Genomic DNA, 144179 nt, shown 5'->3' on the forward strand with positions numbered 1-144179 from the left:
AAGGGTGCTCGCTTCCCCAGTGAGAGGCATGAACTGGAAGAAAGGAGCTGGGAGACCTTTAGCCCCTATTAGCAGTCTGGTCCCTCAGATGGCACAGGGTCCTTGGACTACCCCTGCACTGCTAAACACAGTGAGACCACAGAAGATGCTCGACCTTTTGACCACTGGGGATAGGCTGCCCATGTCCACCCTACACTTGGCTCTACATCTCTTCCAGCTGCCCCGTGGCTTTCCCATGACCCCAGCTCACAGCTGCTGTCTGAAGTGATGCTGTTGCCTTGCTGTGAAGCAGAACTTTGGCTTCCCAAGGGCCATGGCATGGTACAGGGAGGCTGTCCAACAGTGGCCAGTCTTCTGGGACAGTAGTGGAGGCCATGTTTGGTGGAGGTAGTGCTGGAGGATACTGGAAACATTAAATAGTATGGGTGACCTCCAGCCTGGAACCTAGAACCTCTTATTTACTAGGTAAGCGACTCTTAACCAAAGTCTTAGGTTTAGCCTGACTTTTTTTTTGAGCTGTCACCTTGTGTTCATGGAAAACCTGCTGTTTAAGAGGACTGCTTTGTGAAATTGCATCAAGGACAGATTTTTACTGTTTGTCATTGGATTGTATTTCAGTACTAAATCATATCAACTCCAGAAAGATCTAAGGAAAAATGAAAAAAGTTGCTGCTGTCATCCCAAATTTTGTTTGCAGTTCTTTACATTAAAGCTCTGATTCTGCAAGAATTTTGAAGTTGATCTTGTTCTTATCTGTTCTAGGTTTCAGGAACATATTGTTAGGTACTAAATCATATCTTGGTTTTGCATGTAGTATGTTTATGTATTGTAAAATCATCTGGTCTAAATGGTGTTCCTAGGGAAGCATATCAGCACTTCAAAAAATAAGATTATAATTTTCACTGTAGCCATTCTGCATTTTGTTGCTATTTGCATGTGTTAACATTATGTATTTAAAAATGTTTAAAGGACACAAAGTTTAGAAAATCAAGTAAAACATAATTTCTTTCTGGCAGTAATCTGTGCAATTTTAACTAGCTTCCTTTGGATTTATGCACTGTGATCAGTCTTTAATTAAAAGAACACACACATTTTTTGTTCTTGTCAATGAACTTCTTCTACTGGAACTCTTTCAAGTCAGACCCCTGGCATGGAAGCATGTTTCATATAGATGGTCCATTAATGAACTCAGTATTTGATTTTACCCTTGTCTTCAAGGAGCATCCAATACTGATTCATTTCACGTTGTGCAGGACTGATGTAATGCAGAATTATTTGTTTCCTTATGACCATTTCTTTAATGTTCATCATTAGCGTACTCAGCTGTTTCACAAGGAGTGATGAACTTCTTGCCATACTTGTTTGTTGCAATGAAGAGTATTATTAGTCCCATTTTTCAGATAATAAACTGAAGCAGACAAATATGAATAACAACTTTAGCTACAAATTTTGGACACTGAGTAAAAAAACAATAGACAAGTATTCTTCAGATTTTATTAGTTCACAGTACAGCCCTCCCTGATGTCAGGGGTGGGTGTGAAAACCCCACACTTCTGCAAGACCACCAGAGTCTTCTGCTCAAGCTGATGCCCAGCTAAGGGGCTGAGGAAGGATGCTTTGGGGAATGGCTTTGTGAGGTTAGCTAGCTATAAGGTCTAGAAGGGAGACCCATGCCTTTCCTTTACCAACCACAGGGAGTGATCCCATTGATGCAACCACATTGTGTAAAATCTATCTTAGTTTCGTGTCTGTCTTCTGGCACAGCACAGCTGGGAAAGGCAATTGTAGAAACAGTCTGGGCTTAGCCTCCTTTATCCTGGGGTCAGAAAGAAAATAGGCTTAGCATGGACAGAATCCTTGGAAATGCTATTTATCAACTGCTACTCAGCATATGCAATCAGATATTTTCTCATTTATTTATAACTTGTCTATATTTGTGCATTATGCCCATCCATACACATAGATGCACAACAAAAGACTTGCACATCACACAAAGACTATTCAAGGCTAAATTCATTTCCTTGCCTCAAGACATCATACTGCCAGAAATTATTTACAAAACTGTTGAAGTAATCACTGGTAAATAGCATGATTGGCAAATAACATATTTTCTGCTGATTTTATTATTGAAAACAACTGGACAATTGATGCTAACACTCTTTTGGAAATCAGATTTGGAACATTTCAGCCCCAACAGTTAAATTCTGGAAGAGTTTTTAACAACTGAAATGAAGGGTTTCTACTGGGAAGAGTTTAACAGCATTAACTCCAAAGAGCCTTCACCATTCAGTCTGTGATTGCTTCTCCCAAATTGTGAGTTGCAAATCACCTCCACCCCTAATTCTTGCCAGAGTTACAGTCCCTGGGAAGAAGGGGAAGTTTTAATTTTTTTACTTGGATCATGGGGGTAGAGAGGCTGAGTAGCTCTAGCATATAGTATTTGTATGAAGAGGTTGAGTAGCTCTAGCATATAGTATTTGTATGAAGACCCCACTGAAAAAAGCATTTATGGAAGTATTTGAGGACAAATTAAGAAGCAGAAATTATTTGTATGTATAAGGTACACAATGCCTGTAATGAAATTTTTTAGTTTATTAATCTTTCTGGAAAGAGTAGGAATAGTGTTATCTGTTATTTGCATAGCTGATAACTTCCAGCTATAGAATCAGTGTGTTTACAGTTTTGGTTTGATTTGGTTTTAGGCATATGAATTTAATGTGAGAAAGACACAGACTTATGTTAACCTGAGTCCTGTCACAAATAAAAAAACCCAGTGTGTACTTGTCAGGGCAAACAAGTTATAAAGACTGTGTACAAAGGAATATGTATCATTGTGATACAAATGGTTTAGAGGTCTTTTTTACTTTGCTCATAGAAATACCAGGTGCAACAATGCCATTACTTTTTTAATAAGGTTATCATTCTGGTGGTCTGGGCTTAAAAAGAAAACCAAAGGGCCTCACCTTTGAAAGTGTTTCTTTAGCTTCAGTTAAAGGCAATACTTTGTAGAATCCATGCAGGAACTATTTTAACAGCATGGGGTTAAAATGGGCTTATTTTTTCCATCTTTGGGAATTGTCAGTCATTTTCTACCTGTTTTATTTCACAGTCACATTCCAGTTACAACAGGTCCATAAAAGCTGGAAAATGCAGCATGGAAGACATTATTGAGGTATTTATTAGAATATTTGGTGTGTGTATTTGGGAGGGGGTGAGGAAGAGCATCATCAAGGAAGTGTTTTCCTTACACTTGCAGGACATGAGCCAGTGAACTTCTTGTGAGTGGGAGGTTTATACCAGTACATTGCAGAGAACAGATTTTCACTATGAGCACAGTCATCCCCCAACTGCAGGTGTCAGGGGACAATAGAAAAGCCAGAGTTTTGTGATTGATTATGCAAAATTGATTGGACATATCATAAGAGTCAACATCCTGAGTCATGTTTTACCAGTGTGGTGGTAAAATTACTGATATTTAAGAGTATTGATAGTTGAGAGTTCTGGCTAAGAAGTTCATCCTAAGTAAAAGAACAGTCCTTTCAACTAGGAGCTTGCAGTCTGTTTGTTTCCCCTCCCCACTGCTAATTGAAGGCAATACAGGATATACCTGATGGTATCAGCTCCACATCCTTACCTTATTTACTGTGTGAGTCCTTCTTGGAGCCATGGCAGCCAGCAAGCTACTGAAGAAGTCTGTCCTCCTGTTGGAGATGGATACCTGAATTTGTTAACACCACAATGACCTTTTTTCTCAACTCTTTTATTTTTTTTTTTTTTTATTCCATGACACAGCCTCTATTAGAATGATTACAGGCTGCAATCACTGAGCAGAGCCTATGGGAACAGTGAGGGTGATACTGTCCACATGTTATCTCACTGTGATCACAGTTAATAAAGCTCCTGTCTGACCTGTTCCAAACTGTACTTGTGTTATTACACACTTGGATTGTCCAGATCTCCCACTCCAACCTGTAGCCCCAAACTTTGATTGTAACAAATTTTTTTTATGATAGAAAAATAAGAAAATCACTTGTATATTAAAAAGAAAAATCTGCTTTGTTTTCCCCTTTTCTTCTCCAGTTTTAAATCTTTTAGAGGTCTTTGCATGGCATTCCAGTAATCTTTATCTTCAAAAATTCAAGCAGCTTTTTTAGCCCAAAGGAACAACTTTTAAAGGTACTATTTTTCTTAGCAAGACCACATCCGCTCTGAACAGAAACATATTACTTGGAATTTATAATGTCATATTGTTTCTCTGAGTTATCATAATGAATCCACATTAGTTTATTATTACTTACACTCAGCCCCAACACATTATATAAATGGTGCTGGGTAGCTTGTGTATCTGAATACCAAAGTCTACCCCACTGTTTCTGTTGTCCTGTCCCGTGTTGCTTAAGATATTAATTGCTGCTGCTCCTGGAGTAGTGCTGTTGTCACTCTATATGTACCTAAAATTGCACAACGGCATCTACTCAGACAGTATGGAACAGGCTACATTTAGATTTGTAGATATTATCACTTATGATTAAAATATTTGTAGTCTCAAGGTACAAGCCATAAACATAAGAGTTTATATTCATGCTTACCAACATAAAAAAAACCCATCCTTTGTTCTTTAAATCGAAAGGTCTTAGTTTAAAATAAGTACACTTTTCTTTAAAAATGCTATTTATATTCATGGCAAAGACAGACTGTTCTAAGGCCTAATTTTACTCTTACTATTCTCAGATGTTAATGAGTTCAAAAGTGCATTTGGCCTAATAAATCTTCACATTGTATAAGTCTCTCAGAAAAGAGGGTTTGTTTGGTGTGTTGTGGTTTGTTGGTTTTTTTTAAACTTTGGAGCTTTTTCAGTTTCTGCTGCATTGGTTGAAGCTTTTCTGAATTACTTCCAGTGGAATTTTTAATTGTGAGTTGCAAACACAATATTTTCTTCATTTATGTTATTTCAGCTAAAGCTGATAGACTGAGTTAAAAAGGCAGAAAAAGGCATTTCTGTCTTACAGTTTACAAACAAACTCCCAAATGGACAAAAAATAATCAGTTGAATCTGAAAATTAAAGAATATATAGACATATTTGTGACAATATTCTTGCATGTATGCCTGCTTTTCAGAAGTGCCTCAGCATCTTAATGGGGCTGATTTTGATGGGGAAAAAGCAGCTGGCCTACTGCAGTAATTCTGAAATCCCACAAGGTAATGTACTGCTTTATTAGGCAGGAAATACCTTTAGAAGTGAGGCCCATTTTGACCAGAAGCAATATGTTATTTCACTAACTGCAATTAATATTTCTTTTGCATAATAATGTAATTTTAAAATACAAAACATAGTCTAAAAGCTTCATTTTTATGAAACAGCAGTAAGGGGTCATTTATTTTACCTGTAGAAGCAATTTTAACAGGCTCTTTTCATGTATTCTTAAAGTTTTAGTTCTATCTTTGATCTGAATACTGCTTATAAAAATCTTATGACAAAATAATCACCAGGAAGTGTGTCCATCACTATTACCTGACATAAATAGATACATATACACATACATCTATATATGTGTACAACTAATCATCTAAATAAATGTACATGGGACAGATCAAAAATATGTAAACAGGTTAAAAATACTTAGTTCAACATAGCATAACACAATGTAACTATAACAAAAATTGAAAATGAACATGCCAACCAATGAAAATGAAACCTTGTGGTCTGCTTTGACCAGAAAGCTGGAGCTGCTGTAGAATGCTGCCCAAGCAGGGCTGGAGCCCAGCTGTGCAGCCAGCGAGCCAGGACACTGCCAGTTGCATCCCCCTGGGCACAGGGAGCACAGCCTGTCATGGGGAAGGGCCTGGGTGGTCTGCATGATACACAGGCCTGTTGAATAACAAACCAATTTTCACCTCCTAGCTTCAAAAGGGACTTTCTTTTTAGTAAATTGCTCAGGGTTATTTTTAATATTTTATTCTTAGTGACATCTTTTGGGGGGCACAGAAAGGTAAAAATCAAGAGACATTTACTATTTGTACAAATACTCCATGCTTATTGCTCATAAGGAGCAATTTAAAATGATACATCATTATTCTATAAATCAGATATAGACAGACAACTTTCTGGACTCCTTCCAATGTACAGCGAGACATGCACCAAAATATCAGAGTGTAATTACTTTCATTATGTATTCCAATTAATCTGAAAACAACTGAGTCTGTAAAGATTGCATCCTGCTAATTTTTTCTCACATAAACCCCAATATTATTTATAGAATTGGTTGTCCTCTGTTTACTTAATTAAAATATGGACTAATCAGGCACTGCTTTTCCAGAAATAGTTCTTGACTATGATAATTTGCTATCTTCTGAAATTTTCTTTATTTAGCCAAAACACAAGTGCATATTTTACTTCATGTCAATACTTTAAACTTATGCCTTGGAACCAATGATTTAACTAAAAAAACCTAAACAAGAAAGCCATTTTAATATGTATCTGAAGGTATATTCTTTTGTGTGAACCCCTGTTGTGATATTCCACAGATGTTTTGTTGTTTGAGCACAGTTCTTTTCCAATAAGCGTTATCAATTTTTTTTATTTTGAAGATTATTTTATAATGACTTCATCTTCACCTTTGACATTGCTTTAATCAGAAAAAGGATACGTGGCTGTTGCAGGCATATAACTGTTTCTGACCCTGTATTGTCAATGATTTAGACATTCTTCTTTGTCTTTCAAAAGCAATGACTTTTCTGTCTTTATTACTTGTTTCAAAACCTGCTTCTTTCTTCCTTTAAAATGGAGATTCATTTTTGCCTATTTGGAGTTCTCCATAAAGGGGAAAGAAATTACATGAATCTTAAAATGTTGTAAGATATTAAAATGTTAGCTAAGAATATACTATTAATGTAGCATATTTTAATAAAAAGCCTTTAGCTCTCATAAAGGATTGGAAAGTTAAAGGAAGAAGCTCGATTGCACTTCCCTGTATAATATGTTGTAAGTGATGGAAGAGAAGTGTATAGCAAAACCTGAGCTCTGGGATGATCAGATCAGGCCAAGAACTTTCTCCACCCTTGGGGCAGTTGAGAAGGTGAGGTACAGACTTGATGACAGCTGGTGCAGAGTGCAGGCTTGAGCCAGCCCTGCTTTGGTAGGTGGGCTCTTCCTGGGCAAGTGGTACCTGCATGGACAAGATCACTGAAAATGTGGATGTCTTGCCTTGGTGGCCAATGTGCCATAGAGCTCTTCTGTGGAGGGAGGAAGGATACAGCTTTTGCCTACTCCTAACCCCCCAGCTTCCCAAACACTGAATTAATTAATTATGCCTGTAATCCTCTCCTCCTCTGTCAGTTTCAGTCTTTTCTTCTGACCTTGTTCCTCTCTCTTGGCCCCTTCTTCACTGGCACCATGCTTCATTCAGTGCTTAATTATTCCACTGCACTTTATGTTCCCTAGTTTGAAGCCCCTGTTCTTTGTTTTGTCATATTCTGGTAATGCAAATAATCCTCTTCCTCTGAAGGTATTTGTATTCTATGATCCTGTCTCCCCTGAGCCTTCTCTTTGGCAGACTGCAGAAACAGAGTTTTGTCTGTCTAACCTAAGTCACTTGATACCTTTGAATGATGTTTTCTCTGTATGTGTTTTCTGTACTTTCATGGCACTTCCAAGCTGTGGGGAGCAGAATATACCCAAAAGAAGTTCCCAGCGCACTTACCTACATAAAGCATGCAATATCCCGTACTATTTTTACAAAAGAACAGTGTACCATCACTCATCCCTCCTGAACTTTTACTGCAGCTCTTCATGTGAAGCAAAGTACGAAGGAAAAGGGGCATCCATTAATCTATCAGCAATTTGTCAGTTTAAAATCTCTGCCCAGTCTAAAATCTGTAAGTCTGTGATTCACCCTGCAAGGTGTTACTGAGACAATTACTGTTTAGAGATCTTTTGGCTGTGCCTTGTCTGAACTGCACTGGCTGAACACATTGATTCTAATGAAGTTATTTGTGGCTTGCATTGACTGATTTAGAGTCTTTGTCTTTCCTAAATCTTTTCTTACAGGTGTAAAGTTGATAGAGAGTTGTGATTCGTGGCAGTAAGGATACGTTGGAGAAGATAACAACCAGAAGTTGTAAGGCTCCTTCATGTCCTGGATCCTTGTCAGCAAGGCACAGTGTAATAATGTACAGAATGAGTTAATTGAAGAAGCTATGGAAGTACAGTGATCAGAAAATGTGCAATGGTCTCTGATGTACAAAGGTACTGTCTGCAAGCACTGATGCCTCAGCTGGTTTTCCTCCATTATCTTGTCTGCTATTTATTTTTGACCCTGATGATTTAATCAGTGCCACGTGGATTGAATGCTTCAGGTACCTGGAGCTCATGGAGGGCTACAACACCAGGTGCAAGAGGCTCATGGTAATGACTGCCATTCAGCTCTTTGTAATCTGGTTTTATTGGAAATTATTTGTTGCAGATAGATATCTCGAATCATTAATCATTTTAAATCCCTTTTGTCCAAGGTATCTTGCATCCACTAGTAACGATTCCAAAAGTTAAGAATAAAACCTATGCCAAAAAATACTTTTTTTTCTGCATGTCTCATTGTTTAGTGAGTATTTCTAGAAAAAATAAAAGTAAACTTAGGACAATGCTTTTCTAGAATATTTGTTTATCTCAGTACCTCCTCTTTTTGCTTTAAGGTCATAAGTGATAATTGCACCCCTAATCAGGTTACGTCTTGGCTGATATCTAGACCACATCTAAAACTGGTTTCATTTTACTATGAAAAATTGTTTGAAATGAGGCTACGGATGCTTTAATACCAGGGCCACAAAATGAGCTATCAATAAACTTCTATCATTTAAAAAAGCTAAGTGATGCTGAGATTTATTAAATACCAAATATAATTTCACTGCTACTGAATACCATAGCCCCATTCTGTTGCATTAAAAACAAAGGAGAAAATATTAAAAAAATTGCTTTATGCATTCAGAAATCTCATAGAGCCCAAATAATAACTCTGGTCTTTACTTGGTAGTACACAAAAGATCTACCTTGTGCCACAAGATTTCCCAAAAACTTCCTGCTACTAATAATGTTTAATGGCTTCAGTGGAAAGAAAGTTACTTTCTCCTGCTGTTTTTGCAAAGTCCAAACCAAAGAACTTCATCAAAACTATGTTGTGCTTTCCAGCACAAATGATGATATTTTGTAGGCTTCTCCATAAGAGGTAATCAGCATGGATGGATCTTTCCAAGTCCTTACAGGAAAGACAACTTGAGAATCCAACAATGTGTAGTAGACATAGTACAATAAGTTGTGATTAATCATCTGACAAGGAATGCCAACAGGCAAATACACTGGAAGAGACCATTGGGCTGTAACACAAGTCCTCGGGGGACAGGTAGGGAAAAAATGAAGGGAGTGCAACAGGTAAATTCATATTTGTGAAACGAACCTCTTCCAAGCCTTGGTCTTGTGTCATAAAGCAGTTCAGGATGTCCACAATTGCCTCACAAGCTTTGTGCAGGCTCTGCCCAGAAATGTGCTCAGTGTGAAGAAGATACTCTAAAATATAAATACTAATAATTATTCTCAGTCCCTCTCTTCTAAAATTATAGGTGTTTCTAACTGAATAGAGTTGAAACAGTCTTTACATGCTGGTCTAAATAAATTCAGGTTTACTATGGAAAAATATGAAGTCGCTTTTCCTTATGTACAAGACTTCATGGATTCCAAGACAATGGTATGAAATTCCACATTCTCTTCCAAATTCCATTCTTCTAATTTCAACACATTAATTTATTAGAACATGTTGCAATCATTTTTCTTTCCTATCCTCCCCCTGGAGGAGGGGGCCAAATAAGAAAACTCATGCAACCGAAGTTTGTGGTTAAATGTATTTTTTTTTGACATGACATTTATTAATGATTTTCCCCCAGTCCTTCACTTTGAAGATATTTTTTTCCTTAAGATTTCTGACAAGAGGTAAATGCAAAAGGTGGCTGAGCAGAGTTACTCCCCAGGATCTGGAAGCTGTAGACTGCCTTTCCTGCTAGAGCTGAGCCCAGGGCCAGCACACTGCCAGTCAGTTGGGTGCTGTCTGGCACCACACTGCAATCCCAGATCAGGGTGTCCATGGAGAGAAAGCACTTCTGCTTTTTGTGCTTTTTGGGGTTTTCTCTTTTTTTGCTACATGGTCCAAAACCATTACATAAAAAAAAAAAAATTCCAAAAACATATTTAAAATTTTCTATCTTTAAATATTAAACATTAGGTTTTGGTGAGCTGAATTACCACAAATTTTGTGGATTTTTTCAACCCATTTCATATGCAAGAAGATAGAAACTTGCATCTGATGTCAGCCTTGAACAGGTTGCTTGGTGCAACAGGAAAACTTTGAAAATGTCTCTAGTCACAAATCTCAAGAATGCAAAAGACAATCCCATCAACCTGCATCTGTGATGTAACAGTCCACTCTTATTTGCTAAATAATATGTTTTATAGAAGCTAATCCAATGCACACAACAATAAGACCATGAAAGGAAAGAAACAAAAGAAGTATGGTATGAAATGTGTGCTGGGCAGTTTTATGAGCAGTGGGAAAATGTGAAAAGAAAGTACAATTTTATATTCTGTGCATTCCAGTTCTTAAAAGCAATCTGAGCAAAACGTCTACTATTAGCTGCCCTATAAAGACGAATGGCAAATGGGTGGGTAAAATATGTGAAAGGAACAATAGTCTAAAAGCTAATTCAAAAATATAAAATTGCCTGAGCAAAATTACTGAAGTGATTTATTCCTAGCCTGTGAATAACTTAAGGCTTACTTGTTTCCCTATTCTAAAAATGCTTGGGTAGGAAAGTTGAAACAGGAAGCTCCTGTATGCTTTTCTCTCCAGGGTGAGGTTTGCCATTCAAAGATGGTAGGTAGCTCTCAAGTCTGAGCAGGGACAGGTTATATCTGGAGATGCATCCTTCCTTGCACAGGCCTCAGACCCCCACCACAGCTTAAAAGTCAGCACCCCCTCTTTATACGAGGAAGAACTACTGCTGTCCCCAAAAGCATCCTGGAGAGGGTCTTTGTGCCAGAATATGTGCTGTACTGTCTCGCCCACAGCAGGGGTGTTTGGGGTGACTGAGAAGCCAAAGGTTCATGGTGCCACAGCTTCCCTCAGTGCTGGTCCATCAACCTGATTTGCTGGATCTCTGCTTTGTCTCATCAGAGCAGAGGACAGCATCTCCTGCCTTAGCAGGAGACTCCAGTAGCAAGAAACACTGCTTTAACTGAAAGTAGCAATTAAACTCAATAATGGCAATGCTACATAGCAGGACATCAAGTTTAATAGCTCAAAAGTTAGGACAGTAAGCATCACTCACAAAAAAAGCACGCATCAAATGCATTTCTTGGAAAAACTGAAGCAATTAATCTAAAATTACCAGGATAGAAAAAATTAATTAAATCTATAGAACTGAGTGAAAGGCACTATTGTCACTACTGTCATAGTATCATAGGCTCATTGCATAATTCAGGGTGAAAAGGATCTCAGAAGGTCACCAGGCCAGCCTCCTGCTCAAAGCAGAGTCACCTTGAGACCAGACCAGGTTGCTCAGGTATATGCCCATTTGGGTCCTGAAGACCTCCAGAGATGGAGACTGTGCAGCCTCTCTAGGCAGCCTCTTCCACAGTGTGCTGGGGAAAACATGATCCCTTTCAACTAACCTGAGTGTCTCTTATTTCAAATTATATCCCTTGTCTCTTGCTCTCCTGCCATGTACGACTATGAGGAACCTAGACCTCTCCTCTTCCTAAGAACCCCCCAGAGGTGCTCCTGGGTCCTCCCATAGCTTTGTCTCTTCCAGGCTTGAAGCAGTCCAGCTGGAGAAGGATTGTTGTTCTCGGATGTCCCAGCCAGCTATCCAGCACTGTTAGCAGTATGGGGGCACTGTCCCAATCTCCGTGGTTCAGGACAGCACCTGAGGCAAATGCTCTGTGCTATGACAGCAGCGTGACCTTGTGGTAGGACGTGGCTTGGCTTGTGGCTACAGTCAGCAGAAAAAGAGAGCGCTCTCCAGCTGTGGTGAATCCAGATTTATTGAGTCCCAAGGGAAACCGACAACCAAAAGGAAAGAGAGAGGGATTGCAACAGTTTATAAGGAGGGAGGGACACAGGGGAGGAGTCAGTCCTTGGATGAATAGGGTTTCAGAGGGGAGTGGGATACAAAAGATTGACTTAGGGAGAACACCAATGGGGATAACTTGAGGGTGGGGCCCCGGTCCCTGAGCCAATCACTTGACGCTGAAGCTGGAAGTTCCTAGAGAGAAGGGTGGGAGCACTGAGTGACAGACAGGGCACTGGGGAGGGATTTGAGAAAGGGTACATTAGTCTCCAAGGCAACTGGGGAGGAGTTGGGATGACTGGCAGCACAAGGGAGGGAGGGGAGAACCATGGCAGAACCATTGCATGATAGGGGGAACAGAACAGTCCAACTTATACAGACACAACACAACACAGGCTGACCAAGCTGGTTCCTTCATTCTGTCATCAAAGGGAAAATGGTCCACCCCCCACCCAGCCTAGGGGCCTCTGCTGAACTCAATCCAGTTTGCCCATGTTCTTCTTTATTCAGTATCTAGAAAATCCCTTCCCTTAACTTACTGACCAATGCAGCCCAGGAGAGTTCACAGTCATCTTCTCCTTCAGAGAAGTGCAGAAGTGCACTCCAAGAGGACTCACTGAATGATTTCCTGAGGAAACAATAGTAGGCTGAGCAGTCTGCAGTTCCCTGGGTAGGTTTTTGTGCCCTTTTGAAGAGGAATGAAACACTTTATGTCAAAGGAAGAGAGTAGAGGGAATAAAATAGAAGATTGGACCATTTTAAGCTCTGTCTTACAGCTTTTCAGCTTACAGATTTTCAGCTAGGTCAGAAAGAATCAGAAAGAACCCTGAAAGATCTATGAATTGTCTTCTGGAATGTGAGAAGGACTAATTAGGTCAAATTATGATTCTGCTACAAAATGCTAAATCTTTTAGTGATCAGTGTAGGGTGCCTAGGGTTTGGGTATTAGAAAGAATATAAATGAAGGGTTCTCCTGTGTAGAACACTATCTGGTACCCCAGGACACCATCTCATCTTCAGCAGTCATTGAGTTTGGACTGCTGGGACTCTCAATTCCACCTAAACCACTCTGGTAAACAGTCCTGGTAATCCCATTGTTTACAAACTCACTAAATTCCTTTATAGCTCATTATAACTTTGGTAGCAATAAATTGCATCATTAAATTCTCTGTTATGTTGGAAAAAATGCTTCCTTGTGTTTGACTTAAGCACAGAGTTGAGGCTGTCCCCTAGCTCTTGTGTACCAGGAAACAATGGGAAACATACAATTCCCCGTTCACCTTCTTTCCACGGTGTACAGTTCTCTTAGATCCCATCAAAGCTGCTCTTGAGCATTTTCTTTCCTGATGAACTTCCTTTGGGATACATTTCATATGTCCATCTGTCTCTCATCTCCTTCCCATGTGTCTCTCCCACAAACACCAGTTTGAGAACTGTTTACAAAACAGTCCACAGATCTCCTGGCAGACTCTTAAGCAAAACACAGCCTCTAGCCAAAGTCTGTGTTTTGGAAACTGTTTTTCTTAAGTAAGTATAGTTTCATTTTTATTTTATTATCTCCATTTGCTAAATGTGGTTAGCTGGCATTTTACAACAGCTATATTTCATCAGCTGGAAAGAGAGGAGAGACTCTTGTGCTGTATTTGGAAATGGGAGTGAAACATGTCAGGAATGGCCTTCACCAAGGTCTTTCAATTTTTTTGTATTCAGAGGGCTCCCCACATCCCATGTCAAGGCGACTGCCCCATGGAGGCCATTGCTGCCACTCAGGAATTCAGGTGGGAGGCTTTGGAGGAGGACTTGGAGATTGGAAGTGAGAGGCAGGACAAGGATGTTGGGGTGTGAGTGCCTGCGCACAGCGCCTGCTGGCATCTGCCCTCTGGGCATCCTACGGTGCCTGCTCACAGTCCTGGCTGCCTCATTCCCTCAGGAACTGGAATCATGCTTTTCACACCAGCACCTTTACCTTTGCCTGGGGCTGGGTGCAGCACCTTTGCTGTGCTAGCACTGGGTGCAACACTTCCTCTGTATCAGTGCTCCTGCAGAGCACAAGACAGTCTTAAAAAAATATTACTCTTGGTGCAGTCGATATTTTGGTTTTAGTGACCTTAGAATTAATAGTGATATAAAACAGTGCTGGAAAATTATTTCTTGCTGTGAAGGGAGAGTTTCAGCACACTGAGGTGATGAAGCAACTTGTCCTGGACTGACTGTACGCACAACTCCATGCACTGTTCTATGAGGCTTTAGTGTCCATCATGTGGCAGAGAACCTCTTTTCCATTGTTTTTATCATATGGAACTGTAAAGTTGCATTTTATCCTTTTATTAGCAAGCCAGGTCCACCAATAATTTTAATTCTGCAGGGAGAACTTACTTTAGGGGTAACTTTTCTAGTCATTCAGTTCAGAGGAATGCACATGTTGTCCCTACAAAGCAAACTCCTTTCTCTGTGTCTCATCCTGTCTCTGATAAACACAAAACCCACCAACTAGAGACATTATTCTAAATAGAGATGGGAAAGGCCGATGTATTGTTTTTTCCTTACAGTGACCAATAATGGTTATCAAGTATAAAAAAGAATAACAAGGCAAAGTTACTGATTCTGTCCTGGGTGACATTTGATTTTAGTTTAGGCTTTGGCAAACGTAGAGCATTTTCTTTAAGTTTACTGTATTTTATGTGTATCTAACTTATTTCTCAGGTTTGAGTTTGAGCAGAAGTGTGGGCCTTCAAGACATGTTTGTGGTTTGTGGGTGGACAATGGGGAACTTCCTCAGATAAAGCCTCTGAATTTTCTGTTTCAGGAGTCATACACTCTTTAACATTTCCTTATTATGTAGTTTAGTGCAGTAAGGGTGGGGCTGCTCAGCCTGGAGAAGAAAAGGTTGTGGGGAGACCTCATCTCAACCTCCCAGTATCTATATCCAGGGGGCCTGCAGGGAAGCTGGAGAGGAGCACTTCATCAGGAACTGCAGTGACAGGACAGGGGAGTAAAGGGGACAAATTGAAAGACGTTAGGTTTAGATTAGATGTTAGAAAGAAACTCTTTACTGTGAGGGTGGTGAGACACTGGAACAGGTTGTCCAGAGAAGCTGTGGATGTCCCATCCCTGGAAGTGTTCAGGGACATGTTGGATGGGCTTTGAGCAATCTGGTCTAGTAGGAAGTGCCGGGCCCATGGTGGTGGAGTTCAAACAAGATAATTATTGAGGTCCCTTCCAACTCAAACCATTCCAAGATTCTATGATTCTATATCAATGCTCCAGCACTTGTGTTTTCTCTTCCACAAATAAAGCCTTTTGTTTTCTAGCAGCTCCATTGCTGTGACAAGCCACACAGATAGTGTCTGGATCTAGAAAATTGATACTTTTCTATTTTCCTGTCACAGTAAAAGGAGCCAGCTGAAGGTACTTAATAAAGTTGATGTGCATTTTGTTTGGCAGTAGTGCCAATACTTTGAAGATCTTTCACTTTTTTTTTTTTAATTCAGCCATTTAATACATTGTATAAGTTTTCTTTAATACCGTTATGTGCTAGAACTTTTCTTCTTTTCTTATCCAGACTTCTCTTCTAATGGCCACAAGCCTTAATTGTGTAAAGAGAAGAGAAGGTCATAACACATCTGTTTAGCCAGTGCAGATAGCATACAGAAGATAAGAGCATTTACCTATGGCTTACTCCAGTGCAATCTCTTAACAGACTGTGCTGAAAATATGCAGACAGGCAATCTGCATAAGGTTTCTGTGTGTGCTCTGGACAGTATTTCTGACTAGATCCTCAGCTAATTTAGATCAGCATGCATATGCTGACTCTAAAATTATTTCAGTTTTGTGCAGTGAACATGTTTATCTCAAATTTAAACAAAGTTTAAAGATGGCCAAACATCACAAGCTCTATTAACCAAGAACCCATTTATTCCTACTTGAGTGACAGAAATTTTAAAGCTGGTTAAAACTGTTATGCAGCCAAATGGTTTTCATTGGGCAAACTTAAAAACCTGATTCAGAAAAGCTTCCAGTATATATTCAGTCTCTTTGCTACTCAGTAAAAAGAATTAATACACTACAGAAAAGTTCACAAGTTTTAAGAAAAAAAAAATTCATATTAACTCGACAGAATTCATATGGGGGAAAAAGAAAAAGTAGAATTTGATTTAAAATAAATTTTCATGTGTCCCATAAAATTACAAACCTACCAGTGAAAGAAACAGACAAATATTTAAAATGTGCTTTCTGCAGGCAGTGTTTCAGATTATGATACTTTGTTTCAAAATTTATCAGTTTGAAGTTACAATTCCTATGCACTCTTACTCTTTGAAGTAGTTCTATTTTGCTACATTATGATGAACACTAATAGGATTACCATGGGTATTTTGAAAAATGTTCTCTATAGATGTCTGTATTCCATTGTGTGTATTGTTACATCAGGTTAAATTCTGTTAAATCCTATCTCATAACTCTACGGGTGATCTTATTTTCATTTATGATTAAAAATTATTGATGGTTTCTATTTTCAAAATTTTTCAAGAGATAAATTTATAAACCTTAGTTCATATACATATTCATCTCTAGTACTAGGGTTATAATTCATTAACTAGAAATAAATAATATACACATTTATTTTGTATACTGTCTAATTACACTTACTTTATACAATCTAAATTACTTATGCTAATTTTTTTTCTCTGAGATATACATAACATTTATTTTCCACTTTGGTTAGTTTTATTTAGCAAGTAACTATGACAGATTTTATTTATTCACACCTCTGTTTTTCAGTGAGGGTATTTTCCTCTCAAAACTACACTTAGACATTTTTTCATGTGTAGCTGTAGATGTACTTGTATTGCTGGATAAATCAGAAAAGTTGAGGTATTGTCCTTCATCAATGTTCTTGGTGGGCATACTTTATTTTTAAAGGACTTGTGGAAAATGTGGATATAATTTAAGGAAAGAGTCAGTTTAGGACTTAGACTTTGTTAGACATTGAAAAGAGTTTGAGGAAACTACAGTACTTAATCAAAGTGCTTGAAGATCCTATTTCCTAAAGTATGAGAAAAGAAAGAAATCAATATTTTATTAAATACGCTCTTAACCACAAAGGTTTACATCATCAAGCATGAGTTTCTGAACAAGGGAAAGGTTAAAAAAAAGCAGAAATTCCCCTGCTTTACGTCCCCATGGAGGACCTGGGCGAATTCCTGCCTCCATGGTGAACATTTCAGTGTCCCCTGTGGCATGGTGGGAACTGGAGGAAGCAGAGCCCCCACAGCCAGTGCCACTGACATTGCTGTGCCACTGCCACAGTCCCTCTGCCCTGTCCTCCTGCCCCTGCCCGGCTTCTGCTCTCTCTCCTGCTCTGGGAGCAAGTAATAGAGGGTCCATAAAGAAAACTGAGCTTGTGCCTCTCTCCAGTAAGGATTATCTCTGTATTTTTCCAGTCTCTGCAAAGGTTGAAGTTGAAACATTGTGTTTAAGCCCACATGAGTACAGGACAGTTGAATATTTAGCTGGCTCTATTTTCTTTCAAGAAGGACAGAATAGAATCTGATGCATTTCTATGTGATTGCAGTATCTGGAAATACATCTTTCTTTCCTGCATGGAGCTGTTGTATACCCATTCTGAAGTACATGGAAGAAGATTTCTGCTTCTTTTTAATTCTTCTTCTGACATTTTTCATAGTCTTACTGTTTCTGGAAAGTCTCCAATATGGAAACTGCTAATTCACAAATTTTTGTTGTGTGTTGTTAAATTTTTAGTTTTTGGCAGTTCTGAAGAATCAATCTTCAATCAACAGCCTAGACATTTTCCCCAATGCCTATATTCAGACTGTTAAAATATTCTATATTTATATATAAATATATATTTATATCACATATGCTATTATCAAACATAATTCAGTTCTGCAGGGTCTTTCTGAGGTCATCTGCTGTGGAAAGTTCACAGTTCTGATCAATCTGTTAGATCTACAAGTCTTTCAGTGTTTTCTACCCTTTGTCATAGTTTTCTATTTCACAGTGAGTTATTAGGACCCTTTTACGCCTTGCCCCTTAAGCAATGCCCTAGGCTCCCTGTGCTTGTGCTAAAGCTAACTCTGGATGCTTAACCTCAGCAAGGGCACATGCTTCCTTGAGATTCACACACAACAGGCCAGCAAGAATGCTCTCTTTCTACTTTGACACCATGCTGTTAGAGGGTTAAGAAACTATTTATTTGACTTATCTTCCATTACACACAGGGATTCTCCAAGATCCATATATCTCTCAGCTCTCTGTTTGAATCATTCACTCTGCACAGCCTTCCCAGCAGTTCCCTGCCTCTCCAGTCACATGTTGTATGGTTTTAGCTCCTTTTAGTTTTCTGTTTGTTCTCTCAATCTCTAGTTTCCCCTAAAGGTTGGAACACCTTTATGATGTTCCCACCCACACCCTGCTCCTGAGATCTGGCTGCAGTGCCTCAGTGTTCCATGGTTAAAACTCCCCCAGGTACCCCATGATGCTTTTGTCCACATGCCTGTGACGACAAGCCAGTTCTGACATTGATAGAATTGCAAAAATGAATAACCAGCAACTTCTCCACACCACGCCTCATTTCACTCCCCTTAAATATCTTTTTGCACATAGTGAGTTCTGCTGGTTTAATATTTCCCCATTTGGAAGATATTCCCACTTCTGGACCATCCCCACTGTGTTTCTCCTACACCTGTACCATTTCTGTGATGATTTTTTAAATAGCTGGACCTGAACTGTCACCAGTAAGGGTAATTTCACCTCATCTACATAACACATAATTTCTGGTTTTACTGTTATTCCTTTCTTACATATTGACACAGTCAATAGGCTGGCTCTCTGCAATCACTTGGCAGAGCACAGGGGAGCAGAGAGACCAATGCCGTCCAAATGTTTGTTCCCTGTGATCATGGTTAATAAAGCTCCCCTCTGACCTGTCCTACGTTATACTTATGTTATGAAGCACTTGGTATCCCCAGATATGACACTTGACAAAACTATGTGTCTTTCTGATTGCTATTAACAGTGAACTGAGTGCTTCCCACAGACCTACCAGCAGTGACTCCTCGTTCCTTCTTCTGTATGGTGATAGACAGTTTAAAATCCATTAATTTATATATGCCTAGTTAAAAGTGTTTGCCTCCATATTCATTATTTTACATTTATTGCCATTGAATTTTTGTCTGTTATTTTACATCCTGTATATCCAGAGCCTTGGATCAGACTAAATGTAGGAAAACATCATCTGAGCCAGGTACTATGTGATCCCATTATAGGCAGCAGAGAGAAAGAGGCATCTCCAGGGCCATAATTCCTCCAAGTCTAATGTATATATCCCAAACAGACCAGGGGAATCCAGCCCGTTTCTCTCCACTGAGTACAAAATGAGCCTCAGGTGCTTCTTTGTTTCTCTAACAGCTATGCTGTGCTTAGGTAAAATAAATCCCACCTGTTGTGAGCTGTCTCTTTTCACATTGCAGGCAGCCTTTGTTTATATTGCCCTAAACTATTTTGTATCATCTACAAACACTGCTATGCTGCTATTCGCTTTTCTCAGATGATTTTTGTGTGAATGGGACAGGCACACAAGTCCACAGATGCTGGTGGGACTGCTCTGGAAATGTCCCTTTAAAGAAACCCAAGAAAGCCCCCATGACAATTTGTTCCTACCCTTTCTTGCCAACTGTAAGAGCTTTATCTATTTAACATTCTTTTGGGAAGGATGTTCTCAAAACCGCTTCAGAAACACAAGCATGCTTCTTTAACAGCATAATCTTGCTCTCACTAACTATTTCCAAGGAGCTCAGTGGATTTATGATGTAAGATTTACTCCCTACGGAAGTTCTAGGCTTTATTGTAAGTTTTCCTAAGTCGGTGTTCCTAGGTCAGCATTACACATCTATAGGTGTTTGGACCTTTTCTAATTTTGTTTTCAAAACTGAGTTCACATCTACCTGTTAAGGGGAGGGCTGAGCAGTTTTAGCTGTTCTTCTACAACTCTGGGGAAATACCTTAGGGTTCTGCTGATTCATTACTACCCATTTTATTGTTCTGTTCTAAGTAGTCCCGTACTATATTTGAGCTGCTCCTATTTGCTGTCATTAGGAAAGCCTATACAGTGGGACTGTCCCTGAGTTCTTCTTTGTGGTCACAATCCCACCTAGCTTTCCTCTTTCTGGAAACTCCACTGGCCCTATTGATTCCCTGATTGCCCACAGCAAGTTTGAGAGAGATTTCACTACATCTTTTGGTTCTTTTCGCAAATTGTCTTCAAAATGTTTTTCAGACCTGACTCCTTATGATCTTACCTTTTGCTTACCAGAACACAATCTACACCTACTTCCTGGAGATTTGTCTTTGATGTTGTTAATATTGATAAATTTTTTTTTTTTTGTTCTGTTTTGTAGAAAAAAACAGTATTCCAATAATAGTGGATTAGATTAAGTGAAGCTATGACCTATATTAGGCACATATCTGATTATTATGGTGAAAATGTAGTTTGCCTATTTCTGCTCATGGTTGGTAGTTTTGGTAACAAGAAAGAGAGTATATCCCATTAGTCTGGGATGGCCCAAGGTGGGCAGCAGAGGTATTTGTTCTTTGGTACCCATCCTTTTCATGGCATTTTTAGAATGCTCTCTGCTTCATTAAAAAAAGAAGAAACACCTTCCATTTTAAAATTAATTGAGTTAATATTGTCTTCACGAGAGAGGAGATTCCTCAGAGGAAGGTCAATAACATAATTAGCAAAATATAATTAAGACGGGGGTGCTGAAGAACAAGAATCAAGTCACTGGCTAGATGCTTCCCTTAGTACAACTGGTAGGTTGCTTCTGTCCTTTGGCTAGGCTTGTGAAAAAGACAGAATTTAACAAGAAAAAAAAGCTCTTGGGTCTGAATATCTGGCCCTTGAAATCGTACTACGATTTGCAACTCAATTTTTTGCAACTTTGCATCGTGAGCAAGAAAAAAAGACATCTTTTATGTTCCTAATTTGAAAAGTTAATTTTATGTCACATATTAATTTGTAATATTCCGTGGTTTCCATTTGCCGTTTCATGTATATTTGCAGACATGAGCCTGACTGAAGCCTGAAACAAGGCCACTAGTATGGCCTACCAATGCAGTCCATACTCTCAATTACATTATCTTAATGAATACTCAGATCTCTGGGACATTTTATAGAAATAAAAACTAATTTTAAATAATAGCCATATTTGAAAGTTTGAACTTTTGTTTGTGACAGTTTGTAAAGAGGAGAATCAAGAATTATCCAGTAAATTACTGTCAATGAGTTATTGTCCTTGCTCTGTTGATAATCATGGGAACAGAAGAATTTCTGTAGTTTAGCAGACGTCTCCTGCGATGAGTCTGTTACCAGTTCTTGCACAGTGATCAATTCCTTATGTTTCAAAGGCATATTATGTAGTAACCCACACAAAGGAACAGTTTTTAATCTCTGGAAACTACTGCTTGATTTAGAGCCTGAAACATGGCAGTGAAAGTCCCAAGTGTTTCAACTCATCTTTTCCTAAAATTACTCCTGTGAATACCTGAAATGCCAAGACCTGGTTCTACCTGCACACGATGAGTTTGGTTCTGTTCTTAGTTTTTAAAGAAGAGGTAATGGGATTTCATGCGTTTACTTGGCTTCTTCAGAAAAAAATGCATCTTTATTTATCTCTTTGACAGATCCTGGAAAGGCAGGAGTTTCCCCACACAGCTTTATGGGGGCAAAGTAACCACAGCATTAACAGAGGGAATGAAATCTGTCTTACCTCCTCATTTTTTCAAACTCCAGACTTTTTTCCATCAGAGCACAAGATGCAGCTGGCTTCTCATTGCTGCTAACTGGATTAAGACTAATTTTACATACAGGAATGCAATTTTCCAATTGCTAAGCACTATTATCTTTCAGCAGGTTTGTTTTTATTAACAAGGGGAAATCTATGTGTATTTTTTATTGTTTTTAACCCTTTTTCTTTGTATGATCCAATTCTCACCTGGGTATATAATTCCAGAAAGACTGTAAAGTCCAGTAATTCAGTCACCCAGAGTGCATCTTTAGGTGTTTAAATGCTCTAAATATGCTTTCCTGAAGTTCATTGATTAACACAGGGCTCCAGATTTTATTTAGTGGCCAGTGATTGTTTCTATAAATATATTTTTGGTCATGGCTTTAATTCTTTTGGAAACCTTACTTAGGCATGGATGATGGATGGACCATTACAAGTCATTCACTGTGGCAAAGGTTAATCAGACAAATCTTCTCATTAACCTGAATCTGATTCTCTTTTTTATTATTGAAAGACAATTTACATTTTCACAGTGAGGTTAAGGAGTGAGTTATTATGTTAGAAAATATGTCTATTTATTGAACATGCGCAGTTTATATGAGAGTTTTTAGAATATGGAATATATTGTGCAAAAGCGTTTTGTATTGCTATTCAATCAGAAAAAAACCCACAGTACACTTAAATGAACAGAAGACTGTTTTTTCCAGTGTACAAGTGCATAAAAATGACCTTGATAGCTCTTTTCTTTTTTTTTCTATTTCTGTGTTCCTATATTGTGTTTTTTTTTTCATTCTGCCAATACTTTTTTCATTGTTTTATATTGATGTTTCATTTTCATTGGGCTGCTTATTTGCTTAAATACATGATTTTCCACTCCCTTCAGTGGTGATCTCCATATTACTTTGTCTAGCCTTTTCCCATTCTTGCACATAGCCCTAGGAACCTTATAGGTGGCACAATGTTGTCTCCAAGTAGTATGTTCACATTTTTGAAACAGATCTAAACATGGTGAGTTTTATTTCTCAGACTAATGGGTAAACCCCTATTTATTTATCTTATTTGGCAAACATACTATGCCAATATGCCATGAGGAGTGGTATGTAGACTGCAGGCCAACTCATTCCTTCTGTCATTCAAAAATGACATACTTATTTATACAATTTTGGATTATGTATGGCAGTGTGCTACATGTATGCCTCCATCTATATGAGGGAGAGGTAAAGACACCGAGTCCTCTTTTTTTGCAGTCATTGGACTTTCCCTTAAGATTCACATTGAGAAATCTGGAAGCAGTAGGATTTCCTAACACATCCTACACACTTATGTGGATGTTAAACAGCAATTAAATACTTAAAATCTTGTTTCTGTTGCTAGCTGACCCTGGCAGAATCATAAGTCTCTAGGCATCTACATTTCTGCCAGAAAAATCCTTAATTTTTTGAATGGTATGTTGGGAACATGACCAACACCATCTCGTTGCTGAGAGTCACTAGGTGTTCTCATATATCAGCTAAACATAGTAATTTCTTCTGTTAGATCAATGTTTTGATTTCTTCTCCGATCAATGTTTTATATCAAAAAACTGAAAAATCTTGAGAGCAGAAACTGTAATGACATAGTCTTCCATGCTTTCTCCAAGTGACTAGGTTAGAGTAATTCTCTGACTTGCTAGCTCAACAGATATGCAATCATTTAAGTAAAACTGGAAAATTAACCTGAAGAAACTGGAGAATGACATACAGATATATGTTTCTGGCCACAACAAGATTTAGGTTAAAACTGCCTTGGCAGAGGTGAATGGGCAAGGCTCCCACAGACCTGGATGGTTGTCCTCATTGCTCCTAGAGAGCAAGGAAACCAAGAAGGTTACATCAGCAACTTCCTGGGGCTGAGGGAGAAAAGGTTTTCCCCCACAGCTCAGTGCCAGCTAGATGAGAGAGTTCTGTATTCCTTCTGGTGGCTTTCCCAGATCCTGTTCAGAGACATGTGGATGTCCCCACATACACAACAGGGAGCCTAGGTATATAACTCAGGGCTGGATGTTTCTATGTGCGATAAGATATTGGATTCATCCCATGTAAGAGTCAGCCTGAATTATTGCTCGGAATTCTCCGTTAACTTCAGAGGAGCTCTGTAAGGCCTTTGTTTCTGGCTAAGGTTCCCAAAGTTAGCGGGATGAAGCTGGCTGAAAGTGTCAGAAGTTCAGAATTGCGACACTTGATATTGCAACTTCTAAAGGCTTTTGTGGAATGACCTGGTGGGGAAATTTTTGGTTAGGTAAATGCAGTGATATTTTACGATTGACTTTAATAGCTCTGGAAGTAATTTAAAGAATTTTGTAAAATAGCTAATGCCACTACTCTAGAAGTAGGTATTAACTGCCTTTGGTCCAATAATATTGAGGGATCAGAGCCATTCCTCCTAGGTCTTGCTGTAATGAAAGATGGGGTTTTAACCATTCTTTAAAAGCAGTGAATCATTTCAATTCTTTCTCTCCTGAAAGCTCTTTCTATCAAATGTATTTTGATAGAGTTAGAATCATGTCCCTGTTTTCTTACTAAATGTTCCTATTTATATGTTAAAAAAGCTGGCAGGTTTGCAAGTACTGAAAAAAAACCTCAAGGGGACAGCATTTTTTAAATGGAATGGTATTCAAAGTGAGAATTCATGAATATGCCTTTGGCTGGCTATGACTGCAATTCTTAGAGAGATCTGTGACACTCTCATTCAGCAGAGTCCAGCTGGGAACTGGCATGTTGTGTCTGTGTAGCCCTTTGCTCTCTGCATCCGTAGAGAAGGAGGTCAGTCCCAAGCCCCGTGGAGGGGGAGGACATGGGAGCTCTGGTGCAGCTTGGGGAGGGGCTGTGGTTATAGCTGGAGAGTAGAATCCCTGCAGGGGGTCATGAAACCTGGATCACTGGGCTACTGTCAGCCTTTTATTTGGTTCTTGATGAAGAAACTGCGGACTGGGGAAACCTTCCTGAGCTCAGTACTAACACACACATCACTAGAAATCTGTTTTGGCATTTGCTGGTTTCCTCTCTTTGACCACTGACTCTACAGAATAGAAATTACCATATTGTGCTGTGCATCCTTAATACAGAAAGCAATTATAGTCACTGCCAAGTCAAAAACATCTGCCTGAGGGAAGATCTTGCTGGTCCAGGCCATGAAGCTGTTGCTGTGAGGTTATTCCAGCACTAACCATTTATGGTTATTCCAGCACTGTTCTGTTATGTGGCTCAGTTCACTTCTTCTGATGGTGCTTCCATCTCACTCTTTTTCTACATTCCCATAAACTGTGGGATGAAAAAGGCCTTAGGAGCTGAGAGGGTCTGGAAGAACTACTGTCAGCTGCCACAGATTAGATAAAGTGCTGTGAGGGCTAGAGGGAGGTAGGAAAGATGGCATGAATCAAGATACTGGTCTAAATTATTTTGCCTGATTGAAAGTCACTAAAGCCTAACAACATACACAAAGATAAATCATTATTGTACTTAATGGGCAGTCGGTTGTATTGCATCAGGTTTCCTTTATGTTACAGAGTAGTTGGACAAAGCAGAGTCTTGCCATACCAACATCATCTAAAAGCCAGGAAATATTTCTGTATATAGAGATGGAGGGACCACAGCTGCTTGATTCAGAGAACGAATTAAAAAAGTAAATGTATGAATAGAGTCAATATGGAATGGAAGATGCACAAAAAAATAAATGTTTAGAAAATCAAGGTCTCCTATTTATTCTTGAGCATAATGCCAAAACAAGGTAATTTGAAAGGGAAGTGAAAAGCAGCATATCCTGAGTGGTATTTTATTAATTTATGGTATTGATTGGCTCATCAAAATGAAGGATTTAGTAAAAATAAAAGCAAGGAGAAATCTCTGTATGGATAATGAGACGATCTAAAACCTGTTAGACAGCACTGGATGACACAAGCCATGGGAACAAAAGGCAGGGCCTTAATTAATTGGCAGTAGATTTCTTGTCCCTTCATTTTGGCAGCAATCTAAACAGGAGTTTCAGATGGCCAGATCATTTCTCTGGTCACGTGTTGCCATGCTGTACAGTCAAGCTTAGACACGACTTTGCTAAAATGCTCAGAAAGGCTTTTGTGTATCCACATTTCCAGCTAAAATATGTTTAACATTACTTCAATTGCATGTGCCATGGACAGCCTGGTGTCAGCCACAGTTGCTTTTCACAGCCTAAGCAGCATTAAGGAACGTGAATTTGACAAGAAACAGCTGAAGAGGAGTACACTCATTCCTAAGGTAACTCCACTGACCTTTTGCTAGAGCTGATCCAAAGTTCAGTTTAGCCTTGACCTCTTTTGCTGTAGTTTGCAAGTTGTGTGCCTGGAGAACTGCATCTACTTCTGCTCTTCTATCCATCTTTGTTCAAGGTGATAACAAAAGAAGTAAAAAAGGTTCAGGGAATGGTGACAAACATAATTGGAGCACAGGAAAACTCTCATATGAAGGGAAGTTGATAAGGTTGGAGGGGTTTCTCTTAGAGATAAGACAAATCAAAAGGAGGCCAACAAAAAGAAATCTAGAAGGACTCATCCATGTACCCCTTGTGACCCATTAAAAGCCCTTTAGAGGTCAACAGCCGTGGAATTGAACTAAACTGCTGCTACCTGCCGCTCCCTGCCAGCTGGATGTGAAGTTGGGCTCTCTGCCTTGTGTCTTTTGGGGTATAAAAGCTAAAAATCATCCATATGATATAGGGAAGGAGCAGCTGTTGTCCCTGTTTCCCACACAAAGAAAATAGGGGGAGTCACAGAAAATCTGGGAGTATTCCAAGTAAAAGGAAAGGAAGATACCTTTCAATGTGGTACACAAATATCCATGGAACCAGGCAATTAATAGTGTTTGAACTTATTGTGGTTTGTTACAAGACTTTTCTGGCTTATAAGAGATGCTGGTGAAGCTGAGTGCAGCTGTGCAGCCTAGGGGATGCTGCATGCTCCATGGATGGAAAGGGGATACACAAAGACTGGCAGTGAGCACGCTTCCCAGGAAAAGGCAAGGCTGAGGTGTCTGAGGCTTCAGCCACCCTGGAGAGTCAGCTGCCTGAGTCCAGTCATTATCCTGCATCATCTGAGCCAAGAGAGTCAGCCCAGCTTGTGAATGTAGCCTGTGGTCAGTGTGGACAGCAGCACTCACAGAGGGATGAAACTGGGTCAGAGCAAACACAGTTTCTCACGCATTTGCAGTAGACAGGCAGCAGAAACAAGCAATCAGTTACCATGGTTCAGCTGGTGTTTACTAACTCGGGGGTGATGGTGAAATATCACAAGACCAAGTCCTAAAAGCATGCCACCTCGTACCTCTGTATTTCACAGGCAGCAACCATTGTAACCATCTCTGAGGAGTCACCAAACAAGTTCCCTAAGCAGCTGATGATAGTGCTGTACTTTCTCAGCAAATTCAATTTCATGGCAGTGTACTTTATTTGATGAGTATTTCTTTTTTTGCTTCAGGGCTTCAGCAGCAGTGTGGATGGAGACTGCCATGCCCTTGCTTCCTACCATGTGGTTCACTCACAGCACACCTGGGTTTGTACCCCAGCAAGCCCCAGAAATTGTATAAATGCATCTTTTGTGCCTGGGCTGGGTACTCTGGCATGTTCCTCACTGCCCAACAAAGACCTACAGACTTGGCTGTCATTTGGGAAATGGGAGGGATCAAGACAGTTTCAGGGACATTGCGGGACCAAGCCCCAGAGATGACAGCGGATCCCTGCTCCCGAGCCTGGTGAGAGATCTGAGTCTCTGGGGCTCTTCTTTCTAACTTCTCCATCTTCCTTAGAGAGTCTTTCAATTCCAGTTTATTCTTCACTTGATATGAAGGGATTTACACTGATCACTCTTGTTAATAACTGTTAATGGGAATTTTATTCTTGAATCTCCTGTGTTTGGAAGTATAATTTTGTTTTCAGAGCAAATTTAAATTTGTAAGTGTTCATGGGAAGAAAAAGTTATCAGACCACCCTCTGCACTTCCTAGCTGATGTTATACAGCCTTCTCTGATTAGCTTTTAAAAACTATTTTTAGCTTAAATATGTAGCATAGAGACCTAGACACAAAGCTTGATGGTGCTTATCACTTCAAATACACTATCAACAACCTCCTCCCAAAAGGAACAGATTGTAGGTGTGTAAGGGACTCCCTTTTTTCTTCCTGCAGAGAGTCTTCACTTTTGATATCAAAAAGCTTGGCTGCAGTGAGTCCCCCAGCTGCTTCAGCCTGACTCCAGAGATGGCTGAGGCTGCAGGTGAGCTCCCTGCAAAAACTGGGGCAACCCCAAGTTCAAAGTGAAGCAGCTGGAGCTGGATGGGATGCATTCCACAGACACTTCTCCATTTTTAAAAATTCCCTTTGCTCTATTATATTATAATATTTCTCTTTTACTTCTCATTTTTTCTGACCCAATTAATGTCTTTGCACTTGAAATGGTTTATACAATTGTTAGGATTTGAGGAGAGATAGCAGAGTAATGCTGTAAAAGCTGGGAGGTTTTATTCTGTAGCCCTCTGTAAGTGCCCCTCTTTGTACTCCCAGAGGCCTTTGGACATGGTAACTTTACTTAGGGAGTTTATCTAAGGAATTGAGGTTGTCATACAGATCTTAGTTTGTGGGGATGGTTGGGTGGATTTGGGATGCTTATGTGAAATTGAGTATATATATGAGGGTAAAAATAATAGTAGAATAAAAGAATATGTAAAGTAATAGCATTTCAGATGCCCAGGCAAAAGTAACAGGTTTGTGTGTCCTAAAGCACATAGGATGAGCTTTCTGGTGACTAGGTGTAGGAATGCTTACTTATGCCTTAAATACCACATTGCATTTTGCTTTTTCTTTCCTTTTTTTTTTTTAATGCATGTGAAAATAATTTGAGAAGTCAGCTCTAAAAATAATAGTGCTGTGCAGCAACTGCAGTATTTTTTCAGGTGAGGTTTGAAATCTAGTGTTTGTGTATATAGTTAAGAACATATAAGTTCTTCCATCCCAGTCTCTCACATCTGTTGAGCTGATGTCTTGTATATTTGCTCTTTTCTAGGATAAAATGACTTGCTTTTAGGTTGAGCAAAAGTTTCTCAAGGACCTCAAGTAGGAAAATGGTAGGAAATATGGCATAATCATCTTTTTTTCTTGTGAAATTTTCCCAATTTGAGAGGTTCTGAAGCTACTCTTCAGAATATGGATGCAAAGGTTAAATTATAAAGGTTTCTGGCAAATTATTTTTATAATGGATTTAGAAAACTGCCCTGCATTGCTGCAAGTGAGGAGGGATAGGTATTTACCATTTCTGCCATAACAGCCAATCTCTAGAAATGGGTCTGGCCATTTCATCTTCCTTATTCTGATAGAAGAAGGAAGACAAGTGTAACAATCTGTATTTCATTAACATTCAAAGTTGGATGAGTTTTCATGGTAATAGGCTTTTAATGATTTTGCATGGGAGAATGTTTAATGAAAGCGGAAACAGCTGTTAAGTTCAAACATAGGAAAAATAATTTAATATAAGTCATGTAGCATGGCAGCATATTGAAATTTTTATTGTAACTTGTGCTGCCTCAGTTGTGAAGTGCCCTCATCTTTATTCCATTCCATATACAGTTTAGTACTCAGCTGAAAGACTGTTAGTGACTGTTTATTTTTAAAACCTTCACTAACAGCATTATTTTGCAGCCCATTTTCAAACTAGGATGCATTTTAGGAATAGACCCTTTTTTAGGTCGCATCATATAGGTCTCTATTCCAGAGGGCAAAAATAAGATGCTTAAATGACTTAATTTTTGCCTCAGTGGATGCTTGTACAGGCCACATTGAGCCATCAGCTGATGGGTGTGGATGCTGTGGTGGGCAGGTGGTTGTGTCTGCTCCCTCTGAGCAGCCTCCATGGAGACTCTGCTGGGGAGGGATTTCTCACACACACCTGCAGCCACCAGCAACAGCTGCCCCACTGTCCTTAGCTCTGCATCACTGGGGAACACATTGATGGATGACAGCACATTTTCCTCTGATCTAGAGACATTTCTGAACCTTACTAAAGCTGCCTTTTGCTTCAGCCAAGGGACAACTAAATTCAGTTAAAAGGAAGAACCTAAAATCAGAAGTGCTATAGATAAATGAGTACAGAAAAAAATAATTCAGTTGCTGCCTTGCTCTTGTTCACCCAGTCTTTTGAAATTGTAGTGAAACTCCACACCACTTTCAGGTGAAGAGCAGAGCTGTGACTTACAGACAGCTTTACACAAGGAGGGATTGCTCTCCTAATCCATCAGCCAGCTGAACTGCATTGCATTTAGCCAGTAAAAGGTGGATATTGGAGGAAAGAGCCAATTAAATTACCATTACCTAGGCCTAGAGAGATATTCCTGAAGAAACAGATCACAAAGGTGTGAAAGAGCAACCAAGTCTCTCCTCAGGTCCTAGTTTTTTGGGTTTGGAAAACAGACAGCAGTGGTGCCTGTGTCTGGGTGAGTCATGCAGCTTAGAACAAGGACTTTTAAAATCTTCTTATCCATTGGAGAGAGACACGTGTGCTACACCTGCTGTGTGTTACGTGCGAGCTGTAAATCAGATGCTGTAGAGGCCTTTTCCACAACTGAACCCCCAAAATGCCTCCTGATAGGCAGGGTCAGACCCAAGGGCAGAGGAGAGGCAGCCTCTGCCCTGGGACAGCCTGCAGCAAGTGGCTCTCCCCTCAGCCACCCCTTCCCCAGCCCTGGCAGTAAACGGGCCTGGCCACTCTCCGGTGCTGTGTTTGGTTTTGTGCGATTCCCATGCCGCGCAGGCCGGGTGAGGCAGGGGCTGCTGCACAGCTCAGCGAAGGCTCTGGGAGGGAGAGCAGGAGCCAGGCTGGGCATGGGCTGGCAGTGCCTTCCCACCTCACCAAGTTTTGGTCCTGGGATCCCCCTGGGATCCCCCATGGATCGCCCTGGTCTGAGCCCTCAGACCGGCTCAGCCTCACCTGGCTCCCCTCAGGGATCCTTTAGCTCATTACCCTAGCAGAAGATGAATAAAGCAGTTGTATTGCCTTCTTTTTTATCTGCAGGAAAAAAAAAAAGAAAAAACTAGCCAAAAACTTGAATTCTGGTTTGGGGACTGGCTTTACAATGAAGAAAATGGGTTTTAATATAAATCCAGCCTTTGCAAAGCAATGCAAACCAGTACTTAATTTCATGCAGTATCTGTACATCTCCTTTTATTTGTAAGCTAAACTATCATTCACGAGTGGAAGCTAAAGATCAGAAAATATTGCATACATTTGTAAATGGTGTAAATAACTAAGTGATTTTTTTTTTTCAAATTACAAGATTCCTTGTGAATTGTCCTTTTCCCTAATTTAAAATCCTGGAAATTTGTTCAGCTAAATTTGGTATGTTCCTAAGATCCAGATCCAAAAATGCTCAGATGTCTTAGCTGAAAATTCCTCTAACACTTAAATTGACAATGATGAATCTTAAAATCCAGCTAGCATCTATGTAGCTTTTTTTACTAATCAATTCAAAAGTGATGGAACTTTACCACCCTTCTACAAGTTACACTACACATACAAGGCACTGCTCAGGTTTTCATCAAGCCTCCCAGCAAGGATAAAACACACTTCTTGACAGCTACAGACCACTGAAAATCAGCCTTAAAGTGAAATAGAAACAATAATAAAATTGACTTTTTTGACAACTAAAATTTTTAGTCCTAGCCAGGATCAGCTTTTGGATTGCAAATGGTCTCAAAACATATATCAGTGTCACTAAGTGGACAGGGTCACATAAAAACTTGATTCTTAAAAAATTTCCATCAAATTGCATGACAAAACAACGAAAAGTTAGGTCTCAGCTGTTATCTGCTCTATTTTGTGGACTTAGATGTGTGTTAGCAGCAGTATTTATAAAATGTTAATTTTCACACTGTGAGATCTATAGGTTAGTACGGCTTTTTTCACATTGACACACTTTCTAAGGAGTTAATCACTTTAACTTTTTTTTTTGTCTCTTAAACCTATTATTCTAAATTGAAGCTGTTAAGAAAAAATATTCATTTTTTTATGAACACACAGAAATCCTTACAGAAAGGCTCCTGACTAAAGTGAGGTGTTTCTGGTCCAAGCTAGGAGGAAGAGTGAGGAGAGGAGGAGGGGAAAGAGGAGAGCAGGAGGGAACATTTCCCTTCTTTCTTTCACTGTTGGGGAATGTCCCAGGCCCCTCCCTGGGATTCTGAAATCTTTGACTGAAGTCAAGCTTCCCTGGTTTCAAACTTGGCAGGAGTGTGCCCAGATGCTGGATGGTAGCTGGAATAAGAATTAACTGGGAAGGACTCACTGAGTTACTTCTAATGAAATAATTTTGTACCATAATTTTAGATAATTAGACATTGGCATAGAACCTCAGTCTACTTTCCCCAAAGCCCTGGTGAAAAAGCTTTACTCCAGCCTTTTCCAGACTTTTAAATATGTTTGTGGAAAGCTTCCCAAGGTCTTGGGTTTTCCTTTGGTTGCAAAATATGTAAGTTTGGACTCTTAGAAGCTATCTGGGGAGGAAAAATATTTCCTATTCAGCTCTTGTAACAAAACAAAAGAAAAAAGAAAAAAAGACCTTTTTCTTTTTTACTTAATTATAAAGGTTGCTAAGAGATAGATACTTCATTCCTTAAAATTGCTTTTTCATGGAACAGTACAAATGTTAGCAGACAAAGCAAGCTGGTCTTGCTGTATTGTAAGGTGTTGCAGAGAACAGGCCAATAAATAGATTGAAAAACAGAAATGGTGGGAAATGCTTGCTATGAAATTAATTAGGTATTTAAATAGGAGGAGCTGATTTCTGTAAAAGCAAGAGGATTTCTGTAAAACCAAGAGTGCCTTTTAATCTTTCATAGTGGTTCAGAGATTCAGTCCTTGAGTGAAGAAGTCCTAGAGGACAGCTCTAATGTGTTGGCAAGCAAAAAACATGGAGCAGTGAATAAGAAGGCAGTATCTGCTTTATAAATACATAGAGACAGCTTCACCTCTATAATGTATTCATCATGAAGCATTAAAAGCACTTTGGCCCCATGTCTTGAGGAACATTAAAGTGTTACTGTTACTGCAGTGCATTGCCTGTCCTGCTTAATGTTACTGCACACTCAGGGTATCTTTTGGGCTTGTAATGGTGGTGTGTTGCAGGGTATTTCTTTCTATTTAAATAATCATGGCCCTAATTTTCAGAGAGTGTCAATATGTCTGGCTGAAATGGAATCAATGTTACCAAGCTCCTTTATACTACCTAAGGAGCTTGGTCCCGTGTGCTTAAAAATAACCTAATGAGGGAAGGACCAGTCTGTCTACTGAGAGGTTTCGTGACCTACTTCTGCAGCTCTCCTGCTCTTCTGGGAAAGATCTGCTGGGCTTCTGGTTCTTCATCTCCTTGGTCTCCCCCAAATCACTCACAAAAGCAAATTCCACGAGAGAGAGAGAGAGAGAGAGAGAGAGAGACAGCTGCTTCTTCATATATGAATAATACAAAGCCCTATAAATGATTAATAAAAGCTAGCAGTGACTTTGAATGATGGTGTAGTAATTCACACTAAGCTGTTTAGATGGTTCCCAGCCTTCATCCTGGCAGTGCACGAGGCACCTGGGATGAATGATTATCCTGTCATGCAGACTGTTGTTTCCAGTTGCTTAAATTGAACTCTGCACATATTGGACAGCATCATGCAGCTGATTATGGCCCACCACATGGATGGTCATAGTCAGAATTATTAACTTTTTAAATTGCTCAAAGATGCATCTGTGGAAATGGTGTCAGCCACAGACAGCTTCATCCTTTGACATGCTGGAACCTAGAGCTGGACCAAACAAACATCTAAACTTGATCATATTTCATTTAATCACATGTGCAGACAGTCTGGTGAATCCTGTGGAGTGCCTAGTACAGAGCAAAGTCCTGTTGCTCCTCTGGTGGTGGATATGTTAATGTTATCATTCTCCAGCTGTTCACTCCATGGGAAGTCATTGCACTCTCTGCTGTGCCTCTCTGAGCTCTCCATGGTGATTACGTTTGTGTGAGATCTATCCCTAAAAAGGGGATAACAATTTTTTAAAAAGCCTTGCAAAAATGAAATTGTATTTAAAACTAACAAACAAAAAAACCCAAAAGTGAGAAGCTGGGTGTTAACTGAGTAGCTGGGAGCTGAGTAAGAGAAGCTGTCCATGGGAGATAGAGAAGAGGAGCAGAAATCCAACCCTGTCTGGTCACCTGCAGACAACTCAGCTTACATCCACCACATCCCAATGTCAATCAAAACAGAAAGATGACATGTGAGAGGTGCCAATTTTTCTCTGTTAATTACAAAGGGATCCTGAGGTGGCTTGGTAAAGTATAGATGTCTACCCTCCAGAGCCCTAAAACTCAAGGAGGTGAGGCTTACCTTTTAAATCCCTGTATTCCCTGTTCTCTGCAGTGTTCTCTTAGGCTGCCAGTACACAGAAGAGTAAAAGGCCACAGCATAACTAACAAACTGTTGATCAAATAAATGTGCTAAAATGCTGTAGTGGAGAAGTGGCTGCTGATGCAGAGTTTGTAGGGGTGTAAAATCTCCACAGACACCTTGTCTCTGACTATGGCCTGCAAAGGGGAGGTGGAAAACCTGGTTGGATTATCCCAGATAGAAGGAAAAACACCAAAGTATTTAGATCAACAAGTGAGGCTTCCCTCCTCTTCAGGGGAAAAAACAGGGCCCCAGAAGGAGTTTGGTGCCTTTGTGCTGGTTTCTGAGTGAAGCAAACCTTTGAGGGGAAACAATGCTAATAGAGTCATCGCTTTGGCACATGAGTCCTGCTAGAAAGGAAGCCTGTTAATCCCCTCTATAGCCTCTCTATTTATACCCTCAGGCTGCACATAAACTGGCCAAGTACAGGAACAAAAGCTGACTAGAAAAATCACTCCTGTGATTGTTACTCTCATGAGCCATTATCCCCTTTATTAAGGACCAGGCTCAGAACAACCTCTCTTAAGGACAATGTTTGTGTAGAAATGTGATTATTATGCTGATTTAGGTGAAACTTGGCCCTCTAGCAGCCTCTCCCTCTGCCCTCCCTGCCCATTTTCCTTATTGTGCTCTTAAGTGGTGGTGCCATCACCAGACTGGAGGAATGCTCGGACCCCAGCCCTACCCCTTGCCTCTTCCGGAGATCGGTACCAACCTACAAGGTAAGTTTGTCTTCCCAGCCATTACTTAAAGACATTTGGTTATAGAAGTTTTGCAGTAAAAAGAAAAAAAAAAGGATTATGAATTTGTGTGTTGTTTTAGAGGTGGGATCTTCTATAGAAGGACAAAGTGTGGAACTGTTCACCAGATTACTGGTGTCCTTTCTGATATTTTTTTACTTATGATAATATAGAAATCAGTGTTTGTGATATTTATTTTTTTCTTTAGTATATCTGAAGCTCGTTAATATCTGGGATTATCCTCTCTGCAGTTTTTACTTAAGAATAAAAATCCTCCCCAATTTTTCAGTCACATGTTTCACTGTGACAGAATGGAGATGCATCTTCTCAACCTGGACGGCAATAGAGCCCAGGTTTGTTTGTGTCAGTCAAATTACAAGAGGAAAAAGATGGCTCTTCTGATCTTCCTGCAAAGAACATTTCCAGAGGCTTTTGAAGAAACTCATCCTTAATTGAAATGCACTTGACTGAGAAGATACTTTGAAAATATAGAGTGCAAACAACTCCTCCAGTGGTTTTGTTGGAGGAAAGGGAGCAGGAGGGATTCATCATACTTGGCTATACCGAGCATGGAACGTCTTCTTTGGAAAACTGTCTGCATCAAGAATAGCTGTGTTGCAGCTTATATTCCTGCAATGAAAATTGTTAAAAAGATCAGGTTAGACTTATCTGTGAAAATTTTACAAATTTTGACTAAATGTAACATTTCCATTAATGTATTGCCAGTATGATTGAGGATAATTCATTAGGTTAACATGGACTTAAGGGGCCTATGACGTGAATAATGGAGATTCTTGACGTAGAGCAGTAAATATCTTTTTCAGACTATGTGCTTACAGTTTGCTAGCCCTTCCAGTATTGGGCAATCAAAAATTTTATCTGCAGGATACCCTGACTTTTGAAGTCACAATCCTATTTAAGGCCAGACAACAGGAATAAATGAAATGAAATGTAATGAAATGAAATGAAATGTAAAGAGCCATGCATTATTTTGTGGGATTGTTTGTACTCTATAAGCTATTTGTGAAATGAAATTAAGTTACTCTAATAATGGTTTAATTAGATAGTCCAGATGAGACTGTTGGTATTTAAAGACAAGGAATGGGTATATTTAAAGAGATGAAACTCCTGTCACACTGGAAAGATAAAGAAAAAAAAAAAGGATGATAAGATAGAGTGGTGTTTAGGCTTATGTCTGAGGCTGACTGGAGCTAGATGTTGGATTTAGATGTGGTGGTTTCTGGATTCTTATGAGCTTTCTGCTGCTGAGGGTGCACCAGAGTGGGGCAGAGAAGTTCCCTCATGTTGTTGGGACCATAAGCTGCAAAGTACAAGTATAGTCAGTCCTCCTTCTTTTGAAGACCAAGTAAAAACCAGAAGCAACAAGAGAAATCAAAGGTTTGGGAAATTTTGCACAAATGTGACTCATTATGGGATATGTAAGTGGTCAAATTGGGTGTCTCTAATTTTTGCAAAAGCCAGACAAATAAGAGGATGTTTATTAGGTCATATGTACAAATCAGTCACTTCTGCAGCTGGAGGGAAGGAAAACCTTTCTGGTTCAGAACTGAGGTTTGGGCACACTTATATCTTATTCCTGGGTGAAGAAGAGGGAACTGGGAGACCTTTTGGCCACCATGCTGAATACACATGGGCTTGGCTGTCTGAACCTACAGATCATCTCTTGCACATTTAATCAGGAATAATCTCGGAAGGTGCTGCACAAAGCCCCCAGCACCCATGTAGGACCTCCGGTAGCAAATATGAGAGAACAACCACTGGGAATGTCCTGACTCATTATTCTAAGAATTTCTTTTTCTATTAAAATATCTATTTAAATATTTCATAAGTTTTTATTTTCATGAGAATTCAACTTTAATTGAAGAGGGATATCTGAAAAAAGAAGTGGTATTCCTGAGCCAGATGTTTGCCAGCATTAGTAGTGACTTTTTGAGAAGCCAGTCATGAGACCAGGGCTTGCTCTGTCACAGGTCCTTCAGTATTCTCCTGGCCAAGCCTTGGTAGATGTTCATCTTCCTCAGAGGGCGTGATTTTGGTCTCCTTCCACTTTCCTTCTGGCCTCGCCGATGCATTTTGAAGATGCATATTCACAAGTTAAGACATCACAAATTGCTTTCTCCTGCTCTAGCACAAACAGGATTTAATATTAATATTTTTTACTTAACAGTGTAAGTTGTGTTTAATCTAAGACCTGTTAAATTTAATACTGATAAATTGAGCACTTTCTTAATGTATGTTCACATTCATTGAACATTCATACATTCAGTCACATTTATAATCTATTATATATGTGCAGTATAGATGTGATGCATTGGCTTTGTAAACAACAACAAAAAAAAGACAAGAATAAAAAAAGCATTTTCAAGCCAAGTAACTATTCTGTGAAATAATGGAACTCTGAGAGCTGCAGTTCATTCCATGGGCTCAGCTGATCTAAAATATCATAAACCCTGACAGGGCTTGATCCCCCAGGTTTGACTCTGTGTTCCTTCAGCTCTTGCTCTGGTTCTGGTGGTGTTTGGATCTGTAATGAATCAGGTTGACTCACTTATCCAGAATAAAATTGAAGAGATAAAAATGGGGTAATTTTGACTTGGGTTAATGAGTTCAATCATCTTCACAAAGGGCCTGGGGAATGCTGTGCATAGTGAAGGTTGATGGAGAGGGAGAATGATGACTCTTTGGTAGTAGAGATCTGTTAGACCTCCTTAGCTGCCTCTTCCACCTCCCCAGCCAGAACACCAGGATCTACAAGACTTCAAAGCACTCCAAGTGGGTCTTGCTGTCCTACCCTGCTCTGCAGTGACATGGTGCCCTGTTCTTTCTGTGTACCACCAGCTGTGCCCACTGGCCCTGTGATGAGCTGGTAGAAGAATATTCAGTATTTGTATGATTTTAGTTAGGTCTCTCCCAGTTTTGCATCTTGAGCTGATTCTTCAGGATGTCAAGTAAACACAAGTGATAGGTGAAAAATGATCAGGAAAGCATGGGGACACAGGATGTGATTGAGCTCTGACAGGGGTGGTTTAGATTACTTGAAGCTGTAGGCTTCACTGCTACAACAACCTGTTTTCTGCATTTTTGTTTCCCCTTTGCTTGGGTGGATTTGAGAGGCACAGTTAAATTTTCTGAAACTGACTGATTTTTCATCTGCACAAAGCCATATGTATACAAGGGACCTAACTCTGATGTCTGGGTTGCAAAACTCTCTTTGTACCCACAAGATACTGAGAGCAGGCTACAAGAAATTGAATCTATCTCAAGAACAAAGGTACATTAATAATTTTAATAAGATTGTACGCAGACATGACAATTTAAACCCAAATCGCCAACTCATATTTGCTCATCAAAAATATCTGCAGCTGGTCTAAAGAATTTGATGAGGTACAGAAATCAGCAAATAATTTGTCATAGACTCTGACAAGACAAAATCAGATTGCAAGAAATAGATGGACCTGTATTTCCAGGCTGATCCATGTGTCAAGTATAGCGTTATGGAAAAGTTCCAGCTCTGTTCCCATATGTACCATAGATCTTCCTTTCACTGCTTGCTACTTTGGGCACACCTCTTGTAGTCAGGTCTCTGTACTTGACTGAGTTTGTGGTGTGGGTGTGAACTATGCACACCTTCTGTGTGCCTGGGACTGCTAAAGGCCATTGGAGAACTAGAGCAGACATTGTCTGTGATTTAGCAGTAAAACCTGTTTTCATTAGGTCTCAGGTACTGAAGACAGCCCAAATCCTCCAGTACTGGAGCTTTCAATAAGACATTGTTTGTTCTGCTGCACTGTCAATAAGATGTCATTACTTCAACTGCAAGATAAGAAAGGATTTGTTAATGGCTCCTCTTGGGGGATGGTGACATTTTTTCCCCTCATAGATCACTGGGGAAAAAATACAGGAGCAGGCTGACAAGGAAAAAAAATCAGTTTAGCACTTTTTTATTTTCTTTTGTTTTTCAATTTTTTAAAAAAAAATATCTATGCTTCTCAGTAAAAGCTGTAAGTTATGAAAAACACAAATTCAGCCTTTTTCTTTTATTTGTAGTCATGTGCAAAACCAGTGATATAATGTTAAATGTTCACGTGCCTATACTTTTCAAGAGATTAAAAGAAATACTTTAGCATATTTTAAAAAGAAAGCTGCTGTGAGCTGTAACAGGTCTATAATCTTTCATTAATCTGGAGGTACAGTACTCCAGGAGAGGCAGATCAGTTTTTGCCTTTCCCAGGTCCAAGTAAGTAGTTATTAATTAACAGCAGATATGGCAAGAAGTTTTCAGTCCTTGCTTTGGCATAGCTGTCAGTGCTGTAACCCGGGGGCTGCATGGCTGGGCAGGGGGCTGCTGCTGCCCTTGCCCTGAGACCTCTGCCTCTGGCCAAGACCTCCTGCAAGTACCCTTGTCTGGTGTCACCTCTGTCCCAGGCTGCATGGCTGGCTCCTTCACGTTGCTGCATGAAATTCCCACATTGTCCTGGGGCTTTGGGAGTCCAGGTGACATTCTGGCAGTCTCTGATAGAACAATGACATATTTTTTGCAAAACCACATTTAGGACAATGATAAAGGGCCCGATCCTGTGAGTTTTTAGCCATCTGTATAGTCTTCTATATAGTTAAAGATGCGAGCACACAGACAGCATGTCTGAACTTGGAAAATTCATTTGGCTTCAGGTGAAGCCTGAGCTCAAAGCACAATAGCTCCACCTGAATAGGGATATTCAGAGGACACAGAGCAGGTGCCAAGACCAGACCTGCTTGTTTGCAGCTGCGCAGGGGATTCTTAAAGGCACAAGCCTGCCCATTCATCTGTGTAACCAGCTCAGGCAGGCAGGCAGGTCCCTCTTTTTAAAACTCATTAAAATAACTATGGGATGAGGAGCCTATTTGGCTGTGCTTTGGTAGAGTTTTTGGGCCAGAGGCTGCCCTGCAACTGGGCTACCTCTCCCACCATCTCATCTCTACTTCCCACCCTGTGTGACCCCCTGTGGCCACAGCCACCGTGCCAGCACAGCCACCGTGCCAGCACAGCCACCGTGCCAGCACAGCCATCCATGCAGCCGCACTCCCCTGCCCGGTGCACAGCTGCACAAACACGGGGCTTGGCAGGAGGCAGCTCCAGGGCAGCAGGGAGAAGGCAGAGCCCCTGCCTCCTTATGCTGGCATGGCTGCCAAAATATTTTCACAGGACAAGTAATCTTAACCCCTGTCAGCCTGGGTACTCTGAGCTCCATAAAACTCAAGAACACAACAAACCCCAAGCACCCTAGTGCTCAGTGGAGGGGATGGATATTGAGGGCTGAATGCCAGGCTGGGGGTGTCAGTCACAATTTCCATTGGCTTTCCTGGCTCCAGCAAGCGAAGATCTGCAGTGCCCATCCAGAGAGGCTCACAAGTTACTGCTCACTCGGAGCAGCCAGACCGGTTTAGAGCATGACTGCATGACTGAGCACAGTATGGCTGTAACAGGACACCAACTGGGATCCCAGAGAATGGGAGGTAAGGCAACAGCTGCAGGGGGCTGTGGATCCCAGCACAGCTTACTTAGGCACTTGTGGGCATCATAGTTTCTCAAAAAGCTGAGAAATTATGTGAGAGACTTACACAGATACTATACAAATACCTAACATCCCCTGCCCTGATATTATGTTAATGCTATCAGAGTTGGTTGTAATTTCTCTTGTAGCACAATTTAAGATATGATTTTCTCCCCCACCTTGTTCTCCCCCCAGCTCCCTCTTCATATGCTAGAGGTGGCTTTTTGGTGTCCTGGCCTGTGCATGCTGCACTGTGGAATGCAGTGGGATTTTCTCCTTGGTCTGTGTTGTGTACTTTTTCTTCTTTTTCTTTCTCTTCAGCATTTAGGATATTACCATAGCCTACATATTTTTAGAGAAGAGTATATCTTGATACAATTAATACAATTCCTGATTCATTAACTATAAGGTTAATCTCAGCAATTAGCATTGTTTTTACAGGATGTATCAGAGAATGCAGCAGAAATTGTAGAAAGCAATTTTAAAAGACTCTTGTTTTGAGGCACTTCCAGCTTGTAAATAAACCCCACTTTCTTCAACTTTCCTAAAAATAATTTTTTACTATTATCAGGCTATTAAAACACATTATTTTCTTATGAGGAAAATACTGCTCCAAGCTGTGTTGAGATTATTTATTACTAACTACATCCATATCTTTTCAGTGTTTTGCATACCTGCTGCTGATCCATGCTTCAGGTCCACAAAAATGCAAATAAAATAAAACTTGCAGCTGCTATCACTTGCTCCCCTGTATTGGAAAAGCAGCCTTATGTAACAGACTGGAAATGACAGGTAGGCATACCAGAGAAAAATCTAGACTTGGTGTGAATTGCTCATACCTTTGCTGACATCTCTGGTGATGTGCAGGCAGAGCACAATAACAGGGTTGGGTGTTCCAGGTGGGGCAGAACACAGTGTGCTTTCATCTGGTATAGATTGACTATCCAAAATCAGTGCACTTCATCTTTTCTATGACAGAAAGAATTACATTCTAACATTACCAGAAATAAAATCCTATGCTTTGACTATTTATATTAAGTAGAAAAATAAGTAAAGGCTGTTGTTTGAACAATTTAAAATGTGTAAGTCAATTCAAAACTGCACAATCCTCACATGAATTTGGGCTATGATGATACTTTATCTTTCTGCTTGTAGGACAATAATCCTTTTATGCTTTATTCTAAAGTTTCTGCTGTTCTTACTCTGACAAAGCCACATTGAAGCAAGAATGGCAGGGCAATGTGGGAACTGGCATGGGTAAGACACATAGCCCTTAGTCAGCAGAAACCAGGTTGGAAGTCGCGGTACTTCTGCTTCTACAACTGTCATAAAGCTGCTGGAAGCAGATCCTGAGAATCTCTGTGTGAAATAAAACCAACACACTGCAGTGCAAAGAAGATATCAATTTAAAATTACCCTCTAACCTTTCTGTTCTCTACGTCTTAGGAAAGGATTTCCCAGAAGCAGAGAGCAGGACCCAGAGCAGAAGAGAACTGATGGCTGGATGGCAGGGAGAGAGAGACAGAGTGGGTTGCCTGGAGGTGGGAGCATCTCAGAATTGATCCAGATGAAGAAATAAATGATGACTCTGAAACATAACACAAGGTTTATCATGACAGGAGTGAAAGGTTATAAAGACCTAAACTGTTTATTTGTATGAGAACATAATGGTTCTTGTCATCGATATGGTGTTGGAAGGAATGACTTCCATCTAGGGGATGCAGAAAAACCCAGAAGATAAATTTCAGCACTAGTAACACTTTAATGGAATAAGATTGAAAAGGAGGATGAATATGGAAATTAAGACAGGGATGACACTTTAAAAATTTAAGTGTAGCATTTGGCAGCAGCAGTATCATTCAAGGAAAAACAAACAACACTAATCAACATCAGATGTATTGATATTTTAAAATAGACTTTATTTAATGACAATAAATATAAAGAAATCTTAATATTCAGAAACTAATTGCAAACATTCTTAGAAAAAATAAAAAATACACTCTTACATTCTGAATTTTATTGACATACACAGAGTCTAAAACAGTGGTGATAGTCTGTAATTTATGTTGCTTGGTAAGGCAATGAAATGGTCACTGGTTCAAATTCACCCTGACTTCAATAGATCTGTACAAAGTAGAAGTCTGGTCTACGTATCAAGTGTAGAAAAAAGTAAAATGGATTCAGAGTTTAAAACAAATGCTGATTTTTCCTTCAAGCAGGTCTTTAATTAAAGACAAAGGCTAGGAAAAAAAAAATACAAATACTCATATGCTGGCAACTGGCCCCCAGCATTTTTTTCCTTAAGCCTCCGCAGAGCTACCGGCATGCAAGCAGAGCACATTTCAGCAGCTGGAGGTAGAGGCTTCAGAAACTGCACAGCTTAAATCAAACTATTAAAATGCAATTATTAGGCACGTGTGGTTTCCCTCTTCTTTCTCTGATTCAGAACTCTGCTGTGAATAACACTGAGCACATGGCAAACTGAACTGAGCTCCTGATGTAATGTCTTCTGAAATGAAATGTTACAGCTACATTAGCAAGGAGCATGGCATTTCAGAAGCAAATCACTCAAGGAAAAAGTTAATGTTGGCTAGGTGATGCCCATGCAGAGCTCACCACTCTCCTCAGCCCAGCTCTGGTTTCAGCAGACTAAGGGCCTGTCAGTGACCATTAAGTGCATATCTAAAAGCTGCCTTCTGGGTCAGTTTGAACCAAAAGGAACTCAGTCCATGTGTGCCCAGACTAATCTGTGATGCCTCCCAGAAAATGGAGACAAATGGATGACCGGTTTCCAAAGCACATTTGTCATCTGAACAAAAAAGGTTACACAGAAACACACTCAGGGCTGATTAGGATTTTATTATGGGAGGAGCCCAAGCCACTGGCACATAGGCTTTGCTGATGTAGCAGGTTATTTAATTGTAATTTTAAAGGCAGGAACATAAACTCTTTATGACACTGAGAGCTAACTCTCCCTTTAGGAAATGATGACAAATGATGTAGGAAGAAACAACTTGGAGACTCCCCAGGTATCAAACAGGGAGCATGAGTCTAGGCACTTCTGAAAATCAGCCTTAAGCTCTGCCACTGCTCACAGTATGACAATTAGTTTGTTTCCTAGTCTCTTTAACTCTCAAAGAGCTTCCTTAAGACCAAATAATTACCTGAAATGGTCCATTTTGTGCTGCATTTCCCCCCCCTTTATCACAGGATGCCTCCTTACCTGCCCTCTAACACCACATCTGAAAGGTATTTAAGGCACACTGATACTGTGATCACTGATGAGGGAATAAAAATGGCATCTCTCATCTGAACACAACTGCAAATGAGAAAGGTCCAGTTGAAAGCGAAAATCAAAAGCTCCAAGTATGAAAGGAGCCCACTGTCCTTTCTAAACCAACTCATTTTACACAGGGAAATCCTGACTACTTCACTAAAATTGTTCCTTGAATAAAGTTTTTGGACAAAACTTTGTTTTAACTGAAAGTTAAAACAATATTATGCAGTGACAGGACAAGAGGCAGAAACTGAAACACTTTTTCACTGTGAGGATGACTGAGCAGTGGAACAGGTGGCCCAGAGAGGTTGTAGAGTCTCCATCCCTGGAAATATTCAAAAGAAGAGAAGACCAGCCTGGCTGAACAGGGAGCTTTGGCTGGAACTCAGGTAAAAAAGGAAGAGTTGATGACCTTTGGAAGAATGGCCAGGCAGCACAGGAAGACTAAAGCTATGAGGTTTTGCAGGAAGAAAATTAGAAGGGACAAAGCCCCACTAGAACTTAATCTGGCTACTGCTGCAAAAGACAATATAATGTTTCTATAAACATATTAACAACAAAAGGAGGGCTAAGAAGACTCTCAATCCTTTATTGGATGTGGTGGAAAACACACAGACAAAAATGAGGAAAAGGCTGAGGTACGCAATGCCGTTTTTGCCTCAGTCTTTAGTAGTAAGACCAGTTGTTCTCTGAGAGCCCAGCCCCCTGGGATGGGAGGAGACAGGGGCAGGGAACAGAATGAAACCCTCATGATCCAGGGGGAAACATTCAGTGACCTACTACACCACTTAGACAGACACAAGTCCCTTGTGGTGAATGGGTGCTGATCTGCTCACAGCTTGGGCAGACCTCCTGCTGGATAGATAAAAACCTGGCTGGATGGCTGGGCTCAGAGAGTGGTATTTAAAAGACATGTAGATGTGGCACTCAGGGACATGGTTTGGTTGTGGACATGGCTGTGTCAGGTTAATGGTTAGGCTTGACAATCTTAAAGGTCTTTTCCAGTCTGAATGATCTTATGATTCTATAGGGTTTGCTTCAAAAGACAGGCTTGAGTTACATGGCACTGAGTATTGGAGATTTTGCTGCAAAGTTCATAGGTTTAATTCCTTCTGATTATTGACTGGATAAAATGCATCTTCCAAATGCTATTTAATTTCTGTAAATGGACTTCATACTTAAAAAGTTATATGAATAATCTGCCTGAAAATTCTACATATCTATTGCATTTAAGAAGAGTACAAAATTACACACATAATCACCTGGTTTATAGAGCACAGGCATATTTTTCTTTTTTTAAAAGGTTTTGGTTTTCATGATTTATATAAATTTGTTCATTAAAGCTGTTAAAAGAGAAAGCAAGTTAATAATCTGCAATATCATTTCTTCAGGCACAAAATAGCCTTCCACATACATGCCTAATCTGTAATTCCCTAATTCCCAGTTTGCAGCTGGAGCCAAAATAAGCGGGGAGATCGGCAGCCTGATTTGAAGATGACTGATGGCTGTAGCACATGCCTCCACACCTCTGACATCCTTCCATATTATTCAAAGCTTCACAGCATGGTTAAGGCCTATAAAATGGTTTATTCCAATCTCCAATTCCAACAGATTCATAGTCTTGTCAGAATTCACTTTATCACGCAATGTTGTATCAAAATGTTCAGCTGCACATTCGTCCTATGTCAAAACCTCAGGGAAGAGCACGTTCTGGCGTGACAGAAATGCAAAAGACAGCCCTCCACAAATATTGATTTAGTATGTGAAAAGACTTTTAACACTTATTGCTTTTACAGGTAGGAGACCTTCAGGGCTATGAGCATTTAGCTCAGAATGGGCGAGTGAACTAATGAAAGTACATTGACTGGGGAAAGATAAAATGCCTGAGTTTTCTACTCACTTGGCGTGCTATAAGGTCAGTTTGTATGCATTGATTTCAAAGGCAATTCTCCTGTTTACACAGAGATTGATGAACAGGATGGGCTTACAGTCCTGTTGCTTCTTGTGATCCAAGTCCAGGATTAATTGAAATGTCTTGTTATCCATTTAAGTCTCAGTATGCATAGCTAATTCAGAGTAGCAAACAACCATGCTTAGTATGTCAACTCCAATGGCTTAACAGTGGGATTTTGACTTGTATTTTCTTTCTTTTTCCTTCATGTTTTGGCTTTTCCTCTTCATTTTATAGCCGAGGTCTGTATTAGCAAGCAATCAAAACTCCTTCATTGGATGCGATGATATATAGCAAATCATTCTTGTTCTTAAGGTTTATTCAAGTTAGACTAGTTATCTAGTAGCTGATGCCTAAGAAAAGTAGAAAGCAGCCTAGGCGTTTGGGAATTAATCTGCATCTTCTTAAGAGGATAAATAATTTTCGCTTTTTTCTTTTTTTTTCTTTTTTTAATATGTTCTAAAAAGCTGTTAAAACAATGATAACTCTTATCTGCATTGCAGTGGTTGCATCTGTCCAAGGGAAACTGGTAAATGAGCATGTAAGAGTTGCAAGAAACAATGTTTAGTAAATCCAAAGTGCTTGATAGCTTTTGGTAATATCTGGACAGATATTAGCTGTCCAAGTACTGTTATTCCATATGAAAAAGTACTTATTCATCTTTAGGTTGGAAAGTGCTGTCTGCTCTTTTGATGATTTTTTCAGCTATTTTGCCCATGGTTTTTTTCACACCTTTGAGATCATTCTCGTGTAATAGTTTCTGTGTGAGGTACTTCTCTCGTTTGACCTTGCTCTTGGTCTTCTCCGATACATCCGGAATTACATATGAAATGATAAACTTCACAAAGTATATGACATGCTGGGAAAGGTGAAAATGAAAAAATGTCAGTCAGGCTCAACAGGACATTATTATCATTCTAAATGAAATGTCACTTTTTGTCTTAAGACACTGAGCTGATTCAGTGCCAGTATCTAACACTGTAGAAAAAGATTTTAAAAAGACATGACTAATAAGGTAGAATAATTATCTGATAAACAAGAATTTCTGATTTTCCAATCCTGATTTGGGCAAGGACTTCTATGCATGCTTTGGGGAAACCCTGGTACGCAGCGCTTCCCTCCTGCATGGAAGCACTTTTTACAGTTTCCTATAAGATGTTTTACGTTTGTTCAAATGACTCTGGGGCAATTACTTTTCTGTGATACAGGAAATCTGCTCTAACCAGTTTCTGATGACTTCAGTAGTCCCTGTATCAGGACCTAAACACATTTTATAATTAAATAATACTCAATATTTCTCTCTCTTCATCTTGGACTGATTTCCATCTTTCATAAGCCCAGGCTGTAGCTGCAGAGGAAGGAGCAATTGTTTTTTGATGATCATCCAGAGATCATCACTTCTTACAGGGACTGTCTTTATAGACTTCACTCTGCCATGTATTGTACCTGCATTATGTACATGCATTACAAACAGGTATCATGCACATGCATTCAGGATACTGTGTGCAAACTTCTTCTAAGTACATGTATTCTATTTCTGCCACTAAAAATTATTCTACAGTTCTTGAGAAAAGAAGCTGCAGCTCTGTGGGGCAATCTTCAGCTGATGTCATGATTTCAGGGAATTATTTTTCCAGTGTTGCTACTCCTAATTTAAATCTCCCAAGTTCTTGCTCATGCTAGCACAGATCACAGCTCTGATAGCTGTGCCTGGACCGAAAGCCTCTGAAGGATTTTCCACAGGGAGGGAAGAGACTAAATAGGCAATGCTCAAACCCCCATACACGGACCTCCATGACGATGATGAAAGCCAGCTTGGCTGCAATGACATGCCAGTAGTAGATGTTGTGCTCGTATTGGTGCTGGTGACCAGGAGGGTAGCGGAGATCCCGGTATCTGAAAGCAAACAGGAAAGTCAGGAGCTGATCTCTGGGATCTCTGCAGTACGGCGCTGCGGCCAGAGGATGGAGCACGACATGGCCCTGCTTAATGTGTCCTGGAACAGTCAGCTCTGGAACTACTGTGATGGGTAAAACCATATCTGAAACATAAGCTATATTTGGCTGAAACGTCGGGTTTTTTGCCATTTTATTAAGAATTACTGATAAAAATTGTAAGGTGCTTTTTTGGAAAACTATCAGCTAGGAGAAAGCCAAATTAAAAAAAAAGAATTTTCTGAGTAGTACTTACGGGTGAATACTTCCATTCCATTCTGCCATTCAAAATAAGCTGGGTTTTCCTGCATTTTAATGTTTCTTAAGGGATATTGTTTACTGAATTAGATGGCTCAGATATAAACCCCACTATTTTTGCAATTGGAAAATGACAAATACTTATTTGACACTTGCCTGCATGTTGTTTGTTTCCCAAGCCAAGGGGAAGAAGGCTTGCTTTCATTCTTGAAGTCTGCTATGTTGAAGACAGAGAGTGTGCTGTTTATATACCCCTCCATAGTGTGAGTGCTGTGGCTCCCGTAAGGAGGGACCGAAAAGGACCAGTAATAAACCAGACGAGGAATCATGTCAGATGTAAAAGCAATGATCAAAGCCTGCATTTCAGACACAGAAGACAAAAAAGCAGAGCAGCATTAAAGAAATAAGCTTTAAAATGCATTCCTTTGCCATATACTTATCATCTCAAAAGTTAGCATAGGAGCTAAAAATAGAAAATATGTTATTTTCCCGTCAGTGGTTGTTCATTCTGTAAATGAGCATGTAGTCTCTCATGGGCACAAAACAATCCCTTTCTGGCATGTGTACTCTGTACAGTTCCTAAATTCTGCTAGCTCTGCTGAATGTCTTAAAACAGCTATACTATAAAACGTGCATTCACGTGCATGCAGAGAAGATCAGCAAATGTGCTTCTTATGAGTACTAATGAGATGCTTGAAGAAATTCTGCCTGATGAAATTAATGGAAACAACAGAAGATTTTTTCAGTAATAGAGAATTAAATGTCACCAGGTTCTCCAATGTTTGAGTAAAGGAATTAAATAAATTAGATATATAACTGATCCATCTCTGATCCTAGAAACCTCCCACCCCTTCTGAGGTGCTAGCCAGCCCAAATTCATCTTGGTACTTGTTGCCTCCTACTACAGCGTAGTACATGTGGAAACTACTCTTGATGCCAAGATAATTTTTTTTAGTAGCAGCTGCACGGTGCTGTTTTACATGACGTGACCATTTGTTTTTATCTTGCTCCCAAGAGAGTCCCTGTCCTACTCAGTCTGCTAGTCACAAACTGGGTAGGAAATATGATCTGTGGGTTTGTTGTGGGAAGTCTTTTCTAAACTCATGAGCTTCCCAAAACATCCTATTCTGGAGGACAGGTTAACTATGTTTAATCCAATTTCCTCCCCTGCTACTTCAAGTTCAAAAGGTTTCCCTGTGAGGAAGACTTTCCACTGGCAAGATCTGCAGCTGAGTATTTAGCAAGAGGCTGCCCAGCCAACTCATGACAACAGGCGTCTCTGGTGCCCAGCACCTGGGAAGGAGTGACCAGCTGCACTCCAGCACCCCAAGAGAAGTGTTTTGTCCCATACCAGGATAAAAATACCCACTTGACAACATGGATGGAAAGAACCAGGGCAGAGACATGGAAGAGAAAGATGTGAAGTAGGGATCTGATGAGATCAGGCGGAAGGAGTTTTAGGCACAGATGTATAAAAGAGGCAGAAAAAACTACAGGAAAATCATAGGACAGAGTTAGGAGCAAAGTCAAGCAATAATGGGTAACAGAGGAGCACAAAAACTGGTTCATATCTGTTTCCTATTCCCCATCACTAAGATCTGTATTTCCTTATTTTGACGACATGGGACAAAAAAAAATCCATTTTTGTGCAGCATTTCCAGCCAGACAATCCCAGCCTGAGGAGGTATTTGTAACAGTTGCAGAAAAAGGGAAGGGGAGAGAGGAGAAAGGGTGAAAAATAAAAGTGGATAACTCTTCTACAGTTCCTTGGACAATGTTTTGGTGGCAGTGCTAGCTAAATCAACATCCTGCATCTGCCTCTTGCAGTTGACTTGTGCTCTGTGCTGGCTTGGGCAGTCCTGGCCCCATTCAGCAGATCAGATGAAGATGCTGATCTGACTGGGAATCACCACTGAATCCTTTCCCTGGTCTGATTCATCATGTGTTTATACAGCACTGGTGCCAGCACAATGCAAGAGGCAGGACCAAGGGGGAAAGACAGCAAAGGGAAAGAGCAGGGAATTGAAAATGGGGCAAGACCCACCCTACCTCAAGTAGCACCACTGCCAAATGATGAATAATATCCTAGTGTCTGACCTTTTGAGTTGGCTTACTTTGAAGAACCTGAGAAGCTAAACTGTAGTTAAGATAAAAGTTGCAGAAACAATCTTTCTGAGACTGTGGCCTAAGATCTGTATTTAGTTCTCCAGAATATTGTTACAAGTGAATTCAGCTGAGAGAAAGTTTGGCTGATAAGAAATAAAATAAGGCATCCTAGGTCTAAAACTCATTGAAAATTTTCAAGGATAAGGTGTTTTTCTTGTACTGCACTTTGGCTTAAATCAAATGTAGTTGGCATGCACTTTTAAAAACTGTTTTTAAGCATTACATGCCAGTGTGAAATGAAGTGAAAATTATGTGTTGTTTATATTTACATGCTGAGTAGGAGTTTTTGACTGACAAGAAGTATATATTACTGTGTCTTGCAGCTGCAGGGAGACGACCTCACAGCTAAATTACTCTGTTTTTAACTCTGAAGTAGAGTTAAAAGTAGAGTACAAGTAGAGTATCTGTAGTCTGAATTACAAGCATAGAAAGTTTTTGTTAAATAAACTTTGTTTCTGTTCATTAGCTCATCTAGTCAGACCATAAATGAATTAATATCAACTTAACAGTAAGGCAAAAAAATTTCTTCTCCCTTTGGACCAAATGAGTTTGATGCTGCTTCTTTGTATCAGAAAGACGCTGGAATATGGTATTTACAGAGCTTAATATTTGATCTTACTGAATCTTTTTTGCAAGGCCCCAGGTCTCTCATCATCCTAAATCTGAGCCTTGTCTCACTCTCCTCCCTCTCTCAGAATGATCTCCAGATGTGCTCCGGAGAGCTTCAAGGACAGAAATACGAGAACTAATCCTACGGCATCCTCTCAAAGGAAAAACTTTTTTCCTCTTGAATTATGGGCTGCATTTCAGACTATTGCACTGGAGAACTACAAACAAACAGCACATTCTTTGCTTCCCAAGTCTTACTGCACACAGTTTTCCATTTATACCATAACTAATTAAAATCAGTCTTCAAATCAACAACAGATGCAACAGCAAGTCCAGTGCCTCACGGCAATTCTCAAAACTGGTAGCTTTGTGCAAAAGTTGATTGCAAGCACTAGCAGTTGCTACAAAGGTAACATGCATGAAGGAGAAGATGCACCAAGGGGAAGATGTTACACTATCCAGGTATAATTAGCTGTAACAAGTCATGTAGAAGAGAAGAAACACGTTCTGCGTACTAAGGTAAAATCAAGGCAGGGTTGTTAAAGACTGGTGACTTGGATCAGTTCCTGGATGTCAAACAAGGAAAGAAACACACTTAAAGGAGGAAAACAGCTTCTAGCATTTGCTCAAGCACATGGCTTCATGGCCCACACTTCATTAGCAATAAATACCAATCTCTTTGAGGTCCTCACAACACGTGCAGCAGGGCTGCTGGAACGTGACAGTCTCTGGAGCTGAGCCCCTCGCACGCGACAGGCCCCGGAGGTGAGCAGCTGATGCCCTGCTTGCACACTGACATCACCTGCAGAAAGCATTCCTGACACATTCCTGACAGAAGCCTACACATGGCCAAGTCAGCATGAGGTCACCAAAACCACTGTAACTCTGCCCTGAATACCATGAGAACTGTGATAAGACACAATATTTTAAAGTAATCTTAAGATACATGTTCAATTTCTAGTTTCATATTGGTATTACAAGATCCAGCTGGATTGACTAGGAATACAGTTATCCAATAGCATAACATATTTGGATCTCTCTGAAAACAGAAGAAAACAGCGACCTTGTTGAGAAAGGCTATTCCCCATGGATAGTCTGAGGTGTTAATTGTGCCTGCAGAAGAAACCAGTGGCCATTATTCCTTTAAAAAAGGCCAACAGGAAGAATTTTCTGTAAGTTAATACATACTAGGTCCTGTTTAGTATCCCACAAATAGTCCACAGTGATAAATAATAATGGCTTATTTTTCTTCCCACAACGCAGCCTACAAATAAAATATTGGTGAATTGGTACAAAAACCATGAAACATCTAAATTTCATTGTTAGAAGTATATTAATCAGAATTTTTTCTTAATAATTTCAAGAAACTCTTGAAAAACTCTCTTAAAATTCAGTTTATTGTGTACTTAAAAAATTAAGTACAACTGAAGAACAGATTAGAATCCAAATTCTCAGAAAATTCATTCTGATACGCAATTTTGAACACATGTGGTATTTTTAGGCACACAAGAAAGAAGCTGAATTTCTATTTTCAGAAGGTGTGCCTTAAGGATCATTCCAGTTGCACTGCCACACACAGCATTCCCACATTTTGGATGTAGCACCTGCAGAGAAGGCATTTTCTCTTTTGCAGCTGCTGGCACCGTACTTACATTGGTGACCACGGCCAGAATGGCTATGCCCTGCAGGATGGGCTGCCAGGCTCCAATGTCCTGTGCCTTCTGTGGCACCATGCGCCTGAACTGCGTTGTCAGCTTCCACGCATCCAGCCGGATTTCCAGCATGTTGTTAATGAGAGCCAGGAGAGGAGCCAGGGGGAACGACGCCACAAACAGGGTGACAAAGCCAAACTGTATAACTGTGAAAAGGAGAGGTTACATGCATTGGTGAGGCTTTAATTTCCTGGAGATAAGCTAGTGCAGGCATGTATAGTTTTTATACTCCAAATTCAGGTGGAAGAAACAAGAAAGTGTAGCTCGATTCTTCGTGACTCTTTTGGATGAGAAAATAGTAGCACAACAGTACTGGAGAAACCTGCTAGGTGAAGGCGACAGGAAAATATTACAAATCACAACACTGCATGAGGAACTATTCTGGGTATTAGAATATCCATTTCTTTCTGACATCTTTATCATGAAGACCTGGAAATCTCATGACTATCTGTCCCCATACTGAACTGGAAGGCCCAAACCAACAATCATCATACTGGTATCTGGGTACTGCCTTAAGCACACTGGCAATGCTGTCACAGAATGGATGGTGGCAACAAACCAGCCATGGCCTGCCAGCTCCCAGGTTACCAGCAATGAGTCCTGGTGACTGCAGAGCTCCAGCAGAGCAGTGTGACACAGGGCTCTGCTGTGCAGCACCAGAACGTGACAGGGGTCTGCCCTCTGAATGCATTTCTCACAGGATTAGGCAAGGAAGCAGCAGTACTCCTCCTTGTACAATCACATGCTGATTCCTAGTTATAAAATGGATTAAGGCTTAGCTGCTTAGTAAAAGCTTGTAAAACCATCTGTAATGGCTCAATCAAAACTTGTCTCAGAAAACATTAATGTCTCCTCTGCCCACCATATTCCACATTGCTTGTGTGAAGATTTTCTTTAGAGCATGTTTGTATCCAGCAGTGTTAGTGAATCCAGACTAAACTGTTCCTTACCCATTTCAAGATACTCATAAAATAGTCCAAGTTTTCCAATGGGTTGGAGGTGGTAGTCATGCTCCCAACGGGGAACAACTTTTTCTGATCTAGCAGCTGCAGAATATCTTCCAATTAGATTCTTGACCAAACTATCAGACAGGAAGAAAAGGAACACTAACATTGGTAAAAGAACCTTAGAAGTCCAGTAAATGCAAAAAAAAAAAAATGGCATTTCTGCTTTTACATTTCTGCTGAAGATTTAAACAACAGATTTATTTATTTATGAATTATTCAAAACTTTCTTCCTAAGAAAGGCAACTTTTGTTGCCTTACCCTTCGAGTGGGTTTTTACAAGCCATAAATAAGTGTAAATATACCTGAATCACAGTGATTTATATCTACTAAATGAGTTTAAATAGTAACTTATACATGACTTTTAAAATCTTGATGTATAACAACAAATCATTCCAATAAATATTAAGCAAGTCTTCAGTTTAATATTGTCATAGCTTTTACTACCTCAGTTTTGAATATTCAACCTGAAACACATCGAGTTTGATGTGCAGAGGAAGGAAGAATTTCTGATTAGAATTAAAATAATTTAAAACAACAGAGACAGGAGCCCAGACTACCAGACCAAAAAAGACTCTGAAGACAAGTCTTATTCTTTCAGAACACAATATGCAGTTACCAAACTCAGTGACCAAATGCCTGAAGGCATCAAGCAAAACAGTATTTTTCAACTATGAAAGAGCAGATTACTTAATAGTTTGAACTTACGGAACAAGCACTTCCTGAATGTTGTTCCAGATAGCTTTCCCTCCCACTATGATGGCAAGCTGGGTTGTGAGCTCCAGGAGACATCCACCTGGATCACACTGAAGGTTGGGAGAGACAGGAAAATTTTTTTGAGGTTGGGTAACTTTTCAAGCATGCATGAAACATTTAAAATTATGCATCCCTGATTAATTATAAAAACATGACTGAAAGCATCTGAAGGAGACTATCTAGGCAAACTTTTCCAGTAAGGTATTCAAAAGCCAAATCCAGGCCACATATGGTAGGTTGACAGAATACCAGTGGAAGAGTGAAATACCAGGTGAAGTCATGCAGCTCTGTGCTATCACCAGGTCAGGGTCACCCAGCAAAACAGGAATGCTTCCACTGATATCCTCTGCTTTCTGTGTGCCCAGTCACAGATTGTAGGATCATGGTAAAATACAGTTTTCTGGGTATGTGCAATACATTTCTAAGCCCAACTGGTCTTGTGCCATACTCTTTCATGCTAGGGGTTAATAAGGAGGTAATTACCTTGTGAGGCAGTCACTCTTAAACCCTAAGGTTAAATATGTACAACTATGTTTTACTTTATACACTCCAAACTGCAGCACAATACCTGGACTAATTATACATTCTACATTCTCACCTCTTCATTGCGATACTTTCCCAGCCAATAAACTGGGCTTCCAGGGTGACCCACAAATTTACCCTTAAAGAAGGCTATGTAGAAGCATGAAGAATAGTAGTTGACAAACTGGAACAAGAACATCTTTGTAGTCAGACTGTTTTCATAATCAGTCTGTGTCCTTGGAAGTTCTGCAATGAAAAAAAAGTAAATAAATTTTAAAAACCCCAACCCAATCTTCAAGTAACCTACAAACTGTTCCAGAGCCTCAGCTGCAAAGTATCTGTAAGCCTCATATTCCTTTATATGACTGAGAGCATTACCATTTAGATTGTACCTAATCCCCATGTATACTGTAACCATTATATAATTCTAAAACTGTATGGGTTGTAAAAAGAAGAGAACTTGTTCCCTGACAATAAAGAAAGAGAAGAAGCAAAAATTCTAATAACTCAGAGGAAGAAAAAGCACCCAAATCCAACGGACTCGACAAAGATGCAAATGTAACACTTTGAACTGATGAAACAGTATTAAGTGAAAACACCAAACTACTTCATGCATCTAAAGTAAAATAGCTACTTTGATGTTGATGGCTGGGATATAGAGAATAATATTGTTGTTACTGTTTATCTGTTTAAGAACATCAGAGTGGTATGCAGCTTTGGAATGGTGATCTTAGTTCAATCATTTACAAGAAAATAGCTATTTTCCCCATAAACAAAAGCTAATATAATTGAACGTGTTATGCCTTACTGATCTGTTTTCATAAAGCTTGGTTGTTGTAGTAATTTTCTTTGTTTTGTATGTTTCACAAGCACAAAACTGTAAACAATCGATCTTTCATGCTGCCTATGTAAGAACTTTTCAGGCAAAGAGCTGAATGTCATATTTCTCTGATATTGAGAAAATCTATATTGGAAAATTTCTAGGAGGTATCGTGTGATTTTGTGGGAAAATTCTGAAAGATGTGGTACAGGTGTTCACCTACTGTAATACCTACTACACATATAAATGCTATTTTTTCTAGCTATTTTACCCCATGTTTCCACCTGAGGTAGAGTAGCAGCATACCAAAGTCAGTGATCAGGATTGCCACTTTTTCGTAGACGATGTTGAGAATCATAATGACAACAAAGCTGATGAGGGAGGCGGTCACTGACGTGGCCGTCTGCGGAGTCAGGTACTTGCGGAGGGCCTCCGTTCCATTGACGTGCTGCGACAACTTTGAGGAGAACGCCAGGAAAACTGAGAGCCTGTAGACAATGATTCCAACAACTGAAGCAACAATCAAAAGGATCTGCCAAGGGAATGCAAGAAAATATGTTCATATTCAACCACTGGCGTTAGGAAAAAGTGAGTTCAAAACGCTTTTTATGATAGGCAAAAGGAAAGCAATTTTGTGCCTGTCATGCCATTGCAAGAGGATGATCAAATAAGATACAAAGCAATAAATAGAGAACCCATGAAAGAAGCATTTTTTTCATGTAACATAGTAAATCTGCAGGAAAGAAAAGAGATGGTTTGTTTTATGACTAAGAACAAGGGTTTTTACTGATGTAAGCCAATATAACAAGAAGTGTAATCAAATCTTGCACCTAGAGGCATGTGATGGGAGAAAACTCTTCATATTGGACAACTGGCAGGATGGCAAATGTACTAGTGGGTCTACATTGATTATGAAGGGGGCTGCACCTTCTCTTCCACATGATACTATTACAGACTAAAGACCCCCTCAAAGGAAAAGAAAAAATTTAAGCCAAGTCGTGTAGTCTGCAGGAATTGCAGTAATGATCCAGGCACCCCATCTTGCTTGCCATCCCCTCTTTCTGTGTCTCTTCCTGCTTTTATTTTTTGCTAGTTCTCTAGCTATTGTTCAGTTTAAGGCCCACAGGCTATGTATCTTTTTTTCACTATCTCAGCAAATTGCCATGAACTACCTTCCCTGACCCAGCACACAGTAACTGTGCAGTAACACAAGTGACAAACCCAGAACAAATCTCTTCCCTGCAACACAGAGTCTGCCCTATTTAAATCCAACTGCAAATGGGTATTTCTTCCTTTGTGTTTCAAATGTGTCAATGCTGAGGCTCTCCTGGGCTGCCAGACACCACTCTATCTCCTCTCTGCATCTTTTCACTGAGAATGAGGTCTTTTCCAGCTGCTATTTGTGCTACAGATGAGGAGCATGCTAAAACACAGAGCTTTTCAAGGCGATCTCTCTAGGCCTGCTCATTGTGCTATATATTGTGTCATGGTTGACTGGACTGCTTTCAAGGTTTAGTTTTAATTAAAGTAGCAGCTCTGGAAGATTAAAGAGCTCCCAGCTTTGCTCTGTTAAGTGAAACACAAAACCTGAAAGAGGTCATGGACTGTGAGACACAATATGGAAGAACACAGCTGGAACAAATCAGACAGAAACTAGCAAGGAGAGCATATAAACCAAAGTCTTCCCCTTACTGCCCCCCTAAAAGCAAAGGCATTTATCTTAAAATAATGAAGGAAAAATCAATGGACCACCTTCACAAGCATAACTCACAAGCTACAGCTGCAGGATATTTTGATACTGTATGCTAATGACTACTGGGTGACTACAGCTACCTTCTCCATGTGGGTCCATACCTTATGGGCTTGATTTATGCATGAGATGGAAATCCAGCTGGACCTGCTCCATTCTCATTTTTTGTTCAGTTCAGGAGGACAGTTACTAGAAAAGTGAATTTATGAGGGGAAAGGATAAGAGAAGAACTTTACCCAGAAGAAGATGGCACTTGTACAAAAAGTCATCCGCACACACTTCCCACATGCAGTGTATGGCACATGTTCTTCTTGCTGTAAAAGATTAGGAAACAGATCAAGGAAGCACACAATCCTCTTTAATATTTTTGTGTGCTCCAATTGAACTCTTTATTATACTGAGGGAAGAAAAAAAGGAAAAAAGTACCTTTTTTTGTTTCCTGGAAACTCAACATTTATTCACAATTTCAGAAGTCTTGCCTGATTACAGGTGTCTTTTTTGTTGCCCCTTCTAAGACAAAAATGACTCCCATAGAGGTAGAGGGTTCTCAGATCTTATTGACTTCAGCCATTACAGAGTACATACTCCTTTTGAATGGACCCATCCTTCTTGGCTGATCATGGCATCCAAAGTCGTTATCTTTCAAACTTCAATGGCTAAATTTAGCAGGCACTAAAAATTTTGGTCCTTGATCTCTGTATTTCTCAGTGTATTCCATATGAACAATGGGATGGCTTCCCCAAGGAAAATGACTACCTCAATGTGGTACTGTGAAAATTCACTGAGTCTTTAATGAATCTCTGAGGATCAAAATAAAATATTTTAGCATACTCTTCACTCTTTGAACTGTCTGGAAGGAACTTTCTAGCTATGACTTTATATATTCAAGGTGGCATAGGTTTATAAGCTTTTTGATAGCACAAGATATAAAAAGAAGATCTGTATAGGATAGTTTCAACTATGGCAGTTAATTTTGAAACTTTTCAAGTGCCCTCTAATAAACATTACTATAACGTGGATGGAATGTGAAAGCAGTGCAAATGATTAGACAAAAGACAGAGTAATCTATTGACAGAGAATAATAAAAAGTGAAACTGAACTTGAGTAAGCTGCCAAAACTAAAGCTACTGAAATGTATAATAAATAGAAATCTAAACTAAGATCCTCATAAATATGAATCCTCTATCATTGAAATGAGGCTTATCCTTGTCTCTGCAAATTTGTTGTTATTAATCATAATTTCATCCATATGCACTTAGCAACAATAGCTATTTATACATGTTTCAAACAGAAACATCTTCAGTTAAAAAATATTCCTGGCATAATGTACAATAATGCATTGTTTCCCTTTATTCACCTTTTTTTTCCTGATGCATTCCTAGGTAAAGATAGCAAATGCTCTGTGATCTTGGCCTCTGGCAGCAACAATTAACAATTTCTTGGGGGATTTAATAAAGTAGACTTAGTCTTCTAAGCTGGGGATGATGCCTACTTCTGTTTATTTAAGACAGAGGAACCTCAGCAGTTCAATGTCCTCAAACAGGCAACTACTTTAAAGTGCTTTCAGTTAGATTTCAATTCCCTCTCCCTGCATCTGTACTTTATCAAGTCACTGTTTTCAGAGCAGCTTATCAATTTGAGGCACTGCTGATTTATAAAGCTCCAGTCCTGAGTCACCATTTTCACAGTGTCAGCTCACAGCATGCCTACACCAGTTGTCAAAATATTCCTTACCTGTGTGATTTCATTCATCACTACGTGAGTGCAGCGAGCTTCATATTCAGGGCGAACTTGCTCCTCTTGCTCTAAGTACTCAACTGTGTCCCATTCATACTCCAGCTCAGCCTGCCGTCGCTTCCAAAACTCCAAAAAAAAGGTAACTATCCAAAGGATAGACAAAATGAGCAATACCATGTGAGTACTGGATACTGTTTGCCCCCTCTGGGCTATAACACATGGCTCAGTATTCCATACAGCTTTTCACAGACATGGAATAAAACCTTTATTGGCTAATGCAATGGGTGAAAACAACTGGATCTACTCCTATATGCAATTATGATTTTGGATGTATATATACTTTAATATGAGAAACCTGAGGTAAATGATGGTGTAACCACATGCTAGAGAATGTATATACTTTATCTATGTATTTTCTTTCTGCCTAAGGCCAAAATATGAGTACTTTGGATTTTATATTACAGACTGCTTTGAAAAAGTTTAACATGGGATACTTAAGAAACTAATTTGTTTGGATACGTGAAGACAAAATGCTGGAAAATGCAGATTTCTAGAAAAATTAAACTCAGTATGCGAAAAGTTGTCACAGGGAAGAGCTCATGCTCATTCACGCTGCAATTTTTGCATAGACAAGTTATCAATTTGCAGGCTACAAAACCAATGTTTGTTCAGGTAAAATTGCTTAAATACAGCTGTCTTTCCTGCTCTGCTAGCACAAACCTGAAGAGACTGCAGCTCTTTCATATGGCATGGAGCTTAGAAACTCCCTGGGCTGGGCCAGCTGTTTTCCTGGACTGTGCTCCTGCAGCTGGAAGTGCTGAGGGATCAGGTACCCAGATGCCTAAGTGATAACAGTTAAACATGAATCCAGCCAAACTCATGACCTTGTCCCAGGACATTACACAGGCAGATCTGGCAGCAGAGGCAATGACAAACCCAGATGGGAAGGCTGGGAGGAGCTCAGGATGCTGGGTGTCAGAACCATGCTCCCTGGCACACACCTGGATGCTTCATTCTTGAAGAGGGTGCAGTCTCAGATTAAATGAGTGGTGTGGCTCTGCAGCACTGTTTCCAGGAGGAGTAGTACCCAATCACTCCACTTTCATTACTCTCATTGTCTGTAAGTAATTAATCCTACAATTTGGGGTTTTTTTTACTAGTTTGGCCCCTCATTCTGAATGATGAAACCTCAGCGGCATGCAGTTACAAGTCCAAACATTAAAGGTTATGTCTAAAATCAGGTGTGGTTGAAAAATCCCCAACTGAAACATTTAAAAGCCAGGAAAATCCATGGGCCGGGCTGTGAGATGACCTTGGCATCTGCAAATGCAAAACTCCAGAAAACCCTGCTCCCCTGATTCCTCAGGGGCCGCTTTCACAAGGACTTCCCCACCCCTTCATGCTTGGAAGCAGCAAGGACACTGCAAGCAGAGGACCAGAGGATCTCATCTGCTTTCTCTTGCAGAGCAAGGACATTAGTCTTCCATAAAACTTTAATTGCTGCCCAGCCCAAATCACAGGAATCTACAGGCAACACTGATTTGTTCCAGCTGCAAATTCAGCTGCTGCTGGAGAGCCCAGAAGTGCAGGGACTCCTTCTGTGATGGTAGCCTTATATGTTAACTGGGACAGAAGGGCACATAACACAGGGACAACTCTCCCAGCCCCCTATTAGCTGTGTTGTGTCTTTCAGAGCAGGAAAGGAGCTCCTCCTGGATTTGCCATTTTCCTTTTATTTTTGAAGCAAGACTGTTTCAACAGTGGAAACACATGACATTTCAGAATCAGGAGATCAAAGCAGTCATTTCATGTCATTTTGACTGGTGTCCCCTTTTGTGTGTTCCCCAACACTGCCCTTCAGGCTGGCCCAGGTATTCTGCCTCTGAAGCTGTGTCACCAAGGTCTGACAAGAAGTGCCTCCATTAGAGAACATTTCTGGGCTTAACTGACCTTGCTTAGGGAGGGGATCCAGGAATGGCAGCAAGTGAAGTGGAAGCTGCCTCTTGCTCATGACCTCTGCCAATCTAGTCTTACCAGAAAAGGGAGAATTGGCAGAGCATCAATGTATAAAAAGGGCCAACTCCTGAGGCCAAATTCCCTGGTGTTTTATAGTGCTTTAAGATTTTTGAAGGGAATACACACAAGAAAATATGCTCTTATTAGAAGTGTATTGATGCTAATGATGCAATAATATATCTAAGAGTCTAGTATTAATTTTAATTGTTTTGGACAAGGAGGTCTAAAAAAGTAATAGAGTAAGATGAAAATTACAGCTGGAATTACACCAGGACCATGGGTCATTTGGATGCAGTACAATTTTGGCTGAATTTCTGTAATATAATTCACCTCTTTATATAGTGGACTTACAACAAGAATACTAATAGACCTTGCAGCCATCTCTATAACCATGAAGCTTAACTTTGTAATTATTGCTTCTGGAACCATTCTTCAAAACAGGAAGCACAATTTTAATTAAAAACCAAATTGCCAATAAATTAACTCTTGACGTGATGGGAGAAGATTACATTAGTATCAAACTTCTAATAACTTTTAATTTAGTGAATTCCCTGCTGGTATTTTGACTTCAGCATATGTTTAGGAAAAAAACTTCCTTTTGAAGTTATACATTTCATCTTACATTTCTTTAAAGAGTTATTTTGAAGCACTTTAGGTCATCATAAGGAAATAAAAATACAATATGTTTTCCAAAGAAAGCAAATTTTGCATTCTTGTCAGCCTATATTTGAATTCAAAATATTATATGAGATACATTCTCCATAACAACTGGTATGCAGACCTAACATGGAACTTAACTTCTACAATTAGTGGATAAGACACTGCAATAAAAGCCAATTAATAAAGCTGCTAATATGAACAAAATAATTTTTTTCTAGGGAAATAAACCTTGCCTAATCCCTTGAATATAGCACCAAGTGTTTTCACCTGTGGGAAACATCCTGATTTCATATATATTTTCTCTGCTAAAAGATAAATCTAGTGCTTATAACCTACTACACTTTTTACAATCAGCTTCTTAACTGTAGACAGAAGGAAAAAATTCCTGGGAAATATAACAAATGACTATTTTTCAATTGCATTGTGCAGTTACACAGCTGTTAATAGCACAAGCATCTCCATAAGTCTTTGGGAAAAAACCCAGCTCCTCTGACAGATATATTTAAGCATGTGGCTGGCTCCTGCTGGACGAACATGTAGCAGTATTAACCACCTCTCTCAGACTTTTCTTCAAGTCATCAAAACAGAAAAGATACTGATGACTAATTTTTAAGACTACAATTTTTTGTTTGTTTGTGATGAGTTCCTGTGAATGTGCTTGTTTTCTATGGAACTAACTTCTAGTGAATTTCTAAGTGCTAGCAAATGAAGTCAGTGCAAATTTATCCTTGGCTGATGCTGGAGGCTTGGCCAAAATTAGGTAACAAACCACAGTTGTTGAAACTGACTTACCCCATATTCCCATAAATACTGCAAACACCAGTGTTCCATAGCTATCAAATATACAGAGTTTCTGGAAAAGTGGAAAAGAAATAAAAAAGTCTTAAAATATAACTGACCATTTTTTATTCTTCTACACTAACCCAGAACAGAACCCAGAAGCTGCTTACTGAAAATGTTGATTTTCAGTTTTTGTGTAGTTTCATAAACAACCCTTGTGGATAGTGTTTCCTCAATTTCTGTCCACGCACACCACTCTCCAGTAAATAAAGGAAATTAAATGCAAAGTTCAGAATTAAAAATAAAAGCCATATATGCATTATGAGTGATAGTAAAATGGAGTGCTATCAAACTTCCTTCCATCTGGTGCTTACTAAGAGGAAAAACAGTGCTTCTGGTCTGGGAACTCATGATAGAATTATGGAATTTTAGTACAGCCACTAAGGCCATGGGCACATCTGGTTCTCATAAGCAGGATAACAAATAAGTTAGTTAGTAAAACTACACTGATGAAATATCTTTGTGGTCACTATCTCCCTTTTTTTCCCATTACAGCCTTTTCCCTGCAATCTTATTTCTTTTACTATGTAAGTGTGCTGATGCAACACATTAAAGTTGGGCAAAAGATTTTTGATTAATAGCTGAAAAATTGCAGTTTTGGGACTGAATCTACAGAGAGGAATGATGAAAGGCTAACATTAGCTTAGTGAGACAAGGTAATGGGGAAAGAAAGTGAGGTTCCTTTTGACAGGAATAAAGAGCAGACAACAGGACATGGCTGTGTGACAGCTTCTGTCATAGCCAACACCAGCCTCCCCTTGTACCCATCTTCTCCTTGGCAACACGGATCAAATTCAAGGCATAGATCCAGATAACTTCTTCATGCAGGGAGGAGGCAGAAATTAGAAATGTCAAAACAAGCTTTAAATGTTTCCTTAGAAAAATTGATTCAGATGATCAAGGTTTTAACTGAATCTTTCCTTCCCTCAAAAAGAAGTACCCCCAAATGAAAACAATTTTCAATTGAAATAACATTTTATTCTCCTACCAAGTATCGGCAGCAATGTGAAAAAAAAAGACTAAATTTTTCATCTTAGATCAAGTTGGAGCAATTAATGTTGTTGTTACTTTTTGAAGTTGAGTCACTGTATCAAAAGGAGCAACTATTTGCACATCTTTAGCAGTTCTGCAGGATGCTGATGGAGGACCAACATTGTTTTATATGTAGTACTAGGGAAAGTGCAACTAAAGACCAAAAGTGTGTCTAGAAGCTGTAAATGGAGTTACCTTGGATGATTCACAAGTGATGGTGAGGTTCCAGTAGGTACATGCTCTATCACACTGAGGGCACATTATGATATTACCTCCTATGTTGGGGTCACACACTTCTTGGCTAAAAACAAAACTAGTCAGTCACTCACCAACACTAAATAATTCTTTAGTCCTTTTTCACACATGAAGACAGTGCAATAATCTCAGGGAATTAGGGAATAATTTACCAGTGATCTCCACTGAAGAATTCCACCCCTTGCCCTGGCAACATATCCCCATTTCCATTCATAGTCCTCATCTCAAAAATGGATGACACATAAAGGAAAATCATTTCCATCCCTTGTACATGGTGATAATTCTCAAAACTGCCCACACTAAAAACAAAACTCTTAAATAAAGCTCTTAAAAGATCTAACTCTCTTCAGTAGGAAACCCACAGTTGCATGCTTATGCTTGCTGTTGTAGCAAGTCTAAAGGGAGAAGGAAGAGCAGCACTGCCTAGCAGAACAAGGAATAGCTGCAGAGCCACAAGGACTTCCTAGTCCCTGTGGTCTCCTAAACAGGATCAGACTGGAAATTGTGCAGAGGGGAGCTGCTGCAAGGATTCATGGGTTTACAGATCTATCCCCTAAGATATGGCAAAAGAACTGCCATCTCACACACACTAACCCAGCATGGTGGAGATCGAAAGGTAATGTAATTACTTCCTACCTTACATCAGGGGGGTGAACACCAGGGAGGGAGCTGCTGCTTAAATGAATTATAATTCTGGCAAAAAACTAAATGGGTATAAATTGGGCACAGGAGTGGAGCTGTGGAAAAGCCCTTCAGCATGGAATGTGAACACCCTTCCAGGAGGGATATACAACTGTATGGTCTGTAGGTCCTTTGACACAATGTCATCATTTTCTTTCCCCTGGGTCATTTGGCCATGATTGAATTTTGTTGTGTTCTGATGAGAGGATCTGTGTCATGGCTATGCAAGGTATAGATCCAAGGTATAGATCCAAGGTATCCTAAGCAGCTGAAGGCCCCTGTGCTGTTTCTCTTCCTATATTTTCCCAAAGTAGAGGAAAGAAACTTTTAACATCTTTGGGTACTTTGTGTAAGGATTACCACAGTGAAAATTATGTATTATGCCAATTCGTATTGACTTCTGATTGTCACTCTTTTCTTGGTGTTTCTACACCAGCAATGGTGAACCTCATGCAAAATAGAAATAAAATTATGAAATAGCAAACTCCCAGATGTCTATCACTGTAATGGTCCATGGATATCCATTATTGATCTAATATTTTATGCCTTTGCCTTCAAATCCACCACGGCAGTTGTGCTTGGGCCCTTTAATTTTGCTTCCTTTATTAAGCAATGTCTTGCAAGCCCTGTACTGTCCCTCTGTGTACAGGACTGACCAAAATTGTATGTGATATTAAACCAGGTACCTCCATGTGCAGTTGTCCTTTGTCAGGTATCCATAGAAAAAACAGCCAACTCCTACAACTGCAGCCACAGTCAGCATATTTGTGTAAAAGCCCAGCCAAGCAAAGTAGATGCCAATTTTCTCTCCATAGTATTTCCTGTGGAGGAGAAAGGTGTTGGTTTTTTTTTTTCCTGAAATGCAAGTAAATTTGCATTTCTGTTTCAAATGGCTCTTCATTTCACACATTTTATGCCAACCCATATTGTCATAGTCCTCTGGTTTCAAGTTTGGGATTGCAGTAGTATTGCATGCTTTTGTAAAAGGATAGAAATGGGGGGGGGAAGGAAAAAGAGAAAGATCATGGCTTGCAAAGAAAAATTTTAACTGGCTGCCTTTTCATAAATCAGCTCATCATGAAACCAATCTCAAATTATGCTCCTGTGCATGAGCTGATCTGGGTGTATGTATCTTCCCTCAGAACTGACCCGTGTCTCTGACTTCCCCAAAACCAGGCCTATGATGTAGATTTCTCTTTCTCCCTGCATTAGTCCAGTGCCAGTTACACCAACCTGATGAAGTCCAGGGGTTGCAGTTTGAAAATGTTTTTAGGATGAGCCCATTCTCTGTAGAGGAGATATCGTTCACTTGGGCAGCTGGGGTCAGTCGACAGGTGCCTAAAACTTGACTGCAAAACAGAACGAGCATGAGAAAACAGCACTAAATTCTAACCAGAGCTGCTCATCTCTCATCTCTACAGATGACTTCTATGCCACAAAGCTACAGTCTGGAGTAGCTTTTAGACAGTCTTTCTGCAAGCTAGGAAAAGGAGCAGCAGCTCTGAGAGCACACCAGGATTCAGAATAGAAGATTGCCAGAAAGGCACTGAATGCTAAAGTAAATGCTGTACATATGTGAGCTGAAAATAACAGGGACTCATCATGAACTTAATCTAAGCACATGTCAGCATCTTGGCACTTAGGAATAGAAAATAAAAAAGGATCCATTCTAATTAGAGAACAGGACTGAACTAAAATGGATTTTAAGTAGCTTTAACATCCTACACGTGCTTTGCTTCAATACTGTACTAGAATACAGGCTGGAAAGACTGAGAGAAAAATCCAGGGCCTCTAGTCTCTGTTTTAAATTTAAAAGAGAGTCCACATGGAGATAATCTTTGTATTTCTTAGTAGGCTATTAAAAAAGCTATTCCAATAAAACCTGTTTTGTTTGAGATATTTTCCATTCTATATCTGTGATGCAACAACATGAGTAATGTTTGTAGAAATTTATCTGCTACTTTTCATTTTCAGCATTGCTGTTATGTATAATTTCAACTGTATAAGACAGTAATTTATTACTAGTCATACCGAGTCCAAATTTCCCCTGCTATGATAGAAATATCCTGCAAGGCAGGTTTTAAACCTTTAAAAGGAAACCTTAAAAATGGCTAGTCACAAATTATTTGAATTCTATTCTGTAAATCTTTGATTACTTACAAGAAACATGGTTTGTCTTGATTCTGCCTTAAAAATTTCTGTGAAGACCTTGGAGGCCTCCTAAATATTTTAAGCCAAGTCCATGCGGCTGAAGCAGTTATCATTCCTGACCTCCCATGTTCTCAATGTCTCCTCGACAGAACACACCTTGGACACAGAATGGTGGCTCTGAGGGGGACAAGTTGGGATGTTGCAGTTATGCAATAGATAGAATACAGAAAATCAGCCCTCAGTCTTTGCTCACTTTGCATTCACAGCCTCACATGGAGTTGTTTCTTTGTCAAATATTCTGAAATCTGATTTTTTTCTCCTTGATTTTTTTTGGTGCTATTGCTAGCCTCAGTATGCAAAACAATTTTCAGTATAACTTTCTTATTCAAATTATATAATTTGAAAAGCTTCAGAAGTGTAGCTGCAAAAGCTGGATTTTTTATTATTGCGAGGTGAAATTGAAAGCAGTGAAGCTTTTCTCTGCAAGATTCTGACAACACCTGTGAGGCATTGGACTGGCTGGGCAGTGTCCTCCTATAGAAACCTGAGTCTCATGCATGTGTGCTGCAATGTTTGGGAACCAAGGGACTGCTTCTCACTGTGCAAGACTTTCACACATCCTAAAATGAGATTTGTAGTCTCCATCTTTATTAACAATGTTGATAGGAATTTTAATATTGGAAAATTGCATACTAATGAAACATTGATTTAGGACTGATAATGCAGTGTGTCATGGGAACTATCTCTCAGTCCAGGTACTTTACTGAAATACATCTCCCAGAAAATACAAGTCTAAGAACTTTCAAGTGAAATATATTGTTTTTCATTTATAGAAACACATTTTTAACCAAAAGTGCTTTGGAAGAAAATCTCTTTAGCAAAATCACATCCTGTTCTTCTATGTAGATTTAATACCAGTCCAGAAATAAGGCAATGTATAGTGCTTCTGTCCTTTGATATACCTAGAGGATATATATATCTAGATATAGTTCAGACCTCTAGATATAGTTCAGACCTCTATTTCAAAATGTATTTTAGTTACAAGCACCAGACTTACATCATGAAGGGGAAATGCTGCTTTGTAGATTCCAGTGTCCAGTAATTTGTTAATGCCAAACTTTTTCACATTATTTTTTGTTGCATATTCCACACGGGACAGGATAAAATGAACCTGAAATTTAAAAAAAACCTATTTTTGTGTTCTTGCAACATGAAAGAAATCATATCCAGCTATATCTGTCTCAGTATACAATCAGTATACATGTATACAAGTATACAAGTTAAGAAAGAGTAAGCAGTGTAGAGACTTAATTGCACAGGGTGTACAAACCATTTAAATTCAGGTGGAAGAGAAATAGGATAAATGTAACTAAAGTTTTCCTTCTGGATTGCCCAGGCTATTTAATAAATCACACAGGACTGTTGCATCCCAAACATTTTTAGGATGTTCTACTGAGATAATTACACTGATTTGATAAAAGGATTAGCTTCTTTTTATGGGTAAATGCTAGAAATATTTTATGGACTTACAATTCGGCTTCTGGTTGCAGGATTGAAAAACGTGTCTTTGTCTTGGATGTAGAAGTTGGACAAATGTTCCTTTTGAAAAGGGGCAGTGAAAAACTCTTGCTCAGGTTTGATGATATTTTCATCCACCCTGAAGAGTCTACTGAACCAGTTGAAAGCTGACTTTCGGGTTTTCAGGTCATTGTGTTGCAGGGGCAATTTGATGTGCATAACCTCGGCGTACGTGCACAGCACTTCCCAAGGTGCATGCACCTTCACAAAAATAAGTTTCTCATCCAAAACCTGAGATGAAAGAATATTGAAAATAAGTATGCAAGCAAAGAACTTCTCATTTTAATAATTCCTGAGCTATCTAGATGCTATCTAGATGCAAAGTTGCATTCATTGTCCATCCCAATATATCACTGGCTTCTGTAAAAGCACTGACATGAGGAAACACCCATGCAAATGAAGGTATATAAAGGTATAGAAAAAAGTTAAATCTTCCCTTAATGCTTAATGTTTACATCTCTGCCAAGTACTTTACACAGCAAAAGTGTAACACTTTGCCCATACAGGGTCATTAGGGCTCTTTTTACTTGTACTTTTACAGGGCAGGCATGGCTCTGGAGCTGCCAGCAACTCCCCAGCAGCTCAGTTACAACCCAATATGATGGGAGCAGGCTAGGCACTCATGGGTGCTCCTGGGCAACAAGAATTCCAAGCTTCCTAGAGAGAATGGGGAGAGGGAAAGGGAAATTAGAAACTGCTGAAGAAGACAGCATGGGGCACATTTGCCCCCAGGGGAATGGCCAAACCAGCAGCAATATGCAGTGGGAACCCTGACAGCCACTCCTGCCTCCTGTCCACATGTGGCCTGTAGTCCTACTGCTGCCCTGCATTAGTGAGTGTCAGCCACATGAAATTTCCTTATGTAGCTCATTGGCTCAGGGGCACTGGTCAGATATCTGATCCAGCCTGGGGAAATGTCCAGTTTCAAATGTTTTTCAGTCATAATCACAGCAGAACTACTGAAGATTGCAACAAGTAAGTATTGCACCAGGTCTACAGCAGCCTTCCAGACAGCAAGCATTTACTTTTTTATGAATGTGAAGAACCAGACTGCATTCTTGGACATGCAGCAGGAGCCCTCACAGCAGACAAATAAATACTGTGATGCCACAGATTCTGGGTAATTTGGGAGGAAGGGGCAAAGCGACCATTTCTGGACCTCACTATAGACTACCGAACAACAACAAATTTAGACTGGAGTGATTGTCCTGGAGAGGGAGACACAGATGGAGCACTGCAGTCCTGCAGGGTAGGAAAAAAGAGAAGGCATTTGGAGGGGCTATAATCCTCTCTGCCAGAGACAGCATCTCTGCAGCTGGTGTGCATTACCTCAGTGCTCTTGAACTGCCTGCAGGCGACATCGCGGCATTTCGAGAAGCAGGGTCATGCACTGCTCTTCTGGCAGGGGCATTCTGCCCCAGACACACACTAGCCTTCCACCTGTACTACACAGCCAGAGTATGGGAAGTACCTCTCTGCAGGCTACAGACAGTAATTTTTATCTTGCAAGCTCTGAGCAAACATGACCTATGTAATCTCCCAGCTTCATGATGTAATCTTCCAGCTTCCCCTCTTTTATTTTGCAGAGGAAGGAGCCAACATAAGTTAAAAAAGATTTTGCATCAGATCTCAAAGACACTGCTAATGGAAGAAAGGTGTTTTTTTTTTTTTCTTGAGGGGAGAGAAATCTTACAGTGAATTAATATATCCAGTTTCCTTAATCCCACAGGGCAGCTCTGCTCTCAGAACAGCCATTCCCACAGAGAATAGCACTCACCGACCTCGTCGCTTCTAGTTGCAAGCCATTGTTTATCAGGTTTGATTCATATACTTGTCTCTTCCTCTGTTAAAAGATATTGAACACTGTAAAACATCTGTTCCAAATTTCACAAAAAATGTATGCATAGAAAAATGGAATTGCCTCCCAAAACCTTCATTATGTTATCTCTATAACACTTGATACCTACTGGTGGTGATATGTACAGTCCTACCTACTAATTAATCTGGATCAGTTTTTTTGTCTGATATGCAATATTGTCCTCAAATGCAATTGTGGAGAACTTATCCTCTCATTTTCTGGTATATTTCAGAGGTGTAAGTATGACTCAGATTTTGAAAATTTGTAAATCTGCTCCAGAAATTTTGATCTCTTTTGCCTTTAGTCACTAAGTGAACTACATTAATCTTTCTTTAGAAAGTCTTCATCTCAAATGCTTTCCACCCCACGTTCCTTCCAGAAACCTGTAACTTTATGCTTCTTTCACAGTAATCTTATGAGTTCACACAGTGGTTCAAACCGTAGTATCCCAATATATTTTAGTCCATGGACTACATTCTCAAAGGAAGAAGCTGAGAGCTGTAGTACTTGTGGAGTCAGTGGTGCTATTCCAGGAGCATTTAGTGTCCCCAGAAGGACATAACAAGTTTTTCTCAGTAAAAATCAAATGTGTCATTAATTTTAATTTCACCTCATAGTTACCAGCACTTGGCAGATAGTGAGTGACAAAAAACCTGAAACGTCTTTCCAATCTTGAATCTGCTTCTCCATACAGATGACCTCCTCCCAAGAAACACAGAAACATCCCCTTTCCCCTCAAATAAATAATGTACAACTCCATATGGGATTAACAAAAAATTTTTGAAACTTCATGTGAAGCAATCAAATTTAAAGCTATCTGCACCAACTGGGTAGTTTCTCAATGATTTATTTGATTATGTGAGTCAAGGGTAGCCAGCTCTCCCTGAACTACAGACTGCATGTCAAAATACCAGCCTGGGTAATGGGGGGCACCTGTAGGTAGCTGGGGCTGGGGCTCTTTAGTGAGCAGTTTGCTGGAAGAAGATGAATTTAATGTAAAGCTGAGAGCTTTATTCCTGTACCAGGGCTAGGGCTGAAGTGAGGAATGACTTGGGCATACTACTTTCTTACTTCCAGATTCCTTTCATGCCATTGGCCAATTTCTTTGTTGATTAATATGTGCTTAAAGGAATTGGCATCTTCCACCACAGGAACTTAAAGAAGAAGGTCCCAGTGCTTTTTGTCATGTGATTCTCTATAGCAATTCCAGCTGCCTTAAGATCTGTGCACAGGATCCAGACCTGCTGCTACCGTGGATGACCAGAGTCAGTGAATGACCCTCTAGATAAAGTCTTGGGAACTTTGATAGGTACGAAGAAAGTGGTCCTCAGGGCTAGACTCAAGGCTCACCTGCTCTAGGGGCAAAAAGATGCTCCAGCAAATGGTAAAAATGGTAAAAATCTTCAGAAGTTCCACAGGAACAGGTCAGTTGTATACCCAAATAAGTTTCATCCAGTTCTTGAATATTTTAAGATGGTTTTAAGTCCCCAAACAAGAAAATGCTATTTTTCCAAAACTCTAGCAAGTCTTGAGATTAATAATTATAGAACTGAATAACAATATGAACAGCCTACCCCATTTATAGCTTGTTACTTCCCAGCTGCAGCAGCTGCATGTGAAAATGATCTCAATAGACTAATTTCATATTTTGTGAAAAAGCATTTTTCTTATCTGTTTTGGGTTTTCTGCCTTTTTATTCCAGTGAATATCACCTTCTACTCGAGCTAGGCACAAGAAGAGCCAAATATCTCAACCTGTTTTTTTGGGTTTTTTCTCTCATCAATACTTATCACCTTTCTCCTTATTCCTTGCTTTTTTCAGGACAAAACCACAAACCCAGACTTTGATAGCACTCTCCATGGAGGCATCTCTCCATGTCTCAGTCATTCACTTGGCTATTGGTGACAATATAATGCTGTTTCTATTTTTTCCTTGTATATATATATGTGTGTGTAATACAGACATTTATGATGTGTGTGTACATCTAATTATCTTTGTTGTACTGACAGCTCTAACTTAAAATCACAAATGTGAATGAGTGTTTCTCTTGCAGTAATATATTTTCTTGCATTTTCAAGATATTCACTATCTATTTCATAGATATTAGTGTTCTCCAGTCTCCTTTAAAGCTAAAGGTTTTCAGCCACATTGGCTTCTAAGTAAACTATATAATGATTTCCCCTTCAATTTTTGTTTTATCAAAACTCAACCCTCTTCCCAGTTCATTAATATATGTAGTACACAACACACAGGAGTTTGTCACTCTAATAGTAACTCTTCTGCCATTTCATCCCACCTCTTTGCTTCTTCCATATTCACATGGTTGTTTCTAAAGTGAATACTACTCAGTCATGAAATATTTCAACCCAAGTTCTGCTTTGTTCCAGCAAATAAAACAGGCAGGGGGCTAAATACCTATTTGATTTTCTTTCTAAATAGCATAAAAATAGATGCAGAGCAATTCTCATTTGTAGAAGTCTAATACTATTTTTAAAAAACTTTTAATCAGATTCCTTTAATAATTGATTATGGTAATAAGTTCCCAAAATTAATTTTGCCCTCAAAATCTTAGATGAATGTTGACAATATTAAGGTTTCTAATAATGCATAAATTCAAATAGTGAGAAAAAAAGCCTCTGGGAGGCTTTGCTAATTAGGGGCTTTGCTATTTTATATAAATGATTGAATTATGTGTATAATGATCTATGGAGGAGCTAGACTTTTACCCAGAGGAATCTATAGTTTTGCATTCACTGGGGAATACAGTATATAGATATAACAGTTTATTAGGCAGGAAGGTGGAGACCATCCAAAGTTTATTTTAGTATCTGGCATTTTGCTCAGCTACCTGCAAGCCGAAGTTTCAATAATAAAGTAATCATGGTAATGCTGCTGATCTAAATCTGACATAGGTTTTGATGATTGAATGGCTAGTCAATAGACTAAGACACCTAGGATGCATAATCATACACAGTCTTAAGAAAATGAAAGCAGAATGTAAGTAAATGCCAAGTATTACAGGCATGTGGAAGGATCAGCTTTCGTGAGCTCCTTTTTCACCATGGTGCTTTCAATTTCTGGTGATTGTCTTGCCAAGTTGAGGAGATTAACAAGATTGTGGGTCTGGAAATTGGTAGCAGACCAGTAGCATCTTTCCCCCTGTGTGTTGTAAATGGTAGGGAAGACTTGCTTTGATGACAATGACAGAAGAACACCAACTCATATCTTTGCTAAGTTTCTTTTGTGCAAAGAGGAAAGTTCCCTATCACAATATCCATGGGGGTTCAGGGAAAAAATCCTAAATAAAAAAGAGAGCTTGAATAGCCTCCTCTGCCTTATCTGACAGGCAACAGATAAATCACAGTCAATAAGAGAAAGTACATGGGGCCCAAAGCCTCCCCTATGAAAAACAGCTGAAGGAAGTGAAGAGGATCATTGTAGCAATATTAGCTGCCTCACAGTTTCTTTGATGGTGTTTGGAAGCTTTCCTCACAGTCCCAGCTGTCAGCATCAGAAAACTAATTGACTGAGCAGCTTGGCTCTGTAAGCTTCTTCCCCTTATGTTTGAAGACAATCATAAAAATGAGAAGCAGGACATGCAATAGAGAATAAGCCCCCAAAAATGCAAACCCAAAGAACTCCAAATACATATTTTCTGATATACCCTTTGATTTTAAGCCAGCTTCATGGTTTCCTGATCCGTGACTGCACAGAACTGGTAATACTGCAGTCTAGCCCTGCCCTCAACAACAGCTTCCAGTCAGCCTGTTTGGAAAGACCCATTTCTGTCTTACAAATGTATGTAGTAACTGGAGAGTAACTCCTCCTTCTATCTGTCTTCATATTCTTCTGTCATCCTTCCTTCCAAAGTAGTAACATTTGGGTTTGTGGTTGCCTCAGGAGCAGAGGTTTTATTTCAGTGAGTTTCTGCTTCAAAACCATCCAGCTGAGATGCAGGCAGGTGTGGCCGCCTTCCTCTCAGTGCCAAAGGTCCCTTCCATACTTATCAGACTTCCTGAGTAGGTTGGCTGAGCACACCACAGGCATGCAGAGCCTGTCATTCTCTACTGCCTCACATCACTGCATAAAATGGCACAGAGATACCCTTTTACTGTAAACCTGAGTGCTGTTCTCTCACTGCAGGTATGACACATGCTAAGCAGTGGGATAAGTGTAATTCTTGTTTGAAAAGTTACACAAGCTTATTTTTGGTCATTTTTTTTTCTTTTTGTGGTTTTACTGTTGTTGGTTATCTGAACTAGACAAGTATAGAGGCAGGAACTGTTCATTGTTTGCTTATGAAAACAAAATTCTCCAGCTCTGATGAATTTGTCAGAAACACTGTACTTAAAAACCCAAACAAGATGTGTGTAATATCCTCCATGAGTGATAGTTTCATTCAATTTGGAAAAAAAAATAAATACATCTATTACTGAGAAGCACAGATTCCTCCATGGCTGGAAATGAAGGTTTTGCTCACATTCAAATTTAAATTACTGACAGTCTTTCTGTTTATTTCTGTTGGGGGGAAAATGGACTAAAATGGAAGATGGACTAAAATGACATTCTGCATTGATTTATCTTGAATTTACCTTTCTGGCCCTGATCCTTTGACTTTCAACAGTGAGCTCCTTGAGGACCTCAACAGATGAAACTGGTATGTGGGAGCATTCCTGAAGAGACTGGCGATATTTAAATTCTATTCTGATGGTAAGCTATCCTGACAAATAGGGTACATAAACTGTAGATTTAAAAGATATGCTTTGAGCAAGAATTTCAATTGCTTGCAAGGTACAGTTTCTGGAATCTTCTCCTGGCAGTCTCATTTTTGCTAGTGCTTGCAAAATTAATTGTATACCAACTTTAAAAAGTTTGGAGTTTGAATTGAGTTGCATATTTGAAACTTACCTACTATCTTTTGCATCTATAAATTATGTTAGACACTTCCCTGAGGCTGTCATTTCATTAGTTTGACTTTGCCTACCCAAAACCAGATTTCAGAAACAGATGAAAATAAGAGAAGCCCTGTGGATCTCCAAGAGCTTCAGAATCCCATATATTTTTTTCCTTCCATCAAATCACACCCATGTTTTATTTCCTGCTGTCCTCTGAGCTATTTTCCCAAGAATATTGCTTACTACTATAAACTAATGCTGGACCTTTCCATTACATTTATCCAATTATTCAGAAAAAGAGCAGAAGTCATTCAAATCCAATACAATGATACTCCCAGGATCTGAGTCTTCTCTTGCTGCAGAAGAACAAATGGATCTGTGCCCTGTTTCTCTGAATCTGGTCAAGTGGATGCCTAGGTTGTGGCCTGATTTTCAAATCCTGTCTAAATGCAGTAAAAATTTGGGGACTCCTCCACATTCATAATGTATCATAAAAAACCACCCACTGCAGCACACAAAACATTTCCCTTCAGAAATCTACAGGTGTCCACTAATAATTTGAATTCTGAAGTGACTTCCACATCATGCAATTGGGTGGGGTGCTGTGTGTGTTGGACAGATTTTTTCCCAGCGACAAATCTCTAGATTTCACAGACCTGTAACATTGCCCACAAACAGCAGAAAACTTGCTCCTGATTCCAGTGACTTGAGGATATCGTCCTACAAGAACAGACTTCACTGAATCTTCTATATTTTGGTAAACTGGAGTATCCAAATCCTGTGCACAATAAAGCTCTGGATAATACCTCTATAAAACTGCCAGGGAAGTCAAAGAAAGAGTAGCACGGGCAAGGAACCTAATCATGCTTAAAGCACACTGAATTACACAAGATACTACCTATAAAATTGGGTGTTTTCAGTTCATCATTGATCAGACAGTGATGTATGCAGCATTTAAAACTGATTGTACATGGCAATACTCCTTATTTTAGTTCCATTTCATCACAAGGGTGGAAGCAATTTTTCTCAGAAAAAATTACAACCAAATCAACAACAATGTCAGTGAAGACAGGTTATAAAGTAGGTTTTATGCCAACATTGAGGAAATCTGAGTGTATCTTGGGCAGTACCAACCCCACACCGTTCTGGGAACTGTGATAGGCCAAAATGTTAATTTCCTTCCTGGAATTCTAAGGATGTAAAGCTGCACCATAAATGTAATCTTAATTTCAATCTCAGATATAAGGTATACGTGCACAGTCCCCCTGTTGCTTCAGCTTCTACTTATGCATGGAAATACTGGTTTTGGCTTCCTTCTGACACATCCCAGTCACCCTAGGCTCGTGTGTCATTCTCCTGGCTGTACTTCTGTCCATACAGGTTTTGTTGGCCACTTTGCCATCAGGCTGCACAGTTGGCTCTTGTTCAGCTTGCTCTCCACAAAAACCACTGGGGCCTCTTCCACAGAACTGCTCCCCAGCCGCTCAGTGTTCCCCCTATCTGGTCACTTGTCTGATATGGTCTTGTCCTCACATGCGTTGCGTGTAGGTAGATTGCTTCCTCTTCCTCAGCACACCACAGAGCCGACGTGGCTGCAGATCTTTGTGGAACTAAGACCTTGGAAAGTAAAGTTTTTATGCAAGCATCTACCCACAATCTCCTGGTCTAATTATTAATGGTTTCATTCTGGCTAATGTCTTAACATTAATGCTGCACTGAAAATACTACTCCACTGCTCACATTTAATTTCCATCACTACTTAGAAAAGATGCTCATTATATTTTTAATATATTTGGGCAATGGCCAAGTATTACAAACATAAATGTAAAATGCTAATTGATAAAAACAATTCTTTCCAAAGGGGCAGCTTTTTGTCTAATTACCTCTTTCAATTAATTTATATTGCTGATCCTGTGATCATGTGTAATACAACACCCACCCACGGCAGGACTCCCTCAAACCCTACTAACGACATTCCTTATGGCTGTCCTCCTAATGCCAACAACAACACTGTGTAATGAGTATCAACCAACTTAGCTACAGGCCTTTTTACTCCTACTCTTCTATTTCCTAACTGCAAATTATTATTTGTATACAAGCTGCTTTCAGTGATATCTTTGTTCCAGCCTCTCTCTACCAGAAGCTGCTGCTGGGACATGGATATTACTGAATCAGAGGAGGATGTGGGTGGGTGGGGGAGTGTAGATGCCAAGGGAACAATCTCATGGATGCTTATTTCTCAGACAGTTCAGTGACATGGCTGAGCTCGTTTTTGTGACACTGTGTGCCATAAAGAATGTAGTCTTCTGATGAAACTGATGAAATGATTAAAGAATAATACTTAATCTATTATTGTGCTTCATTGATAAGGAGCTATGGAGCTGTGGATGCTAAGGAGCATCAAAAAGTCACTGGCTTGAGTCAGAAACTTTGCAAGGTCTCTAGCAAGGGCGAAGCTGCTGAAGTGCCAAGGGAAAGAATTATACAAGAAAAATTCTGGTGGCAGATGTGCAGTTATTTCCCTTGTTTAACTTAGCTATGTTATCAGAAGTCAGAAGAATGTCAGCAGCTTCATAACTGTGATCTGGTGCAACTGGACATCCACCTCCTTCGGGTTCCCCTGAATACTCTGATTTTATTACTGAAGTCCATTAGGGGCCTAATTGAATCACTATAGGTACGAAAAACTTTCCCAGTGTGAAGATCTTGGTGTCTAAATCTAACCTGACACTGGCATTTTCCTGCTCACATCTTCTAAAGGTGGCCTCCCATCCAGGAGGGTGCTCTGAGGTCCCAAGCACACACTGACAGACACGATGTGCAGTGCTCTGCCCACCCACACAGCAATCTGGCAGCTCGAGCCCTGTTCCCTCCCTGCTCATTTGCTGGGCTTCAGTCTCCCAGCTCCCAAGAGTACTCTGAGGATAAGGCAAAGCAATTGCTGTTCTGGGTGAGGGCACTGTCCTTTCTGCCCACAGCTCTAACACCCAGTATATGAAAAATAACTCACCTTTTGCTTTTTACGATCACTCCTCCTATGAGTCATCTTTTTACTTTCATCTTCATACACCAAAACAAAGTCAATTCTTCGCTGCCCATCTTTGAAGAACAAGGAGTCAGGCTTATCATCAAAATCCACCTGAAAGGCAGGTGCCATAGGTTAATATGAAGATCTTTACTTGCTAGTTCCTTACTTGCTTCCGTTTACACAGTATTTCACTGAACACAGAAATTCAACAGAAATCAGCCTTGTGTAACAGGAAGCCCAAAATGACAAAGTCGCACAGAGTAAAATGAAGAAAAATAAATTATCCAGAGGAATTTGTCAGGTCTCTGCATGACATCAAATCAACAGAACCTTGACCTAACTTTCTTCTTTAAAAATGGTACATTGGCTTTTCATAATGAGAGAAGTACTGGGATGCAGCACCAGTACCAAATAATGCATCTGTCTAGTAATTTGTACACCATCATGGACATATCATTAGACAGTTTGTCTAGAAAATTGTTATTGCCTGATGGGAGTCTCAGAATTAGTGCATTCCCATCTGTTCCCTTACCTGAAAAAATGTAAGAATCTCTGCAATTACTAAAAAAAAAAAGCAAAAAAAAAAAAGCAAAAAAAAAAAGCAGTGGTTTCATGCATGCTTACTTAAACCCACCACTGCCAAGAGAACAAAGAACATGGTCAGAGCAGAGATGAGATCTCCAAACAGACACATATTATGTGGATTTATTTCTCATTTTATCTGCAACAACTCAGCAAGCAAAACCACATTGTTGTGTGCCACACATCCATCATGTTATAACAGATGCCAAAATCAAAAGTTTTAATATATCCATAAGCCATTATCTAGTCCCTGGAGGAAAGTAGGATAGATTGTCATATCCACTAATAACATCTTAATGTGTTATTTCATGCGTGAAACGATACAGATACTTCTGTGACAGGGAAACCTGAACGCTTGAATAATGATTCTGTAGTTTCTTAGAGTACTCTGGGGCAATGTCACACATTACCACCCCCCTCCTTTCAGGTAATATACAACTGTAACGTTATCCAAGTCATGCTATGTAATGTGCACCAGCCTCTCAGGTACTTGGCCAAATCCGTCCATGCTGTTAACAGAGGTGGTGCCACTGGAGTTGATCCCGAAGGCTTGAAGTGGGACTCAGCATGGCATCAGAGACAGGAACATCTCCAAACCTGGCAAGGCTCCCACTCAGAACTGCAGAGGAGCCTTGGCCTCCAGCTGACTGGGCATGGAGTGTTGGCTAAGCCGGGATCAGATCAGGAAAAATGACGCAGAATAATCTCTTATATTTGCTGTGGATGTGGCAATGATTCCCAGATGTCCCTTCCCCTGGAATTCCCCTGTCAGTTCATACCAAATTTCGTGAGACATGCAAGGTCAGGTTTTGGAGGTCTAGGACGTCTGGTCCACAGAAAGGCCACAGAAATGTGGTTATGGTGTCAGAAACCACAGCAGTGCAGCCTGAAATGGCTGTTCTTCAACTGTGAAGAACCAAGAGGAATGTCAGTCTTCAGTCAGGAACACCCAAGTTCCAGGGAGCATATAGTGTTTTAGGAACCACATGTCAGTTTTTCCAAAACAAATTTTCTCATGGTTTTTTTTGCAAAACATCTCCCTGTAGATTATTTTGTAACTGTTTATTGGCTGAACTGAAACAGGTGACCAAGATGTGTCCCCCTGTAATTATGATAAAATTTCCATATTTTAAATAAACTCGGGGGGGTTTAAACTCACAATTTTTTTATGTTGCATGTGCAAAGGCTAGGACCTGCTGCAAACAGGTCCTGTTGACTTAGTTGCTTCAAAAGTCTGAGCAGATTCTTGAATAGAACAGTTTTCTTTGAATGCCACCTGTGTGCTGGGATTTGTGACAAACCTGACAGCAAGCAGCTGCTGACACACATACACATATGGCCAGTATACACACAGTCTGCATGTTAGTTTCACAGCCTGGGATAGGATTTAGAGACTACCTAGGCAGTCACCAAATCAACATACACTTGCATACTGTGAAAAAAGTTTTAGGAAAAAAAAAGGTAATCAATTTCCAGATGACATCACCAGACCACAATGACACCAAGTATCTCTATCAGCCAAAGCAAGTCACAGGTGTGAATTTCTAAATTCTTGAGAGATGAAGTTGGCATAGTCCTATCAAGAAATCGGAACTGGCCGTGACAAGCTCTCCTCCTGCTGAGGACTAGTCACAGGTATAAATCACTGCCTTGCTGCTATAATTTCCAATCTCATTTAAAACATAACCACGATGACTTCACGTGACAAGATTCACTGTTGGGAGGAAAGCACCACCAACAACCAACAGCCCCTGTTGGGACACAGCCTGGGAGGCGCCTGAGCAGCAGGCACAGAGCCCAGCCTGGGAGCTGCTGCTCTCCCCTGGGACCCCAGCAGGCTGTGGCACATCATGGGCCATGATGGCTCCTGTTGCAATGTGGAAACACAGGGCCCAGATCCTGTGAAAATGAATAACAGGGGGAAGGGTTGCCACTGCATAAAGCACGAGGTCTTTTAACTGGTCTTTTTCCTCTTTGGAACCTTAGAAACATCATAATAACTTCTGTTTAAAGACACAGAGTTTAGTTGTGAAAGTCAAGCACTCAGAAGCATAAAAGTAGTAATAGCTTTAACTTTTTTTCATGGCATCTTTTAGCACATCCTGTCCTCAAGATAAAGAAAGACATGGAAAAGAGAAAACATCAAATCAAGTTTTGATAGAAGAGGATTTGATGGTAATTTGTGTTTGCATAATTTCACTGAGTACTTTTCCTTTAAATGTGGTCTTTTTTAAGATTAGAAAGCAGTGATAATTGGATTATCAATAATAATTTATCATATTAAAAATTATATATCATATATATACAATAGTTATAAAAAACAATTTATAAAATAAAATCTGCCTGTTAACCAGCATTCTGACTGATAAATTTACTTACATAAGTGTTGTCATTCACATGTGTGTATAACTGTTATTGTATGCATGCACCTTTATCTCTCTCTTTCACACACTATGCATACATAAATTGAATATAGCTGAAAGATTAATAAATATTGGACTGCATGAATCCAGATACACAGAAGCTTATACTTATGGAGCTAACTTCTTATATGTAATCTCCATTGCTTTTAATCACAAGGACATTGTTCAGCTGGCCTTTCCATGGATACTTTATATATCAATAAAATAATAAAGAATTGACTCATGAAGGCTGAATACTTAAGAGATCAAGATTTAGATCTACACAAATAGATTGTTATGTAGCTCATAATAAATTAAATATTGCTCAATTAAAATTAAGAAGTAAAACATAAAAGATAAGGTAATAGCCAAGTTTCCAACATCCACATTAACTTACATGTGTGGTGTATTTTGTAATCCCTACTGGATAGCTGGTAATGAAAAATCATATATTATTCAACATAACTACCCAGGGAAAAACAGGACTGGAAACCAAAAAGATGTAGTGTACTTTGAAGTTAGCATTTCCTTTGAGACAATGTTTGTTTTGGGTTTTTTTAAATATGTAATATTATTTGACAGTTTTACAAATGTTATTATCATACCAATGCACACAAGCTTGCATGCATAGACAAATTAATGGGGCTGAAATTTCAAGACATAGTTTTTTAAAGTATCAGTAGCAGATTATAGCCCTAAATAACCAACAGGCCCATTGGCACCTCTTCTAAAACACAGGACTATTTACTGCACTATTTAATTTTCTAGCCTTGGCATAAACACGTTTTTAAGTACTGATGGAGGCAATCAGTTGTGCACTCTAATGTTTTAATAATACTCTAATGGACAGCAGGTTAATACTGATTAACACCACTAATAAAAAAATATATATCTATATAGCTGTGAAATACTAATTATACTTAGCACACAATCTGCAGCCTTTAATAACTGTCCAGGAGCTGCACAACCAACTGCTGCCTACCAGGGAACTATCAGCTGCTTTTTTAACAGAAGGAATCTGAAGGAGAGAAGGACCTGGCCACGAATAAAGTTTTTTGTAACACTGAGGTTACACTTCTGTGGGTTATCCTAGAGGCAGCACGTCCATGTGGCTGTAGCTCTGTGTTTCAGTTTGGAGCAGGTCAGATCAGGTGAGCACCACAGGCTCTTCACTCCAGAGAATGAGACCGGAGGAGCCTGTGGCAACCAAAAGCCCAGAAATGTGTGTAAAGCACACATCACCTCCTCAGCACCAAAGCTTTCTCCACAGCCCCACTGCTGGGGCCTCACTGCCAGCAATGCACACCAGGTGGTGGCTGTGGGATCCTGCTGCAGCTGGGAAGTGCTGCACTGCTGCAGCCACACTGAAGGCGCTGGTCATAAGCAGTGCCATGCCATCAGTGCCAAGAGTGCTCTGCCATGCACCCCCCTTCCCTTACCCACCTTATCTTCCTGCTCCCTGAGTGTGTTCCCCTGTGGTCACTTTGGCAAAGGAACAAGGAGCTTCCTGCCCTCTGGTAATCCGCCACAAGCCATCACCAGCCAGCAGCACCAGCTCTCCCAGACCCTGGGACACAGCAGCACTTGGAAAAGGGCAAGTGGGACAGGGAGACAAGTTTGCCCCAGCATAGGAGGCTGAGGGAACTGTTTTGGCTTCAAATGCCCACACCATGGAAGGTGTCCTCAGCCCCTTGAGTCAGAGTTCATCAGGAGGGAGACTTCTGCATGCCCTCCTCAGGTGTCACCAGGCTGGCTGGTGTCTAAGGGAGCTGCTGTGTGTCACTCAGAGCTGCTCCTGTAGCCATGGCTACACACGATGCCTGCAGTACATTAAAGGAGAACGTGCAGGCAGAAAGCTCCTTTCAGCAGCAGCTGTGCTCCAGGCAGGAAAAATGGTTGCACTTCCAAGAAACCTGCCTCACTTTTCCAGGCTTCTTTAGACATGATATAGTTAAATATTCAGTGGGGATAATGGTGGGATGGGCAGCACAGAGACAAGCGTGAAGAAAAATATGTGAACAGGAATTGCAGCTATTTATTGTTTACTATACCCTGAACAAGCACAGTATTGTAAGCTGGATTTTTTAAATAACAAGAGATTCTGCAGGAATGATTTATCTAACTGGAAAGATGATAGAAGTGCTTTATTTTGCCTGCAAGAGCCTTTGGTGTGACTGTCAATAGCGCCAAATGTAATCATTACTGGAGGGATAAACTACTTGTCTGCAACCTCACATAATATTCAGATATGCTTCAAAATAGCATCTTGCAGCATGCCAGTGAATAAATCAGTACTGGGAAAGAGGAGAGCAGAGCAGAGCCTGGGTAACATTGCCTCTGCTGATAGGCACCTGCAAAAAATCCTCCCACGGGCACAGAGACAGGCTCGTGGGGGATCTGCAGGTTGCACTTCAGTTGTGGGTTTTATGAAGGGGAAAATTTCAGAGTGACTAATTAGGAGCACAGTTATTTCTCTCTGTCTGCTTCAGGAAACTTGAAAATAGTTTTCAAGTAAAAAAACAAGTAAATAAAAAGAAAACGATCTATATTACCAGGGTATCAGGAAACATAATTATTTATAAATGACTTTGAGATCATCTGAAGAAAATGTTACAGAAATACAAAGTTCTTCTTACTATCACAGCCACAGAAAAAAGATTTTTATTGCTTTAGGTTCTGAGCAACCTATAGAGACAACTTTCTACATTAAGACCAACACAAGCATTTATTTCTGGATTATAGTGATATATATAATATATAAGATAGTACTGGAAGATGTAAGTTTATTTGGATAGTGCATAATAATGTTGGTCTGTCTCCAGAGGACCATAAAACTGCTGTGCCTTTAACATTTTCCTTTATTATTCATATTTTTAAATAACAACAGAGGATTGTTTTCATTTTCTTTTTAGCAATAATGTGAATATTAGCAAGTATTTCATCAGAAGAAGGTTTTTTTTTTCTTTTCCTCAACACGCAAAGGAATTTCAGCTATGTAACAAATTGAAATAAACTGAAACTAAAGAGAAGTAGAAAAAATATGGGGTGTCACTACAGTCATGCATTTCTGTCAGCAGAAAGCAGCTGGTAACTGGCCAGGCATTGGGATGCCTTGTCCCCTGAGCTAAGTTTGGACCAGACACCCACTTGACTTCCTGTCAGAGCGTCAGGTTGCTGCTGGCTGCAGGAGGAATTCCAGTCACTCCTGATTAGAGAGAGACTAAATGGCCTTGCTTTTAAAGAAAATGAAGAAAGTGCTCACTGAGAACCTGCTTTTCAGCAACTCCCATCTTTCATGAGATGCAAGAGCTGGGAAATTCACTCTTTTGAACATCCCAGAAGCCTTCTTGCAAAAGAAATTGTACGGGAGGGGCAGCAGTAATAGAAAGTTTGAAGAAGTTAACTTTCTCCCTGCAGATATTCACTCTCAAATTATTGTTACATGCCAATTCAAATTATCTACCTACAAAGTAGATAAGCTGCAAAATGAAACACTTCAAGGAAAACCCTTGAATTAATGCTTTCTGTGCGGTTTTGTCTTCCTTGTACATGTTGTTTATGATGCATTATTAAATTGTAGCATCACGTACCATATTTCTGTGCTCCTTGTAGTAGCTATGGAATACTCCTTATTACCATCTTCATTTAATGTCTAGTGGGTTTTTTAGGTTGTTTCTGTTTGTTTGTTGGTTTTTGTTTGTTTGGGTTTTTTGTTTTTTTGGCTACACCTCATTTAAATAGCTCAAATGCTTAAAATAGGGATTTCCTTCTGACTATGCTTTTGGTATTCTCCTCATAGAATCTCAGTGTTTTGCAAATGTTGTGAAAATTTTAAAAGATCCTCCAGGACAGAAAGCAACAGTATAACTCTCATTTTAATGGTCATAAGGCATCTAAACATCTATACCAAAACCAATTCACTGTCTCCTAAGTTTGGAGTTACAGCTTTATACAGCAGGACAGTGGCATCTTTCCAGAGAGCTCAGCAATTCTCTCTCTGCAAAGAGCAATACACTCAATTCCAGGTCCACATGTCACTCTCTTGCAAATGCCAAGGATGTTCTCCTTTGGCACCCAGGAAAATGAAAATCTGGCTGCAATTCTACAAGTCTTGCACAAAAATCCTTTAGCAGGGGTTGTCCAATTATCTAGGACTAAACTCAGTTTTTCTAGTGGTAAGAGCCTTTCATTCCTTCGCTGCAATTTCCTGCCACATTTAAAGCTTTATGAAGTACCACAAACAATATCCTCACAGATTTTTGGCTTTTTGGAGATAATTGTCCTATTCATGTGCCAAATGAGGCAGGGATCCTGTGGCAAACTTAGCTTATGATCCTGTAATTAGAGAAAGCACCATAAGAAGAACAGGACTGTTTCTATTAGCCAATAATTTACTTAGTTTTGGCTCCTCAGAAGAACTTGCAGAATCAAATCAAATTTCCAGAATACTTCTGGCTGCAACACATGATCTAAGTTTAGACAAAAGGCACAGTACTTCCCTTCTATTCAACTGTTTCGGGTCAGGCTTCCTCTTCAGTCTCTGTTTCTAGCTACAATTAGCTAGAAACAATATGCAATAATGCATTTAGCAGAGGTTCAGCAGCTGTCAATTATATCTTTCTGTCTCCTCCAACACACTGAAATTATCTAGATCAACTGTTCCAGAAGGAGCACTGCAGAAATGCTGCTAAAACTGAGAAGAAACTACAATTGCTGGTAAACATGAGTAACCAAAAATAAAAATCAATTTTGACCATCAATTTTCAGTAGAAATAAAAATAAATTCTACCAAGACTGTTCAGAGGAGACTGTTCTAACCACAAGGTATACAACATTCCAGCTGTTTTGATGCTATTTCACTTCATAAAAATACATAAAAAATCAATGAACCACAAGGAGACTCTAAGAAGGATTTTTATAACATCAAAGTCTAGGCACTCATTTGGGAAATGGAAGCTCTTGATTGCACCTCATGCTTCAAAAATGTTTAAACAGCTTCAAATGAACATGTTGCTGCAAAACACAGGGTCAGGGGAGGTGAGGATGTCCACCTCCCAGAAGGAAACTCATTTCCAGTTACTTTGGATATTGGTTTCCTATGAGATCTGAAGCAGGGGTTCTTGAGCTAGAGCCAGCAGCTTGTTAGCTGCAGAAAATCTTAGGTGAGCTGGGAACCTGGAACTTTGGACAAAGGGAATGGACACCTCCAAGTCTTTTTTTTTCATGTCAGTTCAGTCTCTGGAGTAAGGAATTTCTTAGTGTCTCCAAGCTTTCTTAGAGCTTTCTTGGGTATGTGTGTTTATATGTAGGGTGTGTTCAGAACTACTTATTCTTGTACACACATAGAGAAATCCCATGCATTTGTGAACAAAACTACATAGAGAGAGGAGGTGTATGTGTATATATCAGTTTACAGTGAGTTTATATGGGTCACTAATAACTGAGTCCAGTGCCTGTGACAACCTGTGCTTTCAGATCTGGGCCAATTACTTCAGGTACCTTTAGGGAAATGGGGATTACAGCATCGCAGATTTAAGCACAAAGATGAACTGTGTGTGATGCAAATGCAAAGGAATGCTAGCCTCCTGGACTGCTGCACACCTACAAGAGAGAATTTTACAGGTATTCACAGTTAAAGTAAACAGGTACCCACCCATTCAGGTGTGTGAAGGTTTTGCTGGTCCGGCACAGTTCCATAAGTGGGAATAATCACCTGGTTCAGTTCCAAGACTGAAATTAAACATAAAAAAAATGAAAATATGTTAGCATTTTTTGTGTTATGACTTTTTATGGGTTTATAGTTTTAAAATTATTTTTATTAATGCTTTGTGAAGAAGCCAGTTTATTGCACTTATTTAGTGTTTCAGAAATGGAACAATTGTGTGTCACACTTCAGTTACAATCAGCAGGTGGCAAGAAAATGAAACACCAGGATGACAAGGTAATGCTAGAAGAACATTTTGTCAGTGATGCATCCCTACAGTGATTCAAACAGCATCCCTTTGCTAGTATTTTACTAGTTATTTAGTGTTTCAGAAACTCCATGGACATTGTAGCAGAAGTTTATTTTTCAATGAATAAGGGCACCAGCACTGTCTCCAGCTGTGCCAATAACCACAGCTCATACTGTCTGTACCTGTCAGGCAAGAACAAGTAACAGTAGCAAAGAATTCTTCACAAGGCTTGGAATGGGTGCTGTACAGGTGTGATGCTGTAACATTCAGTGACACATAACCTAAAAACACACCTACAACTTCAGTGGGTATTGATGCCTCAGCTACTCCTCACCCGTTCCACCAATACCTGTTAAAAACAAACAACCTGGAAACTGAATTGGTTTCCTGAAAATACAACATGAACTAAAAATGACTTTTTCAAATATGCTACTGCATGAAGCCATTATCAAGCACACTGGGAATACTGGCTACCAGATAAACAAGCCCCGGATAACACACAAATTCATCCTAATAAAGCTACTAGAAATAAGGTACAGAAGCTCTACAATTGCTGCAAGGTATTTGCAAGGTTTTGTATCTTCACAACTATTTTTGTTTCTTAAGGAGAAGTCAGATAACATCCTGAGGCTGAAGATAACATCAAGTAGCTGAAGGGAGCAGGCTGCTTCCTGCCTGTGCATGGCAGGCAGATGGATCCCATCTGTTATTTTTAGATTCTTAAATCTGAGACATATCTTAGTTGTCCTGTGCTGAGGAAGGGCCATGGATAATACAGGTACTTAAATGCCAGTGTTGTCTGGAAAGGATAGCCTCAACCTACCAAAAAATACTATAATACTAAAAGAAGATCTCCAAACTCTAAAATACTTAGCCTATAGTACTTTTAGAATAGCTCAACACCCATTAGATACAAAGCCAGGAAAAACACAACTGATATGCCTGGTTATGTTTTGGCTTAGTTTAGTTGTTTTTTTTTTTGTTTGTTTGGTTTTGGGGTTTTTTGGCTTAAAACCTTAATTGCTAAATGGCCACATTTTCAAGACATTTTAAGAAGCTTTTCTTTTTCACTGGTGATGCTCATTTATACCAGCTGAAGATATGTCAAAACTTAGAAAAATAGTACAACAAGATTACAAATCAACAGAACTCTCACATGGCCTCCAAGCAAAAAATTCTTGTTTAAATACCCTTTCATAGAGTTTGGTAGGGACTCAGTTCCAGGTGGTGGTGTCAATTTCCAGATCTCTGCTCTGGTGATAGTAAATGCTCCAGGGAGAAGACAAAAGCAAGTCAACGAATCTTTTCTGAAATATTAGAGCCATAACCCAAAGGTCTGCCCAGTTGAATAATCAAGGTCTGTGAGCTCTCAACAACATGAAAATGTTCAGAAACATTCCCAGAATTAAAAAAAAAAAAAAAAAGAGATGGAAAATGTGGACTAGTGCAGCATTCAAACGTCACATGGTGAGACAATAACATTCAGACTCAGAAAACACAGGCACCTCTCAGCAGCTACTGAAAAATTGCTGAACATGTGCATCATTATGGTTTAATGGATTCAGCTTAGACTAGGGTGAGAAGGGAAATATATATTCTCAATGTCAGTGTAATGGACATCTCCCTGCATTTCCTTCATTCTTTACTCTCTGTGTGGACACAAAGATACCCAGATACAAAGTATTTCTGAAAACCCACAGGAGAAAGAATGTTTCTGCCCACATGTAATGAATGGGCAGAGGGAAGCAGAAATATAAGCATCTTGTTTTGAAATATAAACAGTTGCTCTGAAACTCTGCGTGCCATTACACAAAACATGCAGGTATGGACACAGACATGAAGACTCCCAGCCACTGAACTGCAGAATCAGGAGTTAAAGTTGCCTTTTTGCTAAGTAACCACTCCCCCATCACCAGTTCTGTCTAGAAAACCCGTCAGACAAAACTGAAGCTGGGAACATGGGGTTCACAAGAATTCCAACTCTCCCAAATCCTGATGGATCTGGGGCTGGTCAGAAATATCTTTGTGGAATTTGTGAGTGATTACAGTTTGTCTCTGCATCAGGGTCTCTGTCCAGAGTACCTTCCTCCTGATACGCTGAATGTCATGGAAACTTTGGAATTGGGTCTATATTTAATATCTTAACACATTTGTACTTGAAATAATGCCCAAGGGAGTCCCTGGGTCATTGTCCCTAAGGAAGAATTAATGTAAAAGGGGCCTGCCACTCTCACCTCTCATGAGACAATAGCCAAGTACTTCTCTCAAGTTAATTACAGCTTAACGTTCATGTGAATCCAAAATTACAAAGCCTTGACACTACTTGAATGGGTACTTAGATAAGATTTGTTTTGACAGTGGTTTGCAGGGGCAGCTGTGCCAATTTGTGCAGTTTTTATCTGGAAGAGACCATTCTCGTCTCTCAGAAATACAAAAACAGTACTGCAAAACTCAGCTTTGCCAGAAATAGGTGCACCCACACAAAGTCCTTTTTATTCCCCCAAAATCACTTAATTTATTTCTCCTCTGTCCCCTCCAGCATTATGGTAAAGTCAGTTTTAAGTATGGAAGGAAAAAAAAAATACAGCATAAAAGTCTGGTGCTAGACACTAAGAAAAACTTCCTAACAGCAAGAACAGCAGAAGAGAGTGCCTGGGAAGGCAGGTGAGGTCATGTGAGGTCTTTAACATCAGAGATTATTTAGCAGAGATGAATTAAATACCCTGGAACAATTTAGGCCGTGTTGAATCTGGCGTCACCTTTATGAGGTTGGCCTAGAGGAGCTTTCAAGGTCTCTCCCCAGACCCAGGTTCCTCTGAGTCTGGTCCTAGTGTTCTCATAGTTATGTCTAAGGGCTGCTGTGCTGAGACTTTATACTAAAATAATAGTTCTTCTAACTCATATCTTCTTCAGAAATGTTATTACTCCTGTTAATATTTGAGTCACAGTACATCAAGGCTAGATGTTTGTGTTCTATCACCCAGCCAATTAAAGCAAAGGAGGTTCAAGGCAACAAAGAAATCTACTGGCTTTGTGCCAGCATACACTGATTTTAATTGACAGATACATCAAATTCTGTCTTCAAGCAATCCAACAACATATGCTTTTGTCAGAACACTTAACCTAATTTCTTTCTATTGTAGTCATAGTTCTGAGTGCCTGGTCAATGATACCAGTTGGTCTTTGATCTAGTCCTCTCAAAAGATGCTGTTGTAAAAATTTTAGGTACTGAAAATGTGCAAGCTACTTTACAAGAACATCTTGGTGGTATTTGAGCTGCCAATGTGTCAATGGCATTTCCAGCTGCCTGGAGATTGTTCTTCAATGCAGGACACTGAAGTGAGCTGTCATCACCTCACACCTTCCCTCAAATTTGCCTATGTAGAAGTACTAAGTAGTCCATGTTAATCCCACACTACTTTTTTATAACATATGTGTATCCCATTCTTTTGGCCAGGCCATGGGAGATGAATCCTGCTGTTTATTCTACCAGTGATTTTTAAAATGAATTTTCTCTACAGCTTCGCTTTTTCACAGGTGAGCCAGAATTTCTGACTGGATTGAATAAAGACACAAAAAATTCCTTGAGAGCCAACGCAAAATTTCCAGTCTTTTCATTAGTTAATTGATATTGACAGTGGATGGTTTGATAAGTTCAGTGATTTCTCATTGCATAATTCAAATTTAAAGGCTTTAATGAACATTTCTAGTAGCAATCTCTACCTATTGTTATGGGTGAGAGGCTATGGCCTACTGATAATCATGGAAGATGATCTTCCTCTGTAAAACCATAAAGAACAATTAAATATAAAGAAATAAATCTTTCCTTGGGGTCTGAATAGCGAAATAATGGAAGCTGTCCAAAGCACATGCAGTAGGGACGAAGGTTTTTTTGCATCTGTAAATTAAAGAGGACTGAGAATGAAAAAAAAGCAGCATCCAAAAGTGATAAAAGATGCTGTCCAAAAAAAATTAATGACAAGAAAACCACAAAAATGTTGGATAAACTGATGTTTGAAAAGACCACTTGGCTTGGCTTTGTAACAAGGACATTGTCAAACATGCCTGAAGATGCCAATCTTTTTGTGACAAAGAAATTCTATGTATTTGTTATCACTGATTTCCTCTTAAATGAAAACAGTCAGAGGCGAAAAAGAGCTGCAGCACTCTTTTGGCTTGTAAATAACCTGCATGAACCCAAATTAGTAGGCACCAAATTATTCTGAGAAGTCAAGAAGATTTCACAACACTAAACTCATAGTACTTGGTATCTAACAATCCTGTGAGACATTGTTAAGGACAAAGATCTCAGCCCTGGCACTGAACATGGCACCTCATGAGCAACCAAGAATGTAAAGCCAGGAAGTGACTTCTGGAATCCCCAGGCTTTGCTGCTTTGCTGCGGAGATCATATCACCTCTCACTTCCCAGAGAGTTTTGTGAGAGTGCTGACAGTCTCTCACAGAATTTTTAAACAGTCTAAATTCTCTTCCTACAGAGAGAAAAATAAGTTAATAGAACACAGTGCTCTCCGAAGTACAAACCCAATGTGCTCAGGAACATCTGCTCAGCCCCTCAGTGGGACTAACCTGCAGCATGGAGTTCCTGTTCCCCAGGGAGGGAAGTTTACAGTGTGGTTACAGAAAATGAGATGTTGCAAAGCCAGACCACAGTGCTGGGGCACAGCAACTGGTCTGCAGTACCTGGCTGCATGCAGGGAGCAGCAGGTGGGAATGCAGCAGGGCAGGAATGGGCAGCAGGCGTTTGCTGAAGGAGAACTGAGTAGATGATATATTTCAAACCCCCATTCAAGCTTCCTCACAGTCCTGTCCTCACACAGCCATGCCTGAGGCAACAACATTCACTGCACACAGAAATGTGTGAACACTATGTACACAATTAGACACGCTCAGGTCGCTCAGGCCTCAAATAGATTGCAAAGAAAATCAGTATAATAACAAAATACGTCACTGACTGGAAAATATCAGGAAATATTTACATGCAATTTTTATCTGAATTGACGCATTTCCTGATACATTTGACAGCACTGTCACCACATTAGAAAAGGAAAAAAAAAGTGATTAGTAAGTCTACGTGTTCTAATGAAAATTGAATGAAAAGATCATATCATGTTTACCACAGTGACACTCAAATAACTGGATGGAGTCAGATTGTTCCCATCTGCTGGGATAAATAAGAAGATCCAAAGACTGTGGTCTTTGCCCAGATGCTGATTTTTCCTGACTAGTGGTTCTCTGGGCTATGATATTTTCTCCATGCACATAGGAGAGCAGACATTATAAAAGTATCACTGGTTTCTACCAAATACTATTGGCTTGCATTTAGTGGCATTCATTCTGCTAAGTGATTAGAATGCGTTTAAATTAGTTTCATTTCATATCTGTAGACCTCATTGAAGAGTGATTTGATAATTTCTTAGAAAGGAATTATACAACAATGAATTGAAAATCATGCTACTAAACCCCACATTCTTCACTTTCAGAAAAATTACGTATTTAGAGAAATTGAATTATTTTTATATCAAACTATGCTTTATAACTTATCATTTACAGTTAATAAGAGATCTACAAGCTGCCTTCCATGTGAAAGTCTTGTTCACTTAGGGTCACCTGCAGCCTTACAGCATGTGAGAAACAGGGTGACAATTAGTAATGTTAAAATGTAGTAATGCCAAAATGGCCTTCCAGCCGTCAATAAATTACATACTTTGTGCACTCATATAGAGCAGATCTGCAGGTATCATCAACCCAAAAACCTAATCTATGCCACATAATAAGGAAAACATTGATTTTCATTTCAGAAGCCTGAGGAAACCTAATAATGAAGCTATAGATGCTGCTGGAGCACAAAGGAAGTGAAATGGCTCTCTTGGAAGATGATTCTTTCTTGTCTGAAAGACTATTCTTTCCATTAAGTTATCTTCTTTTACAGCTGTGCAAACAAAGGATGGGAACATGTGGAATGACTTTAAAAAATAAATGCTCTTTCATGGCTAACCCTAAACAGGAAAACATTCAGTTGGCTATATAATAGAGGGCATTGCAAGTCTGAGTTGCTCTAGTTCACCAAAAATATTAAAGTAAATAGCAGGCAAGAAATTTCACTTTGTGGAAATGATTTTGCCGATAGCAATGCCTAAATATTTAAGAGACACTGAATTGAAATGTTTAGGGGGCTCAGTAATTGTAAAACATTTCTTATATGTTCAGAACTCAAAGAGGGCCAATTGCCCAAAACCTGTGGCAAAAATCCTAAAACATTTCAGTGAGACCTGGACTAGCCCCAACTTCAGTTTCAGAAACAAAACACTGGGCTAATGATGTTTTAGTTACAATTCTGTGATTTCAGAGTAAACTGCTGAAAAGCCAGTGTTGGCTCCTGTTTCTCACTGCTGCACTGCACGCCAGAACCAACCTGGCTTCATCCAGTATCCACGACCGACTCCAGCTGACTGGAAATCACCGCAGAAATTCAGCTGCTAATTACAATATTCCACATGGTTTTTCTCAAGCTAAACAGTTTACTCACGTTCAGTTGAAATGGCTGTCAGAAAGAATTATTTTGGCTCTCATCTGTCAATAGGCAATTTAAAGATAAACAGCCTTTGGTTTTAGAATGTATTAGCATGTCTACCTGCTATAATTTTAAACAATATTTGATATGGTTTTCAGTTGTAAACTGATTGTATGCATGGCAAACACATGGCTTGCTTTGTCAAAGTATAAAGTAATGGAATACAGTGATTAAGTCAGTAGGCACCAGACTGATTTACTTTTCAGGCATTAATATCAAGTTGGACTATGGGCTTGAATCATTTTCTCTTCTCCGCATATATCTTTTTATAATTGAGTAAGCAACTTAAATATATTAAAATGATGAAACAAACAAGCCTTCTTAAATTTTTCAATTAAGGGCTGCTTTGGTTTAATTATATATGGAATCAGGTAGAAAACTACTGTAATGTTGACTGCCAAATGAGCCTGTTTCATGATTGATTCTGTCACACTCCTACAAACTGAGGCATACTTACATGCATATATATTTCATTTCTTTCATTTTTAACAATATAATTCCTACTGTCAAAAATGTAAGTTCTTAGCTTCTAGAGCTGAGAAAAAGAATGACCTCAGTCACATTAAGAACATAACGCATAAGGGATCAGCTGGGTCACTGAATTCAGCACCAGCTTACAGACAACTTTGACTTTTAGCTCTGTTAGAAAGTTCTGAGAGAAAAATTTCTTTACTTGGAATAATCTGTTTGAGCCTGAAAAAGGGATCAAGAAGAACTGGCTGCATTTTTTTTCCTGTTGCAGAAAATAAAATCCAGGTTGCAAAGGGTGAGATAGATAAATTTTAAGAACCCAAAGGGCATTAGGACAGATTTGCAGAACATAGTAGGCATTTAAAGATAAATTCTTGCTGATGTATTCCAAAATGCCCAAGAAGATTGAGAGTTTTTAAGCCAAATTGTATCAACCATAGCATATGGCCCTTAATGACCAGAATGAATCAATTAATTTCATTAATCGATACATCAATTTCATTATTATAATGAAATGAAATTACTAATGTTTCTCTTGCTTAATAAATTATTTTAAATGCAAAATGTTTCATAGATGTACTTTTAATAAAGGTTACAGCATCTTTAAGTCAACTAATAAAAATGTTTTTCTCTATGGTATATTAACTCTACTTAACAAGATGCATCTATATACAAGTTTAGAGTAAATAGGAATTATCTAGTAGATTAGAAAGAAATTATTCAACAACAAATGGAAAATCAAAGAAAGTGTGCATTGAGCTATATACCTGCTGAAACTAATGTGTGTCTATGGAATTAAAGAAGAGATGTAGGCCCCTAAAGCAGGACTTGGGAGTAATCAAAACATTCAATTCCAGAAGTACAAACTGAAATAATGGTTTTGCAACTGCTGGCTAACAGGCATTTCCTGCCTTACTGTCAGGCACTGTGGGTAATTCCCTGGGGGTTGCCAGGAAATTGCTATACCCAGACAGCCCATGTGGTGCCCTCAGAAATGTCATTACAGAGTAGAACACAAGGGGTTTACTGCCTTAGCAACTTTACCAATAAACAAGAAAAACTTCTTTTTCTAAGAGAGCCTTTAAAATAAAAAATCACGTTGCTCCATATTACAACCCATGAATTAAATCAGTAACTACAATCATTCCTCTTTGGTTAATGTGGCTCTAATGGCTTTCAGGGTTCTTCTGAAAAAGAAAATTATAGAGAGATGTGGCAAGCAAGCAGATCAATAAGGCTTCCAACTGAAAGAGAGTATGTTTAGATCACATTCTAGAAAAAATCCTCTGCTGTGAAGGTGGTGAGGCACTGGAATAGGTTCCCCAGAGAAGCTGTGGGTGTCCCATCCCTGGTTGTGTCTGAGACCAAGATGGATGGAGCTCTGAGCGACCTGGTCCAGTGGAAGATGTCACTGCCCATGGCAGAGGGGTTGGAACAAGATGATCTTTAAGGTTCTTTCCAACCCAAACTGTTCTATGGCGATTCTATGATGAAGTGTGGTATGGCATTTGTAATAGCAAAATGGGAAAATGCTCTTGTTTCTGAAAAATGTGTCCCAAAGCTTTTGTCATTGGTGAGCATTTTTTAGACAACTTTTTAATAAAAGCAGGGAGTTTATAAACTATAAACACAGAATGGGATTAAGATCTGACTGTACAAAAATGGTTAAAAATTAATTATTTTCTTGTGGCCCTCCAGAAGATGCATTCCTGCCATTGCAATTGCACTGGATTCCTGCCAGTGCAATCTGGATCTCTCTGTTCAGCATCTTGTGCTTGCACAATCCATTCAGATGTGTTTTACCTTCCCCACATCTTAGTATTCACTTCAGCGTCCTACATTCCTCCGAAAAGAGCCTGGGTTCCTAAAACTCCATGATTCCCTAAAAACAGGAGTTAGGCAACCTGACACTCATATTCCTGTTGGATATAGTGTTCAGGTGTGGCAAAAGCACCATAGAAATATAGAGGATGAAAGAAATGAAAATGTTCTGTGCAATGCTTGGATAATTTGAGTTAAACAAGATGTGGAGCCATGCTGTTTATGAGGAAGATAAAAAGAAATCTGCAATTACTACCAGTTTACTAAATGAGGCAATGGACTTAAGAGAAAAAAAGAACAATGAAACACTGTAACTTGCATTTAAACAAATGGCAGGGAAAAGGAAGTTGTCTGGGCAATGCTAATGCTGACACTGCCTAACTTCTAAGTGCTTGACTTCATAGCCTTAATGTTAACATTTTTTAGTCATAATATATTATTAGCTGCAACCAATTAGGGATGCTACGGCTCCTGCTGGTAACTGGTAAAATTTGCATTTAAATACAGAGAAAGATTACTACTGGCTATACTGTATTATTTAATTATACAGTCAGTTTAGAAATGAAATTATACCTGAAGCATTTGAGTGATTCCCTTGAGCAGAAATGATGTAATAATTATTGCTACAATTGGCATGAGGAAACTTTGCAGAAAGTCTAGAATTTCACCTAATCAGGCAATTTGATTAGTGGTCCATATGCAGCAGCACTCTGTGCTGCTGCAGAGTAATCTCAAAATGCACTGCAAGAAAAGTAATCATAGTAACTATGGACACTTTTTCTCATGGATCAAATTTATTGATCAAATTTATAAAGTTTCAAAAGTCAGTTCAGAATAATGTAATTAGTGTAAATTCAGTACCATGATGGAAAAACGCACAAACAACCAGTATGGTTGTTTTAGCTTATTACAATCACCATGAATAAAAATTCTGATTTCTGCTGAAAATTCTATTTGTGGTGCCCAGTAACTACAGCTGGTAAGGTCTGACAGCTTTGTGCCTGACAGGTCACATACCACAGACCCTGTGGCTTTGAAGACACAGAGGTTTCTAAGTTCCTTTCTGGGAAAAGAGGCATTAACAAGAAGGATGCATGTGTGCACACAGCTTTCTAATAAAAGTAGTGTGGGCAGTCTGATGGAAAATAAGAATATGCTCCCTCTGCCTGGAATTGAAAAGTCCACTCTTCAACTAAAAATAAAAAAATAAATGCGTATGAAACTTCCAATTCAACAAATTTAAACACGAATGCATTCAGAAAACACGAAGGCAATAAAAGCAAGTTCTAGAGACAACACAAAATTTTTTCCCTGGACTTTGAAAACACAGAAATAGCAGGATGTAAGATCCCAACAGCCATTACAGTCCTCTAACAACACAAGGATGGAAAAAATGAAGTATATTTCTCTGGAGAGAGAATGGCATGCTGAAGATCCTAGTCATTTTAGTCACTGGTGAAGAGCCCCCAGGTTTAGGTGACTGAATGGATCGATCAACCACTGCACATTTACAGACCAAGCCTTGAGCTTAGGCAGGGTTGACAATTAGCTTTCTAAGGTGATGCCACCATCAAGCCATGCCTTTGGCTGCAATCAGCCTCTTGTTGGGATGGGTGGTCTGTCATCTGGTTTGTAAGCCCAACTGGTGGCTTGTCCTTTGTGTCAGATGATGTCACACTACTGCCTTGCGGTCATTCAGCTGCAGGGCTTAGCGCTAGCTCCTGGCCCTTGTCCTTGGGCAGAATGCCTGCTCCCAGACCCAGATTTTGTCACAGCACAGTCATTGGCCTGCATCTTGCCTTCTGTGCAGTTCTTGCTGTGCCTTTTCACCAGCCAGTGAACACTCAGGCTGTTCACTAGTTTTACACAAGGTCAGTGGTGCCCCCAGCCCAGCCTCCTGGCCCCAAGAGAATCCAGTGGTGCTTAGGGTCGGAACCACCATTCAGGGTTCCAAAGTGTAAAATGAGGGCACAGAGGCAGGGAAGCTCCCAGTGTATAGAATCAGACAGAAGTAGTACATTTTTTTTAGATCATCTTAAATGCTTTTGAGCCAGCAGCTGCTTCTTGCACGTCTTGGCTCTGGGGTCAGTGAGGAGCAGCAGGTTTCTAACCACCTATCCATGAGGTGGTACATTAGAAATATTCTCAGATATATTACACAGTACTGCAAGCTCTGAGGCAGATGCCAAAGATATCTGAGAAAATGTAAGAACAGTGCTGACCATAGGACAGCAAGAGCTTTTTGACTGCTTGACGTGCAACAATGTTAATAAAATAGAAGGTATCTAGCATAAGATTTGTGCTTACAAGCTACTGGTATAGAAGGATTATTCCCTGGGTAGAGTCATATTTCAGATTTCAGTATGGTCACCCACCACCATTGTGAACAAGCCTCTCAGAGTAGGAACAGCAGGACAGCTTTAGACCAGCAGAGTAAGCACATGATGGTCTGGCATAAAGTGCCATTTCTAGATTTCTCTAGCAATTGCTGCTCCTTCACAGAAGATTAGCCATCCTAGATTGAGTAAATTATCTCTAAGAACTTATCAGGAAAGAATACTCATTAATTTAAAAATACAAATCTCATTTTGCTTAGCACAGAGAATAAAAATATGTGTATTTTGATAGTGTATCTCAGGAGGGAGCTAACAGAGCTCAGGACTATACTGCAATGATCCTGATGAAAAATGACTGGCATTGAATCTTAGATGCTGTTCAGCTATAACAACACCAAGCAGCAAGAATAATAAGGAGGAAAAAGCCAAACCCTTCCTTTCTTCCTATCTCACCTATACCGTAGTGTAATTCCATGAAATCTTTAAAAAAAGCCCACAGAAGAGGAAATGCATGCTTTGTTTTGGAAAGCAGGGAAAGACATTTTACTTTGGTGTCCGTAAACAATCCTGCTAAACTGTTTTACAATGTGATGAACATACCAGATGGCAGTAACACAGGAACAGCCACAGGGTTTGCTCATTTTGTACAACATTACGGATCTCCATCAGAGAGACCAGTGCTGAGAGACCCAGTGATGGCCCTCGTCACAAATTCATTTCCACTGAGATTCTAATCCATTTCTTCAAAACTGTGGAAGGCAGAAAATGTAAAAAATCCGTTTTCCAATGAAATAAAACCAAAACCCAACCAGCAGCATCTAGAAAGTTGTTTTTCATTTAAGCTGAGTTTAGAATGCTTACGCATCTCGTTACCACAGTAGGGAAAATGCAAGTGTGATGGGCTGTTAGGAGGTTAGTCATTATCCCTTGATATCAGTATGCTGAGATTTGTTCTGTTTTTGAAGAGGCTTTACTGCAGATTCCATTTTTTGTGTCAAAGGTAAGAAAAATGACCTTTTAAAATGTGTGGATCCAGCTCCTAGATGGTAAGACTAAAAGGTTCTGGTCATCCAGTGATCCCTGCAAGGTCATCCAATCTGATCCCTGGACACAAACCAGAGGATTTTACTTCCAGATTTTAATTTAGTTTATTATCAGCAAACTGGAGAAAAACAGAAACATGAAATCACGGAATGACTCCTCTATCCCTGCTTGCTCCAGGCTGGCACTTCAGCTGTGCAGTTTGGACCTAGGCATCCTATGCCACTTGTAAGTGACATTTCTCTTCTGCATGAGCCAGATCTGTTCATATGGACTCAAACCTGGCATTCTGAATGCCAAGAGACTGACTGGCCCTAAAGGTGGCAAGAGAAAACGGCAAAGATAGTGATGGATATGGAAAAGAACAGAAAGACTCATCATGAAAGCAAACAGGGTTTCTCTAATGTTTATTTTTGCATGCAAGGTGTTTCTAAGGAACATTCTGATGAGACAAATGGTTAATGTGTTTGGTTGGTGAGCTATACACACTGAGAGATGCAGAAGCTCTTCTGATGGGCACTTTTGATCTTAGAGCACTGGGTAAACATCTATCCCCAATGCATTTAATTAAACTCTCCTCCATTCTGAATAAACAAATTCAAATAAAGCAAACACATCACAAATGATAAATGGAATAGTATTATTATTTATGCTTTCATAATGAAAAATTTTGGAAAATAAACAACTGAAAAAAACCTGAAAAATACCTACTGAACCACTACCCCCAGGCTCTGGGGACCAAGACTGCAATATTTACACACTTAGATAACTACATAGACACTGCTGGATTCACTCATCTCAAAAGAATCATTTTCATGTTTGTGTTCTCATGTTTGGCTTGTAATCCTTCCTTACATGGACTGGAACATAGAAAGGAGCAGCAGCCTGCTACCTCAGGAGTTTACGCTGTTGTGTGAGAACTACAGGAGCAGGCTGCAGGTAATCCTGTAAAAATCAGTATTCCTACCACAGCCTGAGACAAGTACATGGAACGGTGGCAGTGTAACGGCTATCAAAAGTTTGAGTCCAAACTTGAGCCCAAACTCCATAAAATATCATTGGTTTTATGTTTTCTTTCCCTGAGTAATTCCAGAGGAGTTAGTGAGATCTTATCTAAAGCAGCTGCTAAAACACAGTATTGCTGATACTTTAAGAAGTAGAAAGGAGGAAACCAAGAAGCAGCACAAGCTGTTTACTATTTCTGTGTGAACACTCTCCCTCCCCTAGGTCTCATGCACGCCCAGAACCATGATACACATGCATATACTCTGGAGGCTGACTCGCTGTAGGACTTTACGGAACACTTTGGAGAGGACTGTCGAGTTTGGCCTCTGGTCAAAAGTCTCATAAGCTGTTTTTATACCTCCTGCAGTGCTGAGGGTCCCCAAGGGCCTTCTTGAATCAGAAGGTGTTTTCTTCATTGCTTAAAATAATGTGATTTGGTTTTGTTTGCTTGTTTTTATCCCAGATCAACTAAAACAAAACAGCTGTCCTGAAGCAGGAAATATAAAGAAGACAAGCTACTTCTGTTTTTGTCATGAGACAAATTTGCCAAGATCAACCTCAACCATACTGTCAAAACTACAAACCCTTTACAGAGGGAACTAGCATACCCTGCCTTCCTTGTGTTTTCCAGGAGGGCAGCCCTCCCACAGCAGTTGCCCGGAGCCCCAAACATAGCAGCCAAGCTATGGTTTTTTAGCAGCCAAGCTGAGTCCTTGGTGTTCTTCACCAATGCTAAATCTCCAGGCAGCAGCTATGGAGCCTTTTCACTGGGAGCTGACATGATTAACACAATTGTAATTGCAGATGGCTGTTTGGTCAGCCTTCAATGCCTGTGGATCAATGAACTATCTAATTAGAAATCTTGAGATAGATTTATAAAATTATACCCACTGCTATTAAATTTACATGTCTCAAAGGAGATATATTTGAATTTCTGTAACGAGATTCTCAGCATGTTTGCTTTAAAGTATTTCCCACACTCTGATGTTAGACAGTGTGTCTATAGGAGGGTCCCAAAAAGATACTTTTAATTACTTTAAAAACAGTGAAAATATTAAGTCAAAACCTAGATGTACTTTTTAACTTGTGTGTAGGTGCAAAGACTCTGCCTGCAAGCATTCTTGGTGCTGGACCCAGAGTTTAGAAACAAACTGTACTTTTGTTTCCTAATCAGGAAATTGTAGTTTTAGAAATTAAAGGACTACTCAGATTTTACTGTGGTGACCAGTGACAGGACCCAAGGGAATGGCCTGAAGTTGTGCCAGGGGAGGTTTCGGCTGGATATTAGAAAAGGGTTCTTCACCCAGAGGGTGGTTGGGCACTGGAACAGTCCCTGCAGGGAAGTGGTCCAGCACCAAGGCTGGCAGGGTCCATTTCAACCATGCTCTCAGGCACATGGTGTGATTCTTGGGGCTGTCCTGCGTGGAGCTAAGAGCTGGACTCAATAATACTTGTGGATCCCTTCCAAATCAGCTTATTCTGTGATTCTGTGAAAGATGAACTTTGCTTTTCTTGTAAACTCCAATAAACTTACAAAAACATCTGGAGCTCTCCTTGGCTGGACTGCATTGCCCTTGAAGCTTTCTCTCTCCTTACTTGCTTATCAGCAAGGAACAAGTTAAAAAATATATTCCAGCATTGACTCTTCTATTCTTCAGGTCATTTAAAAAAAAATTATTACATGTTTAAGTCTTACCAAATATTGTAGGAGCAATTGCTGTGCTGTGTCTTAAGTACTACCATCATTTTATAGATTAAATTGTGCTTTAGTGCAAAATTATTTCTTGTATTTTATAGACAGCAGAATGATTAAATGAATTTAATTATTTTTCCTAGAATAAATCAGCATATATGGAGATGATGAAATATTTAACAGAGATATTACCTTGATTAGGCAATAATTCTGCTTTTGCAACATTGTTTACAAAAATGATGCTATTCCCACTCTAGTCAAAGGGACTGCTCACAAGGGTAAAGTGTGCCTTGCTTGACCTCATCCTTATTCATTAATGCCTGTAAAAACTCCATTAGACTACTTACAGAAAAAACACAGAAAAAGAACACCAATAATCTTACTAATATTGCACACAAACTAATAAAACTCTCTGGCACTGCTAGAGCCCTCTGGATTATCATCTCAGCCTTCTTATTATCTCTAACTGCAGTGCCAAACCTGCAGCAGTGGAAATTTTTTTGCAAATAACTAAGAGTATAAAGATAGCAAGTTTTTTTCCTGCTGGATAAATTACCAATGAACACATTTCAATTTTTGCTATATATTAAAAAATACATGAAAATGGCCCAGGTTAATTATTTCGATTCACTGCACTCATAGCTATATTATCTTAGTCTCTTCTGCAGTTTATTTTCCTGATGAGCTCAACTGGAAGAATCTTTATGCCACTGTTTAATGAGTTCCTGACCAGATAAATAGGTGAATATAATTACAGAATCATAGAATCATAGAATGGCTTGGGTTGGAAGGCACCTTAAAGACCACCTAGTTCCCAATTCCCCTGCCATGGACAGGGACACATTCCACTAGACATGTTGCTCAAAGTTCCATGCAGCCTGGCCCTGCTCACTTCCAGGCATATGGCATTCACAGCTCCTCTGGGGAACTTGTTCCAGTGCCTCACTACCCACAGCAAACAATTGCTTCTTAACAGCTGCACTGGCCAGCCCTCCCCAGTAAATACTGTCAAGAGTTCTTCCTCTTTCACTTTCAACTGCTTTCTTTCTTAGTCTGTACCCAGAACTCACATATTTTGCCTTCACTTCCATTTCCATACTCTTTTCATGATTTCAACATTTTTTTTTTTATGAGAATCTTCAGGTAAGACCCTGGTTTGTGCTACGTGAGTCTCTCCACTGATCTGAGCTCAAGTCTGGTGCTTTTCTCAGGCTTCCTTGAATTACAGTACCAGACCACAGCTTCTCCACAGGCTGTTTGGTCACAGCTCTTAACTCCTCCACTGTGTTAGCACACCCTTGGATTACTAATATCAGTTGCCAGCATCTTTAGCAGGGTTGCTACACCACCAATATTTTACAATCACTTCTCATTCTTTCCAACCTGATCTGCAGCCCAGATGACATTTTTGAGTTACTATTCCTCCCACAAAGGAAGGAAAGAATCCACGATATTTCACCCCCTGAAAAGTCACAAATCTCATCCCCTTCTCCTGACACAGGTCCATTAGTATCACCACACCATAGGAGGTGCAGGGTATCTCAACAAAAGCTCTTCTTGCTCCCACTCTTCCTAGACAGTGAAAATTCCTTAACCAACTGTAATTTCCCAAAATAGTAGAGGGACAGGTCACTGGTCTCTGCTGCAGCCATGGAAAAAGAACCAAGAGCTTTCAGGCCGAAGAGAAGGCTCTGGGGAAACCTTATTGTGGCATTTTAGGACAAACTGGGGGCCTATAAGCAAGATGGGGACAGATTTTTTAACAGGGCCTTTAGAGACAGGACGAGGGGTGATGGTTTTAGGCTAACAGAGGGTAGACTCAGTATACTTATAAGGAACAAGTTTTTAACAATGAGGTTCGTGACACACTGGAACAGGTTGCCCAGAGGTGGCTGATGTCCCATCCCTGGAAACATTGAAGGCCAGACTGGATGGGGCCCTGAGCAACCAGATCTGGTTGAAGGTGGGGCTCACGGCAGTGGGGCTGGACTAGATGAGCTTTAAAGGTCCTTCCAACCCAAACCATTCTGTGGTTCTGTGATCTATCTCCACCCATGCTGGAAGCCTGCAGGACAGACACACACCAGGGGAACTCAAGTTTTTCAGGCATTTAACCTGCTGCACCAGCTGGTCTCAAACAGCACTGAACACAGAAGAGGTAGTAGCTGTTTCCTACAGCAGAACACTGCTGCTCAGCTCATTCTGATGACTGTAATGAAAGCAGTCTCCTATGCAAATATTTAATGTCCAATAATAAATCATATCTAAAAAATGCTGGAGAACCTGACTAACCAGATTAATGGGGCCAGATGAATTCCATCTACAAAAAAAAAGAAAGGAAGGGAAACAGTAAAAGCAAAGAAAAATCTGCTGTTGGTGGCAGTTCTTACAAAACTTTAATTTTCAGTTGTGTCAAAATGATGTTGATGAATAGTGGTTTAGTTGGAAATTATTTTAATTGTATTTAATGTAAAAACTAAATTGAAGTGCCTTTACACAACATTCTGAAACTAAGCTGCTGTTTCTACCACATGAGTCACAAAAACAATGAAAGGAATGTTTATGGTCCAGCAGACTTGTAACTACATTTCTTAAAGTTCAGTTTGCAGTTTAATATATTTTATTAATTTTCCAATTTGAATCTGGCACTCATTAAGGATGCCTCAGAAGCTCACTTCTCAAGTCCCTGCAGGGAACCATGCCTATATGTCTACTGCTGTTATCAAATACCTGAGCATGGGGCAGGTAAGAAGAGAGTAATTCCACTGATTAAAGCAAAAATATATTTCAGATGTCTGTGTATTCCCTTGGGATACAATCAGGGGAATTGATCGTCTGTCTTCTGTCACAAAGCCTTCAGAGAGATGTGGGATGCCTGAGTAAATTGTGAGGGGTGGAAAAGACAATAGATCTATGCTTAGATATTTGCATTCTTAGACTGACAACCAAAACCAATCCATTGTTTGGTGGCAGTGCACATGACTGCCAGTTTTCATTTGCCACAGACAGCAGCAATAAGAAGATAAAGTGTGCAGTGTCCTTCTCTGCAGCTTTGCATTCCTACCACACTGGCACTGAGACTCCCCAGTGAAAGACAGGACTAGAATGCCAAGGAAACCTAGGCTGCTGCTGTGGGCTGGCTGTGGGTGGGAATACTTTTTGTAGCCAAACCAGTTTGTGCTGCTTCACTTGTTTGCGACATTACAGCCTCCAGTTTTCACTTCAGCTTCCAGATCCATCAGACTGGAACCAGAACACCAGACAGCAGCAATGTCCGAGGAGTGTCTCCTCACAGCCAATGCAGCAGATGAACTCACTCTCTTCAGCGTAAGACTGTTCCACCTACACTCACACTAAGACTGAGTTTGAAACAGAAAACCCTAAAAACTGCAAGTGATATTAGGCCCATTGAATATTTGGCCCCTAGTGAATATTTTTAAAAATTTCATATTAAAACATATAAACCAAATATCAGCTTAATAATATGTATTTTGTACAGCAATATTTCAGACTGTTAGAAGGACCATGTCAAAGACATGCACTGTAGCACTACTGACAGTCCACTAAAAATAATCTGATTTTTTCTATTCATCAGGATAGAAAAGCACTTGCATAATATTTCTTCCTTCACCTTTGTTTCCTCAATATGAGAACAGCACATAAACCAACCCATGGCACCTTCTTCAGAGCTGTCCTCCTTGACATTCACCCTCTGTTAAATAAATTATCTTGTTAAACACGCAACTGCAGCAGTTCCATATGCTTAAGGCCTCAAGCACCTTTTCTAAAGGTTTTCTCATGTCAAGCAGACAATATTTAGTTTTATTATTGTGCATTAAGTAAAAAGCACAGCAGTCAGTATCTCCTTTTCCTGGCTACACCAGTTAATCCCAAACTTAGGCTAATGCTACTTTATTTGACTTTTTTAAGGGGTACAAGACTATTTAATTTATGCCATGTAAAACAAAAGCAAACAAAAGCACCCTTGTGTTTGGTTTTTTGGTTTTTTTTTTTGTAATCACAGCAGAAAACACCCATTTTAGTGTCAGATTCCCCTTGAGGTTTGCCACATGTCTAGTGGCAAACTATATCTTAAGAGCACAGCATGCCACCCATCATTTCCAAGGAATTGGCAGGTATGAGGAAATAGTATGATGAGGTGATTTCAGTGATGACTTTATTGAATGGCATAAATTATAACAACTTTATGGACAACAGAAAGCTGGAAGGCGTGGCTCACACCCCAGAGGTCTGTGCAGCCCTGCAGAAGGACCTCAAGAGGTTGGAGAGATGGGCAGAGAGGAAGTGCCTGAAATACAGCAAAGGCAAATGCAGGATCCTGCACCTGGGGAAAAATAACCCTCTGCACCAGGACAGCCTTGGGGACCTCCTACAGGGAAGCAGCTCTGTGGAGAAGGACCTGTGGATCCTGGTGGACACCAAGCTGCCCATGAGCTGGCAGTGCCCTTGTGGCCAGAAGGCCAATGGAATCCTGGGCTGCATCAGGAAGAGCACTGCCAGCAGGTCCAGGGAGGCGATCCTGCCCCTCCACTCAGCCCTGCTGAGGCACATCTGGAGTGCTGTGCTCCGTTCTGGGCTCCTCAGTGCAAGAGAGACATGGAGCTCCTGGAGTGGGTCCCACAGAGGGTGACAAAGATGATCAGGAGGATGGAACATCTCTCTTATGAGGAAAGGCTGAAGGAGCTGTGCCTGTTCAGCCTCAAGAAGAAACCACTGAGAGGGAACTTTGTCAATGTCTATCAGTATCTGAAGGGAAGGTGTCAAGAGGATGTTTCCAGGCTCTTCTTGGTGGTGCTGAGCAATAGGACAAGAGGCCACAGGGAGAAACTGATGCACAGGGAGTTCTACCTGAATATGAGGAAGAACTTTACTGTGCAGGTGACCAAGCTCTGGAACAGATTGTTCAGAGAGATTGTGGAGTCTCCCTCACTGGAGATATTCAAGAACAATCTGGACACAATCCTGTGCAATGTGTTCTAGGATGACCCTGCTTGAGCAGGGAGGTTGGATCAGTGACCCACTGTGGTCCTTTCCAATCTTACCCATTCTGTGATTCTAAGAAGTTCCCAGGCATATAGTAACAGATCTTATTACTAATTCTTCTCTAATTACTCTTGAAAGGTCCTTTTGTGTGGAAAGACATCTGTTATGGCATGTGTACATCTTCCCTTCCAAGTCTCTGGTCTCTTCAAATTCGAGTTCTCTATCTGCATTTTCATATTCTGCCTAAAGCACAAATCAACTGATATTAGGACAGTTTTTTGTGAGCTTTTGATTGCATTACTTTTAATAACTGTAACATTATAGAACTGCTGGAGTTCTGTACCACATAACAAAATTCTGGCTTTTTCCTACATATTGAATTTAATGAGTTTTCTTTTTTACAAATGGTAATGCTTGAAAAGTAGTTTTAAAAAATCTTAAGTTGTTGAGCATAACAGCGTAGAGTATTCCTCCTCTTAAAGGAAATTGTGGCTTGTGTAAATAGAGGAAAAAATTCAGGGAATGACTTGTGATAAATATCCATTATAAAATTTATTACCTAATAATTAGGAAAAGAAACAAAACTATTACTATTAAAGTTGTGCAATTTGCACAACCTAATACACTGGCAAATAAGTCCTCCTACAGTTTGTAGACTTATCTGTAAAATGCACTCTTATGTTCAGTACAGCTAAATTCAAAATACAGGAAGAAAGAATATTTTCACAGTATGGTAAGTTTTAAATGGACAACTTTGAATTCAGGTATGGTAAAAACCCTTTAAAAATAGATTTAAATTTGGTATATGTATGAAGGTTGTATAAATTTCCTAAATTCCCGCCTGATTCTCTGATCTCCTCCAGAATTTATGAATTATAAATAGCTGCAAACTGGTAATTATATTGCAATTAAAGATTTATATTCTCAGCATTTGGTTTTTAGGAGTTTTGCAGAAAAATAATTAAATCAGCCTTAAAAAGTGAGGGTTAACAGCAGTGTACTTTCAAATGGAACCACACTTGGTGACAAGATCGATGTCATTGCATGGCTTGGATTGTATACTCATCTGTGGCCTGGATTCTGCAAAGGGGAAGTGGCCGAATTTTGGGACAGAAAAGTGCAGAAGCATGAAGAGACAAAAAAAAAAAAAAAAAAAGTAGGTAAACCATCTGTGTAACAGATATAAGAGAAAGGACATAAAGGCATGAAAAGTGGTTTAGATGTTGGCCAGTGTAACACACCAGCATTTCCTGAACCTGTGCAAGTCCCAGCTCACCAGGAGGAGTTTCTCACTGCCCCAAGAGTAACTCCAATAGTAATTTAAAAGAATAACTGAGACCATGTGTCTACATTCCTGCTTGTTTCTGCAGGAACGTACACGCATGAGATGTACACACACAGAGCAGTGTCCCAAACAGAGTGCAGGGAGGAGAAACTCTTGATTCTCAGCTCATCAGACAGTTTATTGCCATCTTCAGGAGAATGGAGAACTGCAATGTGCCCCAATCATTTTTAAGTTGATTGCGAGTATGAGAAGCAAAAGAGAAGAAAACCGGGTGTGAAGTGACACCACTGGGGCAGTTTTACTCACTACTATTGTAGGTAGACTGAAAAGGAAGAAAGTGTCCATTCAGAAATAAAACTACTTTTTTAAAAGAATCTGCTTATAAAGTCTTGTGTTTAAAGAAAATATAAGATCTGGCCCCATTGAAATTTTCCAAAGGTGGGGATTATACTTAATAAATTGCAGGACAAAGCCATACTTCTGAGAAAAAGTATTTAAATGTTCAGGCTTTCCATTGCCTTTAGAAGACTTCTGTAGAGAACTGCCCATTCCAGAGAATCATGAAGGCAAAATGGAGTAATTTGGAGGACACTGTGGGTATGTTGTATTTTCATATTGGAGTACAGTATATGATATCAACAATATTTGTAGGGTCATACAAGGAACATCATGTTACTGGAACTATTGAAATGGAAAATATAAAAGCTCTGGGCAGGCAGCATGACTAAATGCAGTATATGCCACGAAGAAACAAGAGAACATAACAGTGAGCAAAAGTAAGGAGGTGAAGAATAGCTATGCCTACTCTACACCATTTGGATTGCAACATCACCCCTCAGGGCTCCAGCTGTACAGTGGGCTGAACAAAACTGGTTGTCTTAGGCTGTGACTCCACAATTTATGTTGCTTGAATAAACCACTACTTTTGTACATTTTTATTGTAGTTGCTAAAAGTGTGTCCTGAACAACAGCATGAAAGCCTTCTTACAAAGAACAGCCAGAATTCTCCCTGAATCCTCATCAGCACATTGTGTGAGAAGAAAAAGTCTGACATACGAACATCCTTTTCTTGGTCATCTATAAAGCACGGTTTGGTCATTATTGCAGCAGTGTCAAAAGATGACAAGATGTAGCCTCAAGGCTCAAGAAGCAAATAGGATATATATTTGAGTAAAACCAAGACCACAAAGAGTAAGCAAGTGGCTAACATATCCCTATGAAGACAAAAGCATTTCTTGTTGGATAGGTAATCAGGATGGATGCCTCTGGATATTGTCTGCACAAGTTAATTTTTCTGGAAACCATACTCAAATATTCTGTAAATCCTCAAATACAAGTGAACCAATTTGGATACGGTGTGAGCTTTGCAGCAGGGAAAGAATAAATTATGTGAGGGAAAAAAATGCTACTGATGTAAAAATCCTCTTGAAAACAGCCTGAGTCCAAATGAAAAAGTTGTCCATCTTGTTTAAGCATTGGAAAGAAAAAGCTTCAACTTGCCAAAAAGTCTAACCTTAGGACAAGTCTTTCTTCCCTAAGCACAGCTCTGATCCAAACAATTAGTGTCAAAGCTCTGTGCAACAGGCAGAGCAGCTCTGGTACCTCCCTGTGGACTGGGCCTTGAGTATAGCTCTTTCTCTGGATGCCTGCCCAACACTGTTTCTGACAGGAGTGGCTTGCTGGTCATCAGCATGGATAACCAAAACCAACTGTATGCCAAAATGAGACAGATTGCTCCCTTTATGTGCCATGACTGCACACTTTGACATTCCATAATAATGCTTTTCTGATGAGATATAAACACTTTGGATTAACCTTGAATAGAACTGGAAAGAGTTCAGAAATCCTGCTTACTTCCTGAACCAGGGATGGTGTCCTTGGAAAAAATGCAGATGCAAGTGGCAAAATAAAACTGGAGGTAAATAGATGATGAACATATTTGTCAGATTAATAACATATTTCTCCTGCTATATTATTATATTATACCTAATATAAAAACCTTAAGACAGTTACACATGCATTTTGCAAGGCAGAGTAGCAAATGTGACAAAGCCAGGTGCTGTGTAACAGGCTCTGTGTAACAACTCATGAAATCATCACTGCACAATTTTTAGGCAATTTTGCCACATAGCATGAGTTGTTCCCAACTGTTGTATACAGTATATGAAGCTCATGATTTGCTGGCTCTGAGAGCTGAACTATCCCCAAGTTGGATAAAGAGTTATGAGTAGGAAAAAGTTCAGTTGTTCTCTGGGGTGAAGAATGGAAAAGGCAGCTGTTGATTAATACACTGCAGTGCTGATCCACCCTTTAAATTCAGGGAGTGGAGTCAAACAATACCTTTGCTGCACTTCATATGGAAAACTGGATTTGTCTTTGGACTATTACTGTAAGTCAAGGGATACTCCCATCTGAAACAAAGGCTAATAATGTTGGAGGAAAGACATTCCCTAATTTCCACAGACATTGGGTGAGGCTCAAACTTTATGCACTTCTGGAGTGAGCTAACTGAACAAATGTGGCAGGCTGTATTTACCATTATTAAGAATTAATATTTGGAGGCAATTAAAAAGAGAGAGTTAATGTCACTAAAATTTTCTACAAATGCAGAAATTCAGACCAAATATTAAAAAATCATCAAAAATATGTGCTTTTCAGCAAAAACATTCACAGCCTTTTGAAAAATAATGAGCAGAAACCCTTTTTATTTGTTAAAATTTATATAAACAGATCCAGCTTCTACTTACTTGTCTAACTGACTTTTGTCTGCATTCTTTATTTGTTAGATTTATTTTAACAAGTGAACTAGAAATAAAAGGCTTTAGAATATCTTGGCTACTGCAGCTGAAAAACAGCTTCTGAACTGAAGAAAATCTGTGTCTCTTCAGTGAAATGAACAGACCCCTTCAGTCTGAACCAGCTGAGAAACAACCCCTTTTGGGCTGTTTTCTGGAAATACTCTAGTAGAATTAATTCCCACAGTAAATACAATGTCATTGTCCTGGGCTACTGGCATTGGAACAAGACTAACATACACTTTGAATTTAAAACTCTCTGTCCATTTTAATGTCTGCTTTTCTGGCAGACACAATATGCCTTTTTTTCCCCCCAGCAAAATCCCTATCTTTCTTTGCTTTGCCAATTTTCCCCTTACATTTTACTTTGTTTTGTTGGGTGCTTTGTTCTGTGGGGAGGGAGTGGTGTCACTGAAGGAGGGTAGGTTTAGATTAGATATTAGGAAAAAGTTCTTTACTGTGAGGATGGTGAGGCACTGGAAGAGGCTGCCCAGAGAAGTTGTGGATGCCTCTTCCCCGATTGTGTTTGAGGCCAGCTAGGATGGAGCTATGAGCAATCCGGTCTGCTGGAAGGTGTCCCTGCCTATAGCAGCTGTGCTGGAACTGGTTGATCTTCGAGCTCTCTCCATCCTAAGCCATTCTGTGATTACCCTTCTCCTTAGCTCGGTGTGAAGCCAAGGCACGCCAGTCGGGCAGCGCGGGGAGCAAAGGGATGCTGCGAGCGCCAGGCGGCCGGAGCGATGGCACGTTTGTGTTTTCCCAAGGACCGAGGCACCGGGATGGCACGTTTGTGTTTTCCTAAGGACCGAGGCACCAGGATGACACGTTTGTGTTTTCCTAAGGACCGAGGCACCGGGATGGCACGTTTGTGTTTTCCCAAGGACCGAGGCACCGGGATGGCACGTTTGTGTTTTCCTAAGGACCGAGGCACCAGGATGACACGTTTGTGTTTTCCTAAGGACCGAGGCACCGGCATGGCACGTTTGTGTTTTCCTAAGGACCGAGGCACCGGGATGGCACGTTTGTGTCTTCCCAAGGACCGAGGCACCGGGACACGGGCTGTGCCCGTGCTGGGAGATCACTGCCGCACCAAAGGTCTCCGGCATCGCGCTCCCTGCAAAGCTTCTGCCCCCTCTCACGGGTTTCCCTCAGCCCACAGGGAAAGGAACAGGCAAAGTTTTCGCCCACTGAGCCGTGCCGATGCTACGGAAGCAGGACCATCGGCACGGCGCTCCGTAAGGCAACCACACCTGGCGCACACCCGCCAGCAGGGACAAAGACATCCCGTATTTTCCGCGGAAAAAGGCTCAGTAGTTTTAGCGGAAGGAGGCGAGCGGCGGGGCGGGCTCGCTGTCTGCCGGTGGCTCCCGGCCCCGGCCGGCCCCAGCCCGGGCGCGGCGCCGCCAGGTGCGCTCCCCGCCCGCGGCACCGGCCCCGGCCCCGGCCCCGGCAGGGACTGCCCGAGGCTGGAGCCCCGCCGAGCCACACCGCCCGCGATGAGCCCGCTGTCCAGGGGGACCCTCCCCGCACCAGTCCCCGACTCACCGATCTCCCCATCATCGTTATCATCATCTTCCTCCTCCTCCTCCTCCTCCTCCTCCTCCCCCTCCAGATCCAGCAGCACATCCTGGTTCTCCACGTTCATCTTGCCGAAGTTGCGGTGCCCCGTGCCCGCTCCCTGCCGCCGGGAGCGAGCCCGCCCCGAGCCCGGGCAGCGCCGGGGGCGGAGCGGCGGCGGGGGGCGGGCGGCGGGGCGGCCACCGGCACCTTCCCGGCAGGAGCAGCCGCCCCCGCCCCGCCGGGCACGGCCCCGCTCCAGCCGGAGCCCTCTGAAGCCCTGGGTCTTTTAAAAACGTGCCAAAATATGCACCCAAGCACTGAAGGACTGACCACTGCTAAATACTGCTGGAAATGTGAAGCCTACGGATGGAAAAAGCTCCAAAGCAACAAGTAGAGTTATTTGGAAAAGGTAATGGAAATTGAAGGGGAAATGCTCAAGGACTGAATAACAAGCCCATCTCTAGAGCTCTAGTAATGTATTAAACTCGTTGTTTATTATTTCAGAGGTAAGAGATTTTCCTCATCTCCATCTTAGCCTCCAGACACAACCTAGGAGAATTTTGTAGCACAGAGAATGAAGAATCGTCACTATACAGGAATACTGTGGGGCAGAAGTACTTATAAAAAGGGATTTAACTGCTCATCAATATACTCATCTACTCAGATGTGTTGGTTCCAGGAGAAAGTAAAGAGTTCCTAAAACTGCAAGATATCTGGAGGAGTGCCCAGACAGGAACTGGACTGAGGTGGTATTGTGGGAAGAAATGGAAATAAGACTGTAAAAATGGATTGAAGAAATGGAGGAGCAATGTTTGGGGAAAGGAGAAGATAAGAAGCACAAGATACCATTTGTAGCTTTTTTTCCTGCAGAAAGCAGTAAAAACCCTATAAGCAATCTATTTTCACTCTCCAGTCTGTTGTTGATACTAAAATGACTCACAGGACTCAGGATGTTTAAAGTACAAACAAAAAACTGGATGGAAAGCCGTTTGTCAGATAAGCTTGTTGCTTGTCAGTATGGTTATCTGTTGTCAGGCAGCTGTGGTTAGAGTCACAGCAGGGCCTGGTACTACAGCAAGTCTAAGTGCAAGCACTGTCAGCAAAAAATTAGTTCAAAAATTTAATTGCAGAGTTTTGAATCAGCTCTGCTTGGCAAAGACCTTCTCTCATAGTCTGCTTAAAGACAGAAGTGGTCTGCAAATGCATCAGAACAGAAGCTACTTGTTTTGCCCAGTTGATAATGCCCCACTGGTATTATTGTTATCTGCACCATCTGACACTGTGCATTTTTCTCACTCAGATTAGGAAAGATTCACAGAACTGAACCAGAGAAGGAGGGCAATATGATGGGGGAATAATGGTGCACAGCAAGATTTGTTCTTTTGTGTCCTAAGTTAGAAACCTAGTGTGCTGCCCTGTGACACATCCAATCTTCCTCTGACCATCTAAGAACATGCCTCACTCACTGCTGTGACTGCTTGTCAGGTTTCACACTCTGTGAGGTTATGGGGGGAGAGTGAGTTACATCACTCCCAGCCAGGAGTGCTCACTCCAAGATGACTCATTTGCAGACACATCATGGTTTTGATGTGCCTGGCACACGTAACATCCTTACATACCTGTATTGTGTAACATTCAGCTGCCCCCTTTTCTTGCAGGTCCTCCCCAAAATGTGGTCATGGCTGGTGAGATCTTGTTTCACAAATGATAGGAAGAGGGCAGGTTCCAGTCAAGGTACAGCTTGGTTTAGGATGGTGATGTGAGATTTATGCGCTTGGATACTCTCCAGGGACATCATTGTTACCTTGGTTACATACTTCCCATTTTCACATTTAATGAATGAAAATATAATCCAATAATAGCAAAGTTAAAAAAGAAAGAGCACTTCAAAACCAGGCTTTAACAAAATGTGGGGGGTTTTTTTAACTTGATCCTACTAAAAATACAGGTAGATGATCTACCTCCCAGCATAAAGATTTCTCCCAGTATTTTACAATCTAGATTGTAATAACACAAATAAAGATTTTGTAGGCTTCATTCAGCCTTCAACACCTGAATGTTCAATTTCATAGATTACAGAGCTGAGTTTTGCAGATACCTTAAAAAACAAGGGGAATATTGTGTGCAAAATTCACATGAAAAGCATATATGTTGGGAAATGCATAGCTATTTTGTTTTTTGACTTTGTACCTGATGAAAATACTTCTATGTGTAGTTTTGGTAAAACACCTAAGCTTCAGAAGCTCAGTTTTGTTACTCCTGAAAAACAGATTAAAAAAAAAAAAGTAAATGAAGACAAAAATACAACAGCACCACCCTGCTGCCATCTCTTTGTCAGATGGATAATAGCAAAAGATCCACTCAAAGAATTGCAGTTGGGTTAACTCTAGCCAAGTTTTTCAAAAGTCATCTGAAATGAAAAAGTTAGGCTAACTAATCCCCACCCCAGCTCAAGCATGACTGTATTCAATTTTATTGAAGAAATAAAACTTCCTGGTAGTGAGAAACAGAGACAGTTCATGGAGCCAGTGGAAAAATTGCTTCCATGGGTAAGGGTTTCATAGCAACTGTAACAATATAGGTCAGGAAGAGAGTAAAAGAGATTGTTTAGCCCAGTAGTGACAAAATTCTGGCACAGGCGGCAAGTCTTTAACTGGCGTGGATCTGGGCTGGCACCAGGAGCTCTGAGTCACAGGGCCTTTGACAAAGAATCTGGCACTGAGCATCAGAAGCTTTCTGTCAGTCACTGCTCTGGTCCAGCCCCCAGCAGAAAGGCAGGTTTGAACATATCCAGACACTGGTGAGAAATATTTGCCATCACATGCTTCACATTCTCTGGTGGGGAGTCCATGAGGCCCCCAGTTTCACTCCTGTTGGTACGCAGCCAAAAGAATTTTGCAGCATTTGAAATTTTCTTCTTGTCCTTCTCCCAGCATCTGTGAGAACAGCTGGTTGTTGTTCTCCTGATAATGACAGATTACACGTGAAAAACTATCACCCTAATGCCTCTGAAGTTTTTCTCATCCAGATTACACAAATCCAGGTCTTGCATCCTTCCAGCACAAATCACTGTCTGTGCTTTGCTCTCTGTTACAAGTTAGTGTAAAAAATGCAGTGTGAGAATCTATGGTAGGAGAAGGTGATATCATTTTACAAAATCTTTTAAGTACATTGGCTTTACCCACTCACAGTCCTTTTCTCAATGACTGCATTCCTTTACACTCTCACATCCACACAATTACAAGAAAGCAAATGTTCAAGTGGTCTGGGCAGGGTCACTTGTGTACAACACAGAGGACCAGGGGGCCATGGAGCTCCATCCTTAGAGATACTCAAAAGTCACTTGGACACAGCACAGGTGGTCTTCTTGTAGCAAGGGGCATGGAAAAGATGACCTGCAGAGGTCACTTCCTACCTCAGCCATTCTGTAATTCTGTGATTCCATGAAGGGATGCCAGGTATCAGGCCCTCATCATCTCCCCTGAGCAATGATAAACTAATTTTTGGACAGATGTTTTGTACCCAAGAACCAAAAATCACTATGACATGATTCTTTTGCATTGGACTTCTGCTTATTTCCACCTCCATAAATTTTAGGCAAGTCTGGCCTGAGTTCCTTAAGGCCAGAGTCTGTGTTATAGATGGGCTAGAAATAAAAGGAATGGTGTATTTGATGTGATGTGATATTACTTTCTTTTGTTAGAGTCTTCTGCTGGCAGGCAATCTGTGGTCTCATTTGACTGGAATGGTAAATGCAGGAAACAGTCCCCCTTTCTGTTGGGGACTGTGCCCTTCCTTTAGTATGAATATGGTTCATTTTTTAATTTAATGTAGTCCATTGTTTTCATGCTTATGCAGTTATATCCACTCATTCTTCATTTCTGTCCTCTTAATATTTCTACTACCTGTCAATACCTCTGTACACTTTGTTTCATTGCCTCACCCTTTATTTTAATGTACTGTGCTCAACAACAAATACTGGATTCCAAGTAAGAACTCACCCACAGTGAATACTATTGCTGTACCATTTTGGACATGATTTTCCTTCTAACATGTCCACAGCAACAATTTTAATTTTTGTCTTTCCACAGTTGTCAACTTCTATTTCTATTGCATTGTGCAATGAGTCTTAGATCAATTTGTCTGGCAGTTTCCCATTTTGTATTTCTGCAGTTGATTTTCTGTTCCTAAATGGACATTTTTACCCTTGGTTTTATATTTCCTCATTTGATCAGTTCTTTCTCATTTTCAAGATAATTTTGAATATGAGTGTTTTCCTTGGTATCAGCAAACTGCTGGGGGACAAAATTCATATGGCCTAAACCATAGGCTTAGCAGAATAAAGTCCATGTGCATGTAGAAAGCAAACAGTCAGAAGATTTGGAGGACTGGTAGGTCAGGTGTGCTCCAAAAAAAAAAAAACTGGCAGGGAGTTTTGTGGGAAAGCTATCAATTATTGAAAGATATTAGGGCCATGCTGGAATATTGTATCAGTGCACATGAAATTTGGGAGAAACAGCTGGAGACAAGTATCACTGTGTGAGGATTTCTTTAAGGATACAGGAGTTGGAGTGGTTCATCACTGTGGGATTCATTGCAGAGCAGAGAACACAGCTGTCTTTCTATTCTGCATTCTCAGTTGGAATGAAAGAAATAATTATCCTAGGGACCAAACAAAGTCTATTATGCCACATTTCATAAAACATTAGACTTTTTAATAACTGCTGGGATATTGTGCCTTTGTGTCTGAAAGCAGGGGACTTTAGCATCATTACTGAAACTTTGAAACTCAGTAACAGAAAAGCGATCATTTGAAATGCAAAGCCCGTGCTATAATGGAAGAACAAAATCAGAGAGAAGATAAAAACTAACTAAAGAAATAATAAATAATACATATATAAATATAATATACACTTAATAAAATGGTATTTCCCCACAAGAAATTCCCTTAAGTGCTTCACAAATTTGCTGCATTAACAGTCAGTAAAAAAAAAAAAAAAAATGTAGAAGAAACTTCTTCCAGTTCACTGCACCATATATTTTTCCTGTATTGTTAAGTTGTGCTTGCAATCTGTTGAAGCCTAGAGAGAAATGACTGTGAAGAGTTTTGAGATAATTTTGTTTCATCAAGCTCTTATGTTTATTTCATCTGATTCACAGATAGGAAGAGCAGTGAATCATCAAGGGAAATTAAATTACCCAATTTCTGTACAGCTCTAGTATTTTTCTTTTACCTCGGTTACGTTTCCAATTGCATGTAATCCTCACAGATTTCTTAATTCTCACTCTTGCATGCAGCCTCTAGTCTGAGATGACAACTTCAGTCTCTTTTGCCCTCTATTGAAGTGAATTGGTAATAACAATTACCAAGGAAATGTGAGCTACAATGCATAAAAGAGGATATAAATGATGGATCTCAGACCAGTGGTGTGTGTAATTACTTGATGCAGAAGTCTCGTAAGGGCTGCCAAGTCTTCTGCTGACTCCTACCTATGAGTTCCTTTTGCCTTCTTTCTCTAGCTGTTCTTAGTATGGTAAGTAGATGTGGTAATCATCTGGGAAACCTTTTGTCTGATATTTCTAACCTGTTTAATACCAAGTTTTTAATTCTTAGGAAAGGTATGTACATGGCCAATGTGTATATTAGAATAATAGAGTTCAAGTACTGTTATTTTTCTAACACAAATATCTGAACCCATATAGTTCAAAATATTTAAACTTCAGGGAGATAATGAGGTTATTTCAAAAGGTGAATTGTGAACAATAACATTCAGTCATTTTCTTGTCTGTATGCTGCTCTAGTTTTACGATATTTTAATTCTACTTGCAAAAAAAAAAAAAAAAAAAAATTAAAAAATGCCCCAAGTCTGTTTGGATATCTCTAAGTCCCAGGAAACACCCACGTGTGTTGGTTAGTCCAGGTGAGCTATGTGACTAACATGGCCACGCCTTTCAAAGCCAGGGCTGGGACCTCTGTGAGTTCTGGGGATACACTGAGCTGCTCTGAACTAGCTGGGCAGCACTGACCTCCCCAGTGTGACTGCTGGGGGAGTCATGGCCCACACCTGTAGGGCAGCCAACAGGTTTTGTCTTAGTGCTCTGAAAAAATGCAAAGGGCTGCATTTAGCCCTGACCTGAACGCCACTGAACAGACCCAAACCCCACTGAAATGGTTAAAGTAATTTGAATAATGCTGTGCATCTTTACTGTGTCCAAGTGCAGGTACATTCTGGTTGGGAAAGTAAAGGATAAATAATTTGCCACACTTGTTGCTAAGTGTTTTTTACAGTGTCACTTTCTCAGTTACATGGGGAAAAAATGTCTGATCTAAGCCAACACGGAAATGACCCAACCATAGCTGAATGTTCAGACTACAAAAAATATACAATGACGTCTTCAACAGTTTTTCTAATTTGAAATAAGAGCTGTATGTCCTGGAAAGATAAAATTTGTGAATTTTTGAACATAAGGAGATAAAACTTTCTGGAAAAGTTGGAGTGACCATAATATTGTGGTAATACTACAGTTCTTTTCTGCAGCTGCCACAAAAACACACATTAAAAAATAAGAATGTTTCCAGAAATTTGCCCATAGAAGCCATGATATTTTATTTTTAAAAAAATACTTTTTTAACCTTTCTATTTCCATGTTGGCTTACTCAGACAATCTTCCCTGAGCAACTGAGAGAGCTCCACTCTGTAGAACCCACTCAGCAATGCATGTCACAAACTTACCATTCCATTATCAGTGGAATAGATATTTTTTCAGGAAAAAACTGGATTTATCTGGTGAAGAATATGCATATGGGAGTTTATCAATGATAAGGTCAGAAGGGCTTGTCTTGGCTGTTACTTGTGCAGGTTACATCCTCTGCCCTCACTGTCGTCATCTCCCCTCACTGTGGTGGCTGATGCATCCAGCACTTCAGCCAATGTTCATCTTAACTGCAATTCCAGTGGGATAAGCAAGTGCTACTTCTGCATGCTTTCAGTAAAGCTCTCTATTTGTGGTAAGCTTTCAGTGACTGCTGCTGTACGTCTCCCACACCACCTGCAAGCACAGATTTTCCATTAAAAGTTGAAGAGAGAGGAAGAAAGAGGAATTCTGAAATAAATCCCACTATTAGGTAAGTGACTGAATGTCAAAATACTTCCCAGCACTTTTAAAGATAATTTGGTTCTATCCTGTGGCCATGAAACATTCTTAAAATAACTTGTCAATAACTGTATCCTGCAGGGATAGAACAGGACCTTCTGACGTTAATGAAAACCTGGCAATCAAATTCATAAGGCTTTACTTATAGCTGAAGAATGAATATAATTGCACATTTAACACTTAAATGGCTTTCTTTTATTACCCAATCAGACTTCTTCTATCAGGATGGGTTGCTCTTCTGCTAGGGATGGTCTTAATTTTCATCTAATCTTCAGTAACACTGCTGTTTCTGGGTTGTTCCATTGTTAAATGTTATGTCTGTACTGGTTTGTGGTCATGTAAGTGGTATAAATCAGTAGACTCCACAACTGATGATGTGAGAGCATTCTGTGGCAGGCTTTAATGCTTACACAGGACTTGGAGGAGTACATGTATCTCCTGTGTCAACTCCTCTTCCCCTCTGCTGCAAAAGGAAGTGATCTTGTCACCAGTCCTTCCTTCTCCTCCACTCTGTTATGTCATATTGCACATCACTGTATTTCAAATTTACTCCAAGGAGGAATTACACTGACAGGCAAACAAGGAGAGTTTTGGTCCTCCTGAAGAATGTGAAGAAGGGGTTTTGCTGTATGCTGGTTTGGAACCCCAGGAGGATTACACACATGGTCTGCAAAGTACCTTTATTGCACTTTAAAGAGAAATGGATATTTCTTCACGTCTTCCATGTCTTGCAAATGCCAAGAAAGAAAACCACTTTCATTAACTATGAAACATTAAATATGTATCTATATATACATATACACACACATATATACATACATATATATAGATATATATATAGATATACACAGAGTGTGAGAATTTCCTTACCTCAAGGTATGAGTCAGTTTTAAGCAGCTTCTTTTTTCTCTCCTTGTGTTATTTTGCTTTTCTTGCTTTCTATTGAAAGTGAGATTATATGACCCTTAAGGTGTTAGTTGGGTGAGACTGATCTCATTCCCCAGGTAGAAGCAGAAAAGGAAACAGAAGTGTGAGGAAGCTGGGACCACAGACCAAGTTACCCATCCTTTGCCAGGTGTTTGACACCTTTGGTGATTTTAAAATGAGGAGTTTTCTGTTTGTCTCTGTGGCTTTGTCCTCCTCAGTGCAGGCTGCTGCATCGCCAGGAATGTGGATGCTTTCTGCTGCCCAGGATCCTGTTTTGTTAACGCTTCCTCCTTCGGCCACTTGCCAGAAAATCACCTTGGAAACCAAGGCACCAGTTTCCATGGTCACTTGGAGGAGCATATGTTTCCTTCCATTGCATGGGGTATTAGGAGGAGGAAGCCCACAAGCTTTTTTTGCCAGAATAAATTCTGCAAGATTGGGCTCAAAGAGCTGCATCCCGACCTTATTTCCTCCATCAAATCCCCAGTGAAACCACCAGAACTGCAGAGGACAAACAAGTGCAAAATGTGGCTTTACATTAATGTCCTCACAACTGAGATGTGAAATGACATCTTACAAACAACTTGCTCTGACTTATTACTCAGAGAAACTCAAGAGTGAGATAAACAGGAATAAAACAGAACCTTGTTGTCCTCCAAATGCTGGCACATGAAATTACATGAACAAGAAAAAAAAGTCCTTAAAAGCACTCACCTGATGGTTGAGGTGAAAACTTGCAGTAGCTGGTCAATCTAAAGGTGTGACTGTGCCACTACCCCACACTCAGAAAGGGCCCATGGCTGGTTGTGGAAAAAAATACAAAAAATAGCATAAGGATCTTTCCTGATTGGAAAAAGTTGGATTCAAGCACTGTAGGATCAAAGGCTAAAAATGTAGAGGAGGAAGTTGTTGACTTCCTCTAAGGAAAAGCAGAAATGTTCCTCAGGCTGCTGTGTTCAGGCTTCTCTCTGTTTTGACCACCACAAGCTGCAGCAGAAGCATCTTCACATCAGGCATTGGTTCAGGTCAGAGAAAACAGCAAATTTTAATGCTCATCTGTGGCTTAAACTTTTCTGGGTAAAGGCTGTCACAATTCCCCTTCTATCTAAAAGTTAGTTTCCTTCTGAAAGGTGCTATACCCATCAAGCTCCTTAGAGAAACAACATGCCTAACCATAGGATCCAGAATGATGGTTATCGTGAAGTAACCAAATCCATACTGCAATCCTGAAAAGAACCAGAAATCTATTTAACATTTTGAAACAGTTTTCCAGATCTGCAGTTTGAAGCCGTGGTGATTGCTTTGTGAACAGCAACTCTGTTTGTTGCTGTTGGAAATTAAAGTTTCAAAGCAAGAAATATTCCCATTTACAGATGTGACCATTCTCAAACTTGAGTCTGAGACACCAAGTCACTAACAGCTCCTGTTTCTTGATTCTTACTTTTCCTGATTCTTGATTCTAACCTTCCATTCTGAAGGAAAATTATTAGATAAACAGGAAATTAGGAGAATCCAAAGTCAAATACCATAAGATCATCTTCTGTTATATCTGATGTTTCAGTATGGGGATGTGACAGATCACTGCCAATGCAAAGAAGGGTGTGAACAGCTTTGATCTTATTTTGCTGAAGATATGAGCTGACTAAATGCCAACCAGCCAGTCTAGGAACAACACAAAATGGGAGCATTCCTGATTAGTTGCTCTCTCTGTAAGCTAACACACCCTTGCAACTCAAAATGGCCCTGTGTATTATTTTCCACATGATACTGAACTATGCAGAAACTAAATTATATGACTGCTGTGGCCCTTTTAAAATTAATTTAAAGTGAATAAGTTCAGTAAATTCAAGCTGTTTGGAGGCAAACTGGCTAACCTGGTTAACCCTTTTGAACACATTAATTCACAGAAATACATTTGTGGGAGCTCCTGTTCAGTGATGAGTTGGTTCCTGCTACATGATATCCCCTCAGAACACCCAGGATGCTTTTACTGTGTTTGTATTGCCATCAGCAACTTTGATTCCCCTGAAAGCAGCTGATGGTTTGCAGTAACCACAGCACAAGTGAAGAGTTCACCTCTCACAAATTGATCAATTTTGTGGGTGCCCTGCAGAGTCATGGATAGAGTTACAGCCTTTAACTGCTAACAGGTGAGAAGAAAATCAACGCTGCTTAAATTAACATGAACGTTCACTTCAGAAACATGTATCTGCACCTTCAATACCTATTTATTTGCAATTTCACCACCATGTTTTTGTATTCCATCAGTTATGATCAGTTTCTAAACAGATTCTGTAAATACTGCAGCACAGATTTCATCTCTTTATGGGCAGGGTGCAATGTGAATTGGAGCCTTCACTGCACCTCAGGACCCCAGAGAAGCTCTGTTCTCTTAAGTGTTTTCTGTTGTTGGCCGTATACTCCAATTGCCCTGCACATGAACTATTTAAGCAAAGTCTAATATTAGGCCTGGCTCGCTAACGTTTATTTACTTTTTGCTAGGAGATTGTGTTCCTTCTAAATTATGCATGCCTAAACTGCAAACATCAGTTTCTCCTTAACTCCGTCCCTTAGCTGGATATAAGTAAATTAATTATGTTAGTTCTGTTAAAACTGTTTTCAATAATCCATTATTTTCTGCTGCAGCTATTTAAGCAGAAGCAACTTGGCTTGGCTATAGGAATGTGGCATGTCAAACTACTCTATTTGTCACTCTTTCTAAAATGACATTAAAATAATTAAACAACATGAAATGGCTGTGATTTTAATTGAGAAAAATTTAGGAAATGCCAAATGTTGGCTGTCTGCACTTTCTTAATGGGTTTACACAGTGTATGTACTTTAGTTTACACTACATAAAACAGCATCATGTTCATTTTTCCCCACCAGTCTTATGGAAAAATAACAACAGCAGCAATAACAATAACATAATTACACATAATTATTATGTGGAGAAAAAGGTCTACATAATACTTAGTATTCTCAGGAATGGAGCCTTAGGTAGCTAAAAATTAAATAATATTGAAGCCCTGCCTTGGGAAGCCTTAAGGATGCGTGCTTGTGACAGATTCACTTCAGAGGAGAAGTGCCAGAGCAGAGCCCCAGGGAGGTAAGTTGAACACAGCCCTGCACATGGACAGTAGATATCCTGCCCAGTAGATGCAGGATAGTGTGGCTAAAGCAAAATACAGAATAGTTTCTTCTCTGACAAGGCTCCAAGCAAGGGTCCTATGGTGAAAATAGCACTTTGTAATGTAGCAGTTAGTGTCAAAATGTGGAAGTTTTTTCAATAGCAGCCTTTGTGAATGTACGCATGCCAACAAATCTATACTACTTTGCAGTATTTACATTATTTGCAATAGAGAATGAAACTTCTATAAAATAATTTCTCTGATCATTTCTGTCAGTGATGCATCTCTGTCACTGAATATATTGTATATGGTTTTACTCTCAGACTCTGAATATAAATGCCTTGCTCCATGCTGGATTTGGTTGCCTCTGCAGAGTGATTTTTCTCCTTCCAAATGTGACTGGCAGCTCTTAAGAGCAGCACATATGTACTGCAGCTACCTGGGGACAGAACACTATTAACTTCTCTCAGGTTTCCCAATGCATGTTTATGTTTTGATTGTTGGGAAGAACTTTGTAAGACAAGGTCATACATGAGAGAAGGAGGACAAGGAGAACATGGAGTTTTAGCTCAGCACATGGACCAGCATTGTGCTGCCTTGGCAGTGACCTACCCTTTGCATTTGCAGCAAGGAGATCCTGCTGACATCACCACTCACCCCTGCCCTCCAATCCCCAGTCCATCTCACTTTTTGGGCTTGGTTTATGACATAGGAGGTTGTACAAGTCATAAAGAAAAGACCTTACTCTAGTCTGGAGAGCTGTGAAGAGAGCTCCAATATTTCAGGATGGAGATGAGAATTTTAAACCTTCCCATTCCATTTCTCAGGACTGTGTAAATCCAACCATCTCTCGGTTAGCAGGGACAAAGGAGGGGGATAGTCCTTGGTGGAGCTCACCTCCATGTTGTTGGGAGGGAAATCTGGTCCCTTTTCATCCTTTCCATTCATGAGTCTTTATGTTGGACTTGAGAAATCATCCTTTACATGTTCTTGCTCTTTCTGCCCTTAGAGACACAACTCTCCTGGTTCCACAGACAGTCCTAAACACACTTTTCCCCAGATATTTCTGGGGACATTCCAGCCCTCCAGGGCCAAGGTGCAGTGATGCTCTGTGACGTCCAAGAGACATCCAAGCAGGCAGATGAGATGCAAAGGACATCAGAGAGCATTGCTGTTTAAAATTACAGCCAGGTACACCTGGCTGTGAGCTGAGACTGATGTGCTGATGGGTTGGTTCATGGAAGAAGAAGCCCAGTTGAATTTAAGGGTCTCCATGGTCATGAGAGGAACAAACCGAGGTGCTGAACCCAGCTATGTGTCTGCAATTCACAGACCAGCTGCAATGCCTGCCTCGCACATGATACAGTGTTTTGACCTGGTTTTATAGCTCTTTTGTAGAAGAACAACATTTCTGACTCCATAGTCTGATCTTTCACCTTTGATATACCCAACTAATGCAAAAAGATTTTTTTCTGAGGTCCTCAAACCCTTGTAAACATCAAGTCTCAAAGTCAGAATTTCATTCTGAATGATGGTTTCAGTGAGGGTGAGGGTGCATTATACTAAGGCTTGGACAAAATCTCCTTGAAGGAGTTTTTTGTAACAGCTGCATTTAACTCAATAAAATATAGGAAACAGTAAAGTTCCTTCATGGAATTAGACAGCTGAAAAAAAGAGCCATTGCCAAGATCATAGCAATATACACTATTGTAAAGGTCCCAGATAAAAAATGGGTTTTTTGGGCTTCATAAAAATGCAGAGGTGAGGACACCATGTGATGGAGTTAAATGTGAAAAGGAACTGCATAACCATCACAGGCTGACACAAAAACATCAGACAAGCAAGCAAATAGCCACAGCAAGTATTAGAAATGTAGCCTCAAAAAATGTCAATAGTCAGAGACATCTTTCCATGGCAATTCCACTGCAAGGATTTAAAAATTGGGAATAAGATTGTTTTTTGATAACTTTGGTTTTAGTCTTTGTACATTAAAGGGACAAAAGTCAGACAAGTATCTAACTTTAACATTGTTTTTTCTTTCTGAAGGAAACTTCCATTAAGTCTCTGAACACTGAATAGCAGTTCACATTCAAAAAGAAAAGCATCTGTCCCCAGAATCTTGTCATAGTTTCCTGTGAAATTCAATGTATTATGCCAGGAATAGCAGTAATGAGAGCAACAGATAAATATCATTCTGGTCTGTGCTTGTTTCATACCTCTACTAAAATAGCTCCACCTCTCCTTCCTGCTTTCACATGGAGGTAGGAGAGACTAAGTGAGCAGTGGTAGCACTTCTCCATGGGCATGGGCTTTGCCCAGCCAGTAGGAGAAGGGTATCTTGCCCAGGAGCTCCTACCTCTGTCAGCCTGGAGGAACCTCCATCTGATCCTTATTGGGAAGATTAAGGCTGTTTCCAGGCTTGAAATAGCACTTGAAGCTTTGAACACCAGGGATGCTCTCTGGTGCTATAAGGGACCTTCCATGAACCTGTAAGGGGTTCATGGAAGTACTGTGGAAGGCCAGCCACTAGGTCTGGCTTTGAGCTAATAGATTCTCCTTCTTTGGTGGGTTTCTTACCTGTACAGTAGCTTGGGCTTCCTTGAGGAACATGTTTTCCTTCATAATTTGCAAAGCTTCCTCGTAGCATTGTCAGAAGAGAAAAATCTTTTTTTCCTGTGAGATCAAAGGGCCAGAACTCATGGAGCATCCCTTTAACTAAAATGGTCTAAGTTTAAAGAGACTCCTTACACCAGGATGTGTAAGAAAGGAAAGGGTGGTTGTAGCAGAAAGCCTTTGGAGGTTTGTCCAGACAAAATGAGTCACCAAGAGAAACTGTGTACTGAAAGTTGGTAGAAAGCTCAAGCCTGGAAGCACAGACTAGCAGCTCCTGTGAAGTTTTTTTGTGCATTTGTCAGCCTAAGCCTTATGGGACTAGTTAGTTCTTTAGTATAGTTCCATCTCCTAGAGCTCTTTGAAACTTTCTGTAGTTGCACACAGCCCTGAAAATCCAAGCTAGGCTTAGTAGGCTTAGTATTTAAAATGTGTTCATCATTTCTGAAGTGCAGAACATCGGAAGAGGCTGCTGACATCCATAGTGTATAGACAGAAAATAAAGCAAAATGATAATTTTCAAGCATAAGGGTTTATTAAGAATGATGGTTTTGGCTCCTTTAGTTATGGCCAGTGGTACAGTACTCTCACAAATTCAAAAGAGAGGGGCTACTTCTTGTGAATAGAACAGCTTAGTAAAGAAAATAGTCTCAGAATACATACCAGCAATACAGAAGAAAAAAAGACAGCCTATTAGGAGCTAACAAAATTCGGAAATTGTTTTAAAGAAAATAGAGTGTTCCTTGAAATCCTCCTATTTCCTATTTATGGCCATACAAATGCTATGGGCTTTGACTATCTGAATGTCAAGGAGTTGCCTCTTCCTCATCCAGGAAAGGTGCCTGTCAAGTAAGCCAAACTGCTGGGATGTGTCCAGCCTTTGGGAAGGATGCAGGAAGGCAGGGCTATGGGCAGAGGTAAATCTTGTGTTCTGGCTTCCCTTGGGTGCTTAGGACCCTTCAGCAGTGCCTGCCAGCACATAGGAATTTTATGCAGTTTTCCCCATTTTCCACTGCCACACTGGCCACCATCAGTGGTCTCAACATGCAGTGAAGGAGCCAAGTCTGCCTGGTCCTATGGATATCTGTGTTTTAGGATGAAACATACTGCTAATCAGAACTAAAGATAAGCTCTTTCCCCAGTCATATCTGGGCTGGCTTTTCATGCAAACAGGTAATCTATCACTAGTATTCATCAGGAGCTATAAAATGGTGTGTGTTGTGGAGGTACTGAGATGGTTGGTGTGAAGGTGGCATTTGTAAGCTGCTTCATCCTGTTATGTCACTCACCACTGTCACAAGGAAGCTGTCACTAGAAAGCCTCAGCAGATGTTATTGCATTATCCAGCAGAAGAGATGCCATTAGGCATTTTGGCCATTATGCTTCAGAACTCCTTTCAAGTCCCACATAGGTTAATAATTCATGACAATTATTTAGTTGATCTTGATCTGAGGATCACAAGGCACAGCTAGGCTAAGAAATTCTCAAGGCCGCAAGACAAGTTACTGACAGACCAAGGAAATGCAATGGAAAGAATCCAGGCTCACAGTCTGGCAAAGGTGAGTATGTTTAATTTACAGACTGCTTGACATAATTGCTTGTGTCTGCCTATAGAAGTGGATCTTTATGGAAAAGGTTACCTGAATAGGCCAGGACTGGGTAGTTAGTTTCTCTAGGGAAAAAACCAAAAAACCAAAAAAACCCCCAAAAAACCAACCACACCCCACACCCCCCCCCCCTTTCTTATTAGCTTTGGAAAAAATATTTTCTTTATATTTAAATTTTCCCACAAATAACATAAAATAAATTATCAGAGACTGCAAGGGCAACTGTAGTACTAGCATTTTCTACAGAGGCATTCTTAGAGAAAGCTATTCAAACCCTTCATCCTGAAGTAGCTCCAATGACTCCAATTGCAGTAGGTGACTTACTTACCCAATACATATATGTGTGTCTGTAATCTAGAAATATACTTAAATTGCTATTGAAAGTGAATGAAAAAAAAATTCCTAAACCTAATATACTGTTTTGGTGGTATGATAACTGATATCAAATTATTATGGTCTAATATGAAAGAATACAGAGTGATTTCATCCGGGCACTTAGTTTCCTGATTGTTTTGAAAGAGTCACCACTAGCACGGAGTGATTTCCCGTGCTGTATTTCTCAGCGTGTGGCAGTCATGGTAGTGCAATTAAACACACATTGACTCATGCATGCTCAGTGCAGGCACCAACAGCCACGTCACTAAAGTCATTTTTAGCCATGATTTATATGCAGCCCTGGGGCAGCTCAGTAGTTCTCTGTCGCTGCTGTTTGTATAGCTTTGTCAAGGAGTGGGGAGTGTTTAGAGGTGCCTTTGGGGCAGAAGGCGCGGCGCTGGAAGGAGCCCGGAGGAGTCCAGGCAGCCTCCTGGTGGCAGCACGTTCCCGCGGAGCGAGCACCCACCCTGCTGCAGCCCGCCAGGAAGGGCAAGCAGGCACCCAGGGGGGGAGAGAAAGGAAAAGAGAAAGGAAAAAAAAACCCCAAACCCACCCCGAAACAAAAAACAATAACAACAACAAAAAACAAGCCACAAACCAAAACCAAAAAACCAACCAAATACCCCCCTCCAAAAAAAAAAAAAAAAGAGAAGGAAGAAAAGAGAAGAAAGGAAAGGAAAGGAAAGGAAAGGAAAGGAAAGGAAAGGAAAGGAAAGGAAAGGAAAGGAAAGGAAAGGAAAGGAAAAGAAAGGAAAGGAAAGGAAAGGAAAGGAAAGGAAAGGAAAGGAAAGGAAAGGAAAGGAAAGGAAAGGAAAGGAAAGGAAAGGAAAGAGAGAAAGAGAGAAAAGAGGGGGAAATGAAAAATGAAAAAGATAAAAGGAAAATAAGAATGAAAAATAGCATAAAGAAAGAAAAAACAAAAAGGAAAATTAGGGAAAATAGGGGAAATAGGGGAAAAGAAAAATGAGAAAACAAAGCAAAGAGAAAAAAGAAAAAAGAAAGAAAAGTAAATAAAAAGCAAATAAAATTTTTAAAAAGAAAAGAAAAAATTAGGATATGAAAAGATAAAAACATTTATATATAGGCTTGGTAGTATGACAGGTTGGGATTTGGAAATGTACTTAACTAGAGAATATTAGGTGATATGTCTCTAGGAAAGTAAAAATGAATTTAATCATTCCTTTAAACCTCTGGAGACCTTTAAACAATTCAAAAGTATTAGACATTTGTTGGCATTTTGATGTAAATTTTACCACACACTATGTAGAGATGAAAGCATTTTGTATGGTTTATGTACTCTGTATTTGAATATACTATTTCCCCTGTACATAAATTCCTTTAGTAAATAGGATTTAACTAGTAAGTTACACAGAATAAGAATGATTTGGTATTTTTAACCACACAAAGGATTAATACACTAGAAAATACACAAGTTCTGCTCAGATTTTTACCTCCCAGTTACTTGTTTTAGTCCCTAGAAGATGATTTCTCAAAAGAAAGAAAAGCCTTCCCTTGCAGAAATGACCTTGTAGCACTAAAAATTTAGGTTGGCCAACCCAGCACAGGGGGTGCAATAAAGAATAGCAGTTCTCTGCACCAGACAAGAATCTGAGAAACAAACTTGTGGAAAACTGATCCCCAGAATAGATGGTGTTGGTCCCTCCTTGACTTCTGCATACTGGAAGGAGAATTGCAACAAGGAGTGTACTACTGCACTAATGGAGCTTTCATCGTTTTCTCCTGCAAATCCTCATACCAAGAATTAAAAGAGGCTGAATCCAACCAAGAGAAAATAAAGAGTGAAATCCTGAACATTTCAGTCAATTGCAATGATTGATTATCTCAGATTTACCTTCTTCCCTTTCCAAACCTTACCCACTGAATCCACCCCATCAAAGAGAAATGTCCCATATTGTCCTGTTGGAGTGAGGTCTGTCTGGAGCTCTCATAGGCAGAACCCCAGAGCTGTGAAGTTCCAGTTGCTCTCAGTGCCTGGAAAGCTCCCTCCTTGACCCCATCTCCTGTTGCTTACCAAGGAAACCCAGGCACAGACACACAAGAAGTTGGATCTCAATGCAGGTTGATTTTACAGAGAAGGAAGAACCTCTAGCAAATTAAAGTAATGGCAGAGGAACTCCTGTGGAACTTCCCTTTAGACACACATAAGGAAGCAGGACTACACAATAACTTCCAAGGGCTCTGCTCACTGTTTTGTCTTCAAATGCAAAACCTGGTTCTGCCCATAAGTTCTGTGGGCTGGATAATAACATACTTTTGTGTTGACTGGCACTTAGATGTTGTGTGTTCACAACATTTTCAGTTGAACATATCTTCCTCTGTCTCTGTCTGCAAGGAGCACTATTTCCCCCCCAGAAAATAACAATCCAAATGCAGGTTATTTTTGCCAAACACTTGAGTAGAAGCAGCTCCTTCAATTAACAGAAGAAATGGTCCTATAGGTCTCTATAGGACCCCATCTGACTGTCGAAATAATCTCCTCGTGTTCAGTGTGCTGAAGTAAAGGAACTTTATTTTGAGTGTTTGCATTTTACAGCTTTTTTCTTTACTCTCAGGCACTTGAAATGTGTTATTTCTGTTTTCAGTGTGATAGACTGGTATTTAATCTTACCTCACAAGACTGAAAATCCTTTTGTAAATAAAATGAATTCAGACTGGATGAAACCATTATGCAGGAATGATTCAGATATTTGATTTTGCCTACAAAAAAAAAAAAAAGATGGAGACAATCATGGGCTATAAAAAATGGAGGAAAGTTACTGGTGCTTCTGTCAGAGTCTTGGCAAGACTTCCCTCTAACACAACACAGTCCAGGGAAGACATTGAAGTGATTCTGATTCAAGTGTAGAAGTAAGAGACATTTTTGTAATTTAAGTAAGAGACCTTTCTGTACTTTACTGAATGGGAGAATATTTACTGTTTCACATTTTGCACCTTCATGCTAGGAAGAGAAGTTCCATTATTTTGGTTGTTTCAGTGTAAAGTTTTGAGGATATGATTAGGTTCAAAATTGAAGTATTTCTTTTAATTTTGTCAGTACTTTTTATTCTGTCTAAGAAAATAATTGTCAGTTTAAAAATATTGGATAGGCAATCTAAGCCCAGGACACTGACTATTGAAGAGGCAGACTTTCCTTACAGGTTGCCCATAGTCTTGGAAACCTATTGTGGGCAGAGCTCTTGCTAGCATTGATACACAGAAAAATGGTGTGGTTTTTTCATGATGAAAAAAAACAGACTCTGGACTTCCAGGAAAGGAATGGTACTGCTGCTTTCAGTTTTTACATTATAACTTTCAGTAGATGCAAGCCTTTTGGGGTCACATCACCTTGACTATTATGAGTTGAGTTCAAAGTAAGTTGAGTTGGCCTTACCATACCCGTTCTTCTCCACTGGAAGCTGCAGTCTAGGATTTTGGTGGCAGATTTTGGTGTGAGAGACCTGCCCACAGCCCTGAATGATTGTTTGCCAGCTGTCTTGTCTGCTGGTTTTAGTGTGCAGCCTTGTGCAAAAGCTGCTTCTGGAAAGGCATTTACTGAGTTCCATTGTTGCAAAGAAATGTAAAAAGATAACAGGTTATACCTGTATTTTCCTTCAGTCATCTTGGTCAGGCAGAAGATTGGACTCTGTTTGCTGTCAGAATATTGACTACAAACTGGTATATGTTACTAATCTAAGTGTATTGATATGAGATTGATATGCTTACACTCGTGCTCTCCAGACCTCTACATTAGATAGAAGATTTTCAAAATAACTAGTTCCTTTTCAAAACTTGCATAGACACATAGGTCAAGCCCTCATGTGTAGCTGGAGAGAAATACATTGGAATAAAACTTACATGTATAAACTTCCAATTCCTGTATTTTTCAAGGTTTATTACTTTTTCTAGATATGTTGTATAGTTTACATACATATATATATATATATATATATGTAATATATACATGTGCAGATTGCTTATTCCACTTATTCTAGAACGGATTTTTATATTCTGCTGCATGTTAGACTCAGTCAAGTATGTGCCACTTAGTATGGACTGTTCTTTCTCATTGAGGTAGGAAACTTGGCACATATGGTTTTCTCTAGAAAACACCAGTGTCTTCAGGCCAAATGAGAGCAACAAGAAGTCACATAACATGCTACCCTGAGGAGCCTTGTGATTAAAGTAAATAGCATGGTATGAATTAGCAAAGAGGAATGAAACTGGCTGATTACAGCTCTAACCCTCATGCTCCAAAGACCATGCTATCTGAAGATGTTATCTTGTCCCTTAACTACTGAATCATTTACATCAGACTTCATGAGACAGCTGGTCTGAGCCAGACAATAAAAAATAAGAAAAGCACAATATCTCAAATCCTAGCTGAAATTGCCCCTGAAATGGGATCTAGAAGACTTAAATGATGAGCAGGAAGCTATCTAAGGGTAACCAGTGGAAAACACAAGACAAAAAAAAGTCTAAACTCACTACTTTTCTCTTTTGTTGCATATTCCATATATTTGTATATACTTATATTTTAGGACTTCATATACCACTTGTTCAAGAACTGAGAGCATACTTCAAGCCCTCGTCTGAGTGTGTTACACACATTCATTACTTAAAGCATACAGTGTTTCCTTGATTATTTCACCCACTACTCAAAATAATTTGTGACTTCATAACATTTTATTTATACAACAATTACCTTGATTCTCATTGTTTGAATCGTAACTGTATTGTTTCATTGTAGTTAGTTTTCCTACACTTGGGATAGTTAGTTCAGATTTTAACTGACTTTGAATTGCTAGCTTCATAAATTTTCAATAAAAGCCTAAAATCCTGTAATTATTGTTTTCTTTCAAAGCTGCAACATATGTTCACCAATCATGGATAGTATGAAGTAACCTTAGATGATGAAGTCTCTTTGTTCTCCTTATGATCTGATGGTCTCTGGTCATTTTGCTCACATTGAAGTGGGAAAAAAGACTACTACAATCCTGGATATTTGAATCTGTCCTCACTGACAGACAGGGAAAGCTATTTTTTTAAATGCCCTAGTCAAATTCAAAATGGAGCAGAGTTCTATGTCAGGGAAGAGGTTATTTTTATTTCACCCAGTACAGATAAAATTTAAGCTCAAAATTAATGCAGACATGCATATTCCTGCACTAGAGCTGCATTGTCATTAAGAATCCTTGACTAGAATTTTGGTGTCTTTGGTCTTAAGGTAAGTTGCTATTGGTGCTGCTACTTCTAAAGTGCCAGGATCAACCTTAATTGGCTTTTCCACACAAAGCTTTGAGCTATACCAAAGTTTGGGAAATTATATTGGAATACATGAGGAGTTCAACTTGCTTTCCTTCCCTACTCATGAAAATTGAGTTAAAAATTTAAAAACACCAAGAACCATATTTCTCAAAATAACTTGACAAAAAAAGATTAATATTAAAGTATTATTCTGTTTTATTATTTTCTAATGATTAAATGAAATGTTGAACCACTAACTTTCAGAAATGGAGGATGAACACCTAATATTACTGTGAGAGGCAGCAAATGGTGAAATCAGTAATAACCTTGGCAATTGCCTTGGTTTCCCTTCTTTCTTTAGCAGTCACAACAGATACATCAGTGGAGCAATTTGTTGCTTTGCTTTTCATGGCCACCTCCTCCATTGTACAGCCTGGCTTGCTGTCCAGGCTTGAGTGGTCTGGAAGCATGGATGAGATCATCAGCTGGCTTTAGCAGCACCACTGCTATGGGCTCAGTTTTCACTCTGGGCAGGGAGGTCTCCACCTGAGTCCTGCAGTGAGACAGGCACAGTTTAGTGCAGTTTCTGCTGCCAGCTGTGGACGTTGGACCAAGCCAGACCAGTTCCAATCTCCCACCACCTCCCTGGCCAACATAGGGAAGGCTCAGCTGCATTCGAGTTTCTCCACAAAGTCATTGTGTGAAGAAAGGTACCCTGGGAAGAGGACCTGTTACCAAACTACCAATCCAATCAATCTTTAATTAACCTCAGAAGGAGGAAGAAAATTGTAATTTAGGTAACATGTTTGCAACTGTCCTAAGGCAGAAAAGCAGGCAATGCTGCTCCATTGCTTTTGTTTGCTTACCAAGAGCAGAGACCACCCCTTCTGTCCCCCTGGAGTCCCCAGGCAGGTCAGGGCCATTATTTGCTCCCATCACCTGAAGGACATACTGGTAAATACCAGGTCTGAATGATGTCACACATCACACGTGGGAATTTTTCCTTTTTTTTTCCAAAATAAAAAGATTTTTTTTTATTTCTGCAAAATGACATAGAATTACTAACTTTACCAATATTTGTTTTGCTTAATTTTTCTGTTTCCCATGTCAAGCATCTGTGTGAAGCTCTATTTGAAAGGGACGACACACACTTCTTGCAGAGTAGCTTCTCTTTGAATTATTTTATTGGAAAGCATGTTGCCTAGTCATTAAAAGAGAAGTAAATTCTGCCCATTGAAAAGAAGAGGGCTCTTTTTGGAAACATGTTTTTGCCACTTTCAGAAAGCTTACCAAATCACTATTTATATCTACATTTTATTCTTCTAACAATGCAAAATAGAGACAATAATAAAAGCTCCTTACCTACAAATGAAGTTTAATATAGAGATATTTCAAATGCAGTGTTCTGGGCTTACAACTGTAAGCCTATGAAAAGAAGTTAAACAATTATTAAATAAACTGTTGAGTTGATGATACCTGACCCCATATTACTTCAAAAATTATCTTGAATTATGAATTAACTTCATTAGTCAGATGAAACATTAATTACACAAATAAATATTTCAGGGCTAAACTAAAAGTGAGAAATCTCATTCACTTTCTGATAAAATTGTTGATCTGTCAGTACTGGAATCTCAGCCACTGAATGAATAAACTCTTTGCTTCTCATATGCAAATATTCTCTAACTGTGATCTAATAGATTACAGAGGTTTTCTTACACGTAGGTTTTTCAAGGTCAAAGATTAATGAGAAGTTATGATAAATATTATTTGCTAGATATGATATTTAACACACATTAATGTAATTAATCTCTTAGGACGTGTAGGTAAATTGTGGTGTTTATTATACAAGGATGCATTGCAAAGTTATTTCATACATGGGGGATTTTCAAAGTCCCGCATGATGACATTGATGTAGTGCTACTACTCTGTTATAATCTTTGTATATTATTTAAGTGTAACAAATACTTCATTCACTGCCTGCCCTAAACTTTGCATTTGATGACATTCTTGCTGCTGTGTTAATATCGGGTCTATTAAGCTGGACCTCATGGTCCATTACCCTTTCTTTAGGCCTGACCTCATGAAGTTTAAGGGTCTTGAGCACAGTGTGAAAAAGCAAAGGGTTTCACTCTCACCCAAGGAGCTCATTAGGACTTTATAGAAACACAAGAAATACTCACACAGTACCAACATTTGCACTGAGGGATACTCACCAGACAAACAGCCTGGTGTCAGGAGGTGTTCATTGTTCCCTTTTTCCAGGCCTGCACACCAATTTAGCAGGCTAACTAAAGGGATCACTCATTTGTAATCCCCCATTTCAGCCTTTGTAGTGCAGATTCATTTGCCAGCATCTTTTAACTCTGCTTCCTTGAAATTCCCATTTCACTTAGGACAGTGTATTTGAAATCAACTGGCTACTTGAAATACACTGGCCAGGATTACACTTGCCAAACGCTACAGCGGGATTTGGAGGTTGTCTTTGTTTGCTGCCTCAAGGCAAGCAAACTGTCATTCACAGCATATCTTTAAAAGACCTTTTCACAAATGAGGGCCAGGTTCTGCTCTGTTTACCTGCCTTGAATAATGCTCCTTTTCTCCTAGATTTTAGCTGATTTACTGAAGGGGGAAGGAGCTATAAAAGCTGCAGAAGGCTGTCAGAGTCCCACTCGAACTAAGATAAGAATAAGGAACTGCTCTCTCTTCTTCCACTAATGAAACAACTTTGCACTTCTTGGGCTGGAGTCCATCTGTGCACCTGTCTCCACAAAGTGTCAGCATCTTTGGCAAATATGCTGTGTGTTGCTAGCGGCTGATAGCACAGTTCCTTATGGTTTTGGGTGCAGTATAAACATCACCCTATATCAATAGATCATTAAGGCTTTTGCAGTATTCAGTCACTGAGCAGAACGACATAGGTTGTGTCTCAACCATATTATAAATGAGTCTTCTTTTGTATTTAAGACTTGGATATGAAACTCCAAAGTACTGATTTTTAATTAATTCTCATTTTTTGAAAATTGATGCTCATTGCCTTGGGCAGCAGCAGCCAGCTGTCTGGGTGGCAACCTTTGGCATACTTTTCAGAATTTCCACACTTCCCATAAACACAGGAACAACAGACCAAAGGGACTCACTTTACACCAAATCCAAAGGGGTTTATGTTTTCAGGCAAACAGGAAAGATTGTGTAGATAATTTTTTTCTGGCAAAGATTCTTTTTAATATTTCACAATAAGGTATCTTTACATCAAGACAAGCTATTTTGCATCCTAGCCACTTCTCACATTCTCTGTGAGATGTTTTGCTCTAAGAAATAGCAACTGACATTAAAATAACTACACCTTTGGGTTTGGCCATGTGTGAAATCTGAAGTAGGGAAATTGTTGTTCACACATAAACAGCATTTAGGTGGGTATTCCTACTATTCCCTTATATTGATATACATTACACTATGAAATCAGTGGAGAAACATACAGCAAGAATTTGTTAATTAGTTTTAATATAACAGCAACAGAAAAGTAGTACCACATGACATCTGTATATTTTGGTTATGAGCAAAACTAGTTTTGTTAGTCCCTGTTTAATTTTTCTACTTCAGAAAGAGCCACCACGTAAGTCAATTTGGTGCCATCAGTGGATATAATGTAAAATAAATACAAACAAAACAGTCTGTTAAGGAAATATCATATCCCTTCAGAATCACCAGAATGGATTCGGGTCACTGTTATAGTTCAGGAATGCTGTACATTTGCTGACAAATATGTTCACAGTTAGTTCTTGGTCAATGAGCCCTGCCTGGAGTATTAGGTGGGATTTATTCACTACTACAGCCTAGCATAGAAAAGCTTGGGTCTTGCTTGGCTGTCAGCCATTACAAAGCTAAGATCTCAAATCTCCATGGTCACAGTTTGGTTACTTTTTAGTTGCTGTGCCATCTCTATGTCATTTTATTGACCCATAAATTTACATCTCTGGGAGTTTCCTAGCCCCAGCCCACGAATGTTTCATCTGTTTACTCTTAAGTAAAATAGTGAGTATAATTTTGAAAGGGATTACAGAGGAAGAGATGAAAAGGCCAATGAAAAATTCCACACCTCATTTGAAGGCAATCCAAAAGCTTAATGGAAATGTTGAGAAGGATGCAATCAGAGGAGGTAGAAAAGGGAAGGAATCTCTGGTCATCTGAAATGACCAGTGAACATGTAGTGAAAATAGTGATTTTTTGAAGATAGCAGCCACCCACACCATTTCAGTATCTTCAACAAGTGGCAGGGCCAAAGGACAAAACATGAAACCAGTTAACAGCAATTCCAGCATAGCCCCTAACAACAGTGTTCAAAATGACTCGTGAAGACTCATACTGTCTTCATTGTGAAGTCACTGAGTTTATCTTAACAGCTTTTCAGAGATAATTAAACTGATCTGATATGCTGATATTTGGATTGAGGAAGTTGCAGAGCCAGTTACACAATCGATTTTGGCATCTCTGCTTTGGGGATGCAGAGATAGGGGGCTTGAAGGGGCAGAGGCATTTAAACAAACAGTGTCATTTCTGCAGTGAATGTCTGATTGCGGCCTAGGACTTTGGCCTTTGGCCTCCAAATTTATTTAATCTGAGACATCAGATTAAATAAATTTCAAGGTCAAGACACTGCAAACAGGAAGGCTCCTGAAGCTATCACATCAATAGTCTGTAAATTTCACTTTGTTCTCTCACAAACAAAACAAACAAACAAATGGAGAACCCATTCTTCCAGCTGCTGTTGTTCTTAATTACAATGCAGAGGAAGAGTTAAGTCAGCAGTTACTTGAATGGAGTCCAGTAAAAGTCGTTCTTTTCAATAGCAAATGTATACTGCTTGAAAGCTTGTTAGATAAAGTGTAGCATAAAAATCAACCATAGGTCATCGACAATTTTAATATTTCCTGTATGGATTTGTTTGCATTCTTAAATAGGCAGAGGCTGGGTGTAACATTATCTTTCAACATTTTTCAGAGTAGTATTTGTATCTTAGCTGAAATAATTTCTTGAAGTAAGTGACATCTTTACTTTGGGTTCTGTTGTGTTCAAGAACTTCATGCCTAGGTAACGGGGCCAAGTCCTTGGTGAAGTGGGAAAAGCTAAAAAATAGGTTTATCTGATAGAACTGCTCAACTTGAAAAGTTTACTTCAGACTTAGTTGAAAGTAAGTAGAAATAAGATGAGTAAGGCCAAGGCCCACCTAGAATCAAATCTGGCCAAAGATGTCAAGGACAACCAGAAGAGCTTCTTCAAATGCACCAATAACAAAAGGAAAACAAAAGATAATGTGGGCTATTAGTAAATGGAGAGGAAGGCCTGCTAACAGAGGACACAGAGAAGGCCAGTGGAATCCTGGGCTGCCTTAGGAAGAGCACTGCCAGCAGGTCTTCTGCCCCTCCACTCAGCCCTGCTGAGGCACATCTGGAGTCCTGTGCCCCATTCTGGGCTCCTCAGTGCAAGAGAGACATGGAGCTCCTGGAGTGGGTCCCACAGAGAGTGACAAAGATGATCAGGGGAAGGGAGCATGTCTCTTATGAGGAAAGGCTGAGGGAGCTGTGCCTGCTCAGCCTCAAGAAGAAATGACTTAGAGGGGACTTTGTCAATGTCTATCAGTATCTGAAGGGAGGGTGTCCAGAGGATGTTTCCAGGCTCTTCTTGGTGGTGCCAAGCAATAGGACAAGAGACAACATGAGGAAGAACTTCTTTACTGTGCAAGTGACTGAGTACTAGAACAGATTATCCAGAGAGGTTGTGGAGTCTCTGCAGATATTCAAGATATTTCCTGGATGCCATTCTGTGCAATGTGTTCTAGGATGACCCTGCTTGAGCAAGGAGGTTGGAGTAATGACACACTGTGGTCCCTTCCAATTTTATACATTCTGTGATTCTGTGAAATTGAGGATTCTAAGCATTCTCACTGAACAGTTATAATGTACCTATGGCTAAGTATAACTCATACTGACTTTTATGTCTGCATGTTCAGCTCTTTGTACAATGGATGGTGACTAGCCAATCTCTAGACCTTCCAATTATAGTGACACCAAGAATGTAAAAGTAATACAGTATAGTAAGAATAACGTAACAACAGTACTTAGGATAACTAATAGGACAACCAGAATAGGTGTAAAATAAATTTATGCTTTCCTGTGTTAATTTTGTAAAAAATAAACCAGCTGTGTAGCACCTACAAAGGATCATACATGAAATTCAACAGAAGCTCAAAAAATTGTATGATCTTATTCAATTATATAAGAGTAGTAGATATTCTAGTGTGGTATCAAATGGCAAAAAAATCATGAAGGCAGGTTTAGATGGGAACAAAGAAAAGGACAATTACATGAGATTTGAAGTGAAATTAGTGTATGAGGTGCAAAGATTGGGCTAAAGTCTAATAAGGGCAAATGATGCTGGTATATTACAAATGCATCTTCAAGATGAGTTACTATATTAAAATACAGCTATGGGTTTGATATCTAGGAGAAAATCAGAGAGGTAACTGGACTTTGAATCAAAACAGCATAATATCTTTTAAGTTGGATAAAATAATAAAAACCTCCTACTGTCATCAGCTGATAAGTGTCAAAGAAAAGCCTGTGCATGACAAAGAGAAGATCCTATAGCAGTGACTGGAAATAATATATTTCAAGTAGCTTGAGAATAAAAATGGCCCCCCATTAAACATGGCATGAGGACAGTCAGAAAACCATGAGTCATAAATCCTGAAAGTGACCTATTTCATGATCACTTCTGACCTTCAGAAATTGCATTCCCAACCTGGGACATTATCAGTTCCTACACAGGGAAGTGTTGCCTCTGGAATGTGTAGGTGATTTTACTGTTTCACACTGATTAGTATGAAACTTGATATTTTAGCATCAAATCAAGTGATGATAATGACATAATACAAGTTTTCAGTTTTTTTAAAGAACTTTTAGGCAAAAATGATCGAGAAAGTATTTTCCAACTAAAACCATTTTGTCAGTAAGTTTTTGACTAGCTGTAATGACTCTTACATGGTACCATTAAGACGTTATTTTCTTCTTCAGAGTATAAAGTAAGACATTTAAATGACATGAGTGTGTGGTGAGGAAAGAAGTAATTGTATACAAAGGAGTAGGCGCTATGCAAATACCTGGCTAGATTACGATCTAACTTAACTGAGTAATTGATCACATCCTTTTGACTTCTATTTCAATGACTTGAGAAGAGTGTTTAAATAGAGGTTACTGGGTGCAGTAATGTTCTTATAGGTGGTTAATGCAGAATCAAAGTTTATGTACATAGGACTGACAGAATGACCAACAGTGATAGGTAAAATAACACATGGTAAAGATGCCAGAGTGCCTTTCCCTAGCAACTACATTTCTTTATAACATTAGTCTATCTCCTAAATAATTTCTTCCTGTTCCAGTTAATTGATCTCTCAAATCCATGCTACCTAGGTATAATTTTTTTTACTTAAAAAAAATCCAACAAACCACAAAAATTGTTTCAGTAATTATTTGGGAAGATAACTGGCAAACACATGAACAGAGACACACTAATGAGCATGGATATAAAGGAAAATTGTGTTTAACTAACACAATTAACTTCTTCATGGGAAAAACAATGAAAACCGACAGGTGTGAAGTAGGAGACATCCTGAGTTGACTATGAAGAGGCTTTTTAATTTAGCATCACATAAAAGATTGATATGTACCATCATTAAACATAGTATTGATGGTGGCATCTTACACTGGGGAAAAATGGTTCCCTAAATGAGATAAGAGAACTGTATTAAATGATATAAATTTAGGGATGTCATAAGAATTGTAATGAGAATTAGGTTTAGAATTTCCTCCAGTATGCACACGCATGCAAAGGAGAAAAAATTATAAGCTTGAATTCTAGTGAAAAAAAAAGAATGTTTGAAATATAGATATTTTAAAGTAATGAATCTTAGACCATATTTATTGTCAAAATTTATTCTTGCATTTTTGTAATAATAATTAAAGAAAAGATTTTTAGAGTAATAACAGAAACTCAAATACAATACTTGATACCTGTAAAAAATTTGGGAAATATCTTCTTTGCTATTTGTTTGCTTGGAGACCAAAATGTAAATGAACAGCTATGGTTTGATATGTTAATTTGGTCTTACTTCAAAAGCAGACAAGCAAAGAATGCAAAGGACACAGAGCACAGGTAGTAACACAGTGTATCTCATATATGAAGAGCTTCTAATCTACAGATAATGCAATTCTTTCCTTGGCAGCCTGCAAGGAATAAAAAGAAGAAAAAAAGGATTTCTTATGCACAGTTCTGTATTTTCACCATAGCATTGTTTATGCTTACAGCTTTGCACCTCATGATACTCTGAATCTCATCACTCCCAAAATATTTAAGGTATAATCTTAATCTTCAGTGAAATTTTTCCAGTATTAACACATGCTTGAAATAAATTTCCATGTCAGGAAAAAAAATCAGTACACCAAGAAAATGAACACTATTCTTATTTGCAAAGTATTCCTAAAATAGATGATTTTCTTTTCACTAACTTTGACTTATGAAGTTTTTAAGTGAAATTCCAAAATTGGGCAAGACCCATAACAGAGGTTAGACAGAGCTTTCATTTTTATATTTGTCTTCATAAAGCCTGTATAACTCTATGGTTAGGACAAAAAATAGCAATGCTGGTTCACACGGCTAATAAAATAGTTAATTTCCAAAGATTTAAGTACCCATCTACTGACTATATTCGTTTTTGCCATTATCAGCTAAAGCAGAAACCCTTGGAAGTTTTAATCATACCATTTCAGCCAGATCCTTACCAGATATAACCTTTGAAGCATGATTATACACCCCTGTGTGTATGGCACTGCCCCAAATTTCTCACCAGCTTCTGGGCAACTACAAAATGTAGTATTGTAGTTTCATGAGTTAAACACCTCATGGGCTCTGAGTTCTCCTAGACTATGGGAGTCTGTCACCCCAAGGGCAAGGTCAGCACCCCAGTGGCCATCACACGCCTAAGCCTTCACTGGAGCACACATTTTCCACCAAAATTTCTCTAAGTGTCCTTTTTGTTCAACAGAATCCAGGCGTGTACAATGGATGGAAAACAAGATTAAAGCCAGTAGTTAGGGCCTCCTTTAGCCAAAAGACGTTCAGTTACAAGATGATACCCATTTTTATGCTTTAGCCAGGTGTACAGCTAGTCAGGACAGCTAATGCCAAGCATAGAGCAATCTCACAGCAGAATGTGAGAAGTCTTCCCCAGGTCACAGAGTGCAGCTTTTCTGAATGCCTTCTCTCCTGCCCCACAGACCTCCTAGTCCTCACTGTGCTCATCTTAAGTGACATGGCGTGTGATAACCAAAATTAAAAAACAAAACAAAACAAAACAAAACAGTATTTTGGTTTAAAAAGGGCTATCTGCAAAAATAAGAACTAATATTTTTTACCTAGAGGATGCCCAGTATGAGAACTTGAGGTTTTGTGGATTCTTGTCTTAATCACAGTACAAGGACCCATAAATAACGGTTGTACAGAAAGATCTAGAAATATAGTTCATCACCTTTTCTCAGCTCAGGGAGCTTTCTGTTGAGAAAAGGGAAATATTGTAAGGCCTATTCCTTATATGGAATACTCACAATTATAACATGATTAAAAATTGGTTTGATGTTGCAGCACTGTTTACACAGACCTGTCATCAGGAACATTGTTCCTGAATACTAGAAGAAATTCATTGGATAATTCAGGTTGAAAAGACCTCAGGATAGTCCAATGGTCAATAGTCCAATCTCCTGTTCATAGCAGGGTCACTTCTGAGTTCAGACCAGATTACTCATGGTTTTATCCAGTTAGGTCTTAAAAATCTCTGGGGATGGAGATGGCACAACCTCTCTAGGAATTTTCTACCACTGCTCAATTGCCCTCATGGGAATTTTTTTCTTTCTTTCCAGTCTGAATTCCTTGCTTCAATTTATGCCTGTTGCCTCCCGTTCTCTCTCCATGCTCTGCTGTGAAGAGCCTGACTCCATCTTCCTGCTAACCTCCCCAGAGGCACTGGGAGGCTGTTTGTTGCCCCCGAGGCTATGTCTCTTTCAAGCTGAACAAGCCCAGTCCCTTCAGTTTCTGCTCTCTGGACAAGTGCTTCAGACCCCAATCAGCTTCGGGACAATGCTGAACTCACTACAGTTTATCAATCTCTTTCTTGCATTGGTGTGCTCAAAACTGAACACAGCACCTAGATGTAGACTAACAAGCATGGAGGAACGGGGAACAAATCCCTTCCCACAGCCCAAAGGCTGCATCCCTATTCACACCTGAGGCAGCCTTGCTGTCAGGGCACATGGTTGTCTACTGGGCCCCCAGGGTGGGCCGCTCCTGCAGAGCTGTTC

General features: G+C 39.8%; 1 protein-coding gene across 2 annotated transcripts; it reads right to left on the reverse strand.

The window, feature by feature from the left end:
- Positions 1 to 42584: 42584 nt before the first annotated feature.
- ANO6 (anoctamin 6) lies at positions 42585 to 121059 on the reverse strand. 2 transcript variants are annotated; one of them, XM_071423560.1, is made up of 20 exons: positions 120747 to 121059; positions 86816 to 86892; positions 78161 to 78289; positions 70175 to 70240; positions 68350 to 68628; positions 67877 to 67990; positions 65902 to 66017; positions 65355 to 65489; positions 63928 to 64033; positions 62653 to 62713; positions 59182 to 59327; positions 57684 to 57761; positions 56004 to 56229; positions 54954 to 55123; positions 54308 to 54405; positions 53546 to 53676; positions 52536 to 52741; positions 48265 to 48464; positions 47707 to 47812; positions 42585 to 46775 (listed from the first exon to the last, which is right to left on the reverse strand). In XM_071423560.1, the coding sequence occupies exons 3-20, from the start codon at positions 78194 to 78196 to the stop codon at positions 46569 to 46571; spliced, it is 2481 nt and encodes an 826-aa protein (XP_071279661.1). In that variant the 5' UTR covers positions 78197 to 78289; positions 86816 to 86892; positions 120747 to 121059; the 3' UTR covers positions 42585 to 46568. The 2 variants fall into 2 exon arrangements, with proteins under 2 accessions (XP_071279661.1, XP_071279660.1); XM_071423559.1 differs by lacking the exon at positions 120747 to 121059 and adding an exon at positions 112707 to 112846.
- Positions 121060 to 144179: the final 23120 nt, after the last annotated feature.

The sequence above is a fragment of the Agelaius tricolor genome, unplaced genomic scaffold (assembly GCF_023055355.1).
Source record: "Agelaius tricolor isolate 1412-34295 unplaced genomic scaffold, bAgeTri1.0.p SCAF_3, whole genome shotgun sequence".
Classification (NCBI taxonomy): domain Eukaryota; kingdom Metazoa; phylum Chordata; class Aves; order Passeriformes; family Icteridae; genus Agelaius; species Agelaius tricolor.

Bases quoted from the DNA above. Each gene is read 5' to 3' on its own strand.
- ANO6 (XM_071423559.1), bottom strand. From the start codon at position 112,806: ATGAACGTGGAGAACCAGGATGTGCTGCTGGATCTGGAGGGGGAGGAG. The intron at 78,290-86,815 runs GTGGGTACCTGT...CCTGCCTTTCAG, and splicing joins ACCTTCACACACCTGAATGG to GTGGATTTTGATGATAAGCC. The intron at 54,406-54,953 runs GTGAGAATGTAG...CCCAACCTTCAG, and splicing joins GAAAGTATCGCAATGAAGAG to TGTGATCCAGGTGGATGTCT.